Source organism: Tinamus guttatus, unplaced genomic scaffold (assembly GCF_059628265.1).
Source record: "Tinamus guttatus ecotype Peru unplaced genomic scaffold, ASM5962826v1 Tinamus_guttatus_pri_ptg000427l, whole genome shotgun sequence".
Lineage (NCBI taxonomy): Eukaryota > Metazoa > Chordata > Aves > Tinamiformes > Tinamidae > Tinamus > Tinamus guttatus.
In genome coordinates, this window is record NW_028288961.1 from 45,355 (window position 1) to 171,919 (window position 126,565).

The 126,565-nt window shown below is 46.3% G+C and overlaps 1 protein-coding gene across 3 annotated transcripts; it reads right to left on the bottom strand.

Annotated features, from left to right (window-relative positions):
• Positions 1-43,453: 43,453 nt before the first annotated feature.
• Positions 43,454-111,685, bottom strand: LOC104568994 (proline-rich protein 5). Of its 3 annotated transcripts, none has more exons than XM_088531728.1 (9): positions 111,667-111,685; positions 88,474-88,587; positions 82,111-82,191; positions 75,971-76,019; positions 75,185-75,242; positions 71,566-71,657; positions 69,631-69,771; positions 46,873-47,011; positions 43,454-44,084 (listed from the first exon to the last, which is right to left on the bottom strand). In XM_088531728.1, the coding sequence occupies exons 2-9, from the start codon at positions 88,575-88,577 to the stop codon at positions 43,534-43,536; spliced, it is 1,215 nt and encodes a 404-aa protein (XP_088387854.1). In that variant the 5' UTR covers positions 88,578-88,587; positions 111,667-111,685; the 3' UTR covers positions 43,454-43,533. The 3 variants fall into 3 exon arrangements, with proteins under 3 accessions (XP_088387854.1, XP_088387852.1, XP_088387853.1); XM_088531726.1 differs by having other exon boundaries at positions 88,474-88,731; positions 111,667-111,682; XM_088531727.1 differs by lacking the exon at positions 111,667-111,685 and adding an exon at positions 88,838-88,904.
• Between the last annotated feature and the right edge of the window lie 14,880 nt (positions 111,686-126,565).

Sequence of the window (126,565 nt, forward strand, 5' to 3'; positions counted from 1 at the left end):
CGGCCCTGAGGGCACCTCTGGAGCCCAGCGCGCCTGCTTCGTGCAGCAGCAGCACCAATGGCTCTCGGGCCACGGCTCTCCCTCGGCCAAGCGGTGGCGGCGCCAGCGCTGGCCCTTCTGCTCCTCTGGCTTCCCGGCGGCTGCCCTCCAGCCTTGCGGGATGCTGCTCCCCTTCTGCAACCCTCGTCCCTCCTCGTCATCTCCCTGGGCCCTCACGGACACGTCTCACAGACACTGGATATGGAGCACTGCGTCTCCTGTTTACGGAGTAAGTCCATGGATCGGGGTTACCAGTCAGCCCCCGCAGCACAGCTGCAGCCACAGCCCCCATCCCATTGCTCCTGTTACACCAACCCTGCCTGCCTGAAGAATACACCTCGCTGCTCTGGGCAGCTTGTGCTGCAGGCAGCCCTCCTGCCAGGAAGAACCCCACCAGCCACAGCTGCCACGTGCATTACCACGCAGCGCTCATCAGGGCCATGTGCTCCTCCTTTCCTCCCCCTTGCAGTACCCTCTCCGGAGAGCACTTGCACACTTTCTGTATATAATTCTCTCGCGGCATTTCAACAAGCGAGTTTCTATCTAAAAGCGCAGAAGCCGCTTGAAAGTCAACCAGGAGCTCTTGTGCTTCATGAGCTGCTTGCCCCAGGGACTGCTTCAAGTGCACCCAGGACAGCTGACGTCCAAACCGGACGCTACTCTAATGCCGGCAATTTGACTTATCCTGCAGCCTCAGCTTTTAGCTCTACGAAAGCTGTGCCAACTCTCCAAATAGCTAAGGTTTTCCCGGGAAAAAAATTCCCTGGAAATACGGAAACTGGAATCCAAGCCAAAAAATGGACTATCGCTACGAACAAAAACAAAATTTGGAATGCTGCAGATGCTTTCTCTGCCATAATGATATGCACAAATTGTTTTTATCCCAAAATGGAAAAAGGGAATTATTCCGAACTGGCCAGCGATGCAGTGGTTTCCACTCTGCTTCAGGAATTTCACAAGAACCCTTTCCCTTGGATACGTTATCCATCAGATATTGCAAGGGCGCTGCTGGGGCACAAAAGACTCGTACAAGATGCGGTGACAAGCATAGCCACTTTCAACATCACGCTGCTGCTAACCAAAGTCATAGTGATGCCCAATACTGTGGCTATGGAAAAAGCTTTGGGAGCAGACATTAGGCAAAACCCTGTGCCCCTTTTAACAGTGGTGCTCATTTTTCTAGCCTATCTTGTTTTGGCCCTCTGGGCCATGACAAAAGACAAGGCTGACAGAGTCACCAAGGACAAGATTCTCACTCTGCCAGACAAGGAGCCCTGTCATGAAGTGTGCTTTGCCGTCACCTTATACACAGGCAGTCGCTTAGGAGCTGGAACAACTGCAGATGTTTTTCTTCAACTCATTGGCCAGGATGGCACAAGTGATGTCTTTTGCTTACGACACTCGCATAACCCATCATTCCATCAGGGAAGCACCGACACATTTGTGTTAGCTCTGAAGAAAGACTTAGGAGATATCTGTGCCTTAAGGGTCTGGCACAATAACCACGGGCCATCTCCAAGTTGGTTCCTGAGCAGAGCAAAAGTTGAAAATGTGGACACCAACGAGACCTGGTTCTTTATTTGCCGCAAGTGGCTTGCGCTCAACAAGGATGACGGCTTGCTCCAAAGGACATTCCTTGCCATGAGCCCAAAAGCACGTCTCTCCAGAATTGACTATTTTTTCATTAATCTTGAAGCAAAGCTGAGAGATGGTCACCTCTGGTTCTCCGTTTTTGCTCATCCTGGCACTGGTACTTTCAGTAGACTCCAAAGGTTATCATGCTGTTTGGCAATATTACTACTAAACCTGCTCGTGAACTTTATGTTTTTTGGCGCTGACAAAAGGGAAGAACCCCCACCACCCATGACCTTTTGGAGATCAATTGCCTTAGGAGCCGAAAGGGCTTTGATTACCACACCTCTGCAGATGCTCATTATTGCCTCATTTTGCTATTCCCAGAAGCAACCATTTAAAGCATTGGAAGGGGACAACATTCAGAGGCAGAAGAAAGGACCGAGCACTGTCCCCTTGCTCCTTCGCAAGAGACCATACCTGGTTTTTTGCCGGAGATGCCTCTGCCTCTCCTGGACATTAATTATAGCTGTAACAGGGCTCTCATCATTTTTCATGGTCTTGTACGGCTTGTCTTATGGGCAGGAGATCGCACGCCAGTGGCTTTTTACATCTGCCATCTCCTTTGTGAAGAATGTCTTTGTTTTCCAACCCCTAAAAATCCCATTTTTCTCAGCCCTCACCACAATCCTTCCAAAATACTGTCAAAGTATTGCGTGGCCGACGCAGGAAAATTATTCTGAAATTAAGTTGGAGAAAGCAATGGAGGCTGAAAAGGAGATGAGAGAGATGCACTCTAAGCTTGTTCAGATCTTTCCCTTCACTTACCTTGCAGATGAGTGCCACACCAGATGCCGAGAAAGGAAAGATTATATTAACAAGAGTTCCAGGATCATCAGCCTAGGTCTGAAGTCAATAATATGGCTTTTTGCTTTTTTAAAGGTCATAAGGCTTATGACGGGAGCAGCTATTGGAAAATTTTACCTATTCCATCCTATCAATATCAGCCTCAGAGGAGACATCACCGACATTTGGGGCTCAGGAATAGAAAAATAAACGGGAAAAAAGCAGTTAATCTTATCAAAGAAGCCAGGCAGGATATTGTATTTAGCACTAATTTTACTCGGCGCTGTGTACTTTTCAAATAAATGCTAGTCAATGTTTAACTTAATTAGTCGTTCTTGCCTAAATTGGTTAGTAAGTTTGAAGGATTTCTTAACACTTAGACACAGACACTTGCTTTGGACTATGTTCCGGTTGTCTCCCAAATTTTGCTCTTGTGCCCACCTCAGTGGCACTTTCCCGTCATGGGAGCTGATACCTTTTCTACACAGGCAATGACTAGAGAATAAGACTATGAGGGGTAATCTTGCCTCTGGCAAAGAGGCCATGAGCGGATCTATGCTAATCTATACTAAGAGAGGACTGAAAAAGGTCAACGCTCTGAAAACGCTGATAAAATATTTGCTCCTCAAAGCATAAGGAATAAAAGACAAGAGGATGATTTACTGTGCTTTGACCTGGCACGGTGAACATAGGAGTTCTTAACACCACATTTACATTTGTATGTGTGTGAAACTCATACAGTTTTTACTTTTGCAAGGCATCCATGTCAGACTCTCCAATAGTATCAAGAGTGTAAAATGGCCTTTCCGTAGAACGCTGCTTGCCCAAGAAAGCTCTAAGGGCACGTTAACGGAGGGATTTCTTTTACCCTCAAAGGCACAAAAGGCCATTACTGGAGTATCCCTGAACGCAAACGAACGTTTGATTCCGGTAACACTCTAACATCCTCTCTTACCTGGCAGCTCACGCAACCAAGCGCAAGTCAGTCATAGAATCATAGAATCATAGAATGCTTAAGGTTGGAAGGGACCTCTAGGGTCATCTAGTCCAATGCCCCTGCACACGCAGGGTCACCTAGAGCACGTGGCACAGGACTGCATCCAAGTGGGTTTTGAAGACCTCCAGAGAAGGAGACTCCACAATCTCTCTGGGCAGCCTGTTCCAGTGCTCTGTCACCCTCACTGTTAAGAAATTTTTCCTTAAGTTCCCAATGGCTTAACTGCTGCCATTTGGAGCAGCCACGGCTGCAGTGCAACTGCTCATCTTCCCCAGCACTATTCTTCTCTTAAACTTGCTTCTGCACCACACATTTAGTCCAAAATAAAGCTGCACAGCCTCTTTCTCCAAGTTAGCCCCTGCTCCCAGAGGGGAAACACAGAGGCTTGCAGAAAAAAAGAAAAAAGCATAAAAGGAGAGCACACAGCAACATACCCTTACCTAGTGAAGGAGTGAACTCTCCAACGAGGATCAACCAGCACAGGAGAAAGGAGCGCAAAACTTGATTTCTTGTCCTGCTGCTCTTTTCCTGGGAATAAAAAAGTGCAAAGCCATTGCTAAGTGGGACACCAGCACAATGTCCTTTTCAAGATATCTCTTATCTATTTATTAAAAAATTAGAAAAAAAAAAAGGACACACATATAATCACAGGCCTTTCCGCGGGGCTTACTGTCTGTCTTGGGCTTAAGTGGCATTGCTGTTGCTTTTCTTTCTGGCTCCTTCCAGAGAGGCAGTGACAGGATGCAGGCGGCAGCTCACGGAGGGAGTCTCTTCCCCAGTTGCTTTGTGGTGAAGGGAGGATATTTTGGTTTCTTTGGGGAGCGGGGGAAGCATTTCTGGGCAGAGCTGGTAGGAGCTCATCAAAGGGGATGCTGCCAGTTTGAAAGCTCAGAGCTGGACTACAATTAGGATCTGTAACCCCACCTCTGTCTCTTCTTTTTCGAAAGAGACAATAGGATTCTCGTATTGCAGACCCAACCTGCCCTGTCCACTGGGATCAGCCTGCACTACCTGAGTCGGGATAGAAGGCATGGTTTTCCCTTCCTTTGTGATTCCAATGAAAAGGTACCCTAGGAACGGGGACGCTGCTTAAGTGAAGACATCACTTAAATGGTTAGACGGTAAAATGTGACAAGAATTCCTTTTTGGTTGTTCTGGGGGCACGTGCTAGAGATCTAGATGACTTCCAAAGAGCTTCTGAAAAGGGGTGCCAAACTTTTGTGGACTTCACCTGCCTCTTTAAGCATTGCTCCACATGTAAAGACACAAATCCAGGACTCCAAAGGCCACTGTTACAAGCGCCATAATGATCAAGAACTTGGGCTGAGAAAACTCCCTGGCTGCATGAACCGTAAGAAAGCCATACAAGACCACTCCTGTCATGGCTGTCAAGGGATAAGCTTTGGCCTGGAAAGCTAGAGAAAAGTGAATCTCTCCATGCTCTAGAGTTCCATTGGGGTAGTGACAAATATGATGCAGTTCCAAAAGCCCTTTGTTAAAAGGGATGCAGGCGTCTTCCTATCCCCCTGTCATCAGGAGCTTTCTGATGCGCTTGCCAGGCTACTTCCCAAGAACTGACGGGCTAAATTGCCCAGCGGATGCCAAAATGCATGTTTCTCTAGCAAACTGACAGCATTTCCTCTCTTTGCTACTCTTCCTTGCATTACTCTCTTTCTCAAAACATGAGAGTGGCCCAAGTTGTGGAAGCCACAGATTGTCCACTCTCAGCTCTCAAAGAGCTGACTTTGTATACAGACCCGCTATGCTTCATCTAGCTGCACAGGCATGAAAACGTCAGCTCTCTTCACCCTCCAGCTGCAATCAAGACAACAGGAACAAGGGCTCCAAACATTTCCCTCATATTTTACCTTCGTTCACAAATCTCTGCTCATCCCTTCGCTTGACAAACAACCAAAGTGAAACGCGTGCCTTGCTCTCCACAGAGTACCTGCCTTTATGATACTGAACAGGAGAGTGATGCCCACTGTGCTTCTGACACTCTGCTAGCTCCCCATTTTAGTCTGTGTGGTACTATACTGGTACTTGGGAGCAGCTAAATAGTTTCTCAGTTGTAAATAACTTATTCGGCTCAAGGACCTAAGACAAACGTTAAGAAAGGACTGTCTGATCCCATGACCTGGCAGCAACACACCGTTTGCTTGCCCAGGGGTGCTGCTGGCACCAGCCATGGTGCATACACTTGAGCGGAATACAGGAGCAACTGTCTAGAGGTCATCTTGACCCTTTGCTACGTCCCAATAATCTCAGGTCGTACCACGACCGCCCAGCGCTGCCACCCGTGCTTCCTACAATCTCCACACTTTCCAGCAGCACGAAAGGTGCCAGCACAACAGCACATGCCATACATGCCCACTTTGTACGCAGCGACAGCAAAAAGATTCACGCTGATCAGACCAAATCCCGCCCCTTTCCCCGGATGACCTGTCACTCACCATTGGCAAACACATCCAGTGCACATACATGGAGCTTCTCCTGCTCACTCAGTGCCTGTGATTTTGCCGGCATCATCATTCTTCTCACTGCACTGTCCAGCTCTCTGTTGAGCCACACTGAACTTCCAGCGCCAAGCAGCTCCAATCCATCAGCGATGGCAAGTGCCATTGCTGCAGAAACCAGCGCATTAGAGCTTGCCAAGTAGAGCATTTACCTCCATAAATTCCTGAAAGGGGCTTGTTTTGCCTGCTTCTTTGTTTGCTTGTTTGTTTGTTTCAAATGGGAACTGTCTTGTGGGTGAAAGCAGTCCCAGGCTTTAAGACATCCTCCAGCAGTATCCAGGCGAAGAAGTCAAGGTTACACTTAGTAAAACTTGCATGTGCTGCTTTTAACTTGGAGAGACAGCCCTCACCACCTCCTAGGGTCTCCTTATTGCTCCAGGTTGCATACTGGAACAGAGAAAGACAATTGCGAGAAAGCAGACGATGCTGAACGTCTTTGCATTCACACAAGCAAGGCAAATTCAAAAGTAAGCAAGCCAAAAGAGGAAAAGAGAAACTTTATTTTCAGGGAAGAGTTAGCTTAGTAGGATGATGGAGATCCTGGCTTCTTTAAGGCATGCCAGCGAGTGGAAGAACTAATAATCTAGGAGTTTCTGTAGTTTATGTCTAGTGCGGGATTTTCCAGTGTTGAGTAGGAAGAGCTGACTGGCTGGAGCTTTGCCCTGCAGATGGAGTATTTAGCATAGCTCTCTGAAAGAAGGCTATTTATTTATTTATTTATTGCTCTCTACTCATGCCTTGCCTTAGTGGCCATGTGGCAGCTGGCTTCTGAGGTTTCCCCTTCTCGTCTCAGCCAGTCACTTTTTCTCACAAGCCTTGCATGAAGGTCACATGTGTGAGGCCACAAGCTTCTGTTTCCATTTGGCTGAAACTGCCTAAGAGATTCACATATTACCGGGAAGAACAAGGGACACCTGTGCACGCACACATGCACAGGCCTTGCTGAAGCCTTCTTTCCTGAACAACCTGAAGTAAAAAAGCCCTGTCTCAAGCACTCACAAGCTGTATTTCTTGAGAGACGCTTGCAGAAGACAGAGACACTGCCCAGACACTTTAGCCAGCTCTGGCCAAGGCCAAAGACTGGCCCTTTGCCCCTGCTTTAAGACAAGAGTTTGCTAACAGGATCTGCTGCTTCTTTACCCAGAGCCGTGTCCCTTGTGGAGCCTCTGCTGGCTCTCAGGACCCTCTGCTTCTTCCAGGTCACTCTTTGCACACCTGCTATCGCTCAAGGGACTTTTCCAGAGCTCTGGAGCTCACCAACCTCTCATACTCCCCAAAGGTCCCCAGAACGTTGTTAAGCCTCCTGACCTACCTAACCTTTTCTTGTGGATGAGCGCGTGTCATGCTGACACCTCCTTGCACCTCTAGCTATTTCCTGAAGAAGGCCCTCATTAATAGAATTTTTTCCCAAATACAAATTTTCTCTGGATTGTTTCCTAGATTTTTTTTGCTTGCTCCTTTTTGGCTTTCATTTTTGTGTCTGTTTAACAGGTAACATGACAGCAAACTTTGAGTCACCGCAGAGGAGGCTCCCGCTCCAAGTCGCAGCTCTCGACGACTCATTCTCACTAACACGGACTCTCTCTGGCAGTGTTAAATGTGGAAAATGCCATGGGCTTGCGGTAGGAACGCCAAGAAGGAAAGAAGGAGATACGTGTACAGGTACCTAAGAACATAAGCAGCAGAGTGGGAAGGGGAGAAGATGCTGCAGCAGGCACCATGGCTTCAAAGTGAGCGCTAACAAGGAGCAGAGCACCAGGGCCCAGGAGCCTCTGCGGAGCAAGCAGCGAGCGCGGGCAGAGCTGGACCCAGAGCAGGAGGCAGCGCAGAGCTCGCCCCAAAGGCACCTGGCCTGGGAGAGGCCTGTGAGGGGCTGGCAGGGGCCACCCGCGTGAGGGCCGCTCGCAGCCGCCACACAACACGGGCCGCCCTCGCGCCAGCGCCCGTTCTGCGGAGGGCAGCGGGCAGGGGCTCCGCGGCACTCGCAGCACATGGCCACAGCAGCCTCGGCTCGCATCGGCCTCCCTGTGAGGACCCGCTTAGCGGGAGGAGGACAGGCAGGGAGGAACAACAAACTGCATGGGACGATAAAGGCCCCTGCCCGCCGTGCAGCGGCCCTCAGCCTGCAGTCCCTCAGGGGCACCATGACCCTGCTTTGCCAGCTCCATCCGCCCAAGAGCGGCCCCACAGCACCTCCGCAGCATCCCCAACGCCTCCCGCCTCATGAAGGGGGAGTCCCTGGGGGTCGCCAGTGGCCAGCCAGGGTCAGGGCCACCTGGGACGTGGGCAGAGCTGCAGCTTTGGGCAAGCTGGTGTCAGGGGGTGGTTTGTTCCAGAGCGGGGGGCAATAGAAGGAGCCGGGTGGCCCCCCCCACGCCTCAGAGGGGATGGGAAGCCCCATTGTTGGGTGTCGTCGCCAGGGGCCACCTGCTTCCTTGATGCCCTCGGGACCCAAGGTGCCCAGCGCAGGGCAAGCGGCCCTGAGGGCACCTCTGGAGCCCAGCGCGCCTGCTTCGTGCAGCAGCAGCACCAATGGCTCTCGGGCCACGGCTCTCCCTCGGCCAAGCGGTGGCGGCGCCAGCGCTGGCCCTTCTGCTCCTCTGGCTTCCCGGCGGCTGCCCTCCAGCCTTGCGGGATGCTGCTCCCCTTCTGCAACCCTCGTCCCTCCTCGTCATCTCCCTGGGCCCTCACGGACACGTCTCACAGACACTGGAAATGGAGCACTGCGTCTCCTGTTTACGGAGTAAGTCCATGGATCGGGGTTACCAGTCAGCCCCCGCAGCACAGCTGCAGCCACAGCCCCCATCCCATTGCTCCTGTTACACCAACCCTGCCTGCCTGAAGAATACACCTCGCTGCTCTGGGCAGCTTGTGCTGCAGGCAGCCCTCCTGCCAGGAAGAACCCCACCAGCCACAGCTGCCACGTGCATTACCACGCAGCGCTCATCAGGGCCATGTGCTCCTCCTTTCCTCCCCCTTGCAGTACCCTCTCCGGAGAGCATTTGCACACTTTCTGTATATAATTCTCTCGCGGCATTTCAACAAGCGAGTTTCTATCTAAAAGCGCAGAAGCCGCTTGAAAGTCAACCAGGAGCTCTTGTGCTTCATGAGCTGCTTGCCCCAGGGACTGCTTCAAGTGCACCCAGGACAGCTGACGTCCAAACCGGACGCTACTCTAATGCCGGCAATTTGACTTATCCTGCAGCCTCAGCTTTTAGCTCTACGAAAGCTGTGCCAACTCTCCAAATAGCTAAGGTTTTCCCGGGAAAAAAATTCCCTGGAAATACGGAAACTGGAATCCAAGCCAAAAAATGGACTATCGCTACGAACAAAAACAAAATTTGGAATGCTGCAGATGCTTTCTCTGCCATAATGATATGCACAAATTGTTTTTATCCCAAAATGGAAAAAGGGAATTATTTCGAACTGGCCAGCGATGCAGTGGTTTCCACTCTGCTTCAGGAATTTCACAAGAACCCTTTCCCTTGGATACGTTATCCATCAGATATTGCAAGGGCGCTGCTGGGGCACAAAAGACTCGTACAAGATGCGGTGACAAGCATAGCCACTTTCAACATCACGCTGCTGCTAACCAAAGTCATAGTGATGCCCAATACTGTGGCTATGGAAAAAGCTTTGGGAGCAGACATTAGGCAAAACCCTGTGCCCCTTTTAACAGTGGTGCTCATTTTTCTAGCCTATCTTGTTTTGGCCCTCTGGGCCATGACAAAAGACAAGGCTGACAGAGTCACCAAGGACAAGATTCTCACTCTGCCAGACAAGGAGCCCTGTCATGAAGTGTGCTTTGCCGTCACCTTATACACAGGCAGTCGCTTAGGAGCTGGAACAACTGCAGATGTTTTTCTTCAACTCATTGGCCAGGATGGCACAAGTGATGTCTTTTGCTTACGACACTCGCATAACCCATCATTCCATCAGGGAAGCACCGACACATTTGTGTTAGCTCTGAACAAAGACTTAGGAGATATCTGTGCCTTAAGGGTCTGGCACAATAACCACGGGCCATCTCCAAGTTGGTTCCTGAGCAGAGCAAAAGTTGAAAATGTGGACACCAACGAGACCTGGTTCTTTATTTGCCGCAAGTGGCTTGCGCTCAACAAGGATGACGGCTTGCTCCAAAGGACATTCCTTGCCATGAGCCCAAAAGCACGTCTCTCCAGAATTGACTATTTTTTCATTAATCTTGAAGCAAAGCTGAGAGATGGTCACCTCTGGTTCTCCGTTTTTGCTCATCCTGGCACTGGTACTTTCAGTAGACTCCAAAGGTTATCATGCTGTTTGGCAATATTACTACTAAACCTGCTCGTGAACTTTATGTTTTTTGGCGCTGACAAAAGGGAAGAACCCCCACCACCCATGACCTTTTGGAGATCAATTGCCTTAGGAGCCGAAAGGGCTTTGATTACCACACCTCTGCAGATGCTCATTATTGCCTCATTTTGCTATTCCCAGAAGCAACCATTTAAAGCATTGGAAGGGGACAACATTCAGAGGCAGAAGAAAGGACCGAGCACTGTCCCCTTGCTCCTTCGCAAGAGACCATACCTGGTTTTTTGCCGGAGATGCCTCTGCCTCTCCTGGACATTAATTATAGCTGTAACAGGGCTCTCATCATTTTTCATGGTCTTGTTATGGGCAGGAGATCGCACGCCAGTGGCTTTTTACATCTGCCATCTCCTTTGTGAAGAATGTCTTTGTTTTCCAACCCCTAAAAATCCCATTTTTCTCAGCCCTCACCACAATCCTTCCAAAATACTGTCAAAGTATTGCGTGGCCGACGCAGGAAAATTATTCTGAAATTAAGTTGGAGAAAGCAATGGAGGCTGAAAAGGAGATGAGAGAGATGCACTCTAAGCTTGTTCAGATCTTTCCCTTCACTTACCTTGCAGATGAGTGCCACACCAGATGCCGAGAAAGGAAAGATTATATTAACAAGAGTTCCAGGATCATCAGCCTAGGTCTGAAGTCAATAATATGGCTTTTTGCTTTTTTAAAGGTCATAAGGCTTATGACGGGAGCAGCTATTGGAAAATTTTACCTATTCCATCCTATCAATATCAGCCTCAGAGGAGACATCACCGACATTTGGGGCTCAGGAATAGAAAAATAAACGGGAAAAAAGCAGTTAATCTTATCAAAGAAGCCAGGCAGGATATTGTATTTAGCACTAATTTTACTCGGCGCTGTGTACTTTTCAAATAAATGCTAGTCAATGTTTAACTTAATTAGTCGTTCTTGCCTAAATTGGTTAGTAAGTTTGAAGGATTTCTTAACACTTAGACACAGACACTTGCTTTGGACTATGTTCCGGTTGTCTCCCAAATTTTGCTCTTGTGCCCACCTCAGTGGCACTTTCCCGTCATGGGAGCTGATACCTTTTCTACACAGGCAATGACTAGAGAATAAGACTATGAGGTGTAATCTTGCCTCTGGCAAAGAGGCCATGAGCGGATCTATGCTAATCTATACTAAGAGAGGACTGAAAAAGGTCAACGCTCTGAAAACGCTGATAAAATATTTGCTCCTCAAAGCATAAGGAATAAAAGACAAGAGGATGATTTACTGTGCTTTGACCTGGCACGGTGAACATAGGAGTTCTTAACACCACATTTACATTTGTATGTGTGTGAAACTCATACAGTTTTTACTTTTGCAAGGCATCCATGTCAGACTCTCCAATAGTATCAAGAGTGTAAAATGGCCTTTCCGTAGAACGCTGCTTGCCCAAGAAAGCTCTAAGGGCACGTTAACGGAGGGATTTCTTTTACCCTCAAAGGCACAAAAGGCCATTACTGGAGTATCCCTGAACGCAAACGAACGTTTGATTCCGGTAACACTCTAACATCCTCTCTTACCTGGCAGCTCACGCAACCAAGCGCAAGTCAGTCATAGAATCATAGAATCATAGAATGCTTAAGGTTGGAAGGGACCTCTAGGGTCATCTAGTCCAATGCCCCTGCACACGCAGGGTCACCTAGAGCACGTGGCACAGGACTGCATCCAAGTGGGTTTTGAAGACCTCCAGAGAAGGAGACTCCACAATCTCTCTGGGCAGCCTGTTCCAGTGCTCTGTCACCCTCACTGTTAAGAAATTTTTCCTTAAGTTCCCAATGGCTTAACTGCTGCCATTTGGAGCAGCCACGGCTGCAGTGCAACTGCTCATCTTCCCCAGCACTATTCTTCTCTTAAACTTGCTTCTGCACCACACATTTAGTCCAAAATAAAGCTGCACAGCCTCTTTCTCCAAGTTAGCCCCTGCTCCCAGAGGGGAAACACAGAGGCTTGCAGAAAAAAAGAAAAAAGCATAAAAGGAGAGCACACAGCAACATACCCTTACCTAGTGAAGGAGTGAACTCTCCAACGAGGATCAACCAGCACAGGAGAAAGGAGCGCAAAACTTGATTTCTTGTCCTGCTGCTCTTTTCCTGGGAATAAAAAAGTGCAAAGCCATTGCTAAGTGGGACACCAGCACAATGTCCTTTTCAAGATATCTCTTATCTATTTATTAAAAAATTAGAAAAAAAAAAAGGACACACATATAATCACAGGCCTTTCCGCGGGGCTTACTGTCTGTCTTGGGCTTAAGTGGCATTGCTGTTGCTTTTCTTTCTGGCTCCTTCCAGAGAGGCAGTGACAGGATGCAGGCGGCAGCTCACGGAGGGAGTCTCTTCCCCAGTTGCTTTGTGGTGAAGGGAGGATATTTTGGTTTCTTTGGGGAGCGGGGGAAGCATTTCTGGGCAGAGCTGGTAGGAGCTCATCAAAGGGGATGCTGCCAGTTTGAAAGCTCAGAGCTGGACTACAATTAGGATCTGTAACCCCACCTCTGTCTCTTCTTTTTCGAAAGAGACAATAGGATTCTCGTATTGCAGACCCAACCTGCCCTGTCCACTGGGATCAGCCTGCACTACCTGAGTCGGGATAGAAGGCATGGTTTTCCCTTCCTTTGTGATTCCAATGAAAAGGTACCCTAGGAACGGGGACGCTGCTTAAGTGAAGACATCACTTAAATGGTTAGACGGTAAAATGTGACAAGAATTCCTTTTTGGTTGTTCTGGGGGCACGTGCTAGAGATCTAGATGACTTCCAAAGAGCTTCTGAAAAGGGGTGCCAAACTTTTGTGGACTTCACCTGCCTCTTTAAGCATTGCTCCACATGTAAAGACACAAATCCAGGACTCCAAAGGCCACTGTTACAAGCGCCATAATGATCAAGAACTTGGGCTGAGAAAACTCCCTGGCTGCATGAACCGTAAGAAAGCCATACAAGACCACTCCTGTCATGGCTGTCAAGGGATAAGCTTTGGCCTGGAAAGCTAGAGAAAAGTGAATCTCTCCATGCTCTAGAGTTCCATTGGGGTAGTGACAAATATGATGCAGTTCCAAAAGCCCTTTGTTAAAAGGGATGCAGGCGTCTTCCTATCCCCCTGTCATCAGGAGCTTTCTGATGCGCTTGCCAGGCTACTTCCCAAGAACTGACGGGCTAAATTGCCCAGCGGATGCCAAAATGCATGTTTCTCTAGCAAACTGACAGCATTTCCTCTCTTTGCTACTCTTCCTTGCATTACTCTCTTTCTCAAAACATGAGAGTGGCCCAAGTTGTGGAAGCCACAGATTGTCCACTCTCAGCTCTCAAAGAGCTGACTTTGTATACAGACCCGCTATGCTTCATCTAGCTGCACAGGCATGAAAACGTCAGCTCTCTTCACCCTCCAGCTGCAATCAAGACAACAGGAACAAGGGCTCCAAACATTTCCCTCATATTTTACCTTCGTTCACAAATCTCTGCTCATCCCTTCGCTTGACAAACAACCAAAGTGAAACGCGTGCCTTGCTCTCCACAGAGTACCTGCCTTTATGATACTGAACAGGAGAGTGATGCCCACTGTGCTTCTGACACTCTGCTAGCTCCCCATTTTAGTCTGTGTGGTACTATACTGGTACTTGGGAGCAGCTAAATAGTTTCTCAGTTGTAAATAACTTATTCGGCTCAAGGACCTAAGACAAACGTTAAGAAAGGACTGTCTGATCCCATGACCTGGCAGCAACACACCGTTTGCTTGCCCAGGGGTGCTGCTGGCACCAGCCATGGTGCATACACTTGAGCGGAATACAGGAGCAACTGTCTAGAGGTCATCTTGACCCTTTGCTACGTCCCAATAATCTCAGGTCGTACCACGACCGCCCAGCGCTGCCACCCGTGCTTCCTACAATCTCCACACTTTCCAGCAGCACGAAAGGTGCCAGCACAACAGCACATGCCATACATGCCCACTTTGTACGCAGTGACAGCAAAAAGATTCACGCTGATCAGACCAAATCCCGCCCCTTTCCCCGGATGACCTGTCACTCACCATTGGCAAACACATCCAGTGCACATACATGGAGCTTCTCCTGCTCACTCAGTGCCTGTGATTTTGCCGGCATCATCATTCTTCTCACTGCACTGTCCAGCTCTCTGTTGAGCCACACTGAACTTCCAGCGCCAAGCAGCTCCAATCCATCAGCGATGGCAAGTGCCATTGCTGCAGAAACCAGCGCATTAGAGCTTGCCAAGTAGAGCATTTACCTCCATAAATTCCTGAAAGGGGCTTGTTTTGCCTGCTTCTTTGTTTGCTTGTTTGTTTGTTTCAAATGGGAACTGTCTTGTGGGTGAAAGCAGTCCCAGGCTTTAAGACATCCTCCAGCAGTATCCAGGCGAAGAAGTCAAGGTTACACTTAGTAAAACTTGCATGTGCTGCTTTTAACTTGGAGAGACAGCCCTCACCACCTCCTAGGGTCTCCTTATTGCTCCAGGTTGCATACTGGAACAGAGAAAGACAATTGCGAGAAAGCAGACGATGCTGAACGTCTTTGCATTCACACAAGCAAGGCAAATTCAAAAGTAAGCAAGCCAAAAGAGGAAAAGAGAAACTTTATTTTCAGGGAAGAGTTAGCTTAGTAGGATGATGGAGATCCTGGCTTCTTTAAGGCATGCCAGCGAGTGGAAGAACTAATAATCTAGGAGTTTCTGTAGTTTATGTCTAGTGCGGGATTTTCCAGTGTTGAGTAGGAAGAGCTGACTGGCTGGAGCTTTGCCCTGCAGATGGAGTATTTAGCATAGCTCTCTGAAAGAAGGCTATTTATTTATTTATTTATTGCTCTCTACTCATGCCTTGCCTTAGTGGCCATGTGGCAGCTGGCTTCTGAGGTTTCCCCTTCTCGTCTCAGCCAGTCACTTTTTCTCACAAGCCTTGCATGAAGGTCACATGTGTGAGGCCACAAGCTTCTGTTTCCATTTGGCTGAAACTGCCTAAGAGATTCACATATTACCGGGAAGAACAAGGGACACCTGTGCACGCACACATGCACAGGCCTTGCTGAAGCCTTCTTTCCTGAACAAGCTGAAGTAAAAAAGCCCTGTCTCAAGCACTCACAAGCTGTATTTCTTGAGAGACGCTTGCAGAAGACAGAGACACTGCCCAGACACTTTAGCCAGCTCTGGCCAAGGCCAAAGACTGGCCCTTTGCCCCTGCTTTAAGACAAGAGTTTGCTAACAGGATCTGCTGCTTCTTTACCCAGAGCCGTGTCCCTTGTGGAGCCTCTGCTGGCTCTCAGGACCCTCTGCTTCTTCCAGGTCACTCTTTGCACACCTGCTATCGCTCAAGGGACTTTTCCAGAGCTCTGGAGCTCACCAACCTCTCATACTCCCCAAAGGTCCCCAGAACGTTGTTAAGCCTCCTGACCTACCTAACCTTTTCTTGTGGATGAGCGCGTGTCATGCTGACACCTCCTTGCACCTCTAGCTATTTCCTGAAGAAGGCCCTCATTAATAGAATTTTTTCCCAAATACAAATTTTCTCTGGATTGTTTCCTAGATTTTTTTTGCTTGCTCCTTTTTGGCTTTCATTTTTGTGTCTGTTTAACAGGTAACATGACAGCAAACTTTGAGTCACCGCAGAGGAGGCTCCCGCTCCAAGTCGCAGCTCTCGACGACTCATTCTCACTAACACGGACTCTCTCTGGCAGTGTTAAATGTGGAAAATGCCATGGGCTTGCGGTAGGAACGCCAAGAAGGAAAGAAGGAGATACGTGTACAGGTACCTAAGAACATAAGCAGCAGAGTGGGAAGGGGAGAAGATGCTGCAGCAGGCACCATGGCTTCAAAGTGAGCGCTAACAAGGAGCAGAGCACCAGGGCCCAGGAGCCTCTGCGGAGCAAGCAGCGAGCGCGGGCAGAGCTGGACCCAGAGCAGGAGGCAGCGCAGAGCTCGCCCCAAAGGCACCTGGCCTGGGAGAGGCCTGTGAGGGGCTGGCAGGGGCCACCCGCGTGAGGGCCGCTCGCAGCCGCCACACAACACGGGCCGCCCTCGCGCCAGCGCCCGTTCTGCGGAGGGCAGCGGGCAGGGGCTCCGCGGCACTCGCAGCACATGGCCACAGCAGCCTCAGCTCGCATCGGCCTCCCTGTGAGGACCCGCTTAGCGGGAGGAGGACAGGCAGGGAGGAACAACAAACTGCATGGGACGATAAAGGCCCCTGCCCGCCGTGCAGCGGCCCTCAGCCTGCAGTCCCTCAGGGGCACCATGACCCTGCTTTGCCAGCTCCATCCGCCCAAGAGCGGCCCCACAGCACCTCCGCAGCATCCCCAACGCCTCCCGCCTCATGAAGGGGGAGTCCCTGGGGGTTGCCAGTGGCCAGCCAGGGTCAGGGCCACCTGGGACGTGGGCAGAGCTGCAGCTTTGGGCAAGCTGGTGTCAGGGGGTGGTTTGTTCCAGAGCGGGGGGCAATAGAAGGAGCCGGGCGGCCCCCCCCACGCCTCAGAGGGGATGGGAAGCCCCATTGTTGGGTGTCGTCGCCAGGGGCCACCTGCTTCCTTGATGCCCTCGGGACCCAAGGTGCCCAGCGCAGGGCAAGCAGCCCTGAGGGCACCTCTGGAGCCCAGCGCGCCTGCTTCGTGCAGCAGCAGCACCAATGGCTCTCGGGCCACGGCTCTCCCTCGGCCAAGCGGTGGCGGCGCCAGCGCTGGCCCTTCTGCTCCTCTGGCTTCCCGGCGGCTGCCCTCCAGCCTTGCGGGATGCTGCTCCCCTTCTGCAACCCTCGTCCCTCCTCGTCATCTCCCTGGGCCCTCACGGACACGTCTCACAGACACTGGATATGGAGCACTGCGTCTCCTGTTTACGGAGTAAGTCCATGGATCGGGGTTACCAGTCAGCCCCCGCAGCACAGCTGCAGCCACAGCCCCCATCCCATTGCTCCTGTTACACCAACCCTGCCTGCCTGAAGAATACACCTCGCTGCTCTGGGCAGCTTGTGCTGCAGGCAGCCCTCCTGCCAGGAAGAACCCCACCAGCCACAGCTGCCACGTGCATTACCACGCAGCGCTCATCAGGGCCATGTGCTCCTCCTTTCCTCCCCCTTGCAGTACCCTCTCCGGAGAGCACTTGCACACTTTCTGTATATAATTCTCTCGCGGCATTTCAACAAGCGAGTTTCTATCTAAAAGCGCAGAAGCCGCTTGAAAGTCAACCAGGAGCTCTTGTGCTTCATGAGCTGCTTGCCCCAGGGACTGCTTCAAGTGCACCCAGGACAGCTGACGTCCAAACCGGACGCTACTCTAATGCCGGCAATTTGACTTATCCTGCAGCCTCAGCTTTTAGCTCTACGAAAGCTGTGCCAACTCTCCAAATAGCTAAGGTTTTCCCGGGAAAAAAATTCCCTGGAAATACGGAAACTGGAATCCAAGCCAAAAAATGGACTATCGCTACGAACAAAAACAAAATTTGGAATGCTGCAGATGCTTTCTCTGCCATAATGATATGCACAAATTGTTTTTATCCCAAAATGGAAAAAGGGAATTATTTCGAACTGGCCAGCGATGCAGTGGTTTCCACTCTGCTTCAGGAATTTCACAAGAACCCTTTCCCTTGGATACGTTATCCATCAGATATTGCAAGGGCGCTGCTGGGGCACAAAAGACTCGTACAAGATGCGGTGACAAGCATAGCCACTTTCAACATCACGCTGCTGCTAACCAAAGTCATAGTGATGCCCAATACTGTGGCTATGGAAAAAGCTTTGGGAGCAGACATTAGGCAAAACCCTGTGCCCCTTTTAACAGTGGTGCTCATTTTTCTAGCCTATCTTGTTTTGGCCCTCTGGGCCATGACAAAAGACAAGGCTGACAGAGTCACTAAGGACAAGATTCTCACTCTGCCAGACAAGGAGCCCTGTCATGAAGTGTGCTTTGCCGTCACCTTATACACAGGCAGTCGCTTAGGAGCTGGAACAACTGCAGATGTTTTTCTTCAACTCATTGGCCAGGATGGCACAAGTGATGTCTTTTGCTTACGACACTCGCATAACCCATCATTCCATCAGGGAAGCACCGACACATTTGTGTTAGCTCTGAACAAAGACTTAGGAGATATCTGTGCCTTAAGGGTCTGGCACAATAACCACGGGCCATCTCCAAGTTGGTTCCTGAGCAGAGCAAAAGTTGAAAATGTGGACACCAACGAGACCTGGTTCTTTATTTGCCGCAAGTGGCTTGCGCTCAACAAGGATGACGGCTTGCTCCAAAGGACATTCCTTGCCATGAGCCCAAAAGCACGTCTCTCCAGAATTGACTATTTTTTCATTAATCTTGAAGCAAAGCTGAGAGATGGTCACCTCTGGTTCTCCGTTTTTGCTCATCCTGGCACTGGTACTTTCAGTAGACTCCAAAGGTTATCATGCTGTTTGGCAATATTACTACTAAACCTGCTCGTGAACTTTATGTTTTTTGGCGCTGACAAAAGGGAAGAACCCCCACCACCCATGACCTTTTGGAGATCAATTGCCTTAGGAGCCGAAAAGGCTTTGATTACCACACCTCTGCAGATGCTCATTATTGCCTCATTTTGCTATTCCCAGAAGCAACCATTTAAAGCATTGGAAGGGGACAACATTCATAGGCAGAAGAAAGGACCGAGCACTGTCCCCTTGCTCCTTCGCAAGAGACCATACCTGGTTTTTTGCCGGAGATGCCTCTGCCTCTCCTGGACATTAATTATAGCTGAAACAGGGCTCTCATCATTTTTCATGGTCTTGTACGGCTTGTCTTATGGGCAGGAGATCGCACGCCAGTGGCTTTTTACATCTGCCATCTCCTTTGTGAAGAATGTCTTTGTTTTCCAACCCCTAAAAATCCTATTTTTCTCAGCCCTGACCACAATCCTTCCAAAATACTGTCAAAGTATTGCGTGGCCGACGCAGGAAAATTATTCTGAAATTAAGTTGGAGAAAGCAATGGAGGCTGAAAAGGAGATGAGAGAGATGCACTCTAAGCTTGTTCAGATCTTTCCCTTCACTTACCTTGCAGATGAGTGCCACACCAGATGCCGAGAAAGGAAAGATTATATTAACAAGAGTTCCAGGATCATCAGCCTAGGTCTGAAGTCAATAATATGGCTTTTTGCTTTTTTAAAGGTCATAAGGCTTATGACGGGAGCAGCTATTGGGAAATTTTACCTATTCCATCCTATCAATATCAGCCTCAGAGGAGACATCACCGACATTTGGGGCTCAGGAATAGAAAAATAAACGGGAAAAAAGCAGTTAATCTTATCAAAGAAGCCAGGCAGGATATTGTATTTAGCACTAATTTTACTCGGCGCTGTGTACTTTTCAAATAAATGCTAGTCAATGTTTAACTTAATTAGTCGTTCTTGCCTAAATTGGTTAGTAAGTTTGAAGGATTTCTTAACACTTAGACACAGACACTTGCTTTGGACTATGTTCCGGTTGTCTCCCAAATTTTGCTCTTGTGCCCACCTCAGTGGCACTTTCCCGTCATGGGAGCTGATACCTTTTCTACACAGGCAATGACTAGAGAATAAGACTATGAGGGGTAATCTTGCCTCTGGCAAAGAGGCCATGAGCGGATCTATGCTAATCTATACTAAGAGAGGACTGAAAAAGGTCAACGCTCTGAAAACGCTGATAAAATATTTGCTCCTCAAAGCATAAGGAATAAAAGACAAGAGGATGATTTACTGTGCTTTGACCTGGCACGGTGAACATAGGAGTTCTTAACACCACATTTACATTTGTATGTGTGTGAAACTCATACAGTTTTTACTTTTGCAAGGCATCCATGTCAGACTCTCCAATAGTATCAAGAGTGTAAAATGGCCTTTCCGTAGAACGCTGCTTGCCCAAGAAAGCTCTAAGGGCACGTTAACGGAGGGATTTCTTTTACCCTCAAAGGCACAAAAGGCCATTACTGGAGTATCCCTGAACGCAAACGAACGTTTGATTCCGGTAACACTCTAACATCCTCTCTTACCTGGCAGCTCACGCAACCAAGCGCAAGTCAGTCATAGAATCATAGAATCATAGAATGCTTAAGGTTGGAAGGGACCTCTAGGGTCATCTAGTCCAATGCCCCTGCACACGCAGGGTCACCTAGAGCACGTGGCACAGGACTGCATCCAAGTGGGTTTTGAAGACCTCCAGAGAAGGAGACTCCACAATCTCTCTGGGCAGCCTGTTCCAGTGCTCTGTCACCCTCACTGTTAAGAAATTTTTCCTTAAGTTCCCAATGGCTTAACTGCTGCCATTTGGAGCAGCCACGGCTGCAGTGCAACTGCTCATCTTCCCCAGCACTATTCTTCTCTTAAACTTGCTTCTGCACCACACATTTAGTCCAAAATAAAGCTGCACAGCCTCTTTCTCCAAGTTAGCCCCTGCTCCCAGAGGGGAAACACAGAGGCTTGCAGAAAAAAAGAAAAAAGCATAAAAGGAGAGCACACAGCAACATACCCTTACCTAGTGAAGGAGTGAACTCTCCAACGAGGATCAACCAGCACAGGAGAAAGGAGCGCAAAACTTGATTTCTTGTCCTGCTGCTCTTTTCCTGGGAATAAAAAAGTGCAAAGCCATTGCTAAGTGGGACACCAGCACAATGTCCTTTTCAAGATATCTCTTATCTATTTATTAAAAAATTAGAAAAAAAAAAAGGACACACATATAATCACAGGCCTTTCCGCGGGGCTTACTGTCTGTCTTGGGCTTAAGTGGCATTGCTGTTGCTTTTCTTTCTGGCTCCTTCCAGAGAGGCAGTGACAGGATGCAGGCAGCAGCTCACGGAGGGAGTCTCTTCCCCAGTTGCTTTGTGGTGAAGGGAGGATATTTTGGTTTCTTTGGGGAGCGGGGGAAGCATTTCTGGGCAGAGCTGGTAGGAGCTCATCAAAGGGGATGCTGCCAGTTTGAAAGCTCAGAGCTGGACTACAATTAGGATCTGTAACCCCACCTCTGTCTCTTCTTTTTCGAAAGAGACAATAGGATTCTCGTATTGCAGATCCAACCTGCCCTGTCCACTGGGATCAGCCTGCACTACCTGAGTCGGGATAGAAGGCATGGTTTTCCCTTCCTTTGTGATTCCAATGAAAAGGTACCCTAGGAACGGGGACGCTGCTTAAGTGAAGACATCACTTAAATGGTTAGACGGTAAAATGTGACAAGAATTCCTTTTTGGTTGTTCTGGGGGCACGTGCTAGAGATCTAGATGACTTCCAAAGAGCTTCTGAAAAGGGGTGCCAAACTTTTGTGGACTTCACCTGCCTCTTTAAGCATTGCTCCACATGTAAAGACACAAATCCAGGATTCCAAAGTCCACTGTTACAAGCGCCATAATGATCAAGAGCTTGGGCTGAGAAAACTCCCTGGCTGCATGAACCGTAAGAAAGCCATACAAGACCACTCCTGTCATGGCTGTCAAGGGATAAGCTTTGGCCTGGAAAGCTAGAGAAAAGTGAATCTCTCCATGCTCTAGAGCTCCATTGGGGTAGTGACAAATATGATGCAGTTCCAAAAGCCCTTTGTTAAAAGGGATGCAGGCGTCTTCCTATCCCCCTGTCATCAGGAGCTTTCTGATGCGCTTGCCAGGCTACTTCCCAAGAACTGACGGGCTAAATTGCCCAGCGGATGCCAAATTGCATGTTTCTCTAGCAAACTGACAGCATTTCCTCTCTTTGCTGCTCTTTCTTGCATTACTCTCTTTCTCAAAACATGAGAGTGGCCCAAGTTGTGGAAGCCACAGATTGTCCACTCTCAGCTCTCAAAGAGCTGACTTTGTATACAGACCCGCTATGCTTCATCTAGCTGCACAGGCATGAAAACATCAGCTCTCTTCACCCTCCAGCTGCAATCAAGACAACAGGAACAAAGGCTCCAAACATTTCCCTCATATTTTACCTTCGTTCACAAATCTCTGCTCATCCCTTCGCTTGACAAACAACCAAAGTGAAACGCGTGCCTTGCTCTCCACAGAGTACCTGCCTTTATGATACTGAACAGGAGAGTGATGCCCACTGTGCTTCTGACACTCTGCTAGCTCCCCATTTTACAGAGGAAACCAAGCTTTTGCCACAGGGAGTCAACAGAGCTAAATAGAAAAGTCTGGGGGTCTGCTTCTGTGGCCTCTAGTCTGTGTGGTACTATACTGGTACTTGGGAGCAGCTAAATAGTTTCTCAGTTGTAAATAACTTATTCGGCTCAAGGACCTAAGACAAACGTTAAGAAAGGACTGTCTGATCCCATGACGTGGCAGCAACACACCGTTTGCTTGCCCAGGGGTGCTGCTGGCACCAGCCATGGTGCATACACTTGAGCGGAATACAGGAGCAACTGTCTAGAGGTCATCTTGACCCTTTGCTACATCCCAATAATCTCAGGTCGTACCACGAGCGCCCAGCGCTGCCACCCATGCTTCCTACAATCTCCACACTTTCCAGCAGCACGAAAGGTGCCAGCACAACAGCACATGCCATACATGCCCACTTTGTACGCAGCGACAGCAAAAAGATTCACGCTGATCAGACCAAATCCCGCCCCTTTCCCCGGATGGCCTGTCACTCACCATTGGCAAACACATCCAGTGCACATACATGGAGCTTCTCCCGCTCACTCAGTGCCTGTGATTTTGCCGGCATCATCATTCTTCTCACTGCACTGTCCAGCTCTCTGTTGAGCCACACTGAACTTCCAGCGCCAAGCAGCTCCAATCCATCAGCGATGGCAAGTGCCATTGCTGCAGAAACCAGCGCATTAGAGCTTGCCAAGTAGAGCATTTACCTCCATAAATTCCTGAAAGGGGCTTGTTTTGCCTGCTTCTTTGTTTGCTTGTTTGTTTGTTTCAAATGGGAACTGTCTTGTGGGTGAAAGCAGTCCCAGGCTTTAAGACATCCTCCAGCAGTATCCAGGCGAAGAAGTCAAGGTTACACTTAGTAAAACTTGCATGTGCTGCTTTTAACTTGGAGAGACAGCCCTCACCACCTCCTAGGGTCTCCTTATTGCTCCAGGTTGCATACTGGAACAGAGAAAGACAATTGCGAGAAAGCAGACAATGCTGAACGTCTTTGCATTCACACAAGCAAGGCAAATTCAAAAGTAAGCAAGCCAAAAGAGGAAAAGAGAAACTTTATTTTCAGGGAAGAGTTAGCTTAGTAGGATGATGGAGATCCTGGCTTCTTTAAGGCATGCCAGCGAGTGGAAGAACTAATAATCTAGGAGTTTCTGTAGTTTATGTCTAGTGCGGGATTTTCCAGTGTTGAGTAGGAAGAGCTGACTGGCTGGAGCTTTGCCCTGCAGATGGAGTATTTAGCATAGCTCTCTGAAAGAAGGCTATTTATTTATTTATTTATTGCTCTCTACTCATGCCTTGCCTTAGTGGCCATGTGGCAGCTGGCTTCTGAGGTTTCCCCTTCTCGTCTCAGCCAGTCACTTTTTCTCACAAGCCTTGCATGAAGGTCACATGTGTGAGGCCACAAGCTTCTGGTTCCATTTGGCTGAAACTGCCTAAGAGATTCACATATTACCGGGAAGAACAAGGGACACCTGTGCACGCACACATGCACAGGCCTTGCTGAAGCCTTCTTTCCTGAACAACCTGAAGTAAAAAAGCCCTGTCTCAAGCACTCACAAGCTGTATTTCTTGAGAGACGCTTGCAGAAGACAGAGACACTGCCCAGACACTTTAGCCAGCTCTGGCCAAGGCCAAAGACTGGCCCTTTGCCCCTGCTTTAAGACAAGAGTTTGCTAACAGGATCTGCTGCTTCTTTACCCAGAGCCGTGTCCCTTGTGGAGCCTCTGCTGGCTCTCAGGACCCTCTGCTTCTTCCAGGTCACTCTTTGCACACCTGCTATCGCTCAAGGGACTTTTCCAGAGCTCTGGAGCTCACCAACCTCTCATACTCCCCAAAGGTCCCCAGAACGTTGTTAAGCCTCCTGACCTACCTAACCTTTTCTTGTGGATGAGCGCGTGTCATGCTGACACCTCCTTGCACCTCTAGCTATTTCCTGAAGAAGGCCCTCATTAATAGAATTTTTTCCCAAATACAAATTTTCTCTGGATTGTTTCCTAGATTTTTTTTGCTTGCTCCTTTTTGGCTTTCATTTTTGTGTCTGTTTAACAGGTAACATGACAGCAAACTTTGAGTCGCCGCAGAGGAGGCTCCCGCTCCAAGTCGCAGCTCTCGACGACTCATTCTCACTAACACGGACTCTCTCTGGCAGTGTTAAATGTGGAAAATGCCATGGGCTTGCGGTAGGAACGCCAAGAAGGAAAGAAGGAGATACGTGTACAGGTACCTAAGAACATAAGCAGCAGAGTGGGAAGGGGAGAAGATGCTGCAGCAGGCACCATGGCTGCAAAGTGAGCGCTGACAAGGAGCAGAGCACCAGGGCCCAGGAGCCTCTGCGGAGCAAGCAGCGAGCGCGGGCAGAGCTGGACCCAGAGCAGGAGGCAGCGCAGAGCTCGCCCCAAAGGCACCTGGCCTGGGAGAGGCCGGTGAGGGGCTGGCAGGGGCCACCCGCGTGAGGGCCGCTCACAGCCGCCACACAACACGGGCCGCCCTCGCGCCAGCGCCCGTTCTGCGGAGGGCAGCGGGCAGGGGCTCCGCGGCACTCGCAGCACATGGCCACAGCAGCCTCGGCTCGCATCGGCCTCCCTGTGAGGACCCGCTTAGCGGGAGGAGGACAGGCAGGGAGGAACAACAAACTGCATGGGACGATAAAGGCCCCTGCCCGCCGTGCAGCGGCCCTCAGCCTGCAGTCCCTCAGGGGCACCATGACCCTGCTTTGCCAGCTCCATCCGCCCAAGAGCGGCCCCACAGCACCTCCGCAGCATCCCCAACGCCTCCCGCCTCATGAAGGGGGAGTCCCTGGGGGTCGCCAGTGGCCAGCCAGGGTCAGGGCCACCTGGGACGTGGGCAGAGCTGCAGCTTTGGGCAAGCTGGTGTCAGGGGGTGGTTTGTTCCAGAGCGGGGGCAATAGAAGGAGCCGGGCGGCCCCCCCCACGCCTCAGAGGGGATGGGAAGCCCCATTGTTGGGTGTCGTCGCCAGGGGCCACCTGCTTCCTTGATGCCCTCGGGACCCAAGGTGCCCAGCGCAGGGCAAGCGGCCCTGAGGGCACCTCTGGAGCCCAGCGCGCCTGCTTCGTGCAGCAGCAGCACCAATGGCTCTCGGGCCACGGCTCTCCCTCGGCCAAGCGGTGGCGGCGCCAGCGCTGGCCCTTCTGCTCCTCTGGCTTCCCGGCGGCTGCCCTCCAGCCTTGCGGGATGCTGCTCCCCTTCTGCAACCCTCTTCCCTCCTCGTCATCTCCCTGGGCCCTCACGGACACGTCTCACAGACACTGGATATGGAGCACTGCGTCTCCTGTTTACGGAGTAAGTCCATGGATCGGGGTTACCAGTCAGCCCCCGCAGCACGGCTGCAGCCACAGCCCCCATCCCATTGCTCCTGTTACACCAACCCTGCCTGCCTGAAGAATACACCTCGCTGCTCTGGGCAGCTTGTGCTGCAGGCAGCCCTCCTGCCAGGAAGAACCCCACCAGCCACAGCTGCCACGTGCATTACCACGCAGCGCTCATCAGGGCCATGTGCTCCTCCTTTCCTCCCCCTTGCAGTACCCTCTCCGGAGAGCACTTGCACACTTTCTGTATATAATTCTCTCGCGGCATTTCAACAAGCGAGTTTCTATCTAAAAGCGCAGAAGCCGCTTGAAAGTCAACCAGGAGCTCTTGTGCTTCACGAGCTGCTTGCCCCAGGGACTGCTTCAAGTGCACCCAGGACAGCTGACGTCCAAACCGGACGCTACTCTAATGCCGGCAATTTGACTTATCCTGCAGCCTCAGCTTTTAGCTCTACGAAAGCTGTGCCAACTCTCCAAATAGCTAAGGTTTTCCCGGGAAAAAAATTCCCTGGAAATACGGAAACTGGAATCCAAGCCAAAAAATGGACTATCGCTACGAACAAAAACAAAATTTGGAATGCTGCAGATGCTTTCTCTGCCATAATGATATGCACAAATTGTTTTTATCCCAAAATGGAAAAAGGGAATTATTCCGAACTGGCCAGCGATGCAGTGGTTTCCACTCTGCTTCAGGAATTTCACAAGAACCCTTTCCCTTGGATACGTTATCCATCAGATATTGCAAGGGCGCTGCTGGGGCACAAAAGACTCGTACAAGATGCGGTGACAAGCATAGCCACTTTCAACATCACGCTGCTGCTAACCAAAGTCATAGTGATGCCCAATACTGTGGCTATGGAAAAAGCTTTGGGAGCAGACATTAGGCAAAACCCTGTGCCCCTTTTAACAGTGGTGCTCATTTTTCTAGCCTATCTTGTTTTGGCCCTCTGGGCCATGACAAAAGACAAGGCTGACAGAGTCACCAAGGACAAGATTCTCACTCTGCCAGACAAGGAGCCCTGTCATGAAGTGTGCTTTGCCGTCACCTTATACACAGGCAGTCGCTTAGGAGCTGGAACAACTGCAGATGTTTTTCTTCAACTCATTGGCCAAGATGGCACAAGTGATGTCTTTTGCTTACGACACTCGCATAACCCATCATTCCATCAGGGAAGCACCGACACATTTGTGTTAGCTCTGAACAAAGACTTAGGAGATATCTGTGCCTTAAGGGTCTGGCACAATAACCACGGGCCATCTCCAAGTTGGTTCCTGAGCAGAGCAAAAGTTGAAAATGTGGACACCAACGAGACCTGGTTCTTTATTTGCCGCAAGTGGCTTGCGCTCAACAAGGATGACGGCTTGCTCCAAAGGACATTCCTTGCCATGAGCCCAAAAGCACGTCTCTCCAGAATTGACTATTTTTTCATTAATCTTGAAGCAAAGCTGAGAGATGGTCACCTCTGGTTCTCCGTTTTTGCTCATCCTGGCACTGGTACTTTCAGTAGACTCCAAAGGTTATCATGCTGTTTGGCAATATTACTACTAAACCTGCTCGTGAACTTTATGTTTTTTGGCGCTGACAAAAGGGAAGAACCCCCACCACCCATGACCTTTTGGAGATCAATTGCCTTAGGAGCCGAAAGGGCTTTGATTACCACACCTCTGCAGATGCTCATTATTGCCTCATTTTGCTATTCCCAGAAGCAACCATTTAAAGCATTGGAAGGGGACAACATTCAGAGGCAGAAGAAAGGACCGAGCACTGTCCCCTTGCTCCTTCGCAAGAGACCATACCTGGTTTTTTGCCGGAGATGCCTCTGCCTCTCCTGGACATTAATTATAGCCGTAACGGGGCTCTCATCATTTTTCATGGTCTTGTACGGCTTGTCTTATGGGCAGGAGACCGCACGCCAGTGGCTTTTTACATCTGCCATCTCCTTTGTGAAGAATGTCTTTGTTTTCCAACCCCTAAAAATCCTATTTTTCTCAGCCCTGACCACAATCCTTCCAAAATACTGTCAAAGTATTGCGTGGCCGACGCAGGAAAATTATTCTGAAATTAAGTTGGAGAAAGCAATGGAGGCTGAAAAGGAGATGAGAGAGATGCACTCTAAGCTTGTTCAGATCTTTCCCTTCACTTACCTTGCAGATGAGTGCCACACCAGATGCCGAGAAAGGAAAGATTATATTAACAAGAGTTCCAGGATCATCAGCCTAGGTCTGAAGTCAATAATATGGCTTTTTGCTTTTTTAAAGGTCATAAGGCTTATGACGGGAGCAGCTATTGGGAAATTTTACCTATTCCATCCTATCAATATCAGCCTCAGAGGAGACATCACCGACATTTGGAGCTCAGGAATAGAAAAATAAACGGGAAAAAAGCAGTTAATCTTATCAAAGAAGCCAGGCAGGATATTGTATTTAGCACTAATTTTACTCGGCGCTGTGTACTTTTCAAATAAATGCTAGTCAATGTTTAACTTAATTAGTCGTTCTTGCCTAAATTGGTTAGTAAGTTTGAAGGATTTCTTAACACTTAGACACAGACACTTGCTTTGGACTATGTTCCGGTTGTCTCCCAAATTTTGCTCTTGTGCCCACCTCAGCGGCACTTTCCCGTCATGGGAGCTGATACCTTTTCTACACAGGCAATGACTAGAGAATAAGACTATGAGGGGTAATCTTGCCTCTGGCAAAGAGGCCATGAGCGGATCTATGCTAATCTATACTAAGAGAGGACTGAAAAAGGTCAACGCTCTGAAAACGCTGATAAAATATTTGCTCCTCAAAGCATAAGGAATAAAAGACAAGAGGATGATTTACTGTGCTTTGACCTGGCACGGTGAACATAGGAGTTCTTAACACCACATTTACATTTGTATGTGTGTGAAACTCATACAGTTTTTACTTTTGCAAGGCATCCATGTCAGACTCTCCAATAGTATCAAGAGTGTAAAATGGCCTTTCCGTAGAACGCTGCTTGCCCAAGAAAGCTCTAAGGGCACGTTAACGGAGGGATTTCTTTTACCCTCAAAGGCACAAAAGGCCATTACTGGAGTATCCCTGAACGCAAACAAACATTTGATTCCGGTAACACTCTAACATCCTCTCTTACCTGGCAGCTCACGAAACCAAGCGCAAGTCAGTCATAGAATCATAGAATCATAGAATGTTTAAGGTTGGAAGGGACCTCTAGGGTCATCTAGTCCAATGCCCCTGCACACGCAGGGTCACCTAGAGCACGTGGCACAGGACTGCATCCAAGTGGGTTTTGAAGACCTCCAGAGAAGGAGACTCCACAATCTCTCTGGGCAGCCTGTTCCAGTGCTCTGTCACCCTCACTGTTAAGAAATTTTTCCTTAAGTTCCCAATGGCTTAACTGCTGCCATTTGGAGCAGCCACGGCTGCAGTGCAACTGCTCATCTTCCCCAGCACTATTCTTCTCTTAAACTTGCTTCTGCACCACACATTTAGTCCAAAATAAAGCTGCACAGCCTCTTTCTCCAAGTTAGCCCCTGCTCCCAGAGGGGAAACACAGAGGCTTGCAGAAAAAAAGAAAAAAGCATAAAAGGAGAGCACACAGCAACATACCCTTACCTAGTGAAGGAGTGAACTCTCCAACGAGGATCAACCAGCACAGGAGAAAGGAGTGCAAATCCTGATTTCTTGTCCTGCTGCTCTTTTCCTGGGAATAAAATTGCAAAGCCATTGCTAAGTGGGACACCAGCACAATGTCCTTTTCAAGATATCTCTTATCTATTTATTAATTTTTTTTTTTTAAAAAAAGGACACATATATAATCACAGGCCTTTCCGCGGGGCTTACTGTCTGTCTTGGGCTTAAGTGGCATTGCTGTTGCTTTTCTTTCTGGCTCCTTCCAGAGCTGCAGGCAGCAGCTCATGGAGCGAGTCTCTTCCCCAGTTGCTTTGTGGAGCAGGGAGTAGCTTTGTCCCTTGTGGAGCCCCTGCTTGCTCTCGGGACCCTCTGCTTCTTCCAGGTCACTCTTTGCATATCTGCTATCGCTCAAGGGACTTTTGTAGAGCTCTGGAGCTCACCAACCTGTGATAATCCCCTTAGGTCCCCAGAACTTCTTTCAACCTGCCAAGCTATGTAACCTTTACTTGCAGATCAGCAGGTGCAGTGCTGACACCTCCTTGCACCTTAGCATTTCCTGAGGAGCGGCTCATCCTGGGTGTTGTCTCCAAACACGTGCAGGACAAGAGGGTGCTTGAGAGTAGTCAGCATGGATTCACCAAGGGGAAATCATGCTCGACTCACCTGATAGCTTTCCTTGATGGAATGAGCAGCTGGGTAGATGAGAGGAGAGCAGTGGATGTCATCTATCTGGGCTTCAGCAAGGCCTTTGACACCGTCCCTCACAACATCCTCCTGGGCAAGCTCCGGAAGTGTGGGTGAGATGAGCGGACGCTGAGATGGATTAGGAACTGCCTGTATGGCAGAGCGCAGAGGATGGTGATCAGCGGTGCAGAGTCTAGTTGGAGGCCTGTGGTTAGCGGTGTTCCCCAGGGGTCAGTCCTTGGTGCAGTCCTGTTCAACTTCTTCATCAGCGACCAGGATGAAGGCACAGAGTGCTCCCTCAGCAAGTTTGGTGACGATACAAAACTGGGAGGAGTGGCTGATTCCCCAGAGGACTGCGCTGCCATCCAGAGGGACCTGGACAGGCTGGACATCTGGTCAGTGAGAAACCTCATGAAAAGCCTTGCACAAGGCCAAGTGCAAGATCCTGCACCTGGAGAGGAATAACTGCAGACACCAGAACAGGCTGGGGACTGACCTTCTGGAGAGCAGCTCTGCAGAGAAGGACCTGGGTGTCATGGTGGACGACAAGTTGACCATGCAGCAGCAGTGTGCCCTTGTGGCCAAGAAGGCCAGTGGGATCCTGGGATGCGTTAAGAAGAGCGTCTCCAGCAGGTCGAGGGAAGGGATCCTGCCCTGGTGACATCACATCTGGAGCACTGGGTCCAGGTCTGGGCTCCCCAGGTCAAGAGGGACTTGGATTTAGTGGAGAGAATCCAGTGCAGGGCTATAAGGACCATCAGGGGTCTGGAACATCTGCCCTGTGAGGAGAGGCTGAGAGAGCTGGTCCTGTTCCGTCTGAAGAAGAGACGGCTGAGAGAGGATCTATAAATACCTCAAGGGAAGTAGTGTGGAGGATGGGGCCAGCCTCTTTTCAGTGATGGCCACCGACAGGACTAGAGGAAATGGCCCCAAACTGAAATACCAAAAGTTCCACAGGAACTTAAGGAAGAAATTCTTAACAGTGAGGGTGACAGAGCACTGGAACAGGTTGCCAAGAGAGGTTGTGGCATCTTCTCTGGAGATCTTCAAAACCCGCTTGGACCCCATCCTGTGCCACCTGCTCTAGGTGACCCTGTGTGTGCAGGGGGGTTGGACTAGATCATCTCTAAAGATCCCTTCCAGCCTTAAATATTCTATCATTCTATGATTGCAAGCCATGATCCAACTATGTGCTTGGCCAGGGTCACTGTTCCTTCTCTTGAAAGAGAGTGGCCTTTTGCAGGAAGTGCAAGACCACGTCCTGCTTTGAGACTAGCACTGAACACTGTCAAACACTGTCCCTCTCATCTAGTAAATGCCATTTTGGAAAAACCCTTCAGCCTGTGTTCTTCCTAAGTTGTTGTCAGATGGCATAAAACAGAGAAGAGCCATAAAAGCTCCTCTGACTCTGAAAAGCAGACCTGCTTCTTTGGGTTTGGGCCAGTTGTTTTGGCAATTACAGCAGCTGTGCAAGTTGTGTTTGATGTTAGCTCTGTTGGCCAATGTGATGGTATGTTGCAGATGTGTTGAGCTGGCAGAAGCATCCACTGTCACTGTCTGATAGAGCTGGCTTGTGCTACCTTGGACAAGCTCATGAATTTCTGTATTATTTTTGCTGGTTATTTACGAGGAATAATAATAGAAACTTCCGAAGGGCATGATTAATATGGCAGTGTACCCAGACTGCAAAAATGCTGTCCCAAGTTATCTCTAGCCCCTGGAAAATGGTGGGAGAGATCTAAATCTGTCCCTGTCTTCGTCTATCTTTCCTTCCCTTCATGCCTAAAGGTTTAGGGAACTGAGGTTGATATTCATTTTCATACTGTATAAAACACGTTGATCTAGCACCACCAGCAAATTAAAGATAGTTTTGCTTTTTAAGCTAGGTATCTAAAACATAAAGCAATTGCTACACATTACTATATTGTCCCCTTAATGGCATATAAACAAAAGCACAAAATATATCTCATGTGCTGAGATATATTAAATTCAGTAAATCATCAGACGAATATTGTAGACCTTTCTCTGTACCACAGCCAAAAGTCTAATTGATAATAACCAGCGGAAGCCTACCAAACCATCCAACAAATCCCACAGAATGACTGCACAATTATATCAAACTGTATCCACAAATCACAAGAGCTCTGTGGCAAGCTGTAAAGCTAAAGTTCCTTCCTACACACACTGAATATATATTTTTAAGATACAGATTCTTTTTGAATTCAACATTTCATAAGGGCATCATAAATCTTAAGGTGCAACTCAACAATGCCTGCAAGGCATAACTGTCACATTTGCACAATGTACTTGGTTTTCAGTGGAATAAGCACACATTCCACACATGTTTTAAAATAACAGCACTGGAATTTATTGTACAGGTTCTTGTATCTGCTGTGCATACAAACATTCCATTGAATTTCATTGGAGTTTTTTTTTTTAATTTAGTCAAGGCCTTGGGGGACATTTATAGAGCAATGAATATGTCTTGCTACACATGCCAGACATGAGTTAAGTGCCTCAGTCTGAGCTTGTTTTGAAGGTTTCCTTGCCTTCAGACCAGCTACTTGTGAGTCAAATGGCTAGATGCAGCGATGATCACTCCTTTCCTGTATGCTCTGGGAAGAGGTGTCTCCTAGCTGGGACAGCCCCCTGCACCATCTGAAACAAAGCAGGGCTTCTGCTGATGTTTTACATGTGCTTGATGCCACCGCTTCTCCCATTCCCACAGCCATACTCACTACCATCACCATTAAGGTCTTGCTTAGCAGTGTCTTTGATGGTTGGCTAGTTGTCAAAATGCTTCACAGAGTGAACAAAGCAGGTTTCAGATGTGAGCGATCAAGTTAACACTCATAGGAGGAACCATGTCACAAGGAAAAGCTTCAATATTCTGCGCCATGCTGAACCATGGCACAAAAGCGGGGTGTGGATGAGGTGGGAAGTCATTAGGAGGCCAGCTTAGGTGACCAGAATCATGAAGGACACAAATCTGTTATGGGCCTTTTAGCACAGGCACAAAAAACAAAACAAAAAATAACACATAAATTACTTTGCAAGTTGAAGTTGTCTGCCATACAGAAAACACAGAAAAGACCATGTGTCTTACGTATGTGATTGTCAAACACAAAACAGTATGTTTCGTGTAAAGATGCTATGTAGCAGAGACGTTATCAACCACACACTTCCGTAGCCAACCACCTCTCATGACTAAGACCCACAGTTACCTTTTTGCTTTACCTCTTAGGAGAGCAGCATGCCATTTCAAACCTAGGGAGATGAGGGAAAGCCACCCGGAAAGGAGCCTCCCTGGCCTGGTTTGGGCCAGACACGTGACAGACTTTAAAGTGATGGACAGGATGCAAAATGAGCTGTAGTAAAACGAGCTAAGTGCGTGGTTGAAACAAATGATAGAGAGGCATAGTCTGTGGGAGGCTAGAGACAACCGAAATACAAATCAAGGCAAAAGCATCTGACTGGACAACCCACGCAATGTCTAGACCAGAGGCTAAAGTAAGCCAAAGTGGGTCAGATTTGGTGAAGATCCTCTGAAGACACTGGAGGAGACTGATCAGTGGAGCTGAGCACTGAGGGGACACTCCATGTCTCAGGAGATGGCCCTGCTATGGCTGGATGGCCCCTATGGCTAGGACAGGTCTGCTGGGCAGCCTGCAGGCTCTCTGCCTCTGTTTCCCCCCAGCCCTGAGGTTTTTCAAAAAAACTAACTGAACTCCTCAAGTTTCTGAATCTGCTCAGCCATGAGATGAGAGCCCAGAAAGGCAGAATTCTTCCACAACGCCTTGCGCAGGTCACCATCAAAGTGGCTGTGTGATAGAAACCGAGCTCCGAGCAGACCCAAGGCATTAAGTTTGTCATGTTTCTTAGGCCCCTTCAACCCACAGCTGAAGCAATAAGTTTGGGGCGAGACTGATTTTCTTGCAGAAAACTTGCCAGGTTGCTTTGTAAAGCAAGAGCACGAAAGGCCTTTTATATAGGTAGAGCTGGCTTCCCAGATGCTGCCTTGCTTTTGGATACACTTACTTGGAGCAATGGTGCAATCCACTGGCCAGACTGCAGAGCAACACAGGAATACTGCACAGGCTCCTGTCAAAACAGGAAGCACCTAAGAAGAGCGGCAACTAACTCCTGGTAAAATCTTCACGTGTTGTCTCCCACCCGTGCCAAATACAGGCAGTGCACATGCCAGCACCAAGCCCGGTACCACAGCAGTAGCTCACATCCGAGAAGAGGACTCGCACACCAGACCAGGGAGCACACTGTGCCTCCACAATAGCCATCTATGGACAAGGGGGCAGGGGGAGCACCACCTAAAAAAAAAAACATTAACGTTGCTGTTGCCAGTAAAAAAAGGACCCTATTAGGGTCAGAGGCTGGCGGTAGAACATGGATTTATCTAATCCACGGCTATAGCCTAGTTATTCTGGACTTCAGAACACTTTTCAGTGGAAAGATCCAAAGAAGTACCCCTGCAGGATCCTTTCATCCCAACAGAGAACTGTGTAGGCCAAGCTCGCATAGGTTTGATATCACTGCACACCCGAGGAACCAGAGACAAGGCCATAGAAATCCTGCAGAAAGACTTAAAAAAAAATCTTCGTCCCAAGACTGACTGCTATCCAGTAAGGTATGAGGAAGGGTCCCTCCTCCAGGAATTACCTTTAGATTCTTACGCTGGCAAAACACGGCCACTTGTTGAAAGTTGGACTTGGCCAGTCTTTCATTGCCTCGATCCTCTGCGAGGCCTTTACTGGAGGAGGAAACCTTTAGGGTGAGCAGGCTCCCCACTCAGGGCAGCTTTGCATGTGCTTTAGCCTGGAGAAGAGAGAGGAGAAGGTGCTGAAGGAAGCCTGCTTGACAGTACCCCTCCCGTGGCCCAAGTGAGGTGAGAAACTGCCTTCTGCAGCACATGCTGCAGCAGGAATATCTACAGGAGATGCTCAACTCCAGGGACATAACCCTGCCATCTTTACCACTGTCCTCAATGCTTTTCTTTAAGCCATGCAACAGGGGGCCCCAGAAATAGATCCTGCACCCCAACAATATTACATTACTTTTTTGATAATTGTACAGAATTCTAGAAAAGTCTGTAGCAACTTGGTTAGTGACGAAAAGGGAAATTACATGAGAAAGACAGAGCAGATAGCAAAGCTGTTCTGAGTTGGTTCTGTTTTCAGCTATTTCTCCCTTTTCAAGCATATGGCCTGGCCACAGGTACAGCACTGAGGGAGCATCCCAGTGTGTGAAGCGAGGGCTCAGCTTTTGTCATGGAGGTCCTGATGAGTAGGATCCTGATGTGCACTAAATAAGAGCAGTCCAGTTAAGAAAGACAGAAAGATAATTCCAGCGTTTGCTGATGGTAGAAATTTAAGTTTTTTTTACTTTGAAGCATCCTTTGGAGGCAACAACCACCACAACCATGACCACTGTCCAAATATCTAAAATCTGTTCAAGTCTAGGAGAAGAAAAGATGTGACAGTCTAAGAGTAGGTAAGTAGATATTTTTTCAGGAAAGAAAAGTCATATTTTCTCATGTAAAAGACTGTTCAATAGTGACTCAGTGCTATATCTGAACATTCCTACTGTCTATGCTAAGACCTACACACCCACTGTGAGTGTTCACAGTGGAGTGTTTAAGCTGCAGAGGGCCAAGAGAACCCCTCCCACGCACAACACAGAGTAACACTTGGCAGATGCAATAGGAAGGCTGGCAAATTAGCTCTTCAGTATGGTTGGGTCATTGAGTGATTCCCACGGACAGAAAGTTGGATTAGCCTGAATCTGGACAGTGCGATGTGCACTGCCCTTCCAGACAGCAGCCTAGAGACATCAGTGCGTAGATCCTTTCCTCTGTTAAGCGTGCTACCGGTTTTGCCCTGTTTTGCCTTGATTTGCTAATTCTAGACTAGCAGGGGCAGATCCTGCACTGTGCTGGATGTTTGCAGAGGCTGATTGCAGGAGGTTTCAGGGATGAGCTCAGTGAAAGAATCTGCATGAACCATGAATTTGTAGCACCATCCAGGACTTGACCTGTGTAAGACCCTCAAAGTATTGGAGGTGTTTTTCAGTAATCACAAGTTATTTGTTCACAGAATCACAGAATGGTTGAGGTTGGAAGGGACCTCTAGAGATTATCTAGTCCAGGCCCCCTGCTCAAACAGGGACCCCTAGAGCGCATGGCACAGGGTGGCATCCAGGCAGGTTTGGAAGATCTCCAGAGAAGGAGACTCCACAGTCTCTCTGCGCAGCCTCTTCCAGGGCTCTGTCACCCTCACAGGGAAGAAGTTCTTCCCTATGTTTTAATTTAATTTAATTTCATGGGGATTAGCCTTAGCAAGACAGAAGCAAGAAAGATCCTCCACCACCAAGGCACTCTCCCCATTCAGCAGCGGACTGACATTTTCCCTAGTCCTCCTCTTACTACTGATGTATTTGTAGAAGCCCTTCCTGTTGTCCGTAACATCTCTTGATAACTTGAATTCCAAGCGGGCCTTGGCCTTCCTCATTGCATCCCTGCATTCTCTGACAATGTTCCTATACTCATCCCATGTGTCCTGGCCCTTCTTCCACATTACGTACATGCTCTTTTTCTCATTAATTTTACACAACAGCTCCTTGCCCCTGCATATATGCCTCCTGCCCGCACTGCTTGGCTTCTTTCTTATAGAAATGCACCGATCCTGAGTTTGGAGAAGGTGGTGTTTGGATATTAGCCAACTCTCCTGGATTCCCTTTCTTTCTAGGACCCTGGCGCAGGGGATTCCTGCAAGGAGCTGAAGAGGTCAAAGTTAGCTCTCTTAAAGCTCAGGGTTGCAATCCTACTTCTTGCCCAGCTTCCTCCTTGCAGGATCATGAATTCCAACATCTCACGGTCACTGCAGCCAACACTGCCCTCAACCTTCTCCTTTTCCACTAGACCATCTCTGTTTGTTAGCATCAGGTCTAGCGGCGCCCCTTCCCTTGTTGGCTTATCAACCACCTGCATCAAGAAGTTATCTATCTATCTATCTGCAACGTTCTGCAGGAACCTCCTGGACTGCCTGTTCCTAGCTGTGTGATTATCCTACCAGACACCAGGGTGGTTGAAGTCCCCCATAAGGACCAGGGCCTGGGATCGCAAGGCTTCTTGCAGTTGCCTGTAGAAGGCCTCATCCACTTCCTCTTCCTGGTCAGAGGCCTGTAGTTAACACCCACCACAGTGTCGCCCCTGTTGGTCTGCTCTTTAACCCTCACCCACAGGCTCTCAGTTTGCACTTCGTCCTCCCCTATGCTGAGCTCCATACAGTCCAGTTGCTCTCTAATGTAAAGAGCAACTCCTCCACCTCACCTTCCTGGCCTGTCCTTCCTGAAAAGCTTAAAGCCAGTCATGGCCACGTTCCAGTCATGAGAGCTGTCCCACCATGTCTCAGTAATTGCGATGAGATCATGGCCCTACAATCGCACATGCATCTCCAGTTCCCCTATTCCCCATGCTGCATGCATTTACATAGGGGCATTTGAGTTGGGCTCGCAAAGGCCCTCTCTTTCTAGCTGACGCAGCTATAACTCAACTACGTGGTCCTTTAGTACTTCTCATATTTTGCTGTTTTCCCTCTCCAGGCTTCGGGCACCCTTTGCTGCCTCTAGAGCTAGGCTGCTGTGAGTGGCATGGCAGGCCATCCCCTACCTTATCATCTGCTTCCCTGATGATACCCTCCTCCCACCCTTGAATCTAGTTTAAAGCCTTCTCAATGAGCCCTGCTAGGTCATGACCTAGGGCTCTCTTCCCTCTTTGGGAAAGATGAATCTTATTTGATGGCAAGGAAGAGAGAGGGATACCAGCACTGCCACAGATATATTTGGATGGAAAGAAACTCCAACTGCTGTCTTGAGTTTTAACACGTAAAGACAATTCTATGCATGAACAGTATCTTTAGGATTTAACGGGGCTTAAGGGAGGAGAAGGGAGATGAATCCAGAGGCCAGCAAACATCCCACCCTCCCATTTTCTAGCAAGTATTTACCATGTCTCAGAGATCACAACTGGAGGGTTCCCTCTGCATGCAGGAGCACCTGAGGAAGCCCAGGGATGTTTGCGCTACAGAAGAGCCTTCTCTTTTTCCTCTCAGTCTACATGCCCTGGGAATCTGGGCTCTTTTTTTGCAGGAAGCTTTTGTGCACTTGAGTCTAGTTGCCTAGCTGTGTGCTCTACTGCTACTAACTCTCACTCTATACTACAGGATAGTACAAATAGTACAAGATAGATAGTACAAATAAAATACCTGTGCTTTAATATAAGCCTGAGGGTATAATCTAAGCATTTGGATTCTTCCCCAGCAAAGCTTGCTGTTCTGTATCTAAGAAAAAATATTCAAATTATCATGAAGAATATGAGTATTACTGAAAATTGAGATCATAATGTACATGGAAAGGTAAATTTTCCGTTTTGGAAATGAAGTGTAATGCCTTGTGGTGTTTTTAAAGGTGTTACTCAAGAGGTGCGAAAGGAGGACTGACTGATAGTTAGACTTTCTGTGATCTTTTACACAGAATTGCTAAAAAAGTAGCTACGAGGTCAGAGCTAAGATGTTGTCATGGATCAAGACCTGTCTAAGGGGCAGGAAGTAAAGAGGTTGCAGGATTGATTTTCCTCAGCAGCAGATAAGCAGCAAGTCCTTACAAGTTACTTCAGGAGCTGCTGTGTTGCTTAATATATTTACTCAGCGATGGGGAAAGAGGGATGAAGCACGAGGTAGAAGTATTTGCTCCTTGGGGTTACTGACTTTAGCAAGGACAGAACATGAGAAATTTCAGAGATACCTAAACTATTTAGAATAATGGGCAAGAAGAAGCTTGATGTTGGCAAGAATATATTGAAAAGAAAAGAAAGAAAATGAAGCGCTGAAAGCTGAGAGTATTAAATCAGCTGCAGGAAGGGAGCCTAGTGTCACTGTAAATGTGTTACTGAAGACTGGAGGAGGAAAGCTAAACAAGGAGTGAGAAGAGATAAGGAGTGAATTATAAATAAGAATGAATTAGCATGTATAGAGCCAAATCAGAGGTCAGCAAAAGAATATGACAGTAGCAAAGTTAAACACAGAAAAGTTAGGGCTGCATTGCTGATTTAAATACGCACCTTCCCTAATTCACTGCCTCTGGTTGCGTGCACTTTATCCTGAAGCCTTCAAGCAACAGACAATTTACAATGCACTTAACAATTTAAAGAGGAAGACAAATGAAGAATATTATCCCCATATTATGAAGAGATAATTTCCATATAGTTATTCAGTACCTTAAAAGTATGCAATAAGCCTGCTCAGGACATGGTACTGGGGAAGAGTTTGCAATTCCTGTGCATGAGAGTGCAGGCACAGATCCTCCCTAGTGAAAGTATAACCCAGATATCTCATTTCCAGAGAAGACAACTAACCCTAAACATCTGGTACTAGCCCAACAGCTGCTGGGCTTGCCTGTACATCCATTTCCCCATTCTCTCTGTTCAGCTCCCCGGCCTTTGGTTTTCTCTCAGGTAGGCAACCCAGTTATAGGTGGGCAGCCAGCTTGCTAATCCAACGAGGCAACACAGGGACCATTTAGGAAAGAATAGGGTACTCCCACTACTTAATTACTAGCCACGTTACCTGCCTGAAGAGTATTAAGTCACCCGAGTAATTACAACATTACAAGGGGGTCAAAGCTGAACCCTTCCTGCAAGTCTCCAAAACATGAGTTCAGGTATGAGCAGCACCGTTGGGCTAGGGATGAGAGGAAGCGTGAGGGGGTTTTTTCCTGTTGGGGAAAGGTGCAAAGAGTCCTCCAGTTATAAAACAAGAACTTTATTCTCCTAGAGGGCTTGGTGCTGAGGATTTATGAATTATTAAAGGAGCTTCATATGTTGTTTGCAGCATCACCACCTCCACTGCTATCTGAGGGTTTTTCCTCAAACTTTTGAAACTCGGGGAGAGTTTTTCAGTGACGGCTCTTAATCCCATGGCAGAGCAGAGCTCAGGAACATGAAGGAGATGAAAGCCTAGAAGGGAGGAAAAGAACTCTAACCAGCAACAGAAAGTCTCTTAAAAAAAAAAAATAGGAAGAGTGCCAGTTCGTGCCACCACCTCCTCATTCCGCCAAGGGCCAGGCCCTTTGGCTTTCCCAGGTGGCAGCACACGGGGATTTTTGCACAGCAACGTGTTTTTGTGTTGTCACTTTTCAGTCTCCCTTGCAACCATGTCATGCAGAGCAAGAAGTCGCAAGTTTGCAGAGCCCATGCTTGGAGCACAGCCCCGAGCAGAGCCCCCGAGCCACAGCGGGCGCATATTTTGGACCCGAATTTTAGCAAGGGCCCAGATGTTTTACTATTCTTGCCCATATATAAGTTCCCAAGCTCCAACAGCTCATAGTTCTGCCAGCAGCCTACCAGAGCAGTTGGTACCAGCAAGCACATTTGTCTAGTGACAACAGCGATCAGAAAAGCTTGCCAGGAACTAATTGAATAATGGGAAATCATTTCCCCCATTTTCAAGCAAAACGATCCCTGTTTGGGTAGCGTGATTTGCAACCAATTATTCTGCTAGCGCTGATTGTACTTCGGGGAGCTCTTGTGTTTCTCTGCAGTGCTTAGCAGCTGCTCACAGGGTTAGTGTCGCTACTCCTTTTGCTTGTGGAGTTCATCCTGCAGCGCTGACAGCAAGAACAGTGCCAGCAGGTGCGCAGTATACCCCTCACAGGGCTTGGAAACCCATCCCAACCAGGGAGGGGCAGCAAACACCTTATTTGGGAATTGGGATCCCCAATTCTGAAGTATCTCAGTTTATGCTAGCATGGGGAGGAAGGGCTTACAGGGAATGCTCCTGTAGAGCCTTGAAGCCGAGCGGCGCTGCTCCACCGAGATGCCACCATGGAGCAGCACTCGAGAGCTGAAAGCCTCAAGTTTATAAATGCACAGGGCCTGTGTCATAACCTGCCCCACTGCCCAGTCCAGAGTGCATGCCCTGCACACCCATATATAACCGAAGCCACGGGTGCACCCCTCAGATCCAAAGCAGACCTGCCGGGAGGCTCAAAGCACAGTGCTGGGACGCAGCTCCACTGCAGCTTTTGCTGGGAACCAGGAGCACTGCCACTCCTTGGGGAATGGAGCGGAGGAAGAGCTTCAGCTTTGAGGACACAGGTGGCACTCATAGGAACTAGCCAAATTGCAACACCCAGATTGTCACCTTGCAGTCATATCCACCTACATATTTTGATATAAACTTGAAGCAGAGATAGAAAGCCACCCGATCACCACTGCAGGAGGGGACTTCTCTTTGACTTCAGGTTTTCAGACTCTTCCTGGCAGAACTACTGGGTTTATAATGTTTTCTCTAACTAACAAACAGGCCTTAGATGCAGCTGGAGCTGCTCTGCTCAGCATGGGTTTGCGCCTTCTTCAGTAACTACACCAGTAGAAAAGCCTTTGCATAGCAGATTAAAGCAGACTTCTGTATCCACCACATATGCTTGTGGAGAGCCAAACTAAGCTCAGTTTGCTCTGAACAACTGCCACAGCCTATTCCATTTTAGCATCATCAGGTTAATTCACTGCAACTCCAGGAAACCCAGATCCTTACCGTTCCAGAGGGGATAAGTAAGAGCCTCTTCCTTCTAACGCAGCAGAGCTGCAGAACACACACTCCACCAGCCAGAGGTGACTCACAAGACACTGGAGCTCAGTTCCCTTAACTACTGCTTCCACTCTGTCACAGATGGTAGTCACAGCTTTTGGGGCTGGGCCTTGGTCTTTTCCCCTTATCTCTTCCCTCTTGCCCAAAACGTTGTCCTGAGTCTGTATACGTCTGCCCAAGTCTGTATAGGTGTGCTGTTAATAAAAGCTAGCCTATGGTCTTTCTGCTGCTAGAACAAGCAAGGTTGCAGATACTCAATTTTTCTGACCTAAGAATAGGGAAGTGCTCACATCCTGCTCAAGGAGGCATGTTCTGGTTTGCTAGGTTTGTGGCTGTTGAGGCATAGAACTTACTTATTTGTGTTACTTATTCTTGGAGAAAAAGGAACTTTTAAGCCTGACCTCAGTGCCTACCTGCAGGGGCAGTTGAACACAGCAGACACGAAGCAGCACAATTGGCACCTAACCTTGGCCTCCTTCTTGCAGTTCCTTCCTCAGCTGAGTTTCTCAAATCTCTGTATTAAGGGGAGCCTGCCCATCCATTAGGAACCTGAAAACTCCAGCAGAGAGGCAGGAAGGCATGCAGAGACTGAGCTAATGGTTTCCAGAAGATCAAGCGATGAGGCCAACAGATATTAAGTATCAAAAGCCAGGCCTTGAGTCTGGAAATGCAGTCAAAGCTTGTGGAAGTTTGGTGAATGTCGGGGTGGTGCAGAGCTAGCCTGGGAGATGTCGGAGCACCCGCACCAAAGCCCTCGACGCTGCCTGCCGGGCTGCTGAGCGGTGCCACGAGCGCTCCCTCCACCCAGGCAGCGCCCTGCAACAGGCCGTGTGCGATTGGTCTTCATTTCCTGTAAAAGCCTCAGGTAAAAAATAATCAAAATAGTAATCAATATTTGCAGTTCCAGTCAGCATCACGTGTATCAATCCCCTGTACAACCACTGGCACGGATGCTCTAGCTTGTTGCTGCTAGGGACAGTCAAAGGGCTGAGAGTGCTCCGGATCAGAACTACGAGGCTTGTACTCCCCAAGTAGCAGTACAGAATTTACAGTATTCCCGTAAGAACATATATATATATATATAATGAAGATTTCGCCAAGAGCGCATGTTTTTATTTACTGAGGAAACGTAACCTGACTTGTGCTGGGGGTTCTCCACGCAGCAGACACTCCAGGAGTGGGCAGTGTGCAGATGTTAAGTAAGTAAGTACAACAAGGGCGAATTAACATGGTCTTAAGAGCCAGTTTGCAGACAACTCCCTCACAGGCACAAGGCACTGGCTGTGAAACAGAACATTAAACACGGGCCTTCACATGGCATCAGGTAGCACATTTCTGTTTATTTGCCTTTTTCAAGGATTCTAATCATCGCTGGAGTGCATACAAGATGTACAGTAAAAGATTAAAAGACTTCTTTATCATTGTTTTCGGTGCCATGAAGGGCCACAAACTTGGCTTTTTTATTTTTTATTTTTAAAGGATATGTTTCTGTGCTCTGGCTGAGATGTCACAGTCCAGAGAACAACCTGAACTTTTAAGCAGGTAAAAGTGAACCTATTTGGTAGGCTCTATTACCGAGCAAACACTGCCAGTAGAGCAATATGCCAGACATTTTTCAGTTTGTGAATCCCCACATTTAGAAAAACAGTAAGAAATCAGACTGCAGGGCGGGTGGGTACGGAGGTGCCTGGGGTTTTTCTCCCATGTTCCCACCTGTTGTCCTCTCCTCTGGGTGTGTATTTCAGTGCAGCGGTGATGACCTGCAACGGATTGGCTGGGCCTAGGCATACACAGCTCGCCCAGAGTCTGACTCCTCGCATTAGTAACTTCCATATATTATATATTAATACCCGAGATCTGTTGTCCCCCATGTCACCTTCACATGATGCTCTGTCTGTTCACGTCCACATTATAGGCTGACGAACTGGAACAGCCTCGGCCAAAATCTATGAAAATACCTTCAGAATCAGAGTCGATAGACTCCAAAATCTGATCCACTATATTCTCAGGGCTGGAAGAAGGAACTGGAATCAAGGCAGGGTCCCTGTCCAGCTCAAAAGACCTATGTGGGTCATCCATAGAGTGAAACAGTCCTTTCTGTTGCTCAGCTGTGTTGAGTTTGCTAGAACATTGCACTGAACCAGCACTGGCCCTTTCCTGGTCTCCTGAGAGCGAGTTCTTTGTGGCCGTCATGGAGCTCTTGGAACCGCTGTCCATGATAGTGGTGAGATTGGAGTATCCCTGGAGCTCCAGGCAGGAGGTCATCTCAGACACAGAGTGCCTCCGGATGCCCGTGCCGTTGGCAGCTATGGCCTCGGTCTCGTACTCAGCTACCGGTGTCAAGAGCGGGTTGTTGTAGCTTTTCGATCTCACCACGGGGTTCTTGGCAAGGATGTCACCCGACTTGGAGCGCCTGAAGTACCGCTTCTCTGGGAACAGACAAAGGCTCAGATTAGTATCTACTACACGTGCCACTTTTATGGTATCACAAACTATAGGTGTTTAAAAAGAAGAGTCAATGGCCTAATGACCGCAAGTCTTTCTTAAATGACGGAAATTTTTAAAAATACCTCTGCCTGGCTTTAACTACCCACGGGACTCAGTTTTTCTAGACTCCTTTACTGAATTAAAGGCTATTTAAAAAAAAATAACATCTAAGATTCTGTTATATGAGTTCAGCAGCTGCAGTGAAAAATTCTGTAGGTCACTTGAGTTGCAAATACTTTCATTAAGAAACAACAGAATGGGAAATCTGCCCTTAATTATTTTTGCTTGTAAAAGTTATCACTAATTTCTAGTAGTTGAGAGGTGTCTGAAAGCTAACTTTGCACTAGGTCTGAAGGAATCAAGCTATATTTCACTTTACCCCTATTTGTGCTTTCAAAACCTCATTTCTTTCCATTAAACCAAAACTGTTTTGAAGAGAGTGTGCTACCAATCCCTACACAAAAGCAAGGAACCAACCACTCACCTCCGGAAAATCAGGCCCCTTCAAATCTGGGGCACAAAGAGTGAGGCAGGCAGTTCTTACTGATCACTTTTGAGAAGCTTAAATTCAAAGCACTGCTCAGAGGCCACGCAAGCAAACGCACCATGATCATTCTGCGGCGTGAGCTGGGTTGCAGTGTCCCCAGCGACAGTTTTGGGCAACAAACCTGCACTCATTCCCACAGAAATGTTATTAATGCTGCTTTTGGCCAAGCGAGTTCTTTCCAAACACTGAGCAGTAGATGGCAGCACTTCAGCATGGAGATCCTCTGAGAGTACTTGGGACTGCAGTGTTCTCATGGAGCTCCATCAGAATGAGAATCTTTCTAACTGGTGGAGAGATTTCGTTGCTAAGACTCACTTGTATTGGGAAAAGACAATGATCTTGTTGGTGTGACTGATCTCCCTTTTGAGGCTTTCTCCTTGCTGCTGTCACTTTGCCGTCTCCACGAAGGGACATGGCTGGGGAAGGGAACTGAGAGACAGTCTGGAAGGTGACCACAGCCACTGGATGTAAACTGTCCGCTTTAAAATATGATACAGATATCGGTATCTCCTCCAGCCCATACAGTTTCCTTTAGAAATGCCCTTCTCTTCTAAAGTTATACAGACCTGTTTACCTGGGCAGAAATGACAGTTATATGCTGCACTTAACACTGCCTTTTGCAGATGTTTTTCCTCAACACTAAAAATTGAGGGAGCCAGTTCACTTCCAGACCTTGTCCTTGTTGATCTGGCATTCAGAGAAGTTTTCTTGGTGCAACTCTGCTAGACTTGCTTTCGCTTTTTGGTCACGTCAAGGTCGGGCTGGAAGAGAAGGCCAGGTGTGCTAGCCAGATGGAGAATAAAAGGGGGCAGCAGTCCCACAAAAAATATTGTTTTAAATCCTACTACCAAATAGCAGGACAGAACTCGATGTGTTAATTTAAAAGTACAGGGACTTTTGTGCTCAAATCCCTTGGATCCAACCAACCTCATCTTCTGCAATTGCAAGGAACATTTATTCTCTATAGTGAAACCTATTTCACTGGAATTTTATTAGACTTTAAGTACTTTTTTTTTTTTTTGGTCCTCACATACAAAAGCTTGTACTCAGAAAACATCAACTTGGGAATATATTTAAAGGCCTGCGTTCCTTTAATGGCAAGTGACAAATACAAAGTAGTAATTTTGAGCCACTTTCCATAAATAACTGGCCTGGATTTATTCATGTAAAACTGATTTGTTTCTTAAATGCCTATTGCATCGCAACCATTTTTCCCATTGAGCTTCAGGGGAAAATCAACTACCTTATTGACCATTCCTGACAAGCAAACAGATTAAATTGACTGCATAGAAAACGCACAATTTAACCCATTTGCTCCTCTGCTTTCTCATTCAAGCAGGCTATTGCTGCATTTACATATAAATCTTTGAGTGCAATTTACCACATTTCCCTTTTGATTTGCACTGCTAGTATTTCCCTTGCACTTTCATCAGATCGAATTAATAAACGGGCTTTTCAAAAGACCCTCATCCTAAGGCCTAATCTTGCCTTCACAGGAGTCACTGAACACTTCGGTGCTCAGGACATCACAGACAATAAACTGGAAGGGACTCATCAAGGTCACCTCGTCAGCCCTCCACCACAAGGCAGGACCACGTGTACCCACTCTGCTCCTTATGGGTGCTTATGGGACATGTATATAGGTCCTCTAGTAATGGATATTATTCCTCCAGGCTCCAAAACCAGTTTATTCCAGCGCCCAACCGAGGTGACACCAGGAAGTTTCCCTTCCATGGCATCCAAACTTGCCTTGCTATGTGGGATCCGTTCTGTTTTGCTTCTCTGCAGCTGCACAGAGATTTCCTTTTTACCTTCCCATCTGCAAAAAGCTTTTGCGTGTTTGCAGGCTTAGCACTTACTCTTCTCGGGGCAAAATTCTCTTTCTGGCTTTAAACCACTTTGCACTGTCTTTGTGCACTGGGGAACAGACACTGCTCACTGCTCTAGAAATTTGGCCAACCTTCTTAATCGAAGGTACAGTGGAAAACTGAGATACACCTCAGATTCATGGATTTAAAGTAATAAGAACTGCTACCATGATGTGCTTTCCTCCTGCTCAGCCTCCTTTGGGCCTGGCCACACTGTATCAGCACAGGTGGTCTTCTCTTGGGAGGACTGTGTGTGGGGTAGCCTTTCGGGGAAGCGCTCTGTGCTCTGTCAGATAAAGCCACGATTATTCTTACCCAAAATACAAGAAGCGTGTGTGAAGGGTCCATCACTGGAATACAGACCGTATGTGCCCAGGTAAGGAGAAACAACTTTCTGGATCAGGGATTCCAGTTTCAAATAATCCTCAGTCACACCTTTCGACTCGTGAACCCCCTGAAAGACAGAAAATACCCCAGGTGAATCCTGTCTCCTCGAGCCACACGTTTTCTTTGCTCATGGGCGTGCAGCGACAGCAAATCTCTTCATTACAGCTGATTCCTCCTCCTGTAAAGCCAAGGGATGTGAGTCCAGCTGGAGAGATCCCCACGCAGGAACTCCATAAATGCTCAGAAAGGGACAGTATCTACTTCCAGGGGTTTAAAAAGCTGCATCCATGGGCAATGCAGGATTAACTCTGTGAAGATCAATTAAAAATCTCACTGGGCTTTTTGGCTATCATAAACCCGCACGGACTACATGAAGGAAAGATGGAGCAGCCCCGGGTGCTGCACCAGAGGCTGGTACCACAAGGTGACACTGCCATCAAAGCAATGCCACCAGGATTAAGGAAAAGATAAATGCAGGACTCTAAAATACCTCTTCCAAGATATTTTCAATAAAATATACTTCTGTTGAAATATGAATAAGTATAAATACATATTTACACTGAAGGGCTTTCACACCTCCTTGGCACTTGTTATCCAGGCAAAAATCACATTAAAACCACTCATGGTAAGATTCACCCATAGCAAAAGCTTTTGCCATCAGCACTTAACTATCCCATTCCATCCAGGAGCAGACTTAAAAGTCTGGGCACTTGCCAGGTAGCTGCTGTGAGCTGGAGTCTCTCTTCACTTACTGGTGCCTGGTCAGAGTCCTTTCGACTCACATGAAGGATTTCCCTTGTTCCCCAAAGCACATGCACATTTCAGTGTGGCTCTGCACAGCTGTAGGATATATATTTTGACATATCTTTTTGTAAAGTTAAGACTATAAATGTCAAACTCGGTGGGAATCCAGCAGAATTACAGATTTAAGAGTGTTAAAAGCCCAATCAACACATTGCTATCAAAGAAGCAAGGCAGAACTGTGTGGATCACATGAGTAAAACTGCAACACATGCTTCATTATGTGAAAGGATCCTGATGTCCAAATGCATCTGCTGCTTGGTATGCTTCCCTAAAAAGTGTCTACAAAAAAATAATATTGGCCTGAGTATTTGAGTATATGAGTTTCTGAGCGACGTGTTTTGCCTCTGGGCCGCGGTGCTTGGCTGACTGACACGGCTGGCCACATTTATGCTCCTCCACTTAATAGCAGTTTGTGCATGAAAAGTAATAAATAATGGCTAGCCAAGCAGAAACAGAAGCTTCATGAGTGGGTTTTAAATAATGAATAACAATCTTTGGAAATGTGCTAAGTCCTGTCAGGCTTCACAAATACAAACCGGAAAGCAAGGGCTTATGCTGAAAGCTTGCAAGCACCATGGTAGCTGCAGAATGATCCCATGCTATTCAATGAATTAAAAACAGATAAAAATAACCTAGAAATAACTCAGGAGGCTTGGCGAAGGTGTGCCTATTATTTTAAACTAATTTCTGGCAAGTTAACGATCATATCAAATTCAGAACCAGTAACGAAGACTGACATCTCAGGCCATCAGTTGCCTCCGCACCCAGCTTCCTAGATATGATATACAGAGCTAGTGGCAAAGGTGTTCAGTACTGCTCATGGCCAGAATATGGGCTAAGGCTCTATTTCTTTTTCTGATGTTTAAGCATCTTAGCTGCTCCCCTTCAAGCCACAAAATACCATTTTTACAGTGTAAAACCTCCTCCTGTGACCCAGACAGCCTTCATTCGGATCCCTCCGTCCAGCAGTCATTCACGGGAGGCTTTCAAAACACACTGAAAAGCCAGAAAACTCCCGGCTTCCACCAGAGCGGCGACGGCTTCTTTTCCGCTCCTCGTCTTGGCATCCACCTGCAGGATCCTTCCTGCATTAACCACCGTGCACTAAAAGCACTAAAGCAGTGCATGGGGCAGCCCACCTTGAACAGTGCCCTACAACAAGTTGCAGGGCCCAAAGTGCATGTGTAACATGGAGCCGCTTCTGCATTTCTCTCTGCTGTGTTATTCGGAGACAAACCTTTCCCTCCAGAAGAAGGGAAAGCCTTAAAAGCTGATATGGGTCAAGGAGGGCAAGGAGTTTTGGTGGGAAGGGTATGTGTATCTATATATACCCATAATAAATATGTATTTTTAAATGCATCCTTTCCCAAATATTTAAGTAATTATGCTTAAACGTTAGATGAAAGCCAATTTGTGATTTTTATCCACATCATAGTGGTTTCTGAGAAACTAACGGCAGCATTTAGAATTCACCAATATAAAAAGGTTTATTTATCTTGCTATTTTGACAGCTCTTGGTTCTTGTACTTACTGCTTGATATCTTATTTGTTTGGTATGTCAAAATATAGCAGTAAAGCAAAAGTCAGATGGAGCAGGCTAGCTGCTTAGCTTACAGGAAGCCATGTCATCATCTGGAGAAAAAGAATGAAAACTTGGAGCACTAGCAGTAAAACAGAGGCTATACCCTTATCTTTAGCACAAAATATGCTCTGCAGACATGCAAAAACTCACTCTAAAATATTACCGTGACCATCTATGAACCCAATTTCATTTTAGCAGGAGTTTCCTGTTTCCTTCAGTGTGTTAAATATCTCTATTAAATGCCTTTCATAGGCTGTCTCTGACCCATTCATCTCTCAACTGAAGGCCAAAGTAGTTCAATATCGAACAGCAGCAAGAGCCTAAGCACTTCTGGAGGAGAGTAACTTCAGATCAAGTCCTGATTTTTGTTTGAAATGCAGCAGTCACCTCACGATATTTGGAAGGTTAATAATGTAACATATCTGGCGACAGGAGTCTGCCATATCCCCATCATCCTTCAAGACACTGATAGTGACAATTTGAGTCCTGAAGCTGTCACATCCTTGCAAATGGAAAGGGTCTGTACTCAGCATCAAGAAAAGAGATAAATATTTCAGAATATAACACAGCACCCAGGCTGCTTACTTCATCACTTCCGATTAAATCATTTGGAAAAAGAGAACTGCATGTCGCAGTTTGAAAGTGTTAAAAGGATCCAATGCACCACTACTTTTGACATACAGACCCATAAACCTTCCCAAAAGGGTCATATGCACTGAAGATTGCATGTTACTGAGTGAGGTGTTACTGTCCTCTCCACTGGAAGGTAACTGCATAATCCCTACCACTACACTGGGAGCAAGACTCACGAGTCAGAGCGTCCCAGGCAGCCCGGGTGCACTGACCTGCATCTACCCTGGCCGAGTGTTTAAATGACACAAGGACTTTATGCGAAATCAAAAGGGAAAGGATGGGTGATAGTTCTTCTTTTGGCCCTGCACATCCAGAAGAATAGCAAGGGATTTAGTGAACCATGGAAGCCCACAGGCTCCTTTTAAAATTTACAGCAATTCTCTGTGCTCCTAAAATGGATGCTGAAGAATCCCTCCCAAATGTAGCCTTCAAACCTGCCTCAGATTAATGTTTACAGATGTAACTTTCTGCATGGCTCACATGCTCTGCCCTTACTGGGGGGGCATTTAGTCAGACATTGCTGCATCTTTATTCATCACAATAATTGAAATCCTTTCCTTTTTGCTTACACGCATACTTAAAATATAACCTGACAGCAGGAGCACTTCCAGAATGAAAGCACTATAGAAATACGTAAGTCCTCAGCAAACATCCCAATGACTATAGAGCTACTGTGTCATTTTCAGCCCATCAGGGAGGTGTTCAGGCTGTCTCAGAAATTAATCATCCACTTTCCACCTCGTGTTGGCCACTTAGCTTCCTCAGGCTCCTGTAACAAAACCCAGACATGAAGCAATCTGAAAAAAAAAAAAGAAAGAGAGAAAGAAAGAAAGACACAGCCCTGGCGAGCTGCTTAGGCTGCTGCTAGTCTGGTATGTCTCTAATATGTCTCTAATATTAGAGAGCCAGACTGAAACAGGACCCAGAGGTCTGGGCTTCCCGTGTTCCCGTAAGCAGATGCAGAACATCTTGTGGGAAAGGCCTGGCTAGTGAAAGCTGCGATGGTTCAGAAAGGGGGGAGGTTCTGTGCCGTGCGCTGCTTATGCCTCTCACTTCTCACCCCACAAGTGGATGCAAAGCAGGCACAAGGGAAAGAAAGGCTTCCCCTAGCTTCACTGAAATCTTGGGAGGTTGGTGGTTTACTTCGGGGAAGTATGACTTACCCTACAATTCTTGCAATGCATCACCCTCTTGATGGCAGAAAAGAGAATCCAGCATATAAATCACAATTTCTGGAGAGAAAAAGGTTAGAGCTAAAGCTGTCCTGTCCCCTGAGAATCAGGCACATCTGAAGAGGATGTCTCACTCAGGCCAAGCTGCTGGAAATAAACTCAGCTGCTGGCTGTTCTTTTTGCTATCTGCTTCTCTTGGGTGCTTCAAGCTATTCCACTGCAGGGTCTCAGCTGGATCTCCACATAGACACAGCTCTTGTATATCTGATTTCTTTTGTTTTAACTCTTCACCTCCCTCCACTTCTCGCCCTTGCCATCTGCTCTGCCCCAGTACCCCACATCAGTCTTGGGCTCCCGGAGTCTCTTTTAGGCCGTATGCAAACCCCAGGCCATCCTCTGAGCTCTTCTGCTGAGCCTCCCCACATTCGTCTTTACTGGAGGCTGCTTCACTTATGGACAACTGGAAGTTGCCCCAGGCAGCTCATTTGTGTCTGAAATACTTACTCCTCACTCATTTTTTGTGTGTGAAAAAAAGCATAAACCACTATTAAATACCAAACTACTGCTGAGTGCTGAACAATAACTTCATGTTTTTTCTCACTATTTATGAAAAGGTCGCAGGTCCTTTAAAGTTTTCAATTCTGACTTGTAACATCCACCACTAGTAAGATCCAGAGAAGGTCATCTCAGTCAGATGCCTTTCACTTCCCTCTTTACTGAGAGAATAATAAAAGCTATCCACATAATAAACTGTACTTGCACCTCTAAAAAAGGAGCCTGGGTCTGCTGGGCCTCCATTCCTGCCTCCCAGCGAAGGCCTGGAGCTACAGCCTGCTGACATGGTCCTGCCCAGGTGCTGCATGAAAGGAAAGTCACTGAAGGAAGTGTTTACGGCTGAGACACGTCCTGGGCTTGAGAGCTGCCCTGTATTAACCACACTGGAAAACAGTTGAGAAATGTTACTATTTTTTTTTTTTTTTTGCTTGAAGGCAGCAGATTCCTCAGAGGAAGGACAAATGCTTTAAGAAATGCATTGCTTTCCTTAACTCGTGGCAGAGCATGGGTCAGTATGACAGAGACACACACTCACTGCTGCTACTCTGGCCAATACTGGATATTAATAGTTGCTCAACTACCCACAGGAAAACCTGAAATTAAAAGTCACAAGACACAAGGCAGACAGCCAATGGATCTACAGTGAAAAGACATGTCATTTGGACACCACTGCTGGCAAGGACTCGGTAGGGGTGTGCAGATGCTGCGCGCAGGCTGGTGACCACAGGAACAGCAAGGTCTGCCTCGCAGTCCAGCCCAGGAGAGCCTTGCTCGCAGGAGACGGGCTGCACGGTGCCCTCGCGGGCCAGGATTAACCAGTACCTCGCACTGAGTCATGTCCCGCCTTGCAAAACCTGAGCAGCACAGCAGCACTCGCCATGTGGTGCAGGCATGGAATTAGCAGGAGCAAGAAGCAGAGACCAATGGGCCACTGGTTCTCTCTGTTGGTGGCAGCTGTGGTGGAGCAAAGGCTCCCCAGTAAAGGACAGGCTGCATTTTGCATTGGAATCTGCATCCCTCCTATGCACACATTTAATATCCTGCAGCTTTTCCATCTTGGATGTGTTACAGCATCATTCAATTGCTAGTGATCACTGCAATACAACAAAGCTCCAACACAAAATCAGGATGCCCTGAGCGCATGAACACGTTGGGCCCCCTCGCTGGCATTTGCCCACTGGGGAATCCAACCTGCAAAGCCTATAGAGAAGCTATAATATAGTATTATACAACTGGAGCTTTCTCCACTGAATTTTGGGGCAGCATCTGGCCTTTGTTTATGCACGGGGTCATCGGATTGAGAACTGATTCTTCTCAGCTTTTGCAATCGTCACAGCAAGGAAAATACAGCACATAAAATCAGTCACAGAGCATTGTCGGGGGTCACTCTCACGCCAAGTGCCAGGGCCCTCTCCACAAGCCAGAGCAAACAACACCTCCACACAAAGTGAAGTCAACTCCCCCCGCTGTTGTCTGTAGCAGGGCTTTATACCGGTGCAGGTGGGCATGCGCTGAGGAGCAGCACTCATTGGCTACAGGCTCCCAGCTGATTGGTTCTCCTCCAGGTGTTCGGTTGCTAGGCGTCGGTCCAGTTCCCCACAAACTCCACTTTCCTATATATTCTTACTAAGGCCCCAACATCTCCCCCTCTTTTTTCCAAAAAGGAAAAATTAGCAATAAACATTGCAACATTTACAAAAAACAAATTAACATAGCTGTAATCCTCAGCATTTCCCCTCTTTTTACAAAAAACAAAAATTGGCAATATCATGCATCAAATTATTACGAACAAAAACAAAGTAACATAGTTGCAAGCATAAATATAACCATTCTGGTTACGCATAAGTGTAACAATTTCTATAATTCATGGTCCATTAATTGTTTCTGTCCTTTCGCAACCACGGTCGTACCCACTTGGCTGGTACCCAGGTCGCTCCGTCTCTTCCAAGTATGCACGCATATCCTCGTCCCCATGTAACTAGCTCAACTGGACCTTCCCAGATCTGTTTCTGTGGACAAAAGACTTCCACCTGTACTTTCTTTCCCGAAAGGTCAGCTGAATTTTTTGAAAAATGAGTGAAAATGGGTACGTTATCATCATTTCTAGGGTTGAGCCAATTCAAAACGTAGCATGCTTTACTTGTTAACTCATAGGGACCCATCTCCCCCTCTTTTTTCAAAGCAGACAATAATTGTTTTAAATTTCGATGGTGTCGCTCAATGATGGCCTGACCACCCGAATTATACGGGATACCCATCTGATGGGTTATTCCCCATTGCTGAAAAAAGTTTTTACAGATGTTGCTCTTATACGCCGGTGCATTATCTGTTTTTATGATGTCCGGTTTCCCTAAAACAGCAATTACCTGAGCCCAGTGTTTGCAGGCTGACTTAGCGTTTGTAGAAGTGGCTGGGGTCGCCCAGAGAGCCTTTGAGCAGGTATCCACCGTAACATGTAGATATTTTAGTCGGCCAAAGGGAGTGAATTCCGTAACATCTGTTTGCCATATCTGCCTCGGTTGTAGTCCTCTTGGATTGGTACCCATTTCCTGTAAAGGGGTCAGTCTTGCGCAATCCGGACAGGCAGCAATGATAGCACGAGCTGCCGCTCGGGAAATTTTAAATTCACGTTGCAACGCTCGAGCAGATTGATGAAAGAATGAATGAGACGTTGATGCCTGTTGTTCCGCCGAACAAGAAATACCCGCTGCTGACACGGCACTGTCTATGACTGCATTACCTTCTGTTAAAGGGCCCGGTAATGCAGTATGACTACGAATATGCGATACCCAAAAGGCCTGCTTTCTTTGTTGAATGATGTTCCATAGCTGAACGAACAAAGCTTGAAGATTATGGTTATTTACGTGTCCTATAATTGCCCTATGAATTCTTTGAACGATGCCTACTACATATAGAGAGTCAATAACTATATTCATGGGCCGATCATGAAAAGTTAGAAATGCCCAAATTACTGCTTTTAATTCTAGAACCTGCACGGATGCAGTTTCCCGTCGAATCTGAGTTTTCCAACGATCTGACTCCCGGAAAGCGTACCCATATTTCCCGGTTTTGCTGCTAGCATCTGTGAATACAGTAATCGCGTTCGATAATGGTTTTAAACTCTGGATTTCTCGTTCTTCCAGCTCCAAAGAGGTGTGGAAGAGAGGATGCTTGGGATAATGATTGTCCACTTTAACGCCCTGAATAGCTAGAGCAAATTCTGCACTTTTTAAACACCATTCTTCAACTAACTCCAGAGTCTTTAGAGGCAGGATAATACTATCAGGCTCTCTGCCGGCAATTGTTCGTACGCGTTGCCGGGCTTTCAAAATTCCCATTCCAATTGCTTCATGCCTTTGAGTTAGGGTACGTCGCAAGTGGCTTGGGAGAAAAACCCATTCCAGTACAAACAGGATTCCTTTTTCATCTATCTGGGCGATAATTATCGCCACCTCCCTTTCCCGATTATAGACCACCAGGGATATTGGTAACCTTTCCTGGAACCTGTAGGCCGCTGTTTCTGCTATCTTTTCCTCGATTCGTTCTAAGGCTGCGACAGCCTTTGGGGTTAAGCTCCGCTTTTCTGCAGGCCCTTTAGCTCCCCTAAGCAGTTGAAGCAACGGTTCCATTTCCGCATTTGTAATGCCGCAAAAATTTCTAATCCATTGGATGTCTCCTACCAATTTTTGTACACAGTTAACGGTGTCAATTTTCGTCTGCAATTTAAGCTTCTGGGGTCTAATTCTGGCTTCTGTGATGACCATACCCAGATAATTCCAAGGAGCTTGCCTTTGAATCTTTTCAGGGGCAATGACCAGGCCAAATTCCTTTAGACAGTTAATTAGCTCCTCTTCCTGCTCAGCTGGCAAAACTTCAGGGCTTGCTATTAAAATGTCATCCATATAGTGGTATGTGATCAAGTCGGGGTGCTTTTCCCTCCAGGGTTTTAGGGCCAAACTCACAAACCATTGACAGATGGTTGGTGAATTTTTCATTCCTTGGGGAAGAACTACCCATTGGTATCGCTCCGATGGGCCTTCCCTGTTAATTGTAGGCACCGTAAATGCAAATTTTTCACTGTCTTCTGGGTCAAGCGGTATATTAAAGAAGCAATCTTTTAGATCGATTACCAGCAAACTCCATGCCTGTGGGAGCATAACAGGTGAGGGCAACCCTGGTTGTAGAGCTCCCATGTTTTCCATACATGCATTAACGGCTCTGAGATCCTGTAACAGCCTCCACTTTCCAGATTTTTTCCTGATGGTGAAAATAGGAGTGTTCCAGGGACTCGTTGACGGCTTAATATGACCCTGATCTAACTGTTCTTTAACTAATTCCCTTAGATGATGCAGCTTTTCCTCCGGTAGCAGCCATTGGTCCACCCATACAGGGTCCTTTGTAATCCATTTTAGCTTTAAAGTAGGGCGGAAGCTGCCCCCAATGGCCGCTAGGGAAAATGTGACTGCAAAGTGACACCCCACTGGGCTAAAACATCCCTGCCCAGCAACCACAGTGAGGTACACATCACATACGGTTTTACCTTGGCCCTGTTTCCTTCGTCATCTATAACAGTCACGAAATATTGACTAACCTGCGTAGGAGATTGCCCCCCGATCCCTGTCACAGGGGTATCAATCTCCTGCAGATCCCATTGTGGTGGCCATGCGAATTTAGGGATGATAGTAATGTCAGAACCGGTATCCAGCATCATGGCCACATTGGTAAGACGAGTGCCATCTGGTCCTTCCATGCTCACAATTTTTGTCGGCCGCTGAGCAGTTATCTTTTCGCAGAAAGCAACCTGAGGGGGTCCGGAAGATCCAAAGCCCTTATTTCCCCGTCGGGCCTTTCCAGGATTGGGGATTGCAGCTCGAAAAGGTATCAGTTGAGCTATCCTGCTCAATGCCGGAATAGTGATGGGAGGATTAAATATTTTCACCATTATGCCAATATTGCCGGAATAATCAGCATCAATGCACCCTGGTAACACAAAAATACCCATTTTTGAGGCTGATGAACGGCCAATTATCAGAGCGGATAGGCCCTTCCCCAAAGGACCAGTGCATGTTGATTCTAAAATATGCACGTCAGAATCTCTAATCACTGTGGATTTTGCCACATAGAGGTCGACTCCTGCACTTCCTCGGGTTGCGGCAGAGAGTTCGTGGAGGCAGCCATTGTCTGGGGATACTTGTTCGCCGCGTCCCTCACAACGCGGCGACTCCCGTTTCCCTGTATCGGCGTGCCATTCTTGCGGAACCGTGATCGGCACTCCGCTGCCTTATGCCCGAACCTTTGACATCTCGTACAGGTCCCATTAAATCCTCTCGGGGCCGTACCTTCCATCCTGAATCTGTTGGGACACTTCCTCCTCATGTGTCCTAATCGACCACATAGGAAACATGTCCCATGGAATCTCTTGTCTTCCTTTCTAGACAGTCTTTCTCCTTTAATTGCTGCGGCCAAAGCCGCACCATGTATTTTTGCTTTTTGTTCTTCCTCCATCAATGGCGCTCGGGCACAGGTCTCTATCATTTGGACAATTGAAGCTCCTGGTGGCAAAGTAGCTAACAGTTGCTTGCAAGTTTGGTTTGCGTTCTGAACTGCTAGATCCTTTGCCAATATTGCTTTCATTTCCGCAGGCACATTAGGTGCCATATCCAAGGCTTCCTTCAGTCGATCAACAAAGTTGAAAAAAGACTCGTTCGGCTTTTGTGTTATTTTGGTGTATGGCAACTGTGGCGTTCCTATTTGTGGTAGTGCAAGAAAAGTGGCTAGCGCTGCATTTTTTGATTGCTGTAGTATCCTGGGGTGGAGCGCTGCCTGGGCCTCAGTTGCCCGGTAACGCCCATTGCCCATCAGTTGATCAAGGGTGGCAACCCTTAATGGATCGTCCATACTGCGATTTAGATTCTCCAACTGTTTTTCCTCTAATCTTTCCTGCCATTTTGCTAACCAAAGCATATAGGCGGTAGAGGAAAGCAGGAGCTCCATTATCACTCTGCTATCCGCAGGTACCATATGGGAATATTTAAACAGGGCGGAGACCTGATTTCTCACCAACTTATTGTCGTGCCCATACTGCATTACTGTTTTTTGTATGCCTTGAACAAATTTCCAATCGAGAGGTTCCCACCTGGGGCCCTGGGCTCCCGTTACTACAGGAGCTGCTAGTGGTGTAAATACAAATTCTCCTTGTAACTGAGCATTCTCTATGAGCCCTTTATACCGTGCTCCCGCATTAAATGTTGGATTAACAGGTGGCATTTCCTCATCGTTACTTCCACCTGCAGTGGAAGTGGCTGGGAGCTCCGGCAACAATCCTTCTTCAGCTGGGTCACTTGCTCCAGCTGCTTTCTTTTGAATCTTAGGGGCATCTTTTCGTGCCTCCCACTGCTCTAATTGTTTGTCTACATTTTCCAACCCTTCGACTATAGCCCTATGGGCAGCCTTATAGGCTGCCTTCACATCTCTGGCCTTGGACCCACCGTCTAGTCGCCGCATTTGTTCTAATAATTCTGTCATTTTCTCTGCCTGTCCCCGAAGTTCTTGTCGCATTTTTTGAACCACGGCATTATCATCGTCCGATCCATCTGGGATCGGTACTTTAACTGGGTCCACTTCCATTTCGGGTGCTGTGGGGGTTGGTCGCTTTTCCCCCTCCCATTCAGGCGCTGTGGGAGGCGGTCGCTTTTCCCATTCGGGTGCTGTGGGGGGCGGTCGCTCCTCCCCCTCCCACGGGGGGAGATACTCATCCACTCCCCCCCATACTTCTTGTTCGGCCAAAGTTACCGGACATGCCTGTTTAGGTGAGGTTACCTTTCTCTTATTATCTATTTTCTTACACTGAATTGGCTCAGTATTGTTAGTACATGCAGAACTTTCAGACCCGTTTTCCTTTTCTTCTCCATGGAGCGCTTCCCAAAACGCAATAGCAACTAACCGCTCAAACATAGGCCATATTAGACGAAATGTCTTTGTGAGGCGCCACGCTTCCTCCGAGCCTAATTGTACACCGTCCCATAGTTCTCTTCCTACTCGCTCCCATGATTCAAATTTATATGCTTGGGAAGCTTCTTCTATGATTTTTCTCTTCTTACAAAATAGTAATAAATCAGTTAGCTCGGTTTTCGAGACCTCAATCTTAGTTTTTTGAGCAAGCCTTACGAAGCGTTCAACAGTATCATGTTCCATTGCTGTTGCAGCAACTTCCACTCTAGATGCGCCAATTCCCATTCTGACTCACCAGGTCGTGGTCACAATCCGCTTTTCTCCAGTAAGATCCCTCGCGTTCTCGCACGATCACGTCGGGGTCACCAGATGTCGGGGGTCACTCTCACGCCAAGTGCCAGGGCCCTCTCCACAAGCCAGAGCAAACAACACCTCCACACAAAGTGAAGTCAACTCCCCCCGCTGTTGTCTGTAGCAGGGCTTTATACCGGTGCAGGTGGGCATGCGCTGAGGAGCAGCACTCATTGGCTACAGGCTCCCAGCTGATTGGTTCTCCTCCAGGTGTTCGGTTGCTAGGCGTCGGTCCAGTTCCCCACAAACTCCACTTTCCTATATATTCTTACTAAGGCCCCAACAGAGCATAAGGCCAAAAGTTCACAAAATTCAACATTTTGTCACTAATGCTGATAAGTAGGGGAAGTGCATGGAAAATAAAAAAGAAGAAATAGGGCATACACAGTGTGGGATTTCTTCTAAAATACTGTGCCTGCTTCTGACAACAGCAGTGCAAAAACTTGCTGCATGAGAGTCTGCAATAGCCCTTAAGCACAAACAATCTGTGCTAGAAATGATTTAACCGCAGGGATGGAGATGGTCAGTAACTGACAGCATTACCAGTTTCCAGAATTAATTTAACCACAAAGATGGAGGGGGAGAAAATCAACCAGATTACTAGTTTCTAGAGATAAAAAGAACAGCTTAGCTCCTGAATCCCCGTGAACAGGAAAGAGGATGGATTTAAGGACTTTCCTTCTGCACTTGCATCTTTGCTACTTAAGAGTTGATGCTGACCTCGCTCATCCTACGGAGGAGGATGGGGCTGCTGGCACTAATTCTGCAGCCTCTCTCCGAAGGCACCGGGCTTCAGGGAGATGGCAGTGACTCTTAGGATGCGGGAAGAAGCTGGAAGGAAAGAGTTTCTCCTGAGAAAAAAACACAGCCCAGTGGAGGATAGTGATCCATGAGGGCCCATGCTCAGCAAGCCTCTAAGACTGTGCCCTCGTCTGTTTGCAGCCAGACATGCAGCGTAGTTGGCAGCGGGGTGATGGGTTTATGCTTGGACTCAATTATCCTGAAGGCCTTTTCCAACCATAATGATTCTGTGATTCTTTATCTGGTACACAGAGCAAATGTGCAAAACAGCACTTACGGGGCAGGTAATTACTGTAGATGGGAATAACCCCAGTTGTGTTAATGAAGATACCCACCTGCTGAAGCCTATTTCCATACGGGCTACATGTCCATTTTTTGCATGTGTTAAAGGCTTCTGCAGCCAGACGTTTCATGGCTATATCCCTATGAGCCCCTGGCAGTGTTGCCTCCCATCACCTTAGCCTAAACCCAGCACGTTGGCAAAGCCTAGCATTTATGAAGGGTTAAACCATGCCTGGTCCCATCTCTAGCCATCTCCTTTCCCACAGCACCAGCACTCACGGGAGGGAGAGGTGGGGAGTTTGTATGGCAGCACTGACGGAAGTCAGCACTTCGCATCCCTGCGACTGCCGCAGAAATAAAGATATTGTCACAGCTGCTTTAATCTTCAGCAAGTGCCAAGTCATGTCAGTGTCAGCAGGAGAAGCAGCTCTGTCTCCCTCTTCTTTTCACTGGTGACACTGAGATGGAGACAAAAGATAAGGAAGACAAAACACCCAGTCCCAGCTTGCATTAGTTTGGTGAGAGTTTTTCAGAATGGCTTGGCTGCAGAAAGAGAGCAAGAGGGTTTTTCTCCTGGGACAGGATTAAACACTAGGGAAAGAAAAGCCTTCCTCTTACCTGCAGAAATTCAATATGTGATTTTTCTTTAAGCTATTATTATAAGCTATATATACAGGATTGCAAAAGACAAGGCAGAAGACAAAGATGGAAGATAAGGAAAAGATATGAAATGATTGAAAATATATGATTTGGCAATTTGAATATGCTGGTTGGGCTCCTGCAGAAGCTCAATAGCTGGACAGCTGATAAAGACCCAGTGTGGGGTCTTTCACAACCAAGAAATTCACCTTTTAGGGCTTTAATAAACATTCATTCTTCAGCATCCTCCTTGCTGCTTCATCTTCTATGAGGAACTGAGCCAACTGGGGCAGATCAACATGCAGTGGGAATCCGTGCAGCAGGAATGGACACTCTGAGCTGCCTCTGTTGAAGGCAAGGTCCCACTACTGACATGGAAACAATGGGATCCTGGGGTGCATTAAGAAGAGCATCTCCAGCAGGTCGAGGGAGGTGATCCTGCCCCTCTACTCAGCCTGGGTGAGGCCACATCTGGAGCACTGTGTCCAGTTCTGGGCTCCACAGTATAAGAGGGATGTGGAGCAGCTGGAGAGAGTCCAGCACAGGGCTTCAAGTATGATCAGGGGCCTGGAACATCTGCCCTGTGAGGAGAGGCTGAGGGAGCTGGGCCTGTTCAGCCTGGAGAAGAGAAGGCTGAGAGGAGACCTGATCAGTGTCTCTAAGTACCTCAAGGGAGGCAGTGAGGAGGATGGTGCTGGCCTCTTTTCAGTGGTGGCCACCGACAGAACTAGAGGTAATGGCCACAAACTGAAACACCAAAAGTTCCACAGGAATTTTTTCTTTTTTAAGGATTTTTTTTTTTAATGGAGAGGGTGACAGAGCCCTGGAACAGACTGCCCAGAGAGGTTGTGGAGTCTCCTTCTCTGGAGATCTTCAAAACCCGCTTGGATGCAGTCCTGTTCCACGTGCTCTAGGTGAGCGTGTGTAGGGGGGTTGCACTAGATGACCTCTAGAGGTCCCTTCCAACCTTAAGCATTCTATGATTCTATGATTCTTCCAAGCTGACCCATCCTTAACGTAATTTAGATATCAACACGGATGCCTCTGCAGAGCAAAACTTCTACTTGTTTTCACTTTAAATGTGAAGAACACTGTTAAATATACAACCATTCTCGAGAACTTTTGAGACAAAACTATCCGCCTAATTCCTCCTCTAGGTTTAACAGAGCTGCATGAGCTTTATACTGCCTAAACATGTGACCTCGTGTGATTCAGACAGGTCAAAAATGGAAATACCCCACTGTTTCTTCAAAGGCTTCCTTCTCTTCAGCTGAACAATAAAATCATGATAAGGGCTCATGAATGATACAGGAAGAACGAGGCATTTATCTTTTCCCTGGAGTTCAACAGGCCACCCACAGTAAGGACACAAAGATCATGTTACCCTTAGCCTCTAAAAGACACTTGGGTGACTAAAACCATCAATGTATTTATTTGCCATAAAATCACACTCACTAGCAGATAATGACTTAAATAAGGAACGTAATCTGCATCCTGTCCAGTCACATGATTAACTATTTGCCTTTTAATTGCTGGTAATTATCGGGTAGGGGCAAGTTAATGAATTTCACGGTAAGTGTTGCATATCACTGTGCCATATAGTTGTTGTTCCTGCAGCTACAAGAGAGCGAAGGGTAAGGACATGAAATTGCCAGCAAGTGCCCATTAACCTCATCCATCCAACGTGGAAGAAACGATGACTCCTGAGAGATGCACTCAAGTCCCTTCTCCTTGCAACTGTCTCAGAGAACAGGCAACTACGGAGGAGGCAAGGAGGAACAAGGACCAGTTCCTCTAGGAGCTCAGAATTCTCATTGGTGCCATGCAGCAGGGGTGGCTTCTCCCTTTGTGCTCATCCGTGTGGCCTCCAAGCCACATCCCACACCAGTTTAGCTGGGGAAAAGAAGATGCTGAAGTGGGGATAGCAGCAGCAGAATGGGACCGGAGGAGCTTGGGGACTGGGCTAGGTGCATCTTGTTCATCTTTTACCACTCTTTTGTTTCTCAGTGCCTCTTCTGGGGAAAAGCCATAGAATAGGAAATTTTATGTAATTCTTCATAATCAAGCTGCTGGCTTAAATGGAAACATCTTCCTCTAATAATGTTCTACAGCACAGTTAGGAGAAAGAAACCCAAATCCAAAAACCCAGGATTTACATCATTTTTGATGAAAACAAACAGCTGTCAGAGTCACTTCTAAGTCCTTTCTACAGAAAATCATCCACAGTCTGGGGACACCTCTCATGGCCGGAGAGAGCTGGAGGACCCTTGGTCAGTGCCGGCACCAGGGTGGTGCTGGGCCTGGACCCAGCTTGGGGACATTACCCAAGGCAGGAGAGGGGACACTGAGACCAGAGAGAGCTGCCCGTGAGGACTGGCTTCCTGCCACCCTCCGCGGGACCGCTGAGCTTGCAGCTACCCCAGGGTTTCTGCTTGCTGGCCAGAGGGAGAGCAAAATGGGCAGATGGAGGAGATCTCCTTTCAAAGAAGGATGGGAGAAGGTGAAGGTGCCTCTGGCATCTCCTGGTGGGAACTGCTCTGCCTGCCCTGTGCCCTGCTGGGAAGGTTGGGTTTGTCAGGCTAGGGACACCCAGGGAAAAGCAGTAATATTCACTCTGTCAAGACCAGAAGGCCGATTAGATAAATTGTGCTTAGGCCTCTGATTCAGAATTAGAGTTAATTTAAACTTACTTCTCTTCTTAGTCCTTTAATTCTTAAGATGAGTGTCCATATAGGGCTTTAATGAGGCTTAATTAATCTTCTTTGAAAGGTAGCTTGGATTAAATTTCTTGTGTTCCCTCAGTAGAGCATCCGCATATTAAAGCACTCTGCCCCAAAGGATCTGTGCACCATGGGAATACTTCCTCTTCAGAGGTTTTCAAGGGTCCAATTTTCTATACTATCTTTTATGCCAGTTTTAGTTTACAGACCAAAATGCATCCACAAAGGACATCTGTGCAGCCTAATGCAATTAGTTAGAAACCTTCTCCCTCTTTCCTGGTGTAATTGTAAGCTCTGTAGAGACACTGTAATTCACACTAAGACTAGCTTGATTGATTTAGCTCTTTTTTATTTCCACCAGTGATTTAGCTCTTTTTTATTTCCGCCAGTTAAGGATCTCTCCCACCTATAAACTTGCACAGGTTTTAATAGCCCAGGTTTGCCAACGGAAGCAAATTTCAGGGTGGAGGGCATATGTTTTTGTAAGGACAATTTGGTTGAGTCCAGGTTGTACATGCACCTACCTGACTTCATCTGGAACAACTCTCGGGCTGCAGTGATGAGCAGGGTCTGCACCCTGGGTGCGTTTGAGTTACTGCCAAAAAGGCCCCTGGCAGGTTGCCTACCAGCAGCCCTGCTTGCTGCCCCTATCGCTGCACCTCCAGAAAACAAGAGTTGTGGCCAACCCTGAAATAAGAACACGTGGACCAGAGCTAGGAGCATTAGGGGTAAAAAAACAAAACGCTTCTGAAGTGGTTTCCCCCCTTGGCTGTAACCTACTTGCGAACAGGATGGACCACGTGTGGAAGGGGCCACCCACGGCCCGAGTCGCATCCGCGCCGCTCATGCCAGCGCGCACTCCCCATGCGCGGCGCGAGCACCGCTCCGGGTCTGCTCGAGCCGTCTGCCAGGGCCGACCTGGCTCCACCCGGGCACGGGGAGCAGCAGCGCCGCAGGGGGTGTCAGGATCCCCCCTGCTTTCTCCCCGTGGCACGCAGGCTGCTGCCACCGTGGTGGCTTTGAGGCCTCCGGTCGGTTCTCGGCTCGTCGCAACGGCACATCCCAGCCTGCCTGAGGTCACATCCCAGGGCCCAGGTGAAGCAATCGCAGCATTTGGTCCTAATTCCATGCTGAAACGATTCTCAGCACCAGAAAACTGGCACAATAATAAAAAGCAGAGGAAGAAAAGCAAATATGAAAAGTACTCCTCGCTAGGAAAAAAAAAGGTCACATTTCTCTTCCAAGAGGCTCTTTTCCTTCAAAAAATGAATGCTCGGCCTTGTTAAGAGTCACGGCAATAAGAATTCATTCCAGGGTAATAAACTTGTGTGAATTTATGCAAGCTGCTCTTACTGATAGAGACAACCAGTAAGACAGAGTAAGATATAAGCTATTGCTTAGAAGCAAGCATCTTTTTCACACCCAGAATATTCTGAAATTAAATCTCAAAGCTCAGATTCTCAGTTTTGTGTATATCAGTACCAGCTAATAGAGCCTCACCACATGTCAGGCACCAGCCTGGCTGTAATAGACCTTACATGTCTCCTGATTTATCTATATGGGGTTAATGCACCCAGCACATCTGTTTGAAAGGAAGGAGAAAAATATGTTTTTCCATAATCCAGGGTAAACACTGGCTTTGCACAAAGTGACTTATATTTATATAGGGAGTATGATATAGCTATTTTTAGGTTTCCAATTTTGCACGTCTTATAAAACCAGGGATTAAAAATGTAAAGACAAAACGAAAAACCTGCTGAAATCTCACGCACACACCACTTGGCCCAAACCACGCGCTGGGTTCAAGGGTCTTCATAAGGCTACATCAGAAAAGCAGTCGCCCAATCTGAAGTCCTCTGGCCATAGAGAAGTGGCCTCATTTGACGTGCTTTGCAGCGCTACACGGAAAATCTGCTTTTCTGTAGCAAGAGCCCCGTGGTCTCCTGATAGCAAAAGACATTTTGTTTTTAACCATCGAGCTGTCTTTGGTTGGCTGTGCGGCTGCTGGGGTGGAAAAACAGCACTCTTTGTACTTGCTTACAGCTCTTGAAATGTGCTTTTCCGCCCCTTTAAAGTGTGAGGAGTCATGCATGCACTTAGGAACATCTAGAGATAACAGATAGGTCCCACTGGGCAATTCTCTGAATTTTTTTTTTGTCTCCCTTTACAAGGAGAGACAACAGGCATGGGAACTCAGATGAAGCTCAGAGAAGCCAAAAAGGAAACCACAGGTTTTATTTTTCTCTTCAGAGCTGGTGTTTAGTGAGGCCTCATTCCTCAGCATGACAGAGACTCTGCTGTGCTTTTCTCTGCTTCTCAAATGCCTCGGGTCACCCGGAGAGATTCTGTGAACTCCAATAATCCTGATGTCAACCCAGAGATGTAGATAAACACTCTTTTATTCTCCTGTCCCAACTTTCTCAGACCTCAAGAAAGATACCTGCAGATAAGATGTTCCCATCTCAGTGGCAAAGGGCTTCTTTCACAATATGTGATTTGGGAAATTAGTCAGATTTTGTTTACCCTCTGGTGGTAGTTTTGCTCTCTTTGGTTCACAGAACACAAGGGAGAAAATTTCTTTCTAAACTCTAATTTTATTTATTCTTCTTCCTCCTGCTTCCTAATTCCAGCCAAAGGGAAAGGTCACAGAGGAGAGACTGCTGACAGAACAGAACATACATGTGAGCTCCCGCATATATTTTGGTGCTGAAAAGAAGTTTTAGTTCTTCTTTTACCTGTCTCATTCATAACCCTGCAAGTCACACGAGCATTCCGCAGGCACCTGAGCATCCCATACTGTCTATAAGCAACCACGTAGGACAAACATTTCAGTCAGGTGGCAACAGAAAGCTTGAGCTTTCTGGCTAACCTCCCCCTGACTTTACGTGCAGAGAGATATTGCTCCTTCCCTCCACTCTGGGGCAGCGCTTTGCTGCTGGTAGCCCACCTGGTCACAGCCAGAGCAGGTTATATCCCTGGGGAGATACAGAAGTGGACCTACCAGCCTGGAGAAGCTGAGTGCACTAATTAACTGGAGGAATAATTTCTGATCCTTTAAGTGGAGGGTATCTTACAACACAGCTTCAGCTACACAGTTAGCTACTACAATAGCTGTGATAGCTTTGCTGCAGAAATGAAGGTTCTTCTTTCCTTTAGAGAGGGAAGATATGAGTTCTTCCTGCTCGGCTTGTTTTATCTTTGATGTCTTAAGCACAAAGAAGCAGAGGAATCTGGCTCTATGGGCAAACCCTGAGGTACTGAGGTACGTCAGGTTGGTGATCCTTCTGTCCCAGCTGTATTGCCGTATGCCATGTCCTGGGCAAGGGTCCTGCATACTTGGCAAGCACGCTTCCAGCAAGCAGTGTACAGAGGAGAGAACGAAAGATATGATGCAAAGAAGGAAAAATTGTCACCCAGACAAACTAAGTTTGGGGATCAACTTTGCTCCAGGCTCTGTTTTATTCTGAGCTCTTTAACAGGGGCTCTTTTATTTTCCTTGTGGGGCTTCTGGCACAGTGTGGCCCCTGAGCAAGCAACAGATGTGTGTAACATGCACTTGCTCTGCACTCCGACACAAGTCAATGAAATCATGCTGAAATTTTGCTGGAACCAATTTGACTACCCACGTTCAGGTAAAGTGTGCTTGGTTGGATCAGCAGCAGTTGGATCCTGAATAAAGCTCAAGGATTGTTACAGCTTCTGTTCCCTCTTTCTCCTTATAAGCCCTCTTCTCCTCCATAAGAAAAGCATCTTCTTCTGACAAACTGACAGAGATCTACCCCTACATGATGACAAGCTAACACATGATTAATACCACTTGTACTCCGCATTAGTGAGAAAGTCTACTGCTTTTTCATCCAGCCTAACAGGACAGACTGGTGCCCGTTAGTATGTGACCCTGATCTGAGGCTACAGCTGCTGCCTGGAACCAGATGACCTACATTTGAGTGATGCAACCACTGCGTGAAGCCGTGCAGGGCCAAAGCACGGCTGGCTTGGCGTCAGGATCAACACTTCCTCAAGGGTCAACACGACCAGACACACCTTCAAGTCATGGGAAGCCACTGCAATGTCCCTGAGTTTGCTATGGAAGAGATATCCACGGTAGACAGAAATAGGGATTAGACAGAGCCCACACCAAGACCTCTTCACTCAGTGCGGGAAACCCACACACGCAAGATCACCACGTGTTTCTGGACAGCTGAGTTGCACTCTCAGCTCCAGCCCTATTCACACATTGACTTAATCTCAAGGAAATTCCATTATTACACAACAAATGTATAATTTTTGCCTTTGATTAGCCTTAAATTTGACAAAAAGTCTCAGCTATGAAACCCAGCTAATTGACTAACACTACTAAGCATGCAACTAGCTCATTCCCAGAACATTTTCTGCCCCTTGACTGTAATTTCCATTAGCTTTTAAGCCTCAAGCTTGGCAGAGCTATTACCAAGAAAGGACTTTCATCATCAGGTTCTCCATTATACAACTGCACGTAACACATGCAGAAATAAACACCCAGGGCCAAGCTGCCTCTCACATTATTATTGATTTCCATCAGCAGTCTTGCAACGAGAATGGATTTGTCCTTTCACTCTAATTTGGCATCTGCCTTGTTAACGCATCCAGTTGCTGGAGAAAGCAGATTTGCCATGAAATTGTTTGCTGTAGAAACTGATCCTGGCAAGTGGCTTCATATCAGCTCCTATGAATTTCCTAAATCAGGAGACTATTTAATTCACCAGATCATATCACCTGATCATAGCTAGTACAGATTCTTTTGAAAAGAAAGTTTAAATAAGCCAAGAAACCTCCACTACCACAAAACTAAGGAGATCTGTCAGCAGCGACACTTCTGAACCCTGATTTCAAAAAAGCAAATTACCTAAGTCTCCAAGAAGGGATCAGGTCTGATAGACCACCTTCCTGTGATTAAGGTTTTCATGATGGTGCTCTCTAATGTGGAATCTCTGGCGTCTATTAGCACAGTTTACTTCACAGCTCAATTACGTGAATTCTTTGATGTCTCATTATGCAGTTAAGCCCATACTCCATTTTCTCCCCGAGGCTCCTCTGCTCTCTCCAGACACTAATTTCCATGAAGCTCACAGGAACTTAATATCTCTGAGATAGCTGTCACTGCGCCACAATCAGCCAAGTTTCAAGAAGCATTTGGGCAGAGGGAGGTTTGGGAGAGAGAGATAAGGGGGCAAGCAGGCAGTGCCTAAGTATCTTTTCGGAGAAATCTAGCTTAAACACACCATTATACACCCCAAAACATGTGGACTGTGATAGCAAGGCTGAACTATCCTTTCTTGATCCAGCAGAGATAATCTTATTCCTTGCTCCATTTTCATCACTGGCCTTTGGATTACTCAGTCTTCTAAAACTAATCCAGATGCAGTACCACTTTGCATGATGATGATGAGCAAAGTGACTTTAAGAGTGAGAAACTATATTCTTCTACTTGCTCTGAAGCTGTTTTTTTATAATAGTAATAAAAAAATCACCATTCAGGAAACTCTCAGCTTTTCTCACTCCTTAGAATTCCACTCCAGGCTCTCTCCCTCCCTCTGCTTCATCCCCCTTCTCCTCAACACACACTCATGCTTGTCTTTCTTTAATTAAGAATATATTTTCTTAAATGTGCTTTCTGACTGCATTTCCTCTTTTTGTTTCTCCTCACTACTGTTAAACAAAGTAACATTGAAAGAAAATATCAACATCTAATCTCGTACCTTTTTATCTCAACATTTTTGATATAATTTAATCATAGTGCCTGAAAATATGGTTATGATACAACCACAAATTGCATATTCATTTTGTTGCCTACACCAGCTGTGAATCTTCGTGCCCCAAATAACTAGTGCTGCAACACCCAATATTTAATGGAAGTCCTGCTGTTACCACAAGGATTGGCCTTCTAGAAAAATTCAGTATTTTGCAGCCTGCAGTTGCAAAAATATTTTTTTATTCTCAATAGATTTATTCTCAAATCCCCTTGATCTTAAGGAATGTTATCTAAGAGTCTATTTCTAGATATGATGGGGACAACATTTAATTGCATGGAAGACCTGCTGTTCTGGGGAGAAGTTTCCAAAAGGGGCTCAATATCAGAGGCTACTTTAGAAGATTTGAGCAATGCAGGAGGGAAAGACGGATAAAGAAAATCATCTGAGAAAAATAATAAATTTACCTGGAGTATTAACAGCATCTGGATAATAGAAGGTGGAACTCTGGCTCTGGAACGTGACAGCGCATCATCCAATTTAATATTGAGGGTAATGATATTCCTAAAGTGCAGAAGAGCCAGCTGCCGAACGGAGGGTTCCTTCCCCTTGGAAAGAGAGACACAACAAAAATGGATTACGAACTGTGTAAAAAAGAATGTCAAAACGCCAAGTCAAAATTCTTTCCTCTACTTCTGAAGGACTACCAGAAGAGCAAACATGAATGCAAAGCAGAGGCAACATGACAAAGGACAAAAACAGCCCACAAACACTCACCGTGAATTTGTTTGACTTGACAAAGACCAAGTGCATATTTACCAAGAAAAACTGATCTCAACTATGAAGATAGTGAGGGATTGAAGGGGAATCTTACCTGAGTGCAGAATATTCAAGAACATTTTGTATTTATTTCATATGCAATAAAATTAATAGAAAATAAAAAAAAAAGGTAGAGTTGAATTTTAAGTGACGGCTGGGCATTTGCTCTTTAGATTATGTTAGGAATCATGGCCAAAGTCTGCCTAGAATCTTCCTTCCTTCCAGAGTTTGGAAAATTTCAGCATAAGGCAAGAACAGAGGTAAAGTTTCATCTACGTTTTCAAAGACATCTTTTTCCAACAAAAGAATCACATCTCACTGAAAAAAGTCTCCTCTGAAGAATATGGCGCTAGCTCTGCCTGTGGAGATTAACACCGCTTGCCTTACATCTGCTGCGGAGTTGTAAAACTATTCCAGTTGCTGGGATCAGGCCTTATTCCTTCGATATATGTGGCTGTAAATGTATATTCTTGCCTGCATTTCTGAGTACTGCCAGCCAAATATTTACCTTTCTGGAAGGCCTGGCACCCAGCTAATGTTGACTTCTCTTAATTTAGAATAAAATCGTCCGACACTCCCACCACTTCTTTTCACTTAGAGTAATTATTTATACTGAGGTAAAGAAAATCCCAAACGTGCTTAAACCAGTAGTGAATGGTATTTCTGAGAGCGTACAAGCACAAACTGTGCTTAGAACATAAGGCACCTAGACCCATTTGAAATTACATAGGGCTTGGGGCTTACTCCCTCCAGGCTCCCCTGAAAATTCAGGCTATTATTTCCACTTACAGGATGAGGAGTCTTGTGTTGCTGCATTATTTTCAAAGGCTCAGAAACATGGTCGTGAAAAAGAGGTATTGGTGCAATTTTCAAAAACATCTAAGTGAGTTCTAGTTCAGATAAGGGTTTTTGAAATCATGCTGAAATATTATTAAGTAGACTGGAATTTAGATTAGGTGGCACTTATAAAAAATCTAGCCCAGTGTTCTAATGGGTTTTCAATATCCTCCTCTTTCTACTGTTTTAGATGACATAACACAAGTCAATGGGTCATCCAGTCCTGTACGTCTTTACATCTCTTCTGATTCTAAAACAGAGCTACAACTTTGCCACAGAATTAAGATCTCATGCTTGCAATTACTTACAGATGGAAATGGTATTGGTAACAACTGGACAACTAATTTAGGCATAAAGTTCACTTGGAAAAATGCAAAAATGTTTACAAAGTTTCTTCAAACACACTGAAGTCAACACAGCTGCACTTATTTCACTGTGCACATATTTCAGTGTATTGTTCATATCCTCCTTATTCCTTTTAGCTCGAGTCCTTCTGACATAAGGACAATCTATCCTCTCTGTACACTCCTCCTATTTTCAAAGTTCCCTTTCATCGTTTTCAGCCAGGCACTTTCAAGCCAGGTTGCCTTAATTAACTTCTTTGCATAACATGACTACACAGAACAGCAGCACTGGGAAGTTGGCCAAGGCAGAAGCAGTTAAGGATTGCATCAATCTGTTGATGAACCAGTAAAGCTGCTTCTTCCAGTTTTTCAAGATTCTATAGTAACAGAGTAAGTTTTCACCTGCACAGGATAGAAAATAGCCTGAAGCATGGGCAGGACATCACTGAAGAAAAAATCCCAGGTTTCAGCTAAGGTATCCAGTAGTTTCTGCCCTGCAAAAACACAGAACAAACTGGTCATTAGTTTAGGTTATCATCAGCTAACTACAAAGACTAAGAAACACAGGAAATGATGCAAATCTGCTAGTTGTTCACCAAGATGAATCATTTACCAGATACTTTTAGTAGTATGGGATTTGTATTCCTTTTGGGATATCAGATTGGTGTCTTTTGGAGGCAGATGCGTCAGCCAGAGATCTTTGGGAGAGGAATTGGGACTAAGGAGCTGAAGGTTGGCTTCCCACCCCTGCTGCCCCAGCTGGCCTGGGTGACTTGGGCACGGTGATTTCTGTCCCTGCACACCTAATCTGACTGTGGATGGGGAAATTTCCACTACGCCTCCACCAGCAGCTATTACGGAGATAAATACATGAGGCATTCAGATAAGACAGTATAGCTTATCGGGTAGCAAATTCATTATCCATGAGTCAGGATCAGCATGGTATCAGAATCAAATATTATCCTTAATATTTGTATTATACTATTACTTAGGGCCCCAGCCAGGGAGCATTTCTTCCTAGTTTTGCACACAAACATACAGAAACAGATTGGCAAGACAGCATCTACAATCGAAGGCAGTCGAGTACTGATCTTTATGACAGGGTACTTGATCTTGCTGCATTTTTTAAGTGCCTGACAAATAGCACCAGTTTTGGCATGTCTGCAGCTCTTGAATTACTCTTGAGTGGATGGCGCTAAATGCTTCCAGTGACAAACCTGAATCACCAAGCTACACTGCAGCTGCTGGCTTGTGACCTACTCCAAGGTTGTTGCTTCTGCATCATCGGGGTGGGATCCTCTCTTACATACTCATGCACGGGACTAAGTAAAAAATATCCTGTCAGCTTCTCTTTTTAATTCGTCTTAAATTAGTTCTAGTGAACTACAGGGAACACACAAGGAACTGTGTCCAAAATTTCCTAGCAGTAGTAATAGCAGTAATAATAATAAATACTGTTGCATTTATGGACAATATGCTAGAAGTTTTTCAAAGACAGAAATCTTGCTCACAAGAAGGACTCTAGCTAATCTAAAGCTTGAGGGCAGAATTTAAAAGAGTTAAATACATTAGTTACTCATAAGTTGAAGCTAAATTGAAACCAACCCCTGGAACATATTTGGCTCCAAAAGTGGGTGCTGAACACTTAGAATTTTGGTCCTTCTGAAATTTTTCTCTTAGAATTGCATGAAGTCAAATTGCCCTGTTGGGATAAATATGCCTTTACTGTAGCACATTCCTCTCATCCTGTGGGCAGTTTGTTTTGTTAAGTGATGGATTTCTGTGCAGCAGCTCAGAAAGGCTGCACAGTTAGCTGTTTTTTGCCAGGCAGGCCTATTCCTGTGGGCTGTGCAAAAATCCCTAGAGTCTGTAGACGATCAGCATCTTTCACACAGAGGAATGTGACTTCTGGGTACGGTCAAGAATAGGTTTGTTTTATTGTCAGACAAAGATCCCTACGCTTGCCATAAGTACATATTGCATTCAAGGAAGCTGGGGACATCTAAATGCTCATTTTATTGAAGCACAAGTACAGCACTGGGAGGGGACCCCTGCTTGGACAGGAATTCCCAGGATTTCCATGCTCCCAACTTTACTTCAGTACTTTAGAGGTCCAAACTATGGGGCCAGCAAATACAGGAGGAACCCTGCAGTGATGGCACCTTTGCCTCCAGCCTGAGAGAGACACATCCATCAGCCACGCTGTGAGAAGCCTGAATCTAAACCCTAAATTACAGCTATCTTTCTAAAACTTCCCAGTTTTGGTGAGTTGACACTTGCAAGAAAGCACTTGGAAAATACATGACCAATTTAATCATCACATCACCAGCAATTCTGATCGTATTTTAAGGGGGTGCCAGAAGAGGATACACTGAATTCAAAACCAAAATAAACTTTAACAGCTTGCTGAAACTTTATTTTTGCTAAACATGCTCCTATATTTGAAAGTGGCCTTCCATTTCAGTTTTTGTTCTCAGCTTTGATTTCAAATATTAGAGGCAGTATTTTGATTTTCAAGCTGATAAAAATAGAAGAAAAGGGGGTAGGAATGTAGCGGTTTCCTGGATTTAATTTGTCAATATGACACTTGAAAGACAACTTCCTTTGTCATTTGCGAAGCAGCTGTGAAGGCCTTGCAGGCCTCAGCTCCCCTTGTGCTCTCCAAGCACAACTCCAACTGTTATTTTATATAATTGAGGAATTCTGTGTTCAGCTTAGAAGAGTTTGAGTACTTGAAATGTGAAATTTGGGCTCTTTTTTGCTGTGTTCAGGGCTATTTTCTTTTCATCAGAAAACGCGGGTCCCAGAGCACCATCTTAATCCAAGCAGATGTCCCGTCAGTAAGGAAAGGTCACAGTTAAGATTTACAGATAGCTACAACTAAGGGAAATGGTTGTCTCCAGGCTAGTGCTAACACAGTATATTTAGACTAAGCGGAATTATAACTGTGGCCCTCAAAGCTAAAGGAAAGCTACATTTCTTTAAAATCATCTCAGACTCCCCCTAAAGATCCTCAAATTATTTACACGTACAATCATCTTATGAAATATTCAGACATCTTTTCGCTCACTGACAACGCATAGCTACATCTAGGACAAAATAATGTATTTAATAGCACATCTAAATGCCATACAGTAGCACAGGACATGAAACGAGGGTGATTGCAATGCTGGAAGTGACTCAAGCAGGATGTATTTGCCCATATTAAAATTCTACTTATGCACTGGCTTTAGCACATGTGGACAGTACTTTCTTTCTGCGTTTAGACAGTCTCATTAAAAAAAACTAACCCAGCTTAGTGTCTTTTGCAGCATTCGCACTAACAAGGAGGGGAATGAGTGGAGCAACAAGAATATATTTAGTGCAAGCAATAACTGTATCAGTCTGGAGTGATTTCTCACATTTCTCTAGATTTGCACAAATCCACATAAAAAAGTAGAAAGTGATCAATACTCTCAACTTCAGCCACTGTATTATTTCTTTTTTAATTTGGACTTTACCACTTTGAATATAAAAGGAATTTTCTTGTTGCTTACTTCCACACATTGACACCTCCATAAGCTGCAGACTGACAAATGGGGCCTTGGCAGTGAAACAAGTCCTTTTCTGGCCTCATTAATGAGTGCATGAATCCAGAATAATGCTAAAAAAAATGAGCACAGCATTATTCTGGACTTGACCAGACACTTTACCTAACTGAGACTGCAGCCCTCAGATTTTTTTTAATTAAGATATTTCACTCTCCTCTTCCACTTTTCCTTAAGGCTATAATTTGAGCTACAGAAAGCGCCCAAGCTGGAGGCAATCTTTCCCTTATATTTCCTAGCTGCTGCACTAAGCAATCACCTCTCCTTGATGAAAGCCAATGGGAACATTAAGGCAGGATAGGACAATAGATTGCAGGAATAAATTGATATAATTAATGCATAATCCAGGGAATTGGGTGAAAACAGCGTCACTGCCTTGAGGATGCTTTTGCATCTGTGACAGACATAGATAGCCATGCTAAAATCCAAATTACCTTCATAAAACCGGATCTTGTCCCTTAGGATCACCATGCCTTTTGTAAGCAGCTGATTCTGTAAATAAAACATAAATTGCCTTTACTCAGTTCTATACTTCCCTGCAGCCATAATATTTAACATTTTATTCTTCCTTAACATTCAAAAACAGAGGCCTTTCATTTTAATAACCAATTAAACAACTGTTCCTCCCTCATCCATCACACTTAAATCCCTTGGGACCCTTGTGAAAGGATGATGTAACTAACTGCCTAACACTTGCAGAACACAGCCCCTGTTCTGAGGTACACAGAGGGTTTTACAGCCTTCAAACGACTGACCCACACAGCACATAGCATATAGCATACTTATTTGAGTAGAAGGAATACTGTATTTTAATAGACAATGTTTACTGATTGCTAGATGGCTTTCCTATTTGCTACACTGCACTAAACTTAACAGGTTTATTCAGTAGCTTAAATTTTAAAGCTAAAAGAAAATGTCTGGAACCCATCAAAAGACAGCAATTTCCTACAAAACCCATTGGCTCCATAAATCTATTCCACTGGTTGAATTTTCATTATCTAACTATATACATACATATATACATGCATATATACATATATAAATTCCAAATTTGATCACTGCAGAAATGACACACAGGGCCTAATGCAGACCACAGAAAAAACAGTGGAAATCTTCAACTGATTTCAAAGGGTTCCAGAGGAGCATTTACACTGGATGAAACAATTTTGCTGGTAGCTTATTAAAAATGAATAATTCAGTGAAAGAAAACACATGCCTACCTGTAGATATTCAGTGAAAAAGGATCCCAGTTCTGTTTTCAATAATTGCCTGTATTAAGAGGAATAAGAAAAGGACCTATGTAATCAACAGATCATCATAAAGATGAAGCACATGGAAAAGGAGAAGTCAGCGACAGCAAAATATCTGCATGTGAACATAGCCTGACAATAAAGTGTAACCAGAAGCGTAACAAATGGGTTAGGAACGCCGAGCATCTCAGCCAGCACTTCTACGTGTTGCAAAAATACCCGCCCTGCTTTTAGATGGCCCAGTTGGGCAGAAATACAGATTTGACAGAGACAGATCCTCTTCACAAGCTCCGAGCTACCCTGCTTGGCCAGCGCCCCGCGCTCCAGGCGCGGGACAGCCCCTTGTGCTCCTGCCAATGCGCGGGGACGCGTGAGCACCGCGCACGCAGCTCCTCCGAGAGGTGCCCGCGGGTGAGTGATCTCTGCCCCGCAAAACTTCAGAGCTGTGACAAAACGCATCGGGAAACCCGAAACATGATGATATGTTTGCGGATTTTGTCACAGACCGGAACCTTGCAGAATCCGAGCCAGCTGAAGTTTCGTAAGGTTTTAGTGGAAAAGCAAATGGAAATTTAAGCATTTAGCTCTGTATTTAGTTCTCTGCACTAAACAAACAAACAAAAATCCTAATCTGACAACAACTCACATGCAGCAAAATTCCGACAATTCAACAACTGATTTCAAGCAGATTGCCAGGCTCCAACGCAGTACCTGGACAAAACTCACTGCACTGCTGAAGAGCTGTTGGTCAGTTATAACTCCCATGTTGGATGCTAGATGTTTAGCACTTCCCTGCACCAAGGTCATCATTATGCACCTACATGAGAGCTCAGACCTTATAAAAATGTGGCCTCAGCTCAGTTTTCTGAACACTTGCACATCTGGCCTAGAGCTCCTTTCAAAATCTGTCTCTTTACAGCCATCTCAGGTACCCATAGGAAGCGAGCTAAAACTCTATTTAAAAGCTATGAAATTTATGTTTTAAAACTATTTAATCTAAATCTAGAATCTGTTTTATTAAATCTAAATCTACTTAAAATGTATTCATATTTAAAATGCATACATCTATTTATTTAAAAACTATTTAAGATACACTTTGATTAGGCCACCAAACACTGTGATCAGTTGTGTAGTTTTCCAAAACATATAATTGGTGTATGTCATCATGTATCTCTCAGAGTTTCATCTTTCAAATAAATCCACCATCTTGAGATCTTGATTCATCATCTCGATATCTTCTGACAAGGAGAAAATGGCCATCCTGAATGAGGCCAAAATACAGTATCTTGTTCATTTACCAATACAGTTTGACCCCACAGCCCTTTTCATGGCATTGTTTCAAATAAATAAATAAATAAATGAAATAACCAAACACTACCCAATACTTCATGCCCTCAACCTTTGTTTAAGCTTTGACCCTTTCCACAAATAAAGACCTCTCTAGAGCCTGGATTCCTCTGAGCCTTCATCAGGTGACTTCCAAATACCAAATTCCCTTTCTGCACTTCAGACCCTACTGCTAATTCCCAGCACTGACATCGGGAAATAGAAGACGAGGCTCCGTTTAGCTGCTGCCTATCCCTTCGACAAACCCAAGCCCACCAGGTTTCCACTTTCCAGCTCTGAACGAACCAAGCACCAGGCCTGTAGCTAATTCTGTGCACTGGGCTGCGTCGCACCAAGCAGCAGCACAGACGCATCAGCATCTCCGTCTGCAGGGCAGAACTGACAGCACAATTAGTGCCTCTGGCTCTTTCAACCCCTAATAATGCAGATAGATACTTCATGTTTCCTTAATTAATTTCTAGCGAAATAGTGAGGCCCTCGGACTGCATTATAATACCAGTGTTACAAAATCATGATGTTCTCAGTAACCATATTCCCAGCAAAACTGGATCCAGTACACTGCTTGCATTTTCATCCTTGCCTGATGTCCTTTAACAAAAACTAGTAGTGTTGTCATCTACCCAGTTCTGGATAATTCTGATTGCTAAATAACTTCCTCTAGATATACAGGTATCAGTGGTGCAAACCAGGTGAAAAACTGATTAGAGCAAAGGAGGATTCCTCTTCAGATAGGGGACCAGATTTTAAGTGCATCTGATTTTGCTGACAGCTCCTTTGTGCTCTTATAACACTGCCATCCACTGATATTGGGTCTTCATTGTCTATTTAATGACTTCATAAATTAAGGTGATAACTTCCTGTTGCTGCTTCTTTGGTTCACCTTGAAATTAACTCTTGAAGCATTATTCAAGAAATAATAACAGAAAGTCTAGCACTGCATATATCTGACTTTATTAGCTATTAGATTATAGAGCAAAATGAAAAGAAGTGGTTTTACTGGGGCTGAACTCTTGATACAAAAGAGGAAATGGCAGTAAAACGTGCTTTGTCTGCATCAAGCCAATATTCTGAAACTCAGGAGAGAGGCAGCTATAAATATGTATTAGCCTTAATACAGGACATCCTGCTTCCTCTGTGTCTCCCTAGCCTTCTTTTTCTTCCCTAGTTTTCAAATAGCTTTGAATTAGCTGCATTGTAAAAAAGGAAAACATTACAAATCCTAATAAGCTTCTTGCCCAATCCCCAGTTAAACTACACGGCAAAGGCTCAGGATAAGTTACATACTGGTCAGACACTGGTGACAATCTCTGTTATCAGAACATCTTCTCTCCTCACCACCTTGCTGTGCTCCACTAGCCTTAGCTTGAGCACAGATATTCAGGATCAACAGCAATATGAAAATCACATATCCATTTTTACTGGTAGAAGGGCTTCCCAGACTGCATGTAACCCCATATTTAAGGCCACTTTCTAATGCTAGAGTTACACAATGCCAGAGAGCATTGGTGTAAATGAGACTGGGTTATTTTTGTTCTATGCTGCAGTATTTAGATACTGTAATGAATGTCAAGCACAGTGGGTTATTACATTTTTGATATATGCTTGCAATTTTAGTTATAACTTATTCCAGCCCCAGGAATGCCCGCCCTTTTCCCCTTCTGTCTCTATGTTGGCTGTGCATTGGGTTTTGTGACATCCTAACATCTCTCCTGTACAAGAGGACCCAAATGAAAACTTTCAATTAGACGGTATAAATTTTTTGCCTTGGATGAGGGGGAATCAATTCTGGGTTTTGTCATTTCGATCATTACAGAAATTTTAGAGAGGAGTAATTCATAGATCATGGGATGAAAGCAAAACCTACCAACCAACTACTAACCAACCAAACAAATCCCCTATATTCCTATTCCTGCAACCCTACCCCTGCGGAGCAGACAACGATCTCATTATAGCAGTGCTATATTGGAATCGCATAAACACACTGTACAGCAAACGTTTATTTTTTGTCTCCCTTGAGGAAAGAGCGGAAGAACAGATCACATGTTTGGAGAGGAAGAGGCACCTGTGCTTTTGTAAGCCAAAACGAAAGCAGAAGGAAATGTCGTGCATACATGTGTACCCCACGATCACTTAGTAAATAACCCGTGCAGAAATAAGTAGAGCAAAAAGCCTCTCGATCTGTGTTCAGAAAATGAAGTCATGTATGTAAGTATTTGCACATGCATGAAAAAAGTAGTTGAATATATATGACATTAACAAGTCAAAGTGAAGATATGCCACTATTGCAGACAGAACATTGCTGAAATACTAGTATTTAGTCTGTGAGTCAACTTAGAGGTTCAAGGTTTGGTTATGAAAACCATCCCAGAATCTGCTCTAGTTAAACGGATAAAACAAAATAGCTTATTTTACTCTCCATTAAAAAAAAAGTCTTCAGTATCAGCCATTTACCTGAAGATTTACACACTCCAATTTTGCTCAGTTGGAAAAAGCAAGTAGATGTTCCTTTTTATTTAGGTACCTGCTGAAAATGTGCATCTAGAAAAATTGGAGGGCAAATACATATTGTTTCACCTCTTAAGTCATATCTATGAATCTGATATTTTTTGCATTAAATAATAATATTAACACAAAGAAACTACTTTGAATAAAATAGCAACAGCAGCAACTTAGGTATTTTTGATACATGTGAAATCAGTAATTTCTTTTTAAGTTTTGAATTGAAGTGAGGAAAAAGGACCTCAGTTGTAAATAGCCAGGAGTACTAGAAAGGTTAATGCCTGAAGTCAACCATGAAATGTAGCAAGCAGAGGGAGTACAGTTTTTGAACAGCAGCTGCAGCTGGACGTGTGAACAAACACGCTTAAAAATACCACTGCTACGGTTTCCTCTTACGACAGATCTCCCAGCTGTCTGCCCTGTCCTCTTAGTCCACTTGCAGCTTTCTCATTTTCATTTGTTTGTATGAATAACCATCAAGCGGGATACTCACAGGGAACCTTTGGAAAACAAACTCCATGCAGAGGAAGGACAGCGTTTGGTAGTAAATGGGAAGGATGCTCGGGCCAAGCTGGATGTAAGAGGAAAAAACCCACTAAGTGGCAGAAAGGCTGCTGTGGTTTTAGTCTGGCCAGGGTTATGCCTTGGATGCCTAATTTGTGAGAGCAGCTCTCTAGCACTATATGCATATGTGTGTGTATATACATATATATATATATATATATACATACAGCCTTGTATCTCATTTAATTAACTCTACAGTGAGGGTGATCGAGCACTGGAATAGTGAAGTCTCCTTCTCTGGAGATCTTCAAAACCCACTTGGATGCAGTCCTGTGCCACGTGCTCTAGGTGACCCTGCGTGTGCAGGGGGGTTGGACTAGATGACCTCTAGAGGTCCCTTCCAACCTTAAGCATTCTATGATTCTATGATACATACACATTTTTTTTTTAATCCAGGTAAACAGAAGCAAAATCTGGTCACGATTCACCAAATAACATCTATCTTCTATTTGCTCGTCCGTATAAGATTGTGTTTGTCTCTGTGGCACCAGCAGAAAACTCCTATTCCTCTCCTGCCTCTCCTCAGCAGGCAGGCATCCTGAGGCAGACACATTGGGCCAGGAAATCTCAGCCCAACAGGACAATTCCTCATCATTCAGACAAAGCTGGAGAATCCAAACTCTCTTACAGCAATAATGATCAACCATTATTCCAATAACTAACTCAAAGTGATTGATGGATCACGCTCACTGACAGTCACCCCAGAAAAGCTCTTCTTTTGTATCTGTCATCTTCTCCCAGCTGAAGAATGAGTTTATTTTAATTCAAAAAAGAGAAAGGGAGAGAGAAAGAGTTCACAGGCCATATGTCATCTCTGACATGGACATCTCTGAAGACATTTCTATAGCGAAAGGAACCTGGCAGGGCTGGTGCTTTCTGGGTATTCTATGGATTTTGTCAGACGGGCTGATCCCAGCTGCAGTGGGAACAAGTGTCAGGGAAAGGGAATCACTGAGCCTCTTACCTGAAGATTGCTAGGAAATATATTAAGCTGTGTATCTTTTGGAGTGCTTCTTCAAATTGTGATAGTTTATTCTTCAAAGTGCTGGGACAAGTTGTCAAAAGGAAACAAGCTACCTTTGGCCTTGTCAGCAACAGGGAGTTTAATAAGCAATAATATGTGCTCTAATAAGCACTAATACCTAAAGTGCTGTAAATCCAGATACCACTTTAGCTCTTGATAGTATCTGCATCTGTAACTTAAATGACTTTTTGCCCTTTTTTTTTTTAAGAAAAAATACACCATTTTTTAGCTCAGTCTCTGTTTATTCGGTTACAAACACCGTTTCAGCACTGTATGAGGAAGAAACGGGAACCTGAAGTTGTGTTTTCCAGATTATCATGCTGACAAGACAGCTGTATAACATCTCTGGTGTATTCTGCCTGCATAGAAGGAGAAGCTAGACATGAAGGATCTGAAGCCAGGACTTCCTTCTGCATCATGTCACAGCTGGGAGGCTCTACAACCTCCATGGGTGTCAGGGATGATTCCCAGAGCTAGGCCTAGCAGCTAGGGAAAGGACTAGGTGTTGACACACATAAACGACAACTATTCATGAAAACCCAGTCAACGCTACTGCTTCAAATGCATTCCACCAGGAAAGAAATATTGCTGTAGAAATCTATGAGCACGAATGCTAACAAAATCTACTGTGCAAGCTGGCTAATAATATTCTGGTAATGCCAGCAGAGCCACTCACCTGACTCCTTCATTGAGGTTGTAGAGCTCATGGTCCGGGAGACCTTTCCGCTGGAACACTGCTATTACTCCATTATGGATACTGAAAGAGGAAGTGAGGAGACGTCAGTACCTGGCTATGTTTGAGGAAGGTATCATGTCCAGGATAAGCCAAACATCTCTTTCCAGAAGACTCTTAAGACCTTTTTAAAAGTTGTAGGTGATTTCTAGTACGGCACCTCAGATAAAGTCAAAGTCATCATTTTTAAAGTCATCATGGAATTACTCTCCAGAAAACAGACACCGTTTTGGAAAACCATTTCTTTTTGATATATTCCAGCTTGAGAACATCAGAAGTTACACCTCAAATATCAGGCATCTCAGAAAACGTAAGCTCATGTATTTTAAGTAAAATAAAAGTCTCACTACAGAAACAATTAACCACTTCACTATGAGATCAGTGATGACGTTTTTCACCCTGTTGGCATATGCTTGTTTGAACTATGGTTAGGTGACTTTCTAACAACTTATCGGCATTTATCAAGTCTGGACACTACGTATAAAGTTCAATGCACAAACACAGCATTCCTTTACTAGGACATGGTTAGTGGAGCTTAACAAGAATGATTAGTTCTTTAAAAATCTGAAAAAGAAAAATAGACAATGTACACTTTTAAGGGTAATATATTCATTCTCTCAACCACTTCCCGAAGAGAAATAATAAAAAGAGGAGTGAAGTTTACCACAGAATTGATCACAAGGCCTGCTTACCATCATCATTCATTCATTTCTCAAAGATTTATGCTATGGCTGTGCCTAGAGGGAAAGCCAAACTGAGCTGAAAGAGCAAGGGATCTAGAGCTTCTGCAGTGGAGACATCAGTAGAGGAGGTGACGGGCCAGGCCTGGGCACAGTGGAGCTCTTCCAACCATCTGCCCTGCTCAACTGCTCCTTTTTCATTTTCAAAGCCATTTGTAACCGTTCTCTAAGCAGACCCTGCTTGGAGGCGGTGATTTTCTGCTGCACTCAGTAGCAACTCAAGGCAGGATGAGGACAAAATTCCCCACTGCAACAGCGTGAAGTCACTTATCCAACACTCTCGCTGTGGCATCTGGCTCCCAGCCCTGTGAATCCTAGGATGCCAAACAGCAAAAACCTGCCAGGTGTCCTGTGCTGTTCAGGACAGTCCCATGGGTTTAACAAGACTGCACCTCCAAGGGTTGATGAAATGAGCATGTGCTTCAAGATCAAGCTCTGAAATACTTTTCCAGAATTAGGGATCTAAAATAGTAGGAGGAAATAGAAGTCTCCTTTCTCTTCCCCAACCTAGTGCTGTCTTTTATAGCTTCACACCAGATTTCAGCTTTGATTCCTCCAGAAATAAGACTCATGTAGCCCTTCCATCTGTCAGTTAATCCCTGTTCCTCAGCTCAGTTTCTACCACATTTGACTTCAGAACCGAAGTCCCCAAAACATCAAGTTCTTTTGTGTCTCAGCTGGAGTGGGAGAAGTCCCCTCAGTGATTCACCTGCAGCGGGGTGAGCTCAACCTTTCTTAGCCACACAGATGTCTAGCTCCTAGGCACTGCTACAAGAAAGCAGGCTATATCAGCCCCACTGCTCATACAAGCACTACCAACTTCTAATACAGTGCGTTTTCTTAACTAAAGTGACCATTCATATCACTGGAAGTGATTATCTTCTGCCTGCCTCTGTTACCTCACTTACAATATAAAGATGACACTACAGTATTTTGTGAAATATCTTCAGATAATCCAAACTGTGCTGTGCATCTCCTCCCAAGGTTTTTCCAGCGACTCCACAATCCTGTTCTTCTGAGCTCTGCAATGGCCTCCCCAATCATGCTGTGCTGGAGCCTAATAAGATGCAGCAACAAGCAGCTTTTGAGCCCTGGAAAGAGAAACCTGGGCCAGATTTGCCTGTCTTGAAGGAGGCCAGGATTTGGGTTTGGCCTGTCTTGTGAAGAAGAGCCGAAGGCGAGTTTGCTTCAGCAGAAACCTAGCACAGAAAGCCGGGGTCCCACAGGCAGGGGAGCTCCGCAGGGCTCGACCGCATCCGGCAGCGCTCTGCCAGTCCCAGGCATCACTACAGGGTCAGAACAAGACTTGCCACTGCCAGCCTGAAGCCCTGTACATGCAAGGTAGGTTAAAGGCATGCTGTGAGCATGGGCACGTTCCCTGGCACTGCCTGGCAGCACACAGAGGTCCCTCTTCCCCAAAAACACTCATGTGCACAGACTAACAATACAAGGCAGCTTGCTTTGACTCAAATTGACAATTATTTAAGAATTGGCATCTAAAAGCCTCAGTATCCAACGAAACGACTCAGGTGCGTTTAGTATTACGAGCAGTATGTGGAGGATGATCAATGTAGCGGAGAAAACAAGCAGCCTTCACACGCTCCTCTGCTTTGGAAATGAGCTTTGCCATGCTGCCTGCCACCCTGCTGGAGGCAGGAATGAGTAAATCTCTCCTTGCAGTCAGGCTGCTCCCTCTCTTGCACTCTCCTAATCGAGGGGGAGGTTCTCCTGCCCAGCCTAACAGGTCCCTTATTGCTCCTTGGAGAAGTAGTAGAGAGCAAGCATTCTCACCAAGAGCTGGGGGGACAGACTGCAAGCGTCTAAGTGCTGGCCTTCAGCAGAGCTGCACCTACTTAAAGCATCCCGGTGGCCACCCTCTCACCTGCCTGGGGACTTCGGAGAAGCTGCAGAAGTGCCTTGTGCCCACGAGGAAGCCTTAGCTGCTGCTTCCACCCCAAGGTCCTGCAAGACACCCGAGGCGGGTGGATGTCCTTTAACCTGTGCCTGCGACCAGTCTCCACTGAGGGTTAGGTCATAACGTATGTCATTAAACTTGTATTTTAATAGTTCAACCTAAATTGGAAGTGCTTTATAAACTCTCTTCTGCAACTCTTTTACAACACGCAGGTTAATAATGGGTGCCCTCTTGCTCTCATACTGCTATGAACTCCACAGAAATGCGAAGGGAAGTGCTGGGGTGGTATCGCTCAACCTGAACACGAGCGCCAGGATGCGACTGATTCTGCCGACGCTCGCAGGCAGCAGAACTGCCCGAGTGCCAAGACAGGAGGGCGGGGATGACGCTTCCGCAGTGCCAGCCGCTGCCTGACTCACCTGCTGTCGCCACAACACAGATGTCACTGGAGTCCCGGGCTGACTGCCCAGGTGCCACCGCCTGGTGCAAGCGGGAGGGTGTCTCCCTTGGGCATTTAAGTGGTCCTTCCACTGGCAGCTCTAAGGAACTGCGCAGGACAGCTGTTGTGATTAAAGCACTCTTTTCTGTTAGCTCAGAAACAGTTTGTCCCTAGAGCTGAGGAACAACTGCAAAACTGGGGTTGCAAATCTCCGTCCAAAATCTGGAGCAGCTGCTTGTTTTGACCATGCTCATGGTCCTCTCAGTTTGCTATTTACTGGCCAGGCAGGTGGTGTGACCCAAGTTTTTGCTTATGCACAACACACAAAACTTTTTGTTCTCTAAAGCAGTCACTACCTTTGCATGCAAACAGCGCGGGTGAAAACACCACAACATTTTTGTTTACTGTTTGCAAATCCTCTTGGTTAAAGAGTTGCAAGCAAAGAGTCAGTGAGCAAAACCAAGCCTGTGTGAATAACCACACATCACCAGCACGGTAGAGTTGAAGGGCAACAGTTTCAGAAGGGACTAAGTGGCTTAGGGCTCATCTTACTTGGACGTTTATCAGAACAGCTAATAAATATATCAATATATCAATAATTAACCCATCTAAGCCTCCTCAAAGACAGTCTTGTTCCAGAATAAAAGTCTGTGTTTCTAAATTAGCTCAATCCAGTTTGAAAACCCCATTTTCTGGACTGCCCGCAAGTTAAGTCCCGGTGGTATCCCCCAGGTTTTCCATGAGGCCCCATCCTTTTCAAAACAAGATCTCAGCTTCCAATTGCCTTTCGTCTTCCAAATTCCTGCTCAAGGTCAAACAATCTGCAAGGAGGGATGGGCCACAAGTAGGCACAGCATCGTACAAGTGAAAACACCCCGGGCCTGCCAAACCCAAAGCCTTCAAAGCGTTCTGGAGACATTAATTCACAAGCCTCGCCAAACATAAACACTGCTGTTGCATATGAAAGGGTTGAGACAGGTGAAGGGACTTCCCTGAGGTGTTCCAAGGAGCTAATGCCTCCGTGCAGTGAGATTTTGGCTTCCAATTATAGCTATACCCAAGCACAGGTAGGTCTGGAGGGCTAAGGAACGACTCTCTCTCCTCTCCCTGCCTCCTGTTACTGCAGTCCAGGCCAGCCCGTGCTGGTGGCCGCTGCCATCAGCCAAGTCCCTTCATTTCACTGTCCTTCCTCCCAAGAGGGTGGCACTTGGGAGGCCAAGAAGCAGAAGATGGTGCCCAGGCAGAAAGAGGGCTTGCCAAGTAAACACGAAATACTGCAAACAGCAGCATTTCCTAGTAGAAGTATCAGATAAATATGCCAGTCTGAAATGTTTTCTCCATTCAGAAAGCCTCCCTGTGATCTGAGCAAACATTCATTTTTAATTAGCAGATGAGATATGGTTCCCATGACTGTAAAAATTAATTTATAGCAAGCTATTGTGCATACTACAACCCTGTAAAAATTAGCCCCATCCGTGAAATTCTTTCTGACTCCATGTGCCTCCTTGGATTTGCTGCTGATCTCACTAATGGAACAGGTATCTCATATCTATATTCTTCGCCTCTTCCTTGCTATCTCCCACTCCCACAAGTCTTCTCTCTTTTCTTGCACCAGAAGGGACCTCAGCGTCCTTCGTTATCGGCTTTCTCAAGCCTGGCTGGGGCAGGGAAAAGCTCCTGAAGGATTTCATTTGCCTCGAGAGGGGCCCCAATGGCTGGCGGACTAAAGATTAAAAACCCTGCTCTTCTCGGCCCACTTGGTTGCTTCAGTCAGCATTCAGCCCTTGTTTTTCGCCTGAAGCTGGAGTGGAAAAATAAAAAAGCAGGAATCCAAGACAACGTTAGTGAAAAAAATCCCAGCTATTTTAATCTGACGCAAATTCCGCGAGCTGTGGTGAGGCGGCGCCGTGTCGCCGGGCTGCAGCAGTGTGGGGCGACGGGATGGGGCACAGGGAGCGCGTGGGGCCCGGGCAGCGACGCCGCAGCGTCCTCGTGGCGCAGCAGCCGACAGCCGCCCGGCCAATCGCCCTCCCTCGGATCAACAGGGGTTGTGCAGCACTCGACTTCTGAGGTGGGGAGGAAGAAGCCTCTTCCCCTCTGGGGAGAGCCTTGTGCTATTACATAAGAAGTAGAGGGTTTTCGCCAGCTCCCCGCAGCGCAACTCTTCCATAACCCGCGTGACTTGTGGCAGCATCGGGGATTTGAATTTCCTTGCAAATACCAGGAAAAGGGGATCATTTTCCACTTCCAAATGAGGCTGCCTTTCCTCAGACCCCTCACTCGATCCCACGGGAGCTGGAAGCACTCATCCAGCTCCTGCACATGGGCACAGAGAAGGTCTGAGGGTCACGTTCTGCCACCTCCTCTCCCACCACACGGGATCTCATCCCCTGCCGACTCCAGTGGGGCTGCTGGCCTAGCAAGGGACTAATTGACCTGAGGCCAGGGAGCAGGATCTAGCCTTTAATTAGCACCTCCGGAGCATCCTTGGGTTATTTAAGCAGCGAGATACGCTGAACAGCAACTCTTTAGCAACCAGAATAGTTTAAGTGCTCAGTGTGCTGCTGGCATCCAACAAATAATTCATAATAAAGGCCTCAGAGTGCAACTACTGAAGTGAGAGCAACAGAAGATGTAGTATTTTCTACTTTTCTTTTGCTCGGAATTGAATTGTTTTTACTAAGCACATCTATAATTCACTGATATTTTCCCTCTCACAACCACATCTCCAAACAATTATAAAACACCACGGGTGACACGGTCCAAGCTAGGTGACCCAGGAAATGACATTTCACTTGCAAAAGGGCAAAAGAATGCAATTCCTAGGGACTCACAGAAGACTTAGGCGTACCTTTAAAAAACGAGTGTCGCTGAAAAGGCTGTTAGGGTGAAAACTCAGAAAGCATCATAAGTCATTCACCAGAAAATGTTTTCCTGATTTTTTTCGGGGGTGGGGAGAGGGTCAGACATTAAAAGAATTCAAATTTTTCAGCAGAATAAAGAAAACCAGCACAGACTGTTCTTCCTTGTTCAAAGCGTGCACACACGCACAGAGATATTTACATTAAGGTCGGCGAACTGAACAGGCTTTGTCACGTCGGGCTCGCCGGTGAGCACTATACCTAAACAGCAACACGGCCACAGCTCAGCACGGAAGGTTTGAGGCTCCCTGTCCTCATTGCGGGGGGCAGGCGCGCGGCGCGAGCCCTTACCTGTTCCAGGTGGCGTTGGAGCAGGCCCGGCGCTGCTGGCTCCCCCGCTCATCCAAGGCTGCCTGCTCTCTCTTGCCCAGATCACTGAGGCTGGGCGAACTCATGAACTTCAACCTGCGAAGAGTCCTCATGGTCAAACGCGTGCTTGCGCGGGGCAGCTACAGATACACCATCCTGTCCACACACACACACACGCTGCCGGAGCGGCAGCGGCAGCGCCAGCACTCCTCTCCGTCTGCTGGTCAAAAAGAACAGAGACTTAAAAAAACAAAAAACAACAACAAAAAAACAAAACAAAAAAGAAAAAAAGAGAAGAGAGAACCAGTTCTCCACGGAGCACACCTCTGCCAGCAAGAAAACAAACCTTTAATCAGATCAGCTCTGACGTCATGAGCTGCGGTTAATAATTTCTCCAGCCCTTTAGAAAAAAAAATCCAGAGCCGCGCGCGCCCCGAGCGCTGCGAGGGGCCTCTCTTAACCGCCCCTTGCGCGGTGCCCGGCGCCACGGTGAGGGGCTCGTGCGGCCCGGCGCGGGCTCCACCGGCCGGGAGCTGCCCCTGTGCCCCACTGCGCTCGCACGTGGAAGTGAAACCACGTGCAAAAAGAACAAAAAACAAAGAAAACCCCAAAAAGCAAAAAAAACAAAAAAAAACAAAAAACCCCACCCCCAGCAACCGATACTGACGCACGGAGGCTTTATTGGAAAGTTTCATAACTGCCTGCGCGCTGGCTCGTTACGACACCGCGCTCGCGCGCTCCCCTACGCGCACAGCACACGCTCGGAGGCTGCTCGCACTCACCACCGCACTGGAAGTATTTAAAAAAAAGCCAAAAAAAAAAAAGTGCAATGCAGCTGTGAAATGAAGAGTGATGAAGAGTGGAGGCTTGGGTTGGTGGCTCTGAGGAATTCCTGGCGGGGCGTGCAAAAGCTCTACACTTTCTGAACTGTGACAGCCGCTGCACGACTTGGGGTGCCCTTCGCTTCTGCAAAACTCCAGGTGCCTGAACTCCAAAGGAAACCTCCTCTCTCTCTCTCCAGATGCGGCACTGGAGCTGAAGGATATGCGGGGAAGCCGTGTAAAAAACATAGTTCTTAGTTTTCTCAAAAGAAATGAAAAATCTGTGCTAGAGCGAGCCCAGGTATGAGGCACTTCTTTCTTAAGGCATCTGGCGCATTTGCCCTGGTAAAAGCTAGTGGGGCTCCTTGCAGAGCACGGTTCTGCTCCATGCAAGGTGGCTGGAATACAGGGGAACTTCCAGCTGCTTTCCCCCCTCCCTTGCTTTTTATTCATTCTTTTTATCTGTGACAGTCTGCTGCCTAGATCCAGTCTACGTTTGGATTTGCTTGTGTCCAAACACCTCAGTGTTTACATTACCGGAGAACTTGTATTTTGCACCAAAACTCAGCTAAGCTTGTCGCACTTAAACATTTATTTCACAAATTCCCTCCCCTATCTGAGGAAAAATCAAATCACCGCTTGGGCCAGTTTTAGTACTAGCAGTAGTTTTGTGCTGCTGTTTGGAGGAGGTTTTGCTGCTTGTCCTTCCCAGAGCAAAATCCCGGAGAACAGGGATGAGCCCTGCAGCAGGCGGCAGTTAGCTGTGCGCGTCAGAAGGGATCCAAGGCTCCCGATCACCCCTGGGTGCCAAGGCACCGTCCCCCCTCGTCCATCCCAGATGTTTCCGTCCTTCAACCAAGCAAACACAGGTTCACTACGTACACAGCAGACAAAGAAAAACAACCACAACAATCTACGGCTGCACTGCGAGCAACCGGAGGGCTTCCCATTGCCCCGGATGGCCGGGGAAGCTGCTGTGCCAACCTAAGATGCACCTGCAGAAAGCAGGGCAAATTAGGGCAAAATACATCACTTCAGCACAGGTTACCTGGACCTATCATTACATCATTACAAAGCAATACTTGACATTGGCATCATGCTGCCCATCCGTGGATATCCTTGACTTCTTGGTCATCTGGGAGCTCAGCCCAAGCAGCTCTTGGGCATGAAGATAAAAGGCCCAAGCTTCTCACTCTTAGCACATTTTCAGAGCGGAGACTGTAAATTCCCTTTGCCTTAATTCAGTTAATCCCGCCCACAGTGCCCGTATCACCATTTTAGGCAGAAGAAACCCACAGCTCCAAGGCCCAGTGATGCATTCGAAGAGCGGCAATCATCTCAAGAGCATGGAAGGAGCATCCAGCATTGCCTCCAGCACCCTGCCTTCCTCTGAAATCTTTCTCCTCATGAGAGCAGGCCCTTTTCTAGCAGAAACTCTTCCTCCGTCCATGGGGCCCACATGCTGCAGGTGACCCTGCACGGGAAGTCCCTAAGCCTCCACAAAGTGCCCGAGGGGTAGAGGGATAATCTGTGGCTGCAGCAGCCCGTCCATCTAGAGCTGTCTCAATGCCTAAAGCAGTGCACAGCTATGAGAGTATGTGCTGCCTGCCCCAGAAATTATAGGATGCTGCTGCAAGGCAATGGTAGGATACACACTAAGTGTCACAAAATAAAGAGAGCTTTCAAGAAGCTCACCATGTTACGGTAACGGTGCTGTTACCTCCTGGAACGTGCGTAGTACACACACCGCTTCCATGCACATGCTGCATGCACTGCTACCCCCTGCAAATGTTAAAAAATTCAGGGCAGGTCCCTCCCAGAACACGAGCTTGGTTGCACTTGCTTAAAAAGAAAAAAAAAAAAAGAAAATGTTGTGATCATGGGGCAAGTGCAAGGATATCATTAGTAAGAGAATTTGCTGTGTCAGCTTTGTTCGCCAGAGCTCTGCCATCTAAAAAATAATTTAATTAAGATAAATTTTAATTGAAAAAAAAACCCACCTCCCACTAATTTATTTAAATCCCCTCCTCTTTGGCGACACAGCACAGAAATCCCCATGGCAATGCTGAGCAGCATGCGCTCCGCAGGTGAGGAACAAAGACCGTGGTAGAAAAGAGTTAAAACCCTCCCAAGGCACATGCGCTTCAGCTTCCCACAAGCCACACCACAGAAGGTAGGGCATGCTGCAGCACATGCCAAAGCTCGGGAATTAAGTCTTCCAAAAAAAAAAGGAAACCCCACTCTTCTTAAAGGCACCACACGTCCCGCTGCACCAGCAGGGAAGGGGGAAAGTGCAGCGAAAGGAGGAGATGTGGCTTTGTGGAGGAAAGAGACAGCGAGCTGAGGGGAAGGGAAGTCGCAAACCTCGTGACTCATCGGGTCTTTTACTCCAGCATCCACAGAAGGCGCCTTTATCATCGGAAAACAAAGCATAAAGCAAATCAAGAAAGTACAAAAGCAGAGAGGCAGCTATTGGAGCCCTTCCCCACCGTGTCCCACATCAGCCTCTGCCCGCCATCGGTCTCGGCTGGGCACAGCACAGCCCTGGCTTTTTTAGTCCTTTATTTCCACCCTCACCGCAGCCAAGCGCTGATTTGCTTATGGGGATGCCTGAAGCATCTCTTGGGAGCTCTCATGCTTCTTGGGTTCCCGGGGACAGATAGCAGCTGCTAGAAAGTGCTGCTCTGGTTGCCCTCACTGTAGCATCCGCAGCCCATCCTGCCACGGCTACCGCATTCCCACTGCCTGCCTTCAGGACACACCTGCACTGAATAAGGACCCCCCAAGTCATTACAGCCTCTAGCGGATTGGGGACAACTTCTGGGAAATTCTCCTTAGGCGGGCGCTAAGTATGAGAAATGGCTCTGCCTAGGAGATCTTCTCTGCAGAAGCAAAGACTTGCAGCAACCATTCTTCTCTTCACAGTCTTCTGCTGGACAACATATTTTATCTCTTCACTGACTTTGGGTGCCTCTCAGTCACCTCTCCTTGGCCCCTGCTCCCTCTTCTTTTTAACTTTCTCGGTTAACTGACTCTTTTCTCAGGAAAAGTTATGAAGTGAAAAGGAGATGGAAAGAAAAAGGAGATGAAATCGCTGGTACTAACACACTGGCTTGTTTGCAAGCCAGTCTCCAGCTGGTTTTAAAGAAATACCCTCTTCATCTCGTCTGTTCGGACTGTGGGCTCTTCCTTAGGCAAGGTGCCTTTATATCCTGCACTGCAGCTAGCAAAACGGCCTGAGCCCAGAGCCAGCACCCGGTGGCTAACCTAATATAACACAGGACACGAGTCCAGCAATATCTGTAAGGAAACCTTGCTCAAAACACCCATGAAATCCCTTCCCCTTTCCCAGCAGAAGTATTGAGGTTACAAAACAAAAGAATACACACAGTAGTAAAAGCACAGGAGATTGCTGAACGTTTCAGCCTTGTCCGTCAGGAGGCAGGAATTAGGACAGGTAACCCAAAACACGCCTGTTATGGCCCCATCCAGCATAGCAAGTTTTCCATCACAACGCAATTCCCCCTAGCTCATATTGTTACCTCTGTGACCCTCTGTTGCAAGAGGGGTTACCTGTTACCTCTCTGCGGGTCCTGGGAGTTTAAGCTTCAGTTTAAGCTTTTAAGCTTCGGTTTAAGCTCAGGCACCAAACTCAACCCACCGAAGGGTGTTCCCCACAAGCTCCAGGGTAAGCACACGACACTGCTGCTAAACGGAAACCAGTCAAACCTATAACCATGATTTAGAAACTAAAGTTGGACAGTTCTGATCTATACGCAAATCAACTGCTTAAAATACTTTGCGCTTTTACTAAATGATCATGCGATATTGGAAAATTAATCTTACAAAGTAACTGAGCTCATAAAGTGTATGACTTTTTTCTCTTTCTGAACCCTATGTGAATTCTTCTCTAAACTGCCTATCTTGCATAATTTTAATTGGATCCCAGAACATCGTGACCTTGCTTGCAGCAGCCACAGCATCTCGGTGCTGTCTGCTGCAGTTATATATGGTACAGCGCCTTCCAGACCTGCAAACCCGCGCGGCCCGGAGCTGTGTGCTCTGCGCTGCTACTGCGCTTATATCCAAACATTTCTGATTCAAGGTCTTCCAAGAAGGCTCTGATTGCCTTGGAAGGTCACCAAGATAGCGAGCCCACTTTGGTAACACGCTGGCTTTCTAATAAGCTGCAGCAGTGAACAACAAGTGATACCCTGGCTTTGCAGGAAGGCAGCAAAACACGGGCACGGCTGCGAGCAGGAACCTTACTTGGGATGAGGGCCACCTCCCGAGCACAGCTCGGCGCGGCCACTTTGGCACGGATCCGCACCAGTGCCAGCGCTGCGGGGATCTTTGGCCCTGATGTTACTGTGCTGCTGTAGCTCTCTGGAGCAAACCTTATAGTCCCGGAAGAGACCAAAAAGCCTAGCCTGCAAGCCAAATGGAGTTTTTTCTAGGAAGATTTATCATTCTCCTTTGGTATCATATGGATTTTTTTTTTAATGGTGATTTTAGAGAGAAAATCTAAAATTGCAATTGCTATGTGGTTGGACTCAGCAGCATGCTGGAGGTTTCGTGAGGAACTTCAAAATGAAGATCTTGGTCATCTTTTCATGTACACAAGCTGAAACGGCCCCTGCAGAATGAGACACGGGCAGTGGAAACAGCAAGGCTGCAAAAGACCTTATTCTCACAAGCAGTTTTACGCTCACACATTTAAATCTTGATTTCACAATATCCACAGGTCCAGTGCTACGAGACCTCCCAGTATCTGCTAGGTCAGTGTTTCCTCAGGGGACTCAGGGAAACTATTCATCTCAAATGTAGAGTGCTCAAAGTTTTTTAGATTCGGTGGCAAGGTCGGACAAAACTCCTTTCTTTCCTTCCCTAGCCCATGAGCCAGGCTCAGTCTTCAGCCAGCCCCTGACACGACAGTCGAGTCAGGGTCTCGAAGGAAGGGAAATTCCATTACCTTTCCTTCCAGAAATCCCATTTTTCCCTCGCACAGGGTAGCAACACCCTGAAAACAGTCTCTGTAAGCAGCATCTATTTTGGGGAGGTAAAGTAAGGTGAAAGAACAAGAGCTGCTCACGCAGAAATGTTGCGTGTCTCCAGAAGCTTTGCAGTATCATTTTTATTCCTGATGAGTCTTGTTGCTCAAGCTTTTTTGTCTACCAGGCTTTCCTTAGTCATTTCACAAGAGCTCTTCTTCAACTCTATTAATTTCTCTCTACAAAATGGTTCAAAGTCTGTAAGTGTGTAGAAAATTTTAATTCCTGGTTTTTTATAGAGGGGGAAAAAAAGTAAGATTCTCAATGCTTTTTAGGCTTTGTGGCATAGAGAGCCATGAGCCATCCAGGATCTTTTGGACTTGCTGCTGTAGGGTCACAAGCATTTTTGAAGGCCACAGAGACTCAGTTTAACAGGAGCTCAGCTCCCCACTCCAAACCAGGGAGCCTTAAGGACTTAATGCAAACAAGTGAGAGTTGGGATCCCAGTACTGGAAGTCCTGGGCCACATTACTGGGATGCACGGCTCCCTTCCACAGATAGCCCAGATCAGGCAGTCCAGGGCTTTCAGTATCTATTCCGGATAACATATTTCATTTGAGGGAAATCATTTAAAAAAAAAAAAGAAAAAATTGAAAACATCTCATTGGGGAAGCCCGCACAGTGGATGAGCTCCACATTCAAACCCCTGCCTCATTTTCTTTTAAGGTACTCCAATCTTGAGAAATAAGCCGGCACCAGATTACACCAAATGGGCACTTTCCCGATAAGCGATTCTGGCCAGCAAGAAGAGGAGAGGGAGAAAACAAGAGAAGCTTCTGCCTTCTGGAAGATCTGCATTTTGCCCGTCCTTAGGCTAAAAACCTGGCACCTCTGCTCGTGCACTTTTAAGAGCACCTGAGCTACCTACCAGGTTTCAGCCGGATGACGCCTGACGGGACAAGGCCATTAAGTGACAGGCACGTGTGCACGCCGGGGGGAAATGGTATTTGGGTACTCATAATCACAGCACAGAAGATAAACAGGAGCCAGTATTTTTCTTTTCTGAGCCTCGGAAAGGTCAGATTTGGATTTAATTGTGTTGTGTGTCATGTTTTGGCTTGGCCCTTATTTATTCCAAATGAGGTCTCCGGTTTCGACTGCAGAAACTGCTAATTCTGCGCAGGCTGAAGAGGAGCGCTGTGCGGAGGTGTGTGTGTGTGTGCACTGGGTCTGACGTTCACCTTATTAGTCACCTGCTTCAGAGATTGGCTCCACATTAAGGTTTTGGTTCCAGGTTTGAATGCTGAGGCATGAGAGAGCCCAAAACTGAATGTTTGACTCAGGCTGGCACAAGATAAATGACTTTTCAAATCTAGCTTTTTGGCTCATTGACTCCAGCTGAGTTTCTCTAGTTTATTCCGCATGAGAATTTAGTGTGTCATTTGAAAGGTAAATACATGTGACTTATTCCGCTGGAATAAAACACAAATTTTCAGTGTTCATTTACTGCAGTGTTTTGCTTCCGAACCCATGCTCTTAGGAGAAAATCTGGTTCAAACAGAAAATCTGTTTCAAAGCAGTTCTTAAAAGGCAAAATGCTTTGCAACTCTGTTTTTCAGCATGCAGCACTGTTAAAAACAAACAAACACAAATTACAGGAGCTTTATTTTAAGTGTGACTCTGCAGTAACATACAACTGTCTTTCTCTATTAGAAGGCCTAAACTTTGGTAGCCAAAGAACAAAGGCATCCAAAACTATTAGCTACTCTGTTAAGTCCTAGTTAAGAGGCTTAATGAAAATATGTCCCAGCCCTCAACTTCTGCTCACAGTTCTCCACTTGCTTTTCTTACTACTTTAATCAAGAAATAAAATCTAGTGATCAAAAGTGCTGAAACAGCTAACAGTCTCAATTCGGTGCAAAAAAAGAACACAACTTCTAAAGAAATCTTTAAAAAAACAATTTTAAAACCAGCATCATGATTTCTGTGCCCGATTATGACTTTTTATGACCTTATTTGGGCAATTCTCACTACTTAACTTCTGGAAGATTATTCAGACCCCAGTGAAGTGACTTGTATGTGTTTTCTTAGCTCTGTGAAAGCTTTTTTGATCACTTTTTTTTGTGCAGTTGGGCAAAAAAGGGGAATGAATCATACTGTTTCTTCCTCCATTTCCTTATAGCAAAAATAAAATTTATATATATATAAGACTTCCATCCGTTTTTTATTTCTGCTGCAAGTCTTATGCTTGTACTGCATACGGCACAAAGGCTCCGCAGGAGCTGCAGGGAACATCCTGAGTATTTGCACTTTACCAGCCTGGGATGAGGTAAAGTAATCACTGTAGCAAAACCCAGTGACCACTGTAATGAAATAGCACAGGATAAGCGGCTTGATATAAATTTGGAAGGAAGTGGGCATTGCTCAAAACAACTCAAAAATGAAGTTTTTTTCTTTAAAAGGAGCACCCAGGCAGCTACAGGCCAGTCAGCGTCACCTTCCTCCCTAGAAAAGTCATGGAGCAGCTCATCCTGGCTGTTGTCTCCAAACATGTGGAGGACAAGAGGGTGCTCAGGAGTAGTCAGCATGGATTCACCAAGGGGAAATCATGCTTGACTAACCTGATAGCCTTCTATGATGGAATGACCAGCTGGGTAGGTGAGGGGATGTCATCTATCTGGGCTTCAGCAAGGCCTTTGACACCGTCCCTCACAGCATCCTTCTGGGCAAGCTCTGGAAGTGTGGGTGAGATGAGCGGACGCTGAGGTGGATTAGGAACTGCCTGTATGGCAGAGCCCAGAGGGTGGTGATCGGCGGTGCAGAGTCTAGTAGCAGTGTTCCCCAGGGGTCAGTCCTTGGTCCAGTCCTGTTCAACTTCTTCATCAGTGACCTGGATGAAGGCACAGAGTGCTCCCTCAGCAAGTTTGGTGACGATACGAAACTGGGAGGAGTAGCCGATACCCCAGAGGGCTGCGCTGCCATCCAGAGGGACCTGGACAGACTGGACAACTGGGCGGTGAAAAACCTCATGAAATTCAACAAGGCCACGTGCAAGGTCTTCCATCTGGGGAGAAATAACCCCAGACACCAGTACGGGCTGGGGACTAACCTTCTGGAGTGCAGCTCTGCAGAGAAGGACCTGGGTGTCATGGTGGATGATAAGTTGACCATGAGGCAGCAGTGTGCCCTCGTGGCCAAGAAGGCCAATGGGATCCTGGGGTGCATTAAGAAGAGCGTCTCCAGCAGGTCAAGGGAGGTGATCCTGCCCCTCTACTCAGCCCTGGTGAGGCTGCACCTGGAGTACTGGGTCCAGGTCTGGGCTCCCCAGTACAAGAGGGACTTGGATCTACTGGAGAGAGCCAGCGCAGGGCTACAAGGATGACCAGGGGCCTGGAACATCTGCCCTATGAGGAGAGGCTGAGAGGAGCTGGGCCTGTTCAGCCTGGAGAAGAGAAGGCTGAGAGGGGATCTATAAATACCTCAAGGGAGGGAGTATAGAGGATGGGGCCAGCTTCTTTTCAGTGGTGGCCACTGACAAAACTAGAGGTAATGGACACAAACTGAAACACCAAACGTTCCACAGGATTTTTTCCTTTTTTAAGGAAAAATTTTTTAATGGTGAGGGTAACGGAGCACTGGAACCAAGTTGCCAGAGAAGTTGTGGAGTCTCCTTCTCTGGAGATCTTCAAAACCTGCTTAGATGCAGTCTTGTGCCATGTGCTCTTGGTGACCCTGTGTGTGCAGCGAGGTTGGACTAGATGATCTCTAGAGGTCTCTTCCAACCTTAATGATTCTACGATTGTATGAAAAGGAGGACCATTTAAAAAAAGGATTCTATGCTTAAAACTCACAGAAAGAAAAAATGGAGCCATGGCAGAGTTTAGCTCCTGCAGCATCGTGATAAAGCAAATAAATCTTGAAGAGAATATAAATGTCTTAACAGGTTCAGAGAGAACATGAAGTTGGCAGAGGAAACTGGCAATTGTTTTCTGAGAAAATTTCTAAATTGCTTAGAAAAAATAAGGACTACGGCGTGTGATGATAATATGAAAAGCAACAAACAGAACGACTAAGATTAAGCACATTTACTTTCAAGTAAATACACTCACAGACAGGCACACTCACACCCTCCTCTCTCTCCCCGTGGGCGACTAGCGTTTTCTGAAAGTAACTTCAAGGAATTCCCGAAATTCCCTTACTGGGGCTGGCTGTCACCGACGTGGCGGAGGGCTGCGCCCGAGCAGCAGCGCTGGCTACAGAAGGCGCTGCCGCCACCGAGCCGCCCGCGGCCGCTTCTCCCTGCGCCCCCGCGCAGGTCCCTGGAGAGCCCCTCGCGCGCCGGCACACGCAGCCTGGGCACCTTCCTGCAGCAGCCGCCTGGACACCGGCTTGGGAGCAGCACCCAAGCCCTCGTGCGCACCTCGAGGCCGCCCCGCGACCCACAAAGCCATAGGTGACACCGGCGTTTTCCTTTCCCCACGGAGATGGATTTTACTTAGAGGTAGACTAGAGGCTGATCTGTAGCTGCAGATAGTGCTGTAGAGGCGTCTGCTTACCTGCTAAAGGGAGAAGAGGGCAGGAGTGGAGAGCAGATAGCGAAGACTCCTCAGCGCTTTTCAGAGAGTCACAGGAAAGTCATGACGAGCGATACTATTTGGTTGAAAAATTCAGCCACTTGCAAAAGAAAAAAAAAAAAAAGTAGCTCTGCAAGAGAAGAACAAGAAGTAGCGTTGCACGGGCTGCTAACCCAGGAACCGCCTCTTAAGAGCACGCTAATAACCTCATATCCAGCACACAGAGAGGGAAAAACATGTGAATTCCTTTTGTTTTAATTAATTCAATTTAATTAATTTTAATTTTCTTGCACTTTTTTTGTGCAAACTACTTTTTTTTTCTTCAGAAGGGGCTGACTGACACCAGCATGAAGAGCGACATCTATCGCTAGCACAGCTGATGGTTCCCATTAACACAAAAGTTATGTTTCCCAAAACCAAGGGGGTGACAGACTCTGAAATATGCTGCATATGGTGGTCACCTTTGAAGAGGAACCGTTCAGTGTGGCCCAAAAAATCTTAATGGTGTCATTTAGAAACACAGGAAATTCTTGCGTCAAATCAGAGACATGTTTGCAGTAGCAGTTTTCTGCTAAGGTAAGCTGGAGTGAAACGAGCTAAATAGCACAGGCACAGGCAGCTCAGGAGGCAGCCCGGAGAATGAGAGAAAGTATCTCCAGCATGGAGAGGGCGGTGGCACCACAGAGTGACACGCTGTGTGCCTGGGGCAAGGCCGGGACAGCGACCTCTTCAGCTGCAAAGGTGCTCATAGAAGATGAAGATGCAGATGGAAGACGACACACGAACGCACTTCAAGTGAGGGATGTATCGTGCTGTAGGTGTCCTTGCTCAGCACGGCGTGATTGGACCAGAGGAGCTCTAGAGGTCCCTTCCAACCTCAACCATTGCATGATTCTGTGAACCGCTCCATTGAGAGCGCTGCAGGCTGCCTACGGCCCATGGTAATTTCATCAACTGAGACAATAAACATGACCGAGGCAAAGTGGTCTGCATGGAGCAGTCTGCATGGTATCTGTGCAGGAAAAGCCACCCCAGGATTCCTGCAGCCTGTTGTTATCGAGTCTTGACACCACGCTTCCAGCAAGTATTGCACCACGGCGTAATTATAGGACTGCTTTGCAGTTTTCTCAGGCACTAGGCTAGTTACAGATGCCTCTACCTTAGCGCAGGCAAAGCAGTAATACAAATCTCTGAGGGAACCTCTGCACTTCACAGATCACTGTGAATAACTCAAAACACCTCTGTAAACACAACCTTCTTTTTGTAGCTTTGAGACCCGAGACCTCCTGACCAACACGGAAAAGAAACCGGGCTCCAGGCGCTCTGGAGCCCAGAGCTGCCATTAATCCCAGTTAAATTCAAACTGCTCCAGGCAGGGTGTTTTTCAGGCACATTCAGCAGTGGAGGCAAAGGAGGAAAAGGTATGTAACAGCTGGTGTCTTAATTTTGCTCTAAAGAGCAGTTATTTGCAATTTGCTCACATTCAGAATGTGAGCAATACATTGTGATCCAATGATGTGATCCAATGATGTGACCCAATACTAGTGAGGACTCAAAAACATGTGCTGTAACACAGAACATGCACCACAGGTGCATTACAAGTAACACAGCAAAATAAAGGCCCAAATAACTGTACTTTGAAGTTAACTTCTCACAAACATAGAACACAGAATCAGAGAATCCTTAAGGTTGGAAGGGACTTCTAGAGGTCATCTAGTCCAACCCCCCTGCACACACAGGGACACCTGGAGCACGTGGCACAGGACTGCATCCAAGCGGGTTTTGAAGATCTCCAGAAAAGGAGACTCCACAACCTCTCTCAGCAGCCTGTTCCAGTGCTCTGTCACCCTCACCGTCAGGAATTTTTTCCTTAAGTTCCTGTGGAACTTTTGGTGCTTCTGTTTGTGGATGTTTCCTCTAGTTCTATCAGTGGCCACCACTGGAAAGAGCTCCTCAGGCGAGTCAGCATCATGTCCTGCCCAAGACCAACCCGGGCCCTGCTGAAAAGCAGCATTTTGGCTGCGCTGCTGAGAGTGGGCAGCAAATAAGCTCCTTGGTGTCAGCAGCTGCCGCACACGAAGGCGCAAACCCCGACCCACCCAGCGAGGGGATGAATTCCGGTGAATTCTCGCTACAGGAATGGACAGGAAAACTCCTGCTGGCTTTCCCTGGGGCCACGCTGTAGCTAAAGGGACCAATACCATTATTTGTAATGCTATCTTTTCTAAGCTGGTTTTTTTTTTTGTTTTCTGACAATTTGTTTCCAGACCATGTATCTCTGCTTTTCTGCTTCAACAGTGTTGCTTAATTTATCTTTATATCTCTGAGGACATAACCTGTGAAGATGGAAATCTAAAGGGAAGAATTTCTACTCAACACTCTTGTTTTTCCACTTTTAGAAGAAGCCATACGAAAAGAAAACAGAGAAAGCTCTGCATTCAAATGTCTCAAATTTCATTCCACTGTGGCAACAAAAAACAGAACACACAAAATAATTAAGAGTGAATCTTTACAGGCCAATACTAGGATTCACCAAAATGCCTTCCCTGTTATCTTAGATTACAATTTTGTCCACACTGAAAACTCCAGTAATTCCAACCCGTATTTTAAACCTCCCTCATTCATTTCCCACGGTCTGAGTCATAAACATAAAGCCTGTTTGCTACCACGGACAAGCCAAGAAGATGGTACATTGAGCGGAGGGGCACAGACTCGTGAACTCGATTTTGCAGCTTCTGAGGCCAAGGTGGGAATGGTCCATTTTCTTGGCAATCAGTCACCTGCATCCTGACTGGTGTAGAACATGTTTTACAGGGGAGGACTACTACCACACAAAAAAATGCTCAAGTTCAAAAATGTCTTTGACTGAGGTTTCTCAAAATTTTCTGTACTGCCCTGGCTCTGTTTTCAGGGAAAATCATAGAAAAATATTCAACAGTTTCACCAGGAAAAGACTGGAAAATCCTATTCCTGACATGCATCGTTTTTAGCTGAATTCATATTTAATGTATCAGCGCCTAGGTTTTATAGGCATCCCATGCACAGAACTCACAGTAGAGTCAACATCCTACTGTGATTTTAATAAAACATTAAAGCTTCAAATAACTCATGGCACTGAGTTTCTGGATGGGTGAATGCAGTGTAAGTAAACATTAGAAGTTCCCTTTGAACTTTCCTAGAGCGACTTCAGGAAGTAACAAAAAGGCCTTTTCTCTGCTTCTATTAAAGCCACTCAATCCCATGCATTTTTGGCCAATTTGCCATGAATTTTTGAAAGGTTCTTACTGGGAAAAGATGTGGCTAAGGGTAAACAAGAGGGTGTTTCAGAAGGGTTTCACTTGAGCACCTGCTGGGTCTGCTTTGCTGGCTCACTCATTTTAGCAGGCTGAGTGACAGGGACTGCCAACTGATCTACCCCGTATTTGAAAATGGAGCCAACTGATGCAGCAACATCTCTTCACCTCTGGTGAAGCTGTGGAAGGTTACACTGATTTACATTCAGCCCTGCCAACAGGTTTAGGTGGAGGAAGCTGTTGGGGGCAGCAACTCTCAAGTTCTCCAGAGGTTTCTGCTGAACTAACCACACACGAGATGGCAGCTACCTGAAAAAATGATGAGAAAACATATGGGGAAGATGATGTAAGAGACTTTCCGGCTGCATCTGTAGTGAGGATGATACCCAGGAGAGCATAGTGTAAAGTGCTCATATGGGAACATCAGCTGGATCTGTAATCCTCACTTAGCCAAAGTTTAGGGAGACACAAATCATGGACTTGGAATTACCAGATAAAAGCCAACAGGTTTTCGGCTCCATAAATCTTCCATCAACGAAACCACCCATTGACTAGAAAAGAAGATGCTGCCAGGACTGCGTGCTCCAGTCGCACTAAGTAGGCAAGGATTTTGTGGGAAATAACGGAAACTACATCCCCCAAAAAAGCTGGATGGAAATAGTAGCAACTGTAGCACTATCCCCGAACATATCTACTAGTCAACTCGGCATCATCCTGTGCTCCTGCCATGGCTCCTTGCAAGTCCTACAGAGCAGACACTAGGGATCTGTGGTGCCACCCCAGCATTGCCTCTCCAACAGCTGAGCGCCATGCACCGACATCCTGAAAAACATGAACATTGAAGAAGGGAGCTACTTGGGGAATTGTCCACTTCTCAAACAGCCCTTCAGGCTCAGCATGGGACCTTGCCAGCAACTAATTTCTGGAAAAATCCCTATAGGCATTACTGATATCGTGACATCAGCTCAGTGCTGGAGCTGGATTTTGACAATTTGATGCACAAGATGGGGACTCAGCATTATCAGAGACAGATATGAGCCATGCTTTTCCATGAAGACACAGACTGCGGCAGCCTATGCTCCTCAAGGAGATGGGATCTCCCCTTCAGCACAGCCCCAGTTCACACGACCGTAAGGCAAACGCTTTGAAATTAAGAAACTTCCTCTCACCTACCTTAAAAGTAGGGACCTTCCTTCTACCTAGCAGAGCAACAAGGTGAATAAACAGCACCCTGGGAAACAAGCTCGTCCCAAGGGGATCTTAACGCACGTGGGGAAACGCTGCAAAAACTTGGCATAGCATAGCAGAAGTCAGGTGACAACCAAAGAGAAGGAAAAGTGTAGGTATCCAGGCACACTGTGAAGCTTGGCAAAACTGCCCATAATATTTGCTGGCCCATGCTTTAATGGCAGGTCTAACTGGCACCTTTTCTCTCAGTCTGTCCTACATGGCACGGTGACACAATTGTGGGTATAGTGCTTATAAGGAAGGGAGAGAGAGGCTTTTGCCAGGGCTGCAGTATTTACACTGAATCAGCAGTTATTCTGCTCATGTAATAGCAACAAGTAAAAAAAGAAAGAAAATGAAAAGAAATGGTGAAAAAAAAGTGAATCCAAAGGGAGGTTTTGAATAGCCAGCTTCGGTAACAGTCATCCCTGCAGTGCAGAGACCAGACCATGCACAGAGGAGAGGAGCTGTCGAGCCACTCGCCAGGCCGGAGGGGTGAGCGCAGTCCACCTTCGAGCGGATCAGCAGGGACCTCTGCGAGCAGCACCGCTATCGCCACCGCTCCGTGCGCGCTGTGCGGGCGCGCGCTGCGCTCGGGGAGCAACGTTGGAGCGGCGCCACGCTCACTGCAGGAGGAGGCAGGGCGAAAACGCCAAGCGCGCGGCGCCAGAGCCAAGCGCTGCGCAAGGGACCGCGCCAGCCTCAGGAGAGGTTCCTAGACCTCCCCGAGCTCAAGGGCAGTCGCACCTCAACAGAAGTTAACTATGAGTTCAGCAAGTACTTTCTCCTCCATTTTTTTTTTTGCGAAAGAAACCTACAAAATACCCTAAATTAGCCGCATCTAGAGATTTTGGATTGCTACTCACTTTTTGCATTGCTCTCAACCCGCGCTGCCTCAGTCATGGGCCAAAAGTTCACAGCAGTAGGTGCTGCAGGAAGGCAGCACAAACAAAATGGTTAAGAACAGGCAAGAAGAGCAGCACATGCTCTCCCCGGGTATGTCCCAGGCACAGCCATCCACGGGTAAGCAAAGAGCAGCAGAAGAGGTTTTCTACATCACCTCATAGCAGCAAGCCACGCAGCCCCAAAACAAAAAAGAAAATTCCTCACTGTTTCCCTGCATTTTCAAATGACACGGGAGGAAAAAAGGCTTTTATAAGAGGCCACAAAAGACCAGCAGTTTCCATTTGTTTCACACTGAGTCCGTCTCTGACTGAATACTGAGGACCTCACACAACCAACGATAACACAGCGGCCCTTCAGGAAAGCTGGTCTGAGAAGCTGCCCTTTCATAGGGTAAATGCAACATTTTTACTCACAAACACAAACACACACACACACACACACATATATATAAGGTAATTACACCAGGAATGTCTTAGTTTGGCTGGTACATTCATGGGATGATGTTTGGCAGGTTGCATCTATTAAAGGGCAGAGCAAGCCAGGCACTCTCTATCTAGAAAGTTAATTTCTGATATTATAAAGGTGCTCAAGGAAGTGAAAAAATACACAACCCAAAACAGATCTCAAATCTAGATAACTAAATACAAGGGAATCTATGGTATCCCTCAAAATACTTTTTTTTTTTTTTTTTTTTACAGTGCTCAGTGGAGAGCTGCCCCCTTTCGAAGGTGATCAATAAGGGAGCAGGATTTGGCCAGAAGCCTATGGTTTTGATAAGGAAAGAAATTCAGGAGTCCCTGTTGCCTTACACGGTTCACTGTAGCCACGGCGACTCACAGGCTGAACTGGATCTGAATTTTTATTGCTAAAAATATATTTATATATCAAAAAGAAAGAAAGAAGAGCATGAGATAGATAAAAATAAAATAAAAAGCCAAGTTTTGTCACCTTTGCAGATTTCAGGGCCAGCGAGGAACCTGTCTAGTTTGACCACTCGTGCAGGAAATGAAACACGCCCCCTCACTGCATTACGCTCAAGTCCTATGGTTACTTTTAGAGGTGGTTTTCTTTTCCCATCGTTTATCCCTGCAGAGCCAAATTGAAACCAAGCAAGCAAAGAGGATGGTGAGAGAGGCTCACTTTGCGGGTGCATTCAGCAGCCCCTTTGCTTCAAGGCAAGGAAAAGAAAAGCCAGGAAGAGCATGGCATTTCTGCCCAGCACCCAGACGAAACTTCAAGCTTTAAACACATTTGCTTGAGTTCTTTACAGCTTTTATCATCCTTGGGGCATAAAACCTGCTTTACTATCAGTGGTGCTCAATTCTAAATCGTCTTCCCTATCCTGTACACTTAATTCCAAAGGCTGCAGAAGGGTCAGCTGAGAGGCTGGAGAGTTCTGGAGAAGGGCCCCCACCAGAATTTGGTTATTTAGTCATAAAAAAACGAAGTGTTAACTGTGCAGGGCAGGGGCTGCAGTCCGATTGGGCTGCTATTGTGCCTAGCACATGGTGGTCTTGGGTCCTGAGCCCTGGGCTTTAGAGACACAAGAAAGCAAAGCACCAATAAACACTAGACGCTAAGGCAGATAAAGAAGGGCCGAGAAGCATTTGCTAAAATGAGCAGGACTGAGGCTACCAGAATTAGCAGCTACAGGATTTTCCTCCAGTGCTGCAAAATAGTTACAGGACGCAGACAGGATTAAAACTCAAATGCAGAAGGGTTAAAAGAGAAAATGCTAGGGTATGCAACAGCGTATTCTCAATGTTAGGAACTTGACACTTAAAAATAGTAATAATTTTAAAAGGGTAGAAGAAAGAGGAATAAGGAAGTTACTGCATAGTCCTATGCTATCGTAAACCTCACATCTTGTCCGTGGCTCTTCTTCAACTGAGATCTCCAGGCAAACGCTGAGAAACAGCAGAGCGGTAACACGGCACACATGGTGCTACAGATGAGGGGGGAAAATGATCTCCCAGGCTCTGCTAATATCGTGTATCCTGTCTGTTTAGCTCCTGGTAGTTGCACACAAATGCAACTGACTGTCCCAGGAAATTGTTAATAATGATGAACGAACAAAAGCCACGTAGAATAAAAGGGTAACTCGACTCCCAGGGGAATAACACATTGGAAACTCCATTTGGGAAGCAAGCTGGAATGCCAAATTTGATCCAGACACGCAAATCTCACAAGCTTGGACCCAAAAATCTGTCTCCTTATCTGAACTTTCCAAGCTTCACAGTTGCACAAAACTGGCCTGAACATTTTCAGAGCATAGGCTCTCTCTCAAAATTTCCAATACTTTCTATCCTCAGGGGTGCCGGGATCACCACAAGAATGTCTTTTTCCTGGCACCTCGAATTGGACCGAGTCAGGCCTCCCTGACAGGATACATAAAGTGGGAATGATGCTTTACTTCTTTAAGTCAACCCAAGCCATGACAAGCAACTGCTTTAGTCTGATAACCAACTGACTGGGGTCTTTGCTTGGAACCACAGAGGAAAGGGCAGGGGGAAGAGATCAACCAATTCTCTGGCATTTCTCTAAATGGGGATATATGCAGTTAATCAGGGGAAGAGACAAAGCCTGTATTCTGTCAAGAGTGAACCTGGAAGGGATATTTCATAGAAGGAAAATTAATATAATGGCAAAAAGAAAACCAGCAGCCTTGGCTTATGCAGAGGATGAACAGGAACATCCAAGTCGGCTTAATGCCCTTCCTGGAAGAAAGTTCAGCTTTCCTAAATGTTCCCATTTCCTTTGAAATTGAGACCAAAAAAAAAAAAAATCGTTTCTTTTCTTTCTACTTTGGATGGGCAAGAAAGCAAAAGTAACAGTTACAAGTCACTAGATGAGGAACTTTGGACTTAAGTTGCTTTTAATGAAAGAAGGGTCATTCTTAAATGGCTGCTGTAAATTTCTGCCCTATTTTTCCTGCCTGACCTCCGTGAAACTATTCAAGCTGAAGACAGTCAAACAACCTCCAATTTTTAGAGCAGTCATTATGAGTCAGGATTAATTCCTATCCAGCAACAACATAGTATCTTGGAGCATTTATAACTCCATCTGTTCTGCAATAAGAGCATGTCTAATGTATATAAACCAGTCCAGGACACGACAACCAAAAGATTAAGCAGGACATGCATCAAACTGCCTGGGGAGGCACCTCATAATACTGGCTGGCAATTCAGTTGCCTCCTTAAGGAGACTTTTCTTGAACTGACCCACTTTGCCTCTAGGGAAGGAAACTGGAGAATAACAAATAGTGTGTTGGTGTACAGTAACACCATCCCGCCAACTTCCTTTAAGTTTGAGTTGCAACTTCTACATCTCTTCATATTCCAAAACAAAACAACAAACCCCACCTTAATCCCCAAATTAAATCAAGCATAAAAAATGTAACATCCTAGGTTGAAAAACTCCTGGAATTCACCTAAAGCAGCAGCGTGTCCGCTGGCTCCGGTGCATCCTGGATCATGGCCATCAGCCTTTCTAACTGTGTCCTGCCTACAGCTCCAGGAGAGCTCCGCTCCCCTTTGAAGTTGCTCTCACGTTTCGGCAAGTACATGATGTTGTGCCTATTTTTGTGGCTAATGGCTGCAGCTTGAAGCAGGAAACTGCCTCAAGCCCGTTACTCGATCGATTTTCCTCAGGAGGAGGCTTGTAGATGGGACCAAGGATTCAAAGTCGCAGTATCCTAATACAGCCCGGGGTGCTCCTGCTCAGCTGCAGAACATTTTCCAGCCTTCCGTAAACTGCACTTAAAAAAAAAAAAAAAAAAGGCAACAACACTACCAGCACTTTTTCCTTGGAAGATTATTTAACAGCATTGGTCATTACCTCAAGAAGCTTTTCTGGTGTTCAAGCCACGTTTTCATTTGCAGTCCATTAAGCCTAGTTAGATCCTCTCAGTAAAATGTAAATGGTTTATCCCCATTTGGAGTATCCACTTCCGAAACAGCTGGCATCCTTGGCTCCATCCAGTCACCTCTCACAAGACTTATGCACATTGACAGTTTCACATCATTCCTCACGAATCAGCCCTTTTTTCTCTCATCAGCTCTGCTGCTCTTTCCTTCCTTTCAAAAGGAAGGTGCCCTGTACGTCATGCAGGGAGCCAGATGCACCCACACAGTGCATGTAATATGATCGTTTCATTCGTTACCACAATATGATGGACAACTAAATTGCCCTAAGCAACTGCTTCACTGCAACAGTCCTGTCCAATTGTGGACCCTCAGTTTCTTTCGGTCTTGCACCTCTCTACTCTTTCACATCCAACGTGCAATTTAACTCGTTGTTTATTTTCCTGTTTTTGTCCTTGGGTGGCTGCAGAGCCTTCCGCACTATTGATCCGCCTGCACGGAGCGACGGCTCGTGGCTGGCGGCTGACGACACCCACGTTTTGCAGGTGAAAAGGGAAGACAGACAGGGCTCTCCTACAGCCTTCCATGTTTGCCTTGGTTCTCATCATCTTGGCTTTTACACCTTTCCAGTGGGAAGCAGAAACTCGGTTTATTCTTGTATGGGAGCTGCATTGCCGAGTCTCCCCACAGAGCCACCGCTCCGCCTGTGCACACGGGTGGCACGGAAGGGTGGTGACACCCCGCATCCTCCACAGCGGAGGAGCTCAGCCTCATCCCCACAAAGAAATATACGGATGGGCAGGAAGGGATTTTACAGTTCCTGCGAGACCCCCTGCCGTTACAGGGTAATGTGACAGAACGTAAACACCTCTGAAATGAAAATAGCTTCGAATGAAATTGATGTCTTATTTTCTTTGCACTTGTCTTTGCGTCAAAGTAGCCTTTAAGCAGATCTATAATTATTACAGATAACATTTTTAAAGGCCACTGTCCGAACGAGGGAATGCCCAGGATCATTATGTGACATTTTCTGAGTTAGCTGTCAGGTTTCATTTAGCATTCTGCGCTGTTCCTACAGTTTGACTTGCCTGAAAATTTTAAATGCAAATGTGTTTGCAGGGTGGCAAAAAAGAACGATAGTAGAATTTTACCTTACACCACGGTTCCTCACTCGGCTTCATTTCTGCCTTTATCCTCCTGCCCATGAACACAAATTTTGCAGCTATTAAAAATGCTTAAGCAGGAAAATCTTTACTTACAATTTTTCCTATTAAAAGACTTCCACTGTCCTTTCTGCTTGAACAGACCAAAAGCACAGCTCAACCCATGCTTTAAAATCATCTACAGCTTAAAACTGAAACAAAATTTTTGAACGGGCAACCAATTTGTTTAACTGAAATTAATAACAGCTCTTGATTCATACAATCCTCCTGGCATTTTCCTTCCTGGAAGGGGTAGGTAATCACGGCTTTCTCCATGCCCCCGGCTTCCCATTCCTACCTCTAGAGGCAGAGGGAACACCCCAGAGAGGACCTGCTGCTCCGGGAGCACTTGTCATTCCCAGCCCTTTGTGCTCAGAGTCAATGAGTCTTAATGCAGACAGATAATTGCCAGGTCCCCTAATGCAGCAGTTCCTGGAGACGCCGAGGGGCAAGGGCTATAGGAGAAGCAAAAATGCCCACGGATCTTAATCCGGTGACGTTTTTACAGCAGGAGCTCTAGAGCACCTCAAACCGTGGTGAGCGATCAGACACAGCCCCAAGGACCTGCTCTCTGGTGTAACGCCATGTTCCTCCCCGTGTGCAGGACCAACCACTTGTGCAAATCTGGGCACGACTTCAGCACGGTGCATCAGCTTGAGGTACACGAGATCAGAGCGTGCGCCACAAATTATCATCTCACTATTGTACAGCAAAGAAAACCCTCTATTTTCTCTTCAGAGAACATCCTTCTTGCTTTGCATTTGTGGTTTATTAGCAAACACACATGCAAGAATGATGTTTTAGAGGCAAAGGAGGAAGTAGGCCAGAACATCAGCTGATGTAAATTGTCAGAGCCTTCAAATTTGGCTCAATCTACCTTGTTTCAGTTAATCTCCATTACAAAATGTTAACCCTACAGTTGAAACAGGAAATGCTATATTTTACCCGTTACCTACTATTTCTGCTCAAAGATTAAGCGCCGCTTACATTTCTACCACAGATCAAGCTTTTTTCCATATGCATTTAAGGAGCAGTACATTAAACCTAGGGGCTTTTACATCAAAAAAAGAAAACAAAAAGAAAGAAAAAACTGTTTGGGGGAGAATTCTTGCTACACTTGCAGTGCCTTTCCCCGCTGTTGCTCTGGGAGCAAAACTTAACCCCATGTTTCTTCCAGAGGCTTCCCCTGACCAGATTATTAACAAGAGAAGGAAGGACGAGGCATCAAGTCTTTCTATCAGTGGCATAAACATGAAATCGCTGCCAATATACGTTTCATAGTAAGTAAAGCGTCAGTAGACCACTACGGAAAAACCACCAGCATCCAGCCAACTGCTGGAACTGAATTTTAGATACGCAGCTCTTCAGCTAGGAGAGGAGTTATGGAAGAAGAACAATTTTGTTAGCCAGCACCATCCTTTCAAGCCCAACTTGGTACAAAAGCATATTCTAATCTATAGGTGGTCTAGACTGAGCCACTCCATTTATTCAAATCACAAGAAAGTTGCCCAATAATCACCTAACAGTCTCATTGCTCCTAATAAGTAATAGATGTGTGAGACTTAAGTTTTCTCTCTCCTCTCTGCCGCACTGTTTCAGTGAAGCATCAACATTTACTTTTGGGCTTTTCCAAGATCACCTCTTTTCATTATCAACCGACATGCTGGTCAATGCAAAAAGTGGATGCTTGCTGCCATTTAAAACTGAAATGTTTAACGTTTAAATAATGTATAAGCAATGTTTTAAGGCTGCAAATTACGACCCCTAGAAAAGCCACACTATTTCCTTGCTGCTTTTCTTTGCCTCGGGCTGCCAGCCTCTGGCTGCTGTCACGGTATCACCACCCTGGCCAACGTCCAACCCGATGTGCGCCGGAGGAGCGCGAAGGCACCACAGCCCTATCTGCCATCGCTCACGAAAGATGATGACGGGTTTCGGCACGGAAACATGCAAAATCATTAAAAAGGAAGAAAATGGGATAAAAAGAAAAGAAAAAGGCACAGAACGAATCTTGCTCATGCACACAAACGAATCTTGCTCACGCACGCAGCGCTTACTTGGGTGCACAAGGTCGGCGGAGGCGGCCCCGGGCACCGCGGCGGGCGGCGGCCCCGCCGACCCGGGCGCGCTGTTCCAGGCGGAGCGGCGGGAACACGCGGGAACGGGGCGGAGGTGCCGCCCGCCCCACGGCCGCTCCCGCCTGCCACGCGCGGGGCTGCGCGCGGGCCCCGCTCCCCTGCGCGCTCCCACCCGCGGCCTCCCCCGCGCCGCGGCCCGGCCCGGCCCGGCCCCACTCACCGTGCGCGGCGGCGGCGGCAGCGGCGGGCCCGGCCGCGCCGCGCGGGGAGGCTGCGCGGGGGCGGAGCGGAGCGCGGCGCCGCCGGAGCCCCCCAGGCTCCTCCCCGCAGCCGCCTCGCGGCGGAGCGGGGACGTTCGGGCCGTGCGGGGCCGTGCGGGGCCGTGCGGAGCAGGGGCAGCCCGGGGATGCGAGCGGCGGCCGCGCGCGGCGGGGCCGGCGAGCGGGGCGGTCACACGTGCTGGGAAGGGAGACCCTGCTCGCTCGCTCTTCCTTTCTTTCTTTATTATTATTATTTTTTGGTGGGAGCTCTTTTCTGAACGTGTCGCCAGAAGCCTCGAATATGTGTATCAGGTTAACAAAGCAGAAGGGAGGGAATCACATTATCTGGGGAAGTTTTCCAGAAGTTTTGCTTGAAAACTACATATGCACTAGCAAGCACGAAAAGCAGAGAACTAGCAGTTTCCACACGTTTTTAATGACGATCAGGCCCTAGGATCGCCCCTGTGTCTGCATGGATAAGCCCTTCCAGGTGACCTCTGCCACCGCTTCCCAACACGCAGGGACCCACAGGACCCTCTGCCGGAAACATCTCATATGATCAGGGCCTCACTTACTTAGCAGAACTCATTAGTTGGGTGAAGCATCCTCCCAATATTGGGTAGGTTGGAGTTAAAAATATTTGGTTAACCTTGGTTTTTACAACAAAAATAAGAACGCCAAATCATTCAAGCTGTTCTGAGTGCCAGATCATAGAATCATGGAATCACTATGGTTGGAAAAGACCTTCAAGGTCATCGAGTCCAACTGTAAACCCATCACCACCTTGCCTGTTAAACCATGTCCCTCATCTGCACGCCAGGGATGGTGTTTCTTGCCACCACTTCTCTGGGCAGCCTGTTCCAATGCTGACTACTGTTTATGTGAAGAAATTTTTCCTTGTATCTAATCTGAGCCTCCCCTGGCACAACTTGAGGCCTTTTCCTCTTGTTCTGCCAACCTGAGCCTTCTCCAGGCTGAACAGCTCCATCAGCATGCTCAGGAAGATAACAGAAGCTCACGCAACAGACAGACCGACGCGGGGTGCCAGGTTGTGGTGGCTGTCCCAATGATGGCACCTCCTGTGGCTTGGACATGTCTTGGTGGTCCTGTGCTGGGTGACCAAGGGGAGCAGACGCATCACGGAGCTATTGACCACAACAGCTGTGGCTCAGAAGTTAGATCACCACATTTCTGATCGCCCTTTACTTCCTTTGAATCTTGGCCCCGAAGAACCTTGATGGGAGGCTTGTTGCAAAAAACAAGAATATTAGCACAGCAGCATTAATCACCAGGCCAAGGGCAAAGGTTAATCATCAGGCCAAGGGCAAAGGCAGCAGTAAAGACTGATGCAGGCGGCCATAAGACATGCTTTGTAAGGCTGCCAAGCTCAGAGGCAGCGCACTGAGAAATACGCTCATCCACGTGTGCTTGAAGACTGTTGTGCTAATATTCCCAGACTGCCACGGAGACAGGAGATTGGTACATTCAATTTTAACACAGCATTTCTTGATCTCCTGTAGGCTGAGGTGGTACAGGTTTTAGATGTCTCAGCTATGGCTGCAGAAGGAATACACAGGGCTTTTCAAAGCGTATGGTGCAAGCTGCTAGCGCTGTTTTTTTGGTGCCCTCAGCAGTTTACAATTACCAACGCAAGGGCAGAACTGCTGCCTCCTGAGGCAAAAGCTGCACAACAAAGTTGTGGATGAAAGGAAATTTGCACTAGAACAAGCACAGGAAACCACAGAGCTGCAGAAAGGATGAGTTAATGGAAAAAGGTTGATGTCCTGATACTGGGTAAGCTGTGGAAAACAACCAGCTTGCGCTATCAAAGAGCATCCCCGGCAGTGTGTGCCCTCAGTTAAGCCATCACATGCCCATTCCAGGCAACTTCAAGCCACACATATTAGTGGAGGCAGAAGTTTCTCTGTTGTGTGCAAGAACCTCACTGAGCAGTCATTTTTTTCTAAACAATGAAGTGAGAACATTGAGCAACCTTAGTTTCCACCAGATGGCTAAAATTAATATAAGACCAGGTTTACTTTACTGCACAGAGTGAGTTACAGGTTTTCTGGGTACGCTTGTTCTACATGTCCCTCCTGCTGAACCTCCTCAAAAGCATGAGAGTGGTTTTGGTCAGCCCTGAGGGTGAGAAGTTCGAAGGAAGTGAAGCTGAAATGTCATCACAGCACTTTAAATGCTTGTTGATGAGCAGAGGACTGTAGGTATAAGGGCAGACTCAGTGGGAAAGGAAACCCAGGCATTCTCAGCTGTGGAACAGCTGGGATAAAGATCTCTGAGTGCTAATTCTTAATTTAGTGACTAAGCTCTCAGACTTCCCTCTTAGCCTCAGTGTCTCAGGACTGGGATGCCTGTATCACATAACCCACACCCGTTCCCCAGCTGCAATGTAATTACTCCTGCCTCCCCTGAGTCTATTCCCTTATGTGGTTTTTCTCAGCAGTGCAGCAGCTTTCCATCCTCCAAGCCCCTCCAGGTATTCTGGTAAGCTGAATGTAAGCACTGCAGTGACTCTGAACGAAGATGGCTGCATTCAGCATTCTCCAAGAGGCTTGAGCACTAGGGCCGTTTGTTACTTTGAGGCTATTTTGGCCAACGCCGGCGGATATATATAGAACGGACCAGCATTTCCAACTTGACAGGCAGCAGAGAAGGAACCGCTCTTTTTGCTAACACTGCGAAAACGGGCATCCTTGCTGCAGCAGCTGGGCACGATGGCAGCCTCCAGCACAGCTCCTGGTGGCAGCGCCGCGGGCTCTGCAGAGAGGCCTCCAGGATCTCCACGCTCTCTGCGCTCAGTGGTGGTCAAGTGCACAGTGGGGTGAAGCGTGGCAGGAGCCCCCAGCCCCGAACCTGCCCCCCAGGGACCTAACGGCTGTGAATGGGTCAAGGAGATGGATACCATCCTTCTCTCCTGATTTTATTGTGATCTGTAAACTAGTGTGGATTGGGTAAGGCAGTAATTTTCAGATGAAGCTTTCATTAGGAAAAGGCGCTCAAAGCCACTCTGAACCTTCTGATCCAAATCAGAGAGCCTGCTCCGAGAATATGTGACACATCTGAGATTAGAAAACATTTATCTAGGGCGCAGGAGTCCCGGCTTTGCTTGATTCATCTGCAGGATTTCAGTACGGTTCCAGAAACAAAACTACAAATGTAATTTTGGCTGTTTTGGGGAGGACCTTTCCCAGTTTTATCTTCATAAATGTTCGGTTTTGCATGAATCTTTCAGAATGAACATGAACAGTACAAAGAAATAGACTTTTGCCCAAGAATGTTTTTGTGAGAGCTTCTACTCCTAGCACATGACATTTGCCAGCAAAGGGAATCTATTAAAGAAGCTCTTGACCCTGTCTCTGCCTGTTCCCACCCATATTGACAAGAACTGCTGCGAGTTGCGCTGTCCCGTACCGTTTGGCTGCAGCCACCACAGCCGCCCAGGGCCCCACACTTCTCTAAACACCCCTCGCGCTCCCATAGAGCTCAGGCTGTCCCTGCCTCTTGCTGGGTGGCAGTTTTGGAAACTCTTAGCTATGCTGAATATCTGATGACTTCCTCAAAGCAGAACCATTCCAGGAGGAGAGGCTGAGACTAAGAACAATTTCGAGTCTTGAAAAATACTGCAGGAACTAAAAGCTATTTCCAAACTGCTCTGCTATGGGTACTGCAGGGAATGCGGCATATGTTCATCAATGTAATGCTCTTCTAAATTCTAAATCAGAAACTAGCTCGTTATAGGACTTACCCAGTCAACCTTTCTAAGATTTTAGGTGACCACAAAATTCGCCCTACAAAATTTGCCCCACTTTTTGTTTCATCTGTGGATCTTACCAAGCAAATCCTTCCGTTCTTTCCACAGCTGAGACACGTTTGCCTTGCTGAGAAGCGGTTGCCACACGCCATGCCAGCGCTGGCTGCATTTCAGTGATTGCAAAAAAAAGATCCTCATACCATATAAGGCCTTTAAGATTATGTAAAGTGCTGAGGGTCTTTGTCCAAGAAGAGAAGTTACATAATTTTGTGATCAAATTTCTCAGAACAATGAGACATTCAGAAGTTAGTTAGAAGTTAAAAACCTTGCAAGGTTTTTTTTGCTGGTGTTTTGCTAAAGAACCTACATGCATCATTTGCAGTGATTTTAGGGTCTTCTGAAAATATTTTCATCTTAATATTTCTCAGTTCACATTTGCTAATATATTTTTTAAACAATTTTTGTATTACACTGCTGAGGCTGTTCCTTAAGAGAGTCTGTTTTCTAAGTACTGTTTTTAATATCCTTAAGAGCAAACTTGCAGTAGTCCTATATAGCAGATTTTAAATATGAATACTGACATAATGCTGCAGGGAGTAATCATATCTCCTCTGAAAACCATATACCAAAATGACTTAATAAATAACCGTACAAATCCAATGCTAGACTAGAAATCTGAAAATTACAGTTTATTCATCTTTGCTCCCTTATACCCACTTGCAGCAGTTCTTTCAGAAATGTCACTATTACTGTGAAGAGATCTGATTTCTGTAGGATTTGAACAGTACCTCCCATTTGCCTTTGCACAGCAGCTGCCGTTTCCAGATTTAAAAAAAAATGTTTGATCTCTTTTAACAAATCCAGATACATTGTCTGCCTTATTACTGGCTTTCCAGGACATTTTAGATCTGCTCCATTTCATTTATATTTTGGCTGAATTTGCAGAAGCACCCGCGGCTGACCTCTCTCGAACATCAAATAGAAATGAATGTAAAGCTCATATATTTGTGGGCTAGGGATTTGTTGAGTTTAAGCTGCTGGCCTCTACTGGCTACCCAGAGAAGTAGGATGGCATTCCAGACCCGTCATACAGCTCAGCTGGGGAGAAAGGAGTAATCGAGGTAGATTATGAAAATTCCAGCTCTTCATAAACATTATCTTTGGGAATTTTATAAAGGAATGGCAGGAGGTAGTTTGCCACTCATTGAAAATCCAAAATCCCTAAGTTTTGTATTTTTAAAAGACCAAGTAGCATATCCACATGGATATTAGGTATGTCTCATCTCTGTTTGAAGGACATGTTTTCTAACAGCAGCAATGCAGCTCCCTGGTCACAAGATCATGACTTTTTCTAAGAAACAGCTCTGTGGACAAGGCTTTTTTTAAAGGACCTACCAAGAAATATCCTTTCCTGAGGAACATTGAACAGCCACAAAGGAATTTTTCTTTTTGACACCTAAGACAGAAATATTAAAGGAAATTTGTAAGAGATAAATACTTATCAATGTGGAGAGATGAAGAGACTCTGTAAATAACTGGAAGAAAGGCTTGTGTGCCCCTAGGCTGGTAAACACTGTCTGTGCAATTCAAGACTTTTTGAGAATGTGTTTTTCCGATAAGACCATTAGCAGCCAGCCAAAACATACAACAGTACAAGTATAAGAATACTTTCTGCTTTCATCTAAACTAGGATTTTCCATCTCTTCCTAATTGTAAAACCTGTAAAACCAAGTGGTTCTACAGCCACATGGCATGATTCAACCACCATCATGGCATATTTCAACCACCTGACAAGAGGGCGGCTTTTCTGTATTTATGCCTTCTCGAGGATCCCTTAAAACCAGAGGCTCTCAGGAGCCCACAAAGCAAAGATGGAAAATCCCTGGTTTAGCACACTGTCTCTCACAGGGACACCTGGAAGGCCACTGCGTAGGATATTAAATGAACAGCAGAATAACATGGTAGAAAAGTGTATTAAGAGCAAGTCATGGCTGGAATGAAAGCAGTGGTAGGGGCTGGTTGGCTCCTAAACGGCCAGACAGTGGAAATCCTCCAAGTGCTCCTAAGGATATCAGAGGAGTGTTAACTGCCATCAACACGAAGCAAAATGTGTTCCAAAGAATGGTTAGAGCTTTTTTCCCCCTCTTTTTTTTTTCTGCTCTAGAGATGTTATCTATGCCACGTGCTCCAGTTTCTGTTCTAATAAATAACTTTTGTTTAATGAATAATGTGCAGAGGAAGATTCCGTGATGTAAAAGACTGATTAGACCAGCTACAAATGCACTGTAGAGTTTCAGAATGATATTGTATAAGATCTTTTCAAGTTCAGCTGCACCCGCTGATGTATTTTTCTTCTGTGGGAGGTACCTATTTTCCTTTGATTATGCTTCTCACTTGGTCACTATGGCTTGGTGTGCAGAGAAGAGCTTAATAGACATCAGCATGTTCGGGAAGACTGGGCACAAGAGAACTTTCTCTGCAAGGAATTTTCCTCTGCCTTTGCAAAAGGTCAAGGCCAGTGATAACCCTAACCCTGGAAAAAGGAGCTGGAGCACCGCTATGTCATGGTGCACCTCATGGATGCAGAGCCAAGTGCTCAGCAGAGGTGACTCCTACAGCTCTGTTGGCCTCTCAAGAACCAGCCTGGCTGGCACCAGAGGAGGCTCTGCTGGCCCAGGCACAAGGCAGGTGCCCTGGAGAAGGGGAGGCAGAAGAGGCTGCTGACCCAGCCCTTGGCCAGGCTCAGCGTGTGCTCCTGTCACAGTGAGTGTCGTGTGCTGGCCGCAGTGTGAGGGAGGAGATGCGGCTGATGCCTCTGCCTGGCCTGCTCGCGGGAGCACAGTGGCAACGCGCTGCCCGCTCGTGTTCGGAGCATCTCCTAGCTCAGCTGGAGCGAGACCATCATCATGCACCGTGCAGTTAGCTGCAGAGTGCAAGGCAGCTCCCGGCCCAAAGGCTGTCAACTGAGCAGCGACTGGCCAAGGAAAAGCCATGCAAAGCAGAAGTGTTTCTCCTTCCGTTGCACCCCGTTCTGCTGACCACTGGTTCAGGGCCCCTGGCAGTGCCCTCTACTCCCCAGCGCTGAGGAAAACATAACCTAGCCCAGAACACTGCAAAATTTGGAGAGATATTTTGGGAGACAGTTCTTTTTGCAATGTTTGAGACATACAATAATCTGATGAACTAGAAAACTTAAGTACCCACTCTTCTCTAAAGAGTAAGTCCAGCCACTCAGGCAGAGGCAGCACAAATACCTTCGTTCAGCTACGCACCGCAGAGCAGGTCTGCAGAGACCAGGCACGCAGGATGGAAAAGCACTTTATCTTCACGGTGATCTGATGACTCAGGCCTGAAATTTTCTGATCAGACTGGCAACAAGAGAACAAAATGTCATTTACCACTGTGATGACTTAATTCAAACTAGGTCAGATTGCTAATTCATTTTATGAGAGCCACTGAATCATGTGATGAGATGCCTGGTTGGCCAGACCTGTGACATAAATCTGCCAAGATCTTTCCCTTCATAGGCAGCTCCTCAAGGGAGATCTGCAAAGTGCTCACATTCAAAAAACCCACATTCTTCATTAGAACAGACACCAATTTGTTGATCTTTTAGGACCAGAAGATAGTGAGTGACTAAGTAAGAGAGAGTGGTGGTTAAAAGGATTTATAAGCAAATCTCCGGCCCATTGTATCCTAGCAAAGCAGGTCGTTGTTTGGGAGGGACATTTTGGTTTGCAGCTGACGGCTGAGTCCTCTCCATGCGACTTGACCTGACTTCCTGGCATTTGCTTGAATTAGTGGAGCAGATGCCCTTGCACGAGATGTAGCTCACGGACCACGTACTGAACCACTCACTTTCCAACTTCATTACTATCTTGTAAGAAGGCTAGGGGTGGGGAAGACTGCTAAATCTTACCAGAGCATCAGCTATCAAGCCTGCAGTGTAGGGCAGCTGATAATGCTGGAGATGAAGATAAAAAGAAAAAAAAAACACCAATGTCATCAGATCTCCCCACAAGCTAGACTTTGGTAGGTTTTAAGAGGAACTTTCACAGTGTGCAAAACTTGGAAATAGGACATTTCTAAAGAAAACAACTTGCTCTTTCAGTATTTTGGGGGTGGTGGGTGTGAGATTTGCAGTGTTGAGACACTGAGTTTGTGAAAAGATTGAGAAGATGCTTCAGCCAAGAAACCCCAACCAGTCTCTGCTGAGAACAGACTCCTTGTCAGATCTAATTGAAGTTATCAAAGGAGTCAACTTTAAAATGGTGTTACCATATCTGCTGACAATGAGTGTTCTGGAAGAGTGATACAAATTCGATACTTGTACTTAAAAGTAAAGGAATACAAAACTAACTCCATTAAAAGCTTATTTTCTATTGTGTTGGACATCACCAGAGAAGGCCAGAGAAACCAATACCAACATCATGCCTGCTTTCTTTCTAAGAGACTACATAAATTTGTGGCCAGTCATAGTGTTTGTGTTGTGCAGGCTGAAATAACCTGAAGGTGAACAAGAGCTTGATGACAGAAGGAGCCAAGAACAGGCTCTTCCTTGTTCTGATAGCAATTCTATCTTATGTTTTTTTCACAAATACTTTTCCTTTTTTTTTTTTTTTTTTAATTCCCATCCAGGCAGCCACATCTCTGCCAAGACTTAACTCCACGAGTAGACAGATCTCTAGAGCACCACGATATGGTAACTTTAAACTGGGTACAAGCTGTTTTACACACACACATACTCACACACACACACACACATACACACACGTTGTGCTGTCTCATGTTGAAACTCAGACTATGAAATCTTTTGCTCTCTCTGCCCTCCCCAGAAACTGTCTCCATCCCTCAGTAAACCCTGTTCGTAAGTAATTCCTGTTGCTTGAATATCAAAACTGCTATGACACACAGATTTATGAAAAATGGCCGCTGCAAGATGAAAGCAGAGTAACACCTCCATGTGGGATCAGGTTTAACATTTATTTCCCCTGCACTAGCACGTTATTAGCAAAGGGAATGAAGACCTGGCCCTGTCAAAGCCTTGTGACCCTCCAGTCTTTATGCCTGTTTCAGCTGTTTCATCTCTTGGGGGATGGCTGGTGGTAGCAAATCTAAGGATGCATGTAACTATTTGCACACCTGAAAAAAAAACACCTGTGAGTAAATGATGTCTGTCTGTCAGAAATCAGGCACCCCGGAAGCTCAACGAGGCTGAAACCAGGCCCTTACTTACGATCTGCCCGTGATGAACTTCTAGCATTTTTGACTGACAGCGCTAAATGACTGAAAAAGAAAATTGGTAGTTCATGACCTCACTGGAGAAAATCATTCTTCGCTCAGTGAAAAAGCAAAGGAAAGTGAGTAAAACAATGTGAACAATTTATAACCTTCTACTTGAAGGGGCTTTTGCACTGTGTGGGTATGCCACAATCTATTCATTTCAAGCTGCATCTCACTACTGTTACGAAGCAGTTCCCCTGAGCTGGCTGTCAGCACCAGCGTGGGGCTGAACCCACTGACCTGCCACATCCTTTCTAGTGCTGTATTTCAAAGAGAGAATGATCCCTCTTCAAAAGGCCTGTTTGAGGTTACGCTCACAACACCTCTTTGTAATATTGAGTGGGTCATTTTCACAGGAAAAATGATTTCTATCCCATCAGAAACTACATTCTGGCTAAAACAATGAGTCATAGGCACAGACTGCAAAAGTGCTGCCCTCAGCATTCAAATTCAGCTGTGTTTATCAAGTGACTATAAGGCATGGCAATGCAGGATGAACCTTACACTTCAGCACTTCCTCACCATACAGGACATCTCAGAGATGGACAATACTATCGGAAAAAAAAAAAAAAACAGTAAAAGACCATGACTTTGAAAAGGTCCTTTTTTTAAAGACATCTCGCTGTGTATTTTATGTGATGCCACATGGATATGCTTAAACACACATATGGGCAAGTAACTACAGTGAAATGAACAGTGGAGAATATTTATACCCTTTCAGGTCACTTTTCAGTACTAGAGCAGTATTTAACAGGCCCAGTGTGAATATGAAATAGTCCTTTCTTCTTCCTGAAGTCTGTGGGCAAATGAGTCGTGACATATGTGAAGGGTGAGGAATATTAGGTTTTCCTACATACACACCCTTGAACACCACACTTCATTTTTTGCTTGGTAATTCAGATGCTCTATAAACACCCTCTCTCTAATGAGCCCCTCTGCTAATGCAGTGTATTTTTCAAGCCTACATGAAAGAACTGATCAGAATCTTTCTTTTCTTTTTTTTTTTTTGCTTGAGCTCTAAGTGATGTTCTGCTTAATTGGAGCATTCTTTCAGTTTTGATTTTTTTTTTCCAAATGTCAAAGCTGGTTGCTTCAAAGGATCGTTTCAATCACCCCTGCAGGAAGAGAGAAAATTGCTCAGAATGAGATTAAAGAGAATGCAAGAGAGAGGGAGGTGCAGACAGAGAGACAGACTGCAGAACAAACTATCTAACGCCAGCCTGATCCTACTCCCACTGCAGTGAATCTGTTGAGAAAGCAGAGAGAGAAAATAGAATTTGTGCATCTGAGCCACATCCGTGAGGATGTAACAGAAGAGCAGATGTGACTCTTGCGACATTCCTGAGGGAGGAAGACTTTGGGTGAAGTTCTTCTTTGAGTTGGATCAGACAGTTTTTTGCTCCAGATAGTGGATTGCTGACGTGGTCTTTAAGGTGCTCCAGCTTGAAAGGGCTCCAGAAAAGCCTATTTTGATTTTTGCATTCTTGATTCCTCTCTTCTTTCACTCAGGGAAGTTTAACTGAACCTGGAGAGGCCTTAAATCACAACAACCTTTTTTGTTTTTTAATACGTGCCCTTTTAAAGCTTACTGATGGAAGGTATTATTCAAAATATTTTTGAAAGGTTTCCTGCTCTAAAATCACTTCAGTGTGTTTTGGTTGCAGGTCAGATTGACAACAAGAAGAGAAATTTGTAAAGGCAGAATTCACAAGAAGAAGGTTAGCTGCATTATACTGCATGCCTGATATGTCAACCTGAATTCAATCTAGGCTACTGTAAAACTGAAGCTGAGGACCTGGTAGTTTAAGGAATCTGCAAATAAGGAACCACTGACTTCAGTGTGACTCTGCATGGAAATAAAAATACATTTACCCAGCACTGCACCATGCTGTGCAGATGTATCTCGAGCAGAAAATTCACAGCACCACTTCAGGCATTTAGCTTAAGCAGTACTCAGAATATGAGAGCTGCTTTTGCTGCCTATGTAGTCAATGAATAAAGCAGGTGACTTTTTCCTCTCTTTAGGTATAAGGATCACATGGATATCCTGAGCACAGGAAATCTTGCCCTCATTCTACCACTTTCCATCATATAAAATAAATGTAGGGTGACTTATGATGATGCTTTAAGAAACTCCTCTGCACAAAGGATTTCTAGCATTAGAAGGAGAGTTAACTAGCAGCAAGGAGTTCTATAAGACACATTGATTGGAAGTTAGAAGAGTTCAGAGAGAGATGAAAGGTATTGCCCATCTTTTTTTTTTTTTTTTTTTTTTGATGGTGTCACAGTATTAGAACAGTGGCCATTGAGGGAATTGCTTCACTGATCTCATCTCCCAGATCTCTGTTTTTTAATGATCCAAACATACTTCATCCCCAAACACACAACGGAGATGTGATTTGCTTGGTTTACTATCAGCTTTTTGGATCAATCTGTTAGGTATAAGCAAACCGATGTGGATGTAGGTACATGCACAGACATCTCATACAACTCTTACAAAGAAAGAAGACTACTTTTCTTGACTCTTTGGTTAGGGAATATGAGGAAATAGTAAGTAATACAGCAGCAAACATCCCTGCCTCAACTTCCTTGCTGCTTCACATGTTGTCTTTAGTCTGGACCTCTAGATCACCAGGATCCTTTTATTCACCCAATTTTTCCTTCTGATGCTTAGATGTTTTGTTTTGTTTTGTTTTACTTTTCCTTCTCCATTTACCTGTGTATTCCTGGTCAATGTCACGGGTAAAATAGTCTTTATACAGGGAATTTTTACTCCATTTAACTAATTTCCAGCTAACACCAATTCTGGTCACTGATTTGCTCACATTTGCATCTCAAAACCAGGGAGATGTTTCCCAGGGAAGAGCTGGGGTGTCGCAGTTTCTTTCCCACTCTCGTGGAAGGCCTGCACATTCAGTCAACGTTTGGGTTAAACCAAGCGGGATGTCGCGGCCCCTGCTCTGAAGCCAGCACCCCAGGCAGGGCAATTAGCTTGATTTAGGCTCGCAGCAAAGAAAGCCACGTCCGCACCACGTGCACACGGGCAAAAACAGAGCAGGAAAGGGGAATTGGAAAGAATCAGGGAAACACAGAGGCAATGTCAGAGAAATGAATGAGGAAGCCGGGGAGGGAAGGCAACGGTGCAGGCCGGCCTGGGGCTTCTCCCAGAGGAGTGGCACGGGGAGCATCAGGCTCATTCAGAAATAAGTTTAGAGCAAACTGGAGCCGAATGTTGCCCAGAAGCAACATCTTTAGCTCTTCTGTGAATTTTGGGCATGGGATGAAGGCAGATTCCTGGCTGGGACTCCTAACACATGTCTAGTCCTTACATTGTTTTGGCATAGGAAAGAATTGCGTTGAATGTACAGGACAGATTTATTTTTTCCCGGTGAGTATGAGAAGGGTGTGCTTCTCAGAAACAAAATAATTACAAGGATTATCTGAGAAGTAACTGTAAATTGAAAGAAGGAGAGAAGGGAAAAGAAGGAAGGGAAAAGAAGGGAAAAGAAGGGAAAAGAAGGGAAAAGAAGGGAAAAGAAGGGAAAAGAAGGGAAAAGAAGGGAAAAGAAGGGAAAAGAAGGGAAAAGAAGGGAAAAGAAGGGAAAAGAAGGGAGGGAGGAAGGAAGGGAGGGAGGGAGGAAGGAAGGAAGGGAGGAAGGGAGGAAGGGAGGAAGGGAGGGAGGGAGGAGAAGGGAGGGAGGGAGGGAGGAGAAGGGAGGGAGGGAGGGAGGAGAAGGGAGGGAGGGAGGGAGGAAGGAAGGGAGGGAGGGAGGGAGGGAGGGAGGATCTTTTCTCATATGTTGTCTTGCTTGCAAGACTTAAACTGTTGGCCACAACTCCTAAAAGCCATCTACGACCAAAGTGGAAATCATAATGATATTCAAATGAATTAATCATTATCTATGGATACTCCATAGTATCCATAGGTATATGGATTAGTTTCTGGTAAGGAAGGGGACAAGTAATCAATGGGGGCAATGGACTTCATAATTATTCATGAAACATTTTCTGAATAAAAATTTACACTGTAGAAAACACAAAGCACCAGAAGAAAAGCCAAGACAGCTATTCCTCCTCAAAATAACAGGACTAACAAGATTACAAACTCTTTGCTGGACTTCTTTGCTCAACTTACAAATATGGCAAATGATAATCCTAAATTTTTGCTGTATTTTCCAGTTCCTTACGTGTGTCAGCTTTCCGATTTCGCTTTGTTCAAGTGAGCTCTCTCTTGGGCAGCCCTCTTCCTAAAATGCCTCTTTTACAAAGATTTTCGGGTGAACGGACCATGACAGAGTGTTGGGCACTTACATCACTTCATGCCAGGCTCCTCCAAACTCCAAGCAGTCAATATACTCTTCATCTGGGCTGCCAGTCACTTGATGAGGTAAAAATAACCCTAAAAAGGCAATGAAGAAATATCTTCATGAATGGAAGCATGACTCTGGTCTACTTGCAAGGTTGTACTGTTCATCACTCATAAATATTTAGATGGCCTGAGGGTACACCTAGGCTTGTTATATGAAGAGAGGAAAGGTTAGGAGGTAAATGAAATCGAGTTATGAGTCTGGGTTATATTAACAAAAATGTTTGCTGATACAAAACTGTTAGGAATTTCAAAAGAAAGGATTGTGTTCTCCAAAATGGAGTTCTGCTGAGTATCTTTTGGCATTTATTCGTATTTCATAAACTCAGCCTCTGAAAAAAGGGAAATTCACACTTTGCACAACCTTTCCTATTTTGTCAAAATCAAAGCTACTCTTAGCTTTGACTTTAAATGCCATTTGGAAATCACCACTACCAATAAGTAAATAGTAGTGAATTTTATTAGTTATTTTTTATTAACTACTTTGCCATTTCTTCGTCTCCTATTCATTTAGGAGTTAGGATTTAGGAGTAACCCATAAAAGCGGTTACCTTTAAGCCTGTGAATAACTTTAACAATGTCAGTGAGACTTACTGGTGTGGGTTTGTGTTTTCCTTAACCCTGCCTAACTGCAGGTGTCTGTCTCTCCTGCCTCCCTTGGCTGTAGTCTTCCACTATTTCCATCACATAAAATACAGATATTTTGTAGCTGTGGGTAGGGTCAGTTTGCAGAAACAAGAGCAAAATAAGAAATGTGTTGTTCTTTGGATCAGGGAGGTGATCTGGGAGCGGGGCTGCACACCACCAGGCCTGACGCAGAGAGACTGATGGAGGTCAGGGCTGTCCTTCTTATAAGAGGATTTGAGATCAGAGGGCATATGATGTGAAATCACACCCTTAGATATTCCAGTGAGGAGCAGAAATTGTTCTGTGGCCTGAGTACCAAACTATGCCTACGAAAGGGAAATAACATACACTGCAGGTAAAAATATTAACATAAACAACCAACAGAAGACGAGTGGCATGAGCTGCAGCAGCTCTGTGGTGAGTAGTTAGGAATCACAAAGATACCACTCTAAATCAAAATAAGTTGTCAAACATTTGGAAATCAGTAAGAAAACAAAAAGCAAACAACAAACAACAAACCCAGGAAGGATTTCCTTGGGATGCAATGCATTAACTATGACTGTCACTCCAGTTTTCAATTATAATTATATTCAGTTTTCAGTTATATAACATGTCTTGTCCTATTTACAACAGAGCAGTGATCATGCTATTAGTTTTGAAACAAAATGATAAGCGTGAAATTAGAGGCGTAAACTAGCCTGGAATAATAACTATAATCATAAAGAAATAAAAGAAAAAATAATTGCAGGTAAATTATCATGACATAACTCAGGAGACAATCCGGGATTTGTCATTTTAAAAGCTAACAGATTTT

Coding starts and splice junctions, on each gene's coding strand:
- LOC104568994 (XM_088531726.1), bottom strand. CDS start 88,604: ATGAGGACTCTTCGCAGGTTGAAGTTCATGAGTTCGCCCAGCCTCAGT. Junction 76,020..82,110: donor AACCTCAATGAAGGAGTCAG/GTGAGTGGCTCT, acceptor CTCTTAATACAG/GCAATTATTGAAAACAGAAC. Junction 47,012..69,630: donor AGATGCTGTTAATACTCCAG/GTAAATTTATTA, acceptor TCTGTCTTTCAG/GGGGTTCACGAGTCGAAAGG.